General features: G+C 38.9%; 1 long non-coding RNA gene across 1 annotated transcript; it reads right to left on the bottom strand.

Annotated features, from left to right (window-relative positions):
* Positions 1–39,884: 39,884 nt before the first annotated feature.
* Positions 39,885–100,263, bottom strand: LOC139438561 (uncharacterized). Its single transcript, XR_011648235.1, has 4 exons — positions 100,178–100,263; positions 95,104–95,244; positions 43,702–43,857; positions 39,885–39,965 (listed from the first exon to the last, which is right to left on the bottom strand). It is a non-coding gene; the product is annotated as an uncharacterized lncRNA (long non-coding RNA).
* Between the last annotated feature and the right edge of the window lie 43,916 nt (positions 100,264–144,179).

Below are 144,179 nucleotides of genomic sequence, written 5' to 3'. Positions count from 1 at the left end.
TGGAAATTAATGAAGATAAAGAATAAAGGGGGAAACGGACTTTGGCCCAGTGGTTAGGGCGTCCGTCTACCACATGGGAGGTCCGCGGTTCAAACCCCGGGCCTCCTTGACCCGTGTGGAGCTGGCCCATGCACAGCGCTGATGTGCGCAAGGAGTGCCCTGCCACGCAAGGGTGTCCCCCACGTAGGGGAGCCCCACGCGCAAGGAGTGCACCCGTGAGGAGAGCTGCCCAGCGTGAAAAAAAAGTGCAGCCTGCCCAGGAATGGCGCCACCCACACTTCCCGTGCTGCTGATGACAACAGAAGCGGACAAAGAAACAAGACGCAGCAAATAGACACCAAGAACAGACAACCAGGGGAGGGGGGGAAATTAAATAAATAAATAAATCTTTAAAAAAAAAAAAAGAATAAAGGATTTGGGGAGTTTGGTAGTTGTCAAAGTATTGAAGGGTATATGGGGAAGTGGATTCAACTATAATTTTCATAGAACTAATCTTAAAAATAGCTGTTAAATATTAGGAATATGCTACTTTACTGTCCATAGTTTGCTTTGGTTATGTTTTTGCCCAAATATCTTGTAATTTTAACATATTTGTTCTGTTTTAGAAAAAAAAATTCTTAAATATGCAGATAACCATACTCATTTTCATATGAGGTTTTGCTATGCTATACAGGTCCATGTTTCTTTTTTAGCTTTCCTTCTGCTGTTATACAGGAACTTACACTTTCTTTTCAACCATTATCATAACCAAACATTAGTGCTGTTAGCTGCAAACACTATGATGTGCTTTCATCTTCTCTAATCACTTCCAAAAAAACAGGCAAATATTTTACCAATTCTCCTCAGATTAAGCCTCAGCTTTCCATTCTCTAACCCCATTCTATTTTTCAGTGACCTATATTCCAGTTATTAACTCCATGTGTTTACTCATTATAGTTCATAAAAGAAAAATCATGTAATACTTGTCCTTTTGTGTGTGCCTTGCTCACTCAATATAATGTCCTCCCAGTTCATCATATTGTCATATGCTTCATGATTTCATTTGTACTTACAGCTGAATAATATTCTATTGCATGAGTATACCACAATTTGTTTATCCATTCATCAGCTGATGGACACCTGGGCTGTCTCCACCTTTTGACAATTGTGAATAATGCCTCTATGAATATCGGGTGCAGATGTCTATTCATGTCCCTGCTCTCAGTTCTTCTGGGTAGATATGTAGCAGTGGCATTTCCAAGTCACATGGCAGATCTGTATTTAACTCCCTGAGGGACCACCAAGCAGTCCTCCAGAGTGGCTGTACCATTCTACATTCTCTCCAACAGTGAGTAAGCATTTTTATCTCTCTATATCCTTTTTCTCTCCACATCCCTTCCAACATTTGCTGTATTCTGTCTTTTTAATAGTGGCCATTTTAATAGGTGTGAAACGGTATCTCATTGTAGCTTTGATTTCCATTTCCCTAAAAGCTAATGATTTTGAACATTTTTTCAAGTGTTTCATCAAGATTATTTCTTCTTTGGACAAGTGTCATATTAAGTCTTTTGTCCATTTTTTAATTGGGTAATTTGTCTTTTTATTGTTGAGTTGTAAAATTTCTTTATATATCATCGATATTAAACCCTTATTGGATATGTGGTTTCCAAATATTTTCTTCCATTGAGATTACTGCCTTTTCACCCTCTTCACAAAGTATTTGTGGGACAAAAGCATTTAATTTTAAGGAGGTCCCATTTGTCTATTTTTTTCGTTGTTCATGCTTTGGATATAAGGTTTAAGAGACCTCCACCTATCACAAATTCTTGAAGATGTTTCCTTAAATTATTATATATGAGTATTATGTTCCTGGTTTTAATATTTAGATCTTAGATCTATTTAATTCTTATATAGAAACTGAGGGATGGGTCCTTTTTCATTCTTTTGGTTGTGGATATCCAGTTCTACTAGCATCATTTGTTGAATGGACTGTTTGTACCAGTGCAGTGGACTTGGTAGGCTTTTCAAAAACCAGTTGACCATAGAAATGGGGGTTTATTTCTGAGCTCTCAATTCTGTTCTATCAAAGTGTCTATCACTATGCAAATACAATGATGTTCTGGCCAGGAAGTGTGAGTCTTCCTATTTCAATCTTCTACTTTAGGGTGTTTTTGCTCTTTGGGTCTCATTTTCCTTCCATATAAATTTCCTTTTCTATTTCTGTAAAAATAGACCATTGGAATTTTTTTTTAAAAAAGATTTATTATTTATTTATTTATTTCCCCTCCCCTCCCCCAGTTGTCTGTTTTCTGTGTCTTTTTGCTGCGTCTTGTTTCTTTGTCCGCTTCTGTTGTCGTCAGCGGCAGGGGAAGTGTGGGCGGCGCCATTCCTCTGCAGGCTGCACTTTCTTTCGCACTGGGTGGCTTTCCTTACGGGTGCACTCCTTGCACGTGGGGCTCCCCTTCACAGGGGACACCCCTGTGTGGCACGGCACTCCTTGCACGCATCAGCACTGCGCATGGGCCAGCTCCACACAGGTCAAGGAGGCCCGGGGTTTGAACCACGGACCTCCCATGTGGTAGACAGACACCCTAACCACTGGGCCAAAGTCCGTTTCCCACCATTGGAATTTTGATTGAGATTGAGTTGAATCTATAAATCAGTTTGAGCAAAATTGACATCTTCACAATATTTAGTCTTCCAATCAATGAAAACAGAATTTCTTTCCATTTGTTTAGGTATTCTTTGATTTATTTTATCAGTGTTTGGTAGTATTCTGAGTACAGGTTCTTACATCTCTGGTTAAACTTTTTCATAGATATTTGACTTTTTTGTTGCTCTTGTAAATGGAATTTTTTCCCTTCATTTCCTGCTTAAATTGTTCATCCCTAGAGCATAGAAGCTGTACTGATTTTTCATGTTCATCTTGTATCCTTTCACTTTGTTGAACTCATTTATTTGTCATATATATTTCAGAATTTTCTAAATATAGGACCATGTCCTCTGTGGATAGGGAGAACTTTACTTCCTCTTTGCCTGTTTGGATGCCTTTGATTTCTTCTTCTTGTCTAATTGCTTTATAGAACTTCTAGCACAAGGATGAGAAACAGTGGTGACACTGTGTATCCTTGTCTTATTCCAGATCTTAGAGTGAAAGCTTTCAACATTTCCTTATTGACTATGATGTGAAAGTAAGTAGACAATAGGTACTACATACTGTTTGAATCCATTTATACAAAATATAAATACAACTAAATTAGAGAGAAAGAAATAATTTAGCAGTTATATATGGCAGGGGAAGGATAGAGAGATTGAGAGGTGACTACTAAGGTGTACATTTGTGTTGTTTCTTAGTATTATTATTGAGTAATGTGAATGCTCTCATATTGATTGAAGTGAAAAATGCACAACTCTGTGATTATAGCAAATGTCACTGATTGTACAACTTATACACACATCTCAATAAAAGCATTAGAAAAAACGTGTTGAGATGTTACATTTGGCTGCCAGTGAGCAATATTTGTGAAGTATCATTGCCTAAGCATAGAATCAGAAAGAATATTCTGAGGGAATTTTTATTGTCACACCTTCTTTTGAGGCAGAAGGGAACAAGAGTTGCTCTATTTAAATCATTTTCTTCGCGTGTTAACTAAGCTCCTTTTCATTTTTACAACTCATATTCCAAAATTATAGATTATGAAAATTTTCCCATATCGATCCTTTATATCTATTGAAACATAATTGTCTTTCTGACTTCTTTCCATGTCTTCTTAAAGGCATCAGTAAATACTATCCTCTCGGAAGGGCATTCCCTGTCTACTCCATTGCACACTCCCCCACTCAATCTACATTTCTCTAAGTTCAAAACCCCACAATCTTACCTTTTAAGTAAGGTTTTTACACAGTATCTAGTTTGTTTATGCATTGCTTTTAAATGTCCAAATAAATGTTATCCTGCTATGTGTAAGAACCATATCTCACATAATCTATTGCTACTCACAACATGCTGCCAGAACTCATTACTTGTTGTGATGATTTTTAGAATCATCGATGTGTTAAGTTATACATTTCCCACACTGAAAATAATAAAGATCCTCAAACAGAAAATTTAAAAATCAAGGAAATAAATTAAATGTAACCTTGAAAAATTTACTCTAGTTTGAAAACATGAACCTTTAATTTTCATGGTAAGTATACACAGCATTTCCATAAACATACACAGTTATTTTTTCAGTAAAACATTATGTATAATTTATCCTCTTCTTTTTCACTTAACCTTATATCAACCTTATATCAAGCCTGTATTATTTGTGCCTAATTTAAATTTTAAAATTCATTTATTCAACTGTTAGTCTATTTGGAAAGCACAGGAATGAACACTTCTTATACCCTTCAGGATTGTTCCATACATTTACCATGCATCTTACAAAATCATGTAAGCTATAAAGAGTCTGAGATAAAGAAATGCGAGGCATCAGACACATGAGAGAATAAACCCAAGTCTCTAGGAAGCAATGTTGGGATGAAAGAGTATGATGGGGAGATGGGTAATTTAGGATGCCAGTGAAAGTGGTAGCATTTCAATTTTTGAAGTTAGTGGGAAATGAAAAATTCTGGAGAAGTAAAATTCAATATGAATAGGGCAGCAATGGTAAAAATGTCTCAGGAAAAACAAATAGCTTGCAACTCATTTTTTTTCTGGATTATAAGCAAAGGAAACAAATGGGATGAAATTACATGGTTTCCATTAAGAAAATAAAAATATGTACTTAATGCAAGCAACATTTTGAGTGAATGTTACTCAGAAATATTGTGTTCTACCTGTTGACTATGTAAATTATAATTTCTACCCCTTTTATCATTAACAGTGCCCTCCTTAGACCATAAATTATATGGTTACACATAAACTAAGAAATATATTAGTTAACTAATTTCTTAAACTTGTTTGGCTCTGACAACTTTTCTTTTATCATTTTCATGGGCTGAATTCATCACTCTGCTGTAACAAGAGTCATCTCTTCAAGAAAGTATGTATGGTGTGCACAAATGTGTAAGTGTGTGTGTATATGCTCAATTTTTTGTATGTGCATGTTTTAGAGGGCCATTCTAAGTTATCATGGTTTGCTGGCTTAGAGCTGTATGTACCCCAGAAAATATTTTCTTAAAGTTAATGCATTCCTGTGGGTGTGGACCCATTTTAACTAGGAAATTTGATGTGGTTACTTCAGTTAAGTGCCCCAGTTCAGCCAGGATGGGTCTTAACCTTATTACTGGAGTCTTTTACTTTTTTAAATTTTTCTGTCACTGGCAATCATTTTTCTTTTTTTCTGATTTTTTTGTCTTTATTTTTTTAATGTTATATTTTAAAAAATATGAGGTCCCCATATAACCCCGCCCCTCTCACCCCACTCCTCCCATAACAACAACTTCCTCCATTATCATGAGACATTCATTGCACTTGGTGAATACATTTCTGAGCACTGCTGCACCACCTGGCCAATGATCCACATTAGAATTTACACTCTCCCCCAGTCCACGCAGTGGGCCATGGGAGGACATAGAGTGTCCAGTAACTGTCCTTGCAGCACCACCCAGGTCAACTCCAAGTTCTGAAAATACCCCCACATCACATCTCTTTTTCCCACTCCCTACCCTCAGCAGCTACCATGGCCACTTTCTCCATGTCAATGCTACATTTTCTTTGATTACTAATCACAATAGTTCATTAATAGAATATCAATAAGTCCACTCTAATCCATACTCTATTCCTTCATCCTGTGGGCCCTGGAATGGTTATGTCCACTCCACATCTATATCAAGAGGGGGCTTAGATTCCATATGGATGATGGATGCAATTCTCCTGCTTTCAGTTGTAGGCACTCTTGGCTCCCTGGTGTGGTGGTTGACCTTCTTCACCTCCCTGTTAGCTGGCTGTGGTAAGTCCAATAAACCAGAGTGTAGGAGTTGCAAGTCTGTTGGGACTCAGGGCCTGGCTATCACATGGACAGTCCAGAGATTCAGGTCCCCTGTGTATACACTAAACCCCAGTGCCAACCACAGGTCTGGTAAAAGTAACAGGAGAGGCTTGTGAACAAAGATCACATCTGAATCCAACTTCATCACACTCAGGAACACAAACTCCAAAGTAGGGCCAACTGACAATAACACACCACATCATTGTCCCCCTGTCATATTTGAACCTCTTTGTGGTCCAGAACTTCTTTAAAATGAGGCATAATATATTTTCAAATTCAATTAATAAGAAAATTAAATAGTAATGAAAGATTTAAAGATTAGTAATAGAATACATACAAATTTAGAAAAACTAAAATAAAGTGAAAAATAAATTGGGGTATTAAAAATGAAAAATATCATGGAACTTTGTTTTTGACATTTTGCCTTTCATCACTGTAATAGGTGTTGCCTTGTATGTACAGTGGCAAGGCAATTTCTTTCATTCCTTCCTCAGTGTCTAAATCCTTTTTTTTTTTTTGTCTTCAAAAAAGCTTTAGATCACAGTAAAGTAACCTACACAATAGAGGGGACTTCCATATATCCAACATCAAACCCTTTACCCCTTTCCCCAGCAACGACCTTTTTACATGTTCATGATATGTTTGCTGCAGCTGATGTACAGATACTGAAACATAGCACCAAATATGTTCCATTTTGGCTTACATTATGGTTTATATTTTAGACTGTATAATTTTCTAAATTTTTACATTATAGTTTACATTTTAGCCTATAGACTGTCATACATTTTTGCTTAAATTTAAGGCCTTATATGCATCATTGCACGATCTTGTAGAACATTTCCATTGTGCCCAGTTGCTCTCCTTTCATCTCTTTTATTCCTCTGCTCCCCCTTCCCTCATGGCCCACAGTGAAAAACAAGCTTCAATGCTTGAAGGACCAGATTCACAGATACTTGCAACAATGCTGAGGGCTTGACACACTAGACTGTCCTACCCCCACTGGGAGCCAGCAAATGTCTCGAGAGACACAATTCCTTATGTTTAAGAACATCAGGCCTTCCCAGGATGTGGGTACACCTTCCCACACATTGTATGGGTCTCCACTTAATGATATAACACACTATGACAAGATGAGCATTTACACACTTCCTAGAAGCCTGACACTATGCCAGATGCCCCCACCCCCATTAAGCACCTTAAACAGGTAACCCTTACTTATTATATTTTCTAAAGAGTTTTCTCATCATTATAGTTTCAACCACATACCCGACAATCTCCCATGTTCACCTGTTATCCCAACACTCTCCCCCCAATTCCTGGGGCCTTCAAAGCTATCCTTCTAACCCTAGCCCCACTCAAGCATTCAAAGCCCTACCCAATAGTAAACATATGCCCCCATCTTATCCCTTCCCTGTACAAATACTTACCTCTGCTTTATCATAGATTTCACCCATGTAGGCATCAGCTCACAGCCTTCCTTTCCCCCCTATTTTCTGTAAGCCTATCATCCAGTCTCTAGCTCTCTGAGACAGCTTGGTGTGCTTATTTCATATCAGAGAGGTCATGTAGTATTTGTTCTTCAGTGCCTGGCTTGCTTCACTCAACTTAAGGTCTTCAAGATTCATCCATATTATCACATGTGTTTGTACTGTATTCATTCTTATAGCTGAGTAGTATTCCATTGTATGTATATACCACATTTTATTTATCCATTCATGTGTTGATGGGCATTTGGGTTGATTCCAACTTTTGGCAATGATGAATAGTGTTATGAACATTGGTATGCATATATCAGTTTGTGTCCTTGTTTTCAGTTCTACTAAGTATATACCCAGCAGTGGAATTGCTGGGTCATATGGCAAATCTATAGGTAGTTTTTTGAGGAACTGCCGTACTGTCTTCCAGAATCCTTTTGCATTCCCACCAGCCATGGATAAGTGTTCCCATTCCTCCACATCCTCTCTAACACTTGTAGTCTTCTGTTTTTCTGATAGTTGCCAGTCTTATGGGACAAAGATTTGCTTTTCCCTAATAGCTAGAGATTTTGAGTATCTTTTCATGTGCTTTTTAGCCATTAGTATTTCTACTTTGGAGAAGCATCTGTTCAAATCTTTTTCCCATTTTTTAAATGGGTTGCTTGCCTTTATATTTTCAAGATATAGGATTTCTTTATATATGTAGGATATTAGTCTATTATCAAGTATATGGTTACCAATATTTTCTCACATTGGGTAGGCTGTCTTTTCAGTTTCTTGACAAACTCCTTTGAGGTGCAAAAGGCTTTAATTTTGAGGAAGTCCCATTTATCTATTTTTTCTTTTGCTGCTCATGCTTTGGGTATGAAGTTCATGAAGCCATTTCCTATTACAAGGTCATGTAGACGCTTCCTTACATTGTTTTCTAAGGTCTTTATGGTCTTGGCTCATATATTTAGGTCCTTGATCCATCTTGAGTTGATTTTTTTATAAGGTGTGAGTAGGTAATCCTCTTTCATTCTTTTACATATGGATATTCAGTTCTCCAAGCACCATTTGTTGAAGAAGCCATTCTCTCCCAGTTGAGTGGGCTTGGTGACCTTGTCAAATATCAGATAGCTATATGTATGAGGATCTATATCAGAACTCTCAATTCGGTTCCATTGGTCAGTATGTCTATCCTTGTAACAATACCATGCCATTTTCCCCACTGTAGCTTTGTATTGTTTTAAAATCAGGTAGCATTATTCCTCCAATTTCATTTTTCTTTTTCAATAAGTCTTTGGCTATTTGGGGCCTCTTTCCTTTGCAAATAAATTTCATACTTAGTTTTTTTTAGCTCATTAAAAAATGCTGTGCTGTATTTTATTGGGATTGCATTGAATCTGTATATCAGTTTTGGTAGGATACATATCTTCATAACATTTAGTCTTCCTATCCAAGAATAAGGAATATTCTTCCATTTATTTAGGTCTTCTTTGATTTCCTTTAACAGTTTAGTGTAGTTTTCTGGGTATGTCTTCCAAATTTTGTTAAATTTATTCCTAGGTATTTGATTTTTTAATTTACTATTGTAAATGTTATTTGTTTCTTGATTTCCTGCTCAGATTGCTCATTATTGGTGTACAGAAATGCTGCTGATTTTGCACATTGATCATATAACCTGTGACATTAATGAATTCATTTATAAGTTCTAGAAACTTTGTTCTAGATTTCTCAGGGCTTTCTATATATAGGATCATGTCATCTGCAAATAGTGAAATTTTGATTTCTTCCTTTCCAATCTGGGTGCCTTTTATATCTGGTCCTTGCCTCAGTGCTCAAGCAAATACTTCTGACACAATTTTTAATAGGAGGGGTGATAATTGGCATCCTTGTCTCATTCCTTATCTTAGAGGGAATGATTTTAGAATTTCACCATTGTAAATGATGTTAGCTGTGGGGTTTTCATATATACCTTTTATCATGTTCAGAAAGTTTCCTTCTATTCCTTTCTTTTGCAGTGTTTTATCAATAAATGGTGTTGTATTTTGTCAAATGTTTTTTCTGTGTCTATAGATACGATCATGTGATTTTTTCCCATCAATCTGTTGATGTGATGTATTACATTAATTGATTTTCTTATGTTGAAACATCCTTGCATACCAGGAATGAAACCCTCTTGTTCATGGTGTATAATTCATTTAATGTGTTGTTGGATATGATTAGCAAATATTTTATTGAGGATTTTAGCATCGAGGTTCATTAGAGAGTTTTGTCTATAATTTTCCTTTCTTGTGGTGTCTTGTTTGGCTTTGGTATTAGGGTAATGTTGGCGCCATAGAATGAGTTAGGCAATGTTCCTTCTATTTCGATTTTTTGAAAGAGTGTAAGCAAGATTGGTGTTCTTTCTGGAATATTTGGTAGATTTCACCTGTGAAGCCGTCTTCTCCAGGGCTCTTCTTAGTTGGGAGGTTTTTTGACTGATTTTATCTCTTTACTTGTGGTTGGTTTGTTGAAATCATCAATTTCTTCTTTTGTCAGTGTAGGCTTGTTTATGTGTTTCTAGGAATTTGTCCATTTCCTCTAAATTGTCCTTCTTGTTGGCATATAGTTTTCCAAAGTATTCTCTTATGATAGTCTTTATTTCTGTGGGGTCACTGGGGATATCCCCTTTCTCATTTCTTTTTTGTGTATTTGCATCTTCTCCCTTTTTTCTTCATTTTTCTAGCTAAGGGTTTGTCAGTTTTATTGATATTCTCCAAGAACCAGCTCTTTGTTATGTTTATTTTTCCTAGTGCTTTTTTTTTTCTATTTCATTTACTTCTGCTCTGATCTTTGTTATTTCTTTCTTCCATCTTCCTTTGGAGTTAGTTTTTTGTTTTATTACCAAGTCCTCCAAGTGTGCACTTAGTCTTCAATTTTAGCTCTTTCTTCTTTTTTGATGTATGAATTTACAGCTTTGAGTTTCCCTCTCTGTACAGTTTCTTCTGCATCCCATAAGTTTTATCATGTTGTATTGTCATTTTCCTTAGTTTCAATGTAGTCACTGATTTCTTTCGAGATTTCCTCCTTGACCCACTGTTATGTTTGTCTAAGAGTGTGTTGTTTAGCTGCCATATCTTGGTGTGTAATCTGGTTCTCTGGCCTTTGCAAATTACCAGTTTATTTCATTGTGGAGAAGAAATTATTTTGTGTGATTTCAATCTTTCCAATTTCATTGAGGCTTTCTCTGTGGCCTGGGATGTGGTCTCCTTTGGAGAATGATCCATGTGCACTTAAGAAGAATGTATATCCTGCAGTATTTGGGTATAATGTTCTGTATATGTCTATTAGGTCCATCTCCTCTAATATATTGTTCTAACTCTTTGTTTCTCTATTGATTCTCTGTTGAGATGTTCTGTCCAATGATGATAGTGGTGTATTAAAGTCCCCCACTATAATTGTAGAAGTGTCTATGCCTTCACTTAGTTTTTCCAGTGTTTGCCTCATGTACTTGGAGGCACCCTGGTGGGATGCATGGTAGTACTATGGTAGTACTATGTTTTATTGTTCTTTCTTCTTGTAAGATTACTTCATTTACTAATATGTAGTGAATATCTTTGTCTCTCACAAAAGTTTTGCATTTAAAGTCTATTTTGTCCAAGATTAATATAGCTACTCCTGCCCTCCCTTTTTTGTTATTGTTTGCCTGTAAGATTGTTTTCCAGCCATTCACTTTTAACCCCCTTGAATCCCTGGGTCTAAGATGTGTTTCCTGTAGACAGCATATAGATGGATCATATTTCCTTATCCTTTCCTTCAATCTTTGCCTTTTGACAGATGAGTTTAATCCATTGACATTCAGTGTTACTACTCTCAAGGAATTACTTACAATAGCAATATTTTCTTTGGATTTGTGTATGTCATATTTTTTTTTTCTGTTTTTGTCTTTTTAGTTGTTCTTATACTCTCCTCCAACTCTGTCTCTTCTGTTTTTTTCTTTCCTCCTGCAGAACTCCCTTTAGTATTTCTTGAAGGGCAGGTTTCTTGTTGGCATACTCTCTTAGTTTCTGTCTGTGAATATTTTGAATTCTCCATCATTTTTGAATTCCAGCTTTGCTGGATAGAGTGTTCTTGGCTGAAGCTTTTTTTTTTTTTTCATTTAGTACCTTTATTATGTCATACCACTGCCATCTTGCTTTCATTGTTTCAGATGAGAAATCAGCACTTAATCTTTTTGAGCTTCCCTTTTATGTGATGGTTCTCTTTTCTCTTGCTGACTTCAGTATTTTCTCTTTGTCTTGAGCATTGGATAATTTGACAAGTATATGTCTTGTGGTATGCATTTTGGGATTTATGTTGTCTGGGGTATGTTGTGCTTCCTGAACATGTACATCTATCTCCCTCAATAGATTTGGGAAGTTTTCAGTCATTTATTCCTCCAATACCTCTTATGTCCCCTTTTCCTTGTCTTTTCCTTCTGGGATGCCTATAATGTGTGTGTATTTTGTGCATTTTGTGTTTCATTCAGGTCCCTAAGTCCCTGCTGGATTTTTTTAAAATTATTTATTTATTTTTAAAAATTACATTCAAAAAATATGAGGTCCCATTCAACCACACCACCCCCACCCCGCACTCCCCCCACAGCAACACTCTCTCCCATCATCGTGACACATCCATTGCACCTGGTAAGTACATCTCTGAGCATCACTGCACCCCATAGTCCATGGTCCACATCATAGCCCACACTCTCCCACGTTCCATCCAGTGGGCCCTGGGGGGATCTACAATGTCCCGTAATTGTCCGTGAAGCACCACCCAAGACATCTCCTGGTCCCGAAAATGCCTCCAGATCTCATCTCTTTCTCCCATTCCCCAAACCCAGCAGCCACCATGGCTACCCTTCCCACACCCATTCCACATTTTCTCTGTGGACATTGGATTGGTTGTGTCCATTGCACATCTATGTCAAGTGGGGGCTTAGATTCCACATGGATACTGGATGCACTCCTCCTGCTTTCAGTTGTAGACACTCTAGGCTCCATGGTGTGGTGGTTGACCTTCTTCAACTCGATGTTAGCTGAGTGGGGTAAGTCCAATAAATCAAAGTGTAGGAGCTGAAGTCTGTTGAGGCTCTGGGCCTGGGTGTCATATTATCAGTCCAGAGATTCAAATCCCCTAAATATATCTAAAACCCCAGCACCAACTACAATTCCAATAAAGTAGCATGCAAGTCTTGTGAAAAGAGATCCCCTCTGAGTCCAATTCCATCATGTAGAAACACCAGCTCCAAAGAAGGGCCATCTGCCATGGCAGTGAACCCCATCTGCTGCGGTCACCCCTCGGGCTGAAGTGTGGTTTGCTGGCCTGGCAGGGGAGCGGCCGCGGTAGGCCTAATTCCGCTGCCCCCATAATAGGGTGGTTGGTCGGGCCCACCGCCACCCCTGAAGGAAGCTCGGCATGGGTGCAGAGTGCCCTCGGGTCTCCCCTTCTCGGCAGCCATGCTTCCGCGGCCGCCCCTCCTCCCAGATGGCGCCACCCGATGCCTTGTGGGGCGGCACCCTTCTTCTTCCTTCTCCCTGCGCAGGCGCAGGGCAGAAAATTCCAGTCTGCCCTTTTCCCCTCCCCCGACAGCAGCAACAGCCAGGCGTGGGCGGAGAAATCCAGCCCACCCTTTTCCTTTCCCCCGACAGCAGCAATAGCCAGGCGTGGGCGGGAAACTCAAGTCTGCCCTCCACCCCAGCAACAGCGGCCACCAATCCCTGGGCCCTGCCCCTTCCCCCAGCAACAGCGACAGCCAATCCCAAACCACCACCCCTCCCCCGTCTGGTACCGCCCACTGACCTTTCACTGGCAACCAATCAGAACAGGGCGTGGCTTCGACCAATCAGCCTTCTCCAGCCCCTATAAAACTGTTGCCTCTCCCTCAGTAAAGTGGACTTGCGTGTTTACCTTGTCTCCGCGGTAGTTCTTCTGCCGTGCGCCCTCCAGTCCTGAGAGCCCCCGACAAGGGCCTGGCCTCCCTTGTCCCCAGTTCGTCGCCTGCTTCTCCGGGCGACCCCTTCGTCGCCGGCTTCGCCGGGCGACCCCTTCGTCGCCGGCTTCGCTGGGCAACCCCGTCAGCCGAACCGCGCAACCCCTTGTGAGACCGATCCCTCGTCTGCTGCCGGACCGACCCCTCGTCCCAAGTGGGACCGACCCCTCATCCCAAGCAGGACCGACCCCTTGTCCAGAGCTGGACCGACCCCTCGTCCGCAGCCAGACCCCACCTCTACCGACCGAGCAAGCCGCCGCAGCTGGCGCCCAACGTGGGGCAAGGCAACCCCACCACAGCACAACGTGGGACAAGGCAACTCCACCACAGCCTCACTCCATAACCTGGCGGCCCCCCCCTCCTTTCTTCTCACCGTGGGGCTTCTCTCGTGCAACATTGCTGCTACCTGAGCCTTGGCTACCTCATATGATCCACGGCAGTCTGGGAGAATCGCTGGATGGCTTTCTCCTTCCATGTCGGGGGCTTATACCAACCCGCTATGATTAAGAGGAGCCTTGGATTTCTCGGGAGCGCGCGCTTGCACGTCTGAAGTAATCCTACCACAGCCCTACCCCCTCCTCTCTTCTCACCTTGGGACTTCTCTCGTGCAACATTGCTGCTACCTGAGCCTTGGCTACCTCATATGATCCACGGCGGTCTGGGAGAATCGCTGGATGGCTTTCTCCTTCCATGTCGGGGGCTTATACCGACCCGCTATGATTAAGAGGAGCCTTGGATTTCTCGGGAGCGCGTGCTTGCACGTCTGAAGTAATCCTGCCACAGCCCTACCCCCTCCTCTCTTCTCACCTTGGGACTTCTCTCGTGCAACATTGCTGCTACCTGAGCCTTGGCTTCCTCATATGATCCACGGCGGTCTGGGAGAATCGCTGGATGGCTTTCTCCTTCCATGTCGGGGGCTTATACTGACCTGCTATGATTAAGAGGAGCCTTGGATTTCTCGGGAGCACGTGCTTGCACGTCTGAAGTAACCCTACCACAGCCCTACGCCCTCCTCTCTTCTCACCCCTATCTTTTCGCTCTGCATTGCTGCTCCTGAACCTTGGTGACCTCATATGATCCACGGCGGTCTGGGAGAATCGCTGGATGGCTTTCTCCTTCCATGTCGGGGGCTTATACCGACCCGCTATGATTAAGAGGCACCAATAAAACTCTCAGGAGCGCGTGCCTGAGCACCTCCTCTCCTGCCTTCACCTCTGCCTCCTCCCCTCCGCGCTTGCTCCCCTTTGCCTTGCTCCACTGCTCGTCGTCCCGCCCTCCCCTCGTCGGGGCCTTCTCTTGGCCCACGACCACCGTTGGAGCCCCACCGGCTCCGACCCCTCGTCTCACCATGCACCTCGGCTCCCATCGCCACGCTCTCAAGGTAAGGGCCCCTTTTCTTATCGGCTCCAAAAGGCCATTAGCAATGGGTAACATCCTATCTGCTAAGCAAGCCCCACAAGTTCAGGCTCTCGCCGGTCTCCTAGACACTCACCGGTGTAAGATCTCTTTCAAACAGTTTCAAGTATATTGGGACCTTCTTCTCCCCTTTAGTCTGTGGCTTACCACGTGTCAGCTTTGGGACCCGGACACCTATACTCGCCTTATAGATAGGGTCACTTTTGCTGTGGAGCAGGAAGGTAAAAGATTCCCTCCTGGCTTATTACAGGCAACATGAAGTCCAGAAGAAATCTTGAAGGGTATAATCTATGATATGCTATATAAAAAAGGATTTAAAAGCAGCTATACCAAGAAAGTAAGAATTATGAGTCAACTGTAAATAAATTATATATTTCTGTTAATGTGTTGTAAATGTTCTGTGTTTGTCTGTCTGTTCGTTCAATGTCAACGTATATTGTGATACCTCCGGATGGTAAATATAAATTACTAGAAATCTTTAAAAGAGCTCTATTCAAATGGCCAAAAATTAAATAAGCACTTATATTAATACTTAAGTTTATTATATTAATACATAAGTTTAAATGTTAATAAGATATCTACAATTTTAAAAAAAATTGTAAGTCTTAATTAACAAAATTAACTGTACGTCTTCATAAAAAGTTGTTCTTGCCTAGATTAAAATGAATAACTTATTTTTCTTCACAGGATAATATGAAGAATGTAAAACTTATATGAATATTAAAAAGGTTAAAAGTTTGTAAAAATGCTAACGGAAATGTAATAAGTTTTGCAAAAAGACGTATTTTGTCCTAAAGTAAGATGGCTAATTTTTCATAAACTCTTGAAATTTAATTTGCATGCGGCAAGTGTAAAAGGTATTGTGATAACTTTACGTAAGGGAATGTGTTCTGTAAAGATAAAATTTATCTTCAATAGCTTACATTAAGGTATTAAATGGCTAATTCCAAAAGGTCATTCTTAAATATATATATATATAAAACTGAATTGATGATAATAATAATAAAAGGTAATTTTATAACAGGAAAGATTAACAGCAACCAAGCTCCCCTACCAACTTGCTTTTAGGAAATGGTTTCTAATATTGCATGCTACTAAGTATTTAAAGAAAAGTTATTTTTGAGGAAACAGAAGATGATTTTGTCTTTGCAGCCATTGTCTATTTAGCAACACCCCTCGCTATCGGCCTAGCCACTGTTGCGCCGGATGATTGGAACCTTAAACAAAGACTCCTCCTCACTGTCATCTTCCTATCTATCGTTACTATATTTACTGCCCTCATTCTCCTTCGTTTATAAAGCAGTCTCCTACAAACCACAAAGTTTCTGTCTTAAACATACCATTCTCAACCCTATCCTCTAAATGATCTTCTCACTTCCCCCACAGCCTTTAATACTCTATTTCTTCCTCATAACCTTTGCTTTCTTGATAATATTTTCCGCCATCTGTCTAGCCACTACCACCCCAGAAGATTGTAACCATGGCCCCCCATGCCGCCATCGCTCTCAAGCAGCTCCAGCCCCACGAAACGGCCCGCAACCTGCTTTCCCCGGCCTGCGGCCTGCTTTCTAGCATCTAATAACGTTTCTGCTTTTAACAGCTCCCCATACTTCTGCGGAGCTTCCTCCTGTCTCGACCTCACTCCTCTTCTCAGCCATCCAAAGCGTCCTTTCTCGTCCCCCGCCCCCCTCCTTTTTTCGCTTGAACCCCTACTGCGTTGCAGATTGGGCCGCCCCATGTCGGCCCGCCCCATTAACATCGGCCTCTCTCGCACCCGTGAAGACTTTGGCCTTCTTATTGTCCTCGCCTACGTCTCCACCACTCCCGACGCTGCCGCCACCACCGTCGCTGGTGCCCTGACGCGACTTGTCCTCACCGCTGCGATCCTCCAGACCATCACACAGTCTGCCTCTACCGCTCTTCGCCGCCAAGAAGAGATCAACTACCTGTAATGCGCTGTCATCCTGGACTTTTAACAAGCAGATGGACCTTATAGCCACCGAGATCAACAAGAATTGGACATTGGCCACCCTTGCTTGCAACGGCAAGATACTGCCCCCCAAATTGTACATTTGTATCCCCGTCATACTCACCTCCCTCTTTAGCCCCGCTTCCCTCATTGCTTACTGCCTCTTGGGCCTCGGCTACTTGTTGCTGCTGCCATCCTGGCCCTTATTTGAAAAGAAGGGGGAAATGCGGTCACCCCTCGGGCTGAAGTGTGGTTTGCTGGCCTGGCAGGGGAGCGGCCGCGGTAGGCCTAATTCCGCTGCCCCCATAATAGGGTGGTTGGTCGGGCCCACCGCCACCCCTGAAGGAAGCTCGGCATGGGTGCAGAGTGCCCTCGGGTCTCCCCTTCTCAGCAGCCATGATTCCGCGGCCGCCCCTCCTCCCAGATGGCGCCACCCGATGCCTTGTGGGGCGGCACCCTTCTTCTTCCTTCTCCCTGCGCAGGCGCAGGGCAGAAAATTCCAGTCTGCCCTTTTCCCCTCCCCCGACAGCAGCAACAGCCAGGCGTGGGCGGAGAAATCCAGCCCGCCCTTTTCCCTTCCCCCGACAGCAGCAATAGCCAGGCGTGGGCGGGAAACTCAAGTCTGCCCTCCACCCCAGCAACAGCGGCCACCAATCCCTGGGCCCTGCCCCTTCCCCCAGCAACAGCGACAGCCAATCCCGAACCACCACCCCTCCCCCATCCGGTACCGCCCACTGACCTTTCACCGGCAACCAATCAGAACAGGGCGTGCCTTCGACCAATCAGCCTTCTCCAGCCCCTATAAAACTGTTGCCTCTCCCTCAGTAAAGTGGACTTGCGTGTTTACCTTGTCTCCGCGGTAGTTCTTCTGCCGTGCGCCCTCCAGTCCTGAGAGCCCCCAACAAGGGCCTGGCCTCCCTTGTCCCCAGTTCATCGCCTGCTTCTCCGGGCGACCCCTTCGTCGCCGGCTTCGCCGGGCGACCCCGTCAGCCGAACCGCGCAACCCCTTGTGAGACCGATCCCTCGTCTGCTGCCGGACCGACCCCTCGTCCCAAGTGGGACCGACCCCTCGTCCCAAGCAGGACCAACCCCTTGTCCAGAGCTGGACCGACCCCTCGTCCGCAGCCAGACCCCACCTCTACCGACCGAGCAAGCCGCCGCAATCTGCCATGACCATAGAACCGGTGGGTCTCTTTATTCCTCAAAAGAACCAATACCTGGGGTTGTATCTACATTATCTGTCTCTCAGACTCTGCTCAGTTGTGCATAAGGGCATTCCTTCTGACAACCTCCAGACTCTTTTTTAGAGACTCATAGCCTTATATTCTCATTTCTCCTTTCCATTTCCCCCTTACATTAGGTCAAACAGCATTTTGAAGTCATGTTATTATATGTAGACAGGGATATTCTGCTGATCCATGTTGAACCTTTAATTCAAGGTCCTTTTCTAGTTGCATCTTCAGCTGATATGTGGTAGTGATCCCTCGGTGCCAGGGAGGCTCATCCCCGGGTGTCATGTCCCATGCTGGGGGGAATGCACTGCATCTACATGCTGAGTTTGGCTGTGAGAGTGGCCACATTTGAGTAACATGAAGGCTGTCAGGAGGAAACTCCCAGGCACAGTGCTACTCTAGGCCTTATTCTTATTGCAGGTGTATAGGCTCAAAAGCATAGCCATTAGTATCAGGAGCCCACTGTTGGGCCCTCCTTCCTTCCTGGTTCTTGCCATTGCACCTGGGGGACTGCTGGTGCTCCCCCAGGGTCCATGACAGTGACCCCCCGGCCAGGGGCCCAGTACCCCCCCAGTGTTGTTTTTAATTGTTTCCACTTGAGTATATCTAGACATTACTATATACCCTGGGCATATGCCCTGTATAACTCCCTGTCAACCATATATATCCTGTCAATAACATCCTATATCAGTATTCCTCTGCTGCCATTGTTGAACCACTCTGTGATCCAAAACTTCCTGTAAAGTGAATCCCAACATTATGTCAGCTTCACAAGAGTCTTAGATCACTGAAATTCATATATACAATATACAGTACTTCCCCAGATTCACCATAAAACCTTTTCCCTTCCACAGTGATAATCTTTTAACTTGTTCATATCATTTTTCCTGAAACTGATGTACATATTCCGAGACAATAGCTTTCAAACAAGATGACATCTGTGCCTACTATGTGGTCCATACTTTAGGTTGTACAGTTTTCTAAATTTTTTAGTTATCCTATGTTTTGCCTATGGTTTACATTATTAGTCTGTCATTCCCTATATGTTTTTGGTGTAATATTACATGTTTTATATTCATCTTCATGTACTCTCACAAAACTCCTCTCTTGCCCCCATATTTACCTTGGTTCCATCCATTCCACATCCATTTTCCCCTCCCCCTGGGGCCCACAGCACCAGCCAATCTCCATTTCCTGAGAAGCCATGTCCAGAGATACTTGCAGGAGTATTCAGGGCCTGACTTTCTCAACTGTCCTAATGCCCTGGGAGCCATCCTTTCTCACTAGAGATACAATTCTCTCTATTTGACAGCATTAGTCCTCCCCAGGATGTGGGTCCACCCCAACTCTAACTTCTTGGGTCTCTTCCCAATGGTATAACCCACCTTGGCAAAATGAGCCTTCAGCTATTCACCCAGAGTCTGTCCCGCATCAGACCATACCCCCTGAGCATCCTAAACAGGTAACCCTCCTACTTATACTTTGATACGATTTTCTCAACATTTTGTTCTCAACGAACACCTGACACTCTCCCATGTTCGTATGTTGCCCCTCCCTCCCCCCAATTTTTGGACAATATTACCCCTCCGCCCATCCCCAGCCCCCCTCAAACCCACAAAGCCCCACCCAAAGGTAACCCCTTCCCCCATTTTGTCCCTTCTTTGTGCTCATACTTACCACCAGCTCATCACAGATTCCACCCCTAGAGACTTTAACTCACATCCTTCCTCCACCCCCCGATTTCCTGTAAGCCTCTTTTCGGGAGTCTAGCTCTCTGAGGCAGTTTGCTTATTTCATATCATTGAGGTCATGTAGTATTTGTCCTTCAATGCCTGGGTTGCTTCACTCAACATAAGATTCTCAAGGTTCATCCATGTTATCACGTGTGATTGTAGTGTATTTGTTCTAACAGCCGAGTAGTATTCCATTGTGTGTATATACCACATTTTATTGATCCACTCATCTGTTGATGGACATCTGGGTTGATTCCAACTTTTGGCGATAGTAAACAATGCTGCTATGAACATTGGTGTACATATATCTGTTTGTGTCCTTGTTTTCAGTTCTGATGGGTATATACCCAGCAGTGGTATTGCTGGGTCATATGGCAAATCTATGGTTAGTTTTTTGAGAAACCGCCAAACTGTCCTCCAGAATGGTTGGATCCTTCTGCATTCCCACCAGCAGTGGATGAGTGTTCCCCTTTCTTCACATCCTCTCCAGCATTTGTATTCTTCTGTTTCTTTCATAGCTGCCAATCTTATGGGAGTAAGATGGTATCTCATTGTAGTTTTGATTTGCATTTCCCTGATAGCTAGAGATTTGGAGCATTTTTTTCATGTGCTTTTTAGCCATTTGTATTTCTTCTTTGGAGAAGTGTCTGTTTAAATCTTTTTCCCATTTTTTAAATGGGTTGTTTATCTTTTTGTTTTCAAGATTTATGAGTTCTTTATATATGCAAGTTATAAGTCTCTTATCAGATATATGATTGCCAAATATTTTCTCCCATTGTGTGGGTTTCCTTTTTACTTTCTTGACAAACTCCTTTGAGGTGCAGAGGGCTTTAATTTTGAGGAAGTTCCATTTATCTATTTGTTCTTTTGCTGCTCGTGCTTTTGGTGTGATATTCATGAAGCCATTTCCTATTACAAGGTCCTGTAGATGTTTCACTACACTGCTTTCCAAGATGTTTATGGCCTTGGCTCTTATATTTAGGTCTTTGATCCATCTTGAGTTGATCTTTGTATAAGGTGTGAGATAGTAATCCTCTTTCATTCTTCTACATATGGCTATCCAGTTCTCCAGGCACCATTTGTTGAATAGGCCACTCTCTCCCAGTTGAGAGGGTTTGGTGGCTTTATCGAATATTATATGGCTATATACATGAGGTTCTATATCTGAACTTTCAATTCGATTCCATTGGTCTGTGTGTCTCTCCTTATGCAAATACCATGCTGTTTTCACTACTGTAGCTTTGTAGTATGTTTTGAAGTCAGGAAGTGTGATTCCTCCTATTTCGTTTTTCTTTTTCAATATGTCTTTGGCTATTCGGGGCCTCTTTCCTTTCCAAATAAATTTCATAGTTAGTTTTTCTAGTTCCTTAAAGAAGGCTGTGTTGATTTTTATTGGGATTGCATTGAATGTGTAGCTCAGTTTTGGTAGGATAGACATCTTAATAATATTCAGTCTTCCTATCCATGAACAAGGAATAGTCTTCCATTTATTTAGGTCTTCTTTGATTTCCTTGAACAGTCTTGTATAGTTCTCGGTGTATAAGTTTTTTACCTCTTTAGTTAAATTTATTCCTAAGTATTTGATTTTTTAATTTACTATTGTGAATGGTATTTGTTTCTTGATTTCCTCCTGATCTTGCTCATTAATGGTGTACAGAAAGGCTACTGATTTTTGTGCATTGATCTTATAACCTGAGACTTTGCTGAACTCGTTTATGAGTTCTAGAAGCTTTGTTGTAGACCTCTCAGGGTTTTCTATGTAGAGGATCATGTCATCTGCAAATAATGAAATTTTGACTTCTTCCCTTCCAATTTGAATGCCTTTTATATCTGGTTCTTGCCTCAGTGCTCGGGCAAGTACTTCCAAGACAATGTTAAATAGGAGTGGAGACAATGGGCATCCTTGTCTTGTTCCTGAGTTTAGAGGAAAGGATTTCAGGATTTTGCCATTGTAAACAATGTTGGCTGTAGGTTCTTCATATATACTCTTTATCATGTTCAAAAAGTTTCCTTGTATTCCGATCTTTTGGAGTGTTTTTATCAAGAAAGGGTGCTGTATTTTGTCAAATGCCTTTTCTGCATCTATAGATATAATCATGTGATTTTTTTCCTTCAATCTGTTTATATGGTGTATCACATTAATTGATTTTCTTATGTTGAACCATCCTTGCATACCTGGAATGAATCCCACTTGGTCATGGTGTATAATTTGTTTAATGTGTTGTTGAATACGATTAGGAAGTATTTTGTTAAGTATTTTTGCCTCTACGTTCATTAGAGAAATTGGTCTGTAATTTTCCTTTCTTGTGGTGTCTTTGTTTGGCTTTGGTACTAGGATAATGTTGGCCTCCTAGAAGGAGTTCGGCAATGTTCCTTCTGTTTCGATTTTTTGGAAGAGTTTCAGCAGGATTGGTGTTAGTTCTTTCTGGAATGTTTTGTAGAATTCACCTGTGAAGCCGTCTGGCCCTGGGCTCTTCTTAGTTGAGAGATTTTTAATGACTGAGTCTATCTCTTTGCTTATGATTGGTTTGTTAAGATCCTCAATTTCTTCTTTTGTCAGTATGGGCTGCTTATGTGTTTCTAGGAATTTGTCCATTTCCTCTAAATTGTCATTTTTGTTGGAATATAGTTTTTCAAAGTATCCTCTTATGATAGTCTTTATTTCTGTGGGGTCAGTGGTGATATCTCCTTTCTCATTTCTTATTTTGTGTATTTGCATCTTTTCTCTTTTTTTCTTTGTTAGTCTCGCTAAAGGTTTGTCAATTTTGTTGATCTTCTCAAAAAACCAGTTCTTGGTCTTGTTTATTTTTTCAAGTGCTTTCTTATTTTCTATTTCATTTAGTTCTGCTCTTATCTTTGTTATTTCCTTCCTTCTTCTTCCTGTTGGGTTACTTTGTTGTTGTTTTCCTAATTCCATCAAAAGTGCAGTTCTTCAATTTTTGCTCTTTCTTCTTTTTTGATATGTGAATTTATGGCTATAAATTTCCCTCTCAGTACTGCTTTTGCTGCATCCCATAAATTTTGGTATGTTGTGTTATCATTATCATTTGATTCAAGGTAGTCATTGATTTCTTTTGAGATTTCCTCTTTGACCCACTGTTTTTCTAAGAGTGTGCTGTTTAATTTCCAAATTGTGGTGTGAAGACTGGGCCTCTGTCCCTTGCGAATTTCCAGCTTGACTCCACTGTGGTCAGAGATATTGTTTTGTATGATTTCGATCTTTCTGAATTCATTAAGCCTTTCTTTGTGGCCTACCATATGGTCTATCTTGGAGAATGTTCCATGTGCACTTGAGAAAAATGTATATCCTGCTGTGTTTGGGTGTAATGATCTATATATGTCTATTAGATCCAGCTCTTCTAATATACTGTTCAAATGTTTTGTTTCTTTAGTGATTCTCTTTTGAGATGTTCTGTCCAGAGTTGATAGTGGTGTATTAAAATCACCCACTATAATTGTAGATGCATCTATTTTTTCACTTAGTTTTTCCAGCGTTTGTCTCACGTATTTAGAGGCACCCTTGTTAGGAGCATAAATATTTATGATTGTTCGATCTTCTTGACAGATTGTCCCTTTCACTAAAATGTAGTATCCTTCTTTGTCTCTCACAATTGTTTCGCATTTAAAGACTATTTTGTCTGATATTAATATAGCTACTCCTGCCTTTTTTTGGTTGTTGTTTGCTTGTATGATTGTTTTTCAGCCATTCACTTTCAACCTCCATGAGTCTCTGGGTCTAAGATGTGTCTCTTTTAGACAGCATATAGATGGGTCATATTTCCCTATCCTGTGTCCCAGTCTGAATCTTTTGATAGGTGAGTTTAGTCCATTGACATTCAGTGTTATTACATTCAGAGAATTATTTGTGGTAGCCATATTTTGGTTGGATTTGTGTTTGTTGTATTTTGTTTGTAATATTTTATTTTCCCCTTCTATTTTTGTCTTTTTTGTTGCTCTTATACTCTCCTCCATCTCTGACTGTCCTGTTTTTTCCTTTCTTCCTGCAGAACTCCCTTAAGAATTTCTTGAAGGGGAGGTTTCTTGTTGATATACTCTTTCAGTTTCTGTTTATCTGTGAATATTTTGAACTCTCCATCATTTTTGAATGCTAGTTTAGCTGGATAGAGTATTCTTGGTTGGAAATTTATTTCCTTTACTACCTTGACTATATCATACCACTGCCTTCTTGCCTCCATGGTTTCAGATGAGAAATCAGCACTTAATGTAATGGAGCTTCCCTTGTATGTGATGGTTTTCTTTTCTCTTGCTGCATTTAGAATTTTCTCTTTGTCTTGAGCATTGGATAATTTGACAAGTATATGTCTTGGGGTGGGCCTGTTGGGGTTTATGACCAGTGGAGTGCGCTGTGCTTCTTGGATATGTACATCTGTCTCTTCCAGTAGATTTGGGAAGTTTTCAGTCATTATTTCCTGCAACACTCCTTCTGACCCCTTTCCCTTCTCTTCTCCTTCTGGAATGCCTATAATATGTATGTTTGAGCGTTTTGCGTTATCATTCAGGTCCCTAAATCCTATCTGGATTTTTTCTCCCTTTTTATTGACCACTTCTACTATCTGTTTGATTTCCGCTGTACTGTCTTCCACATCACTAATTCTCTTCTCTGCCTCTTCTAGTCTGCTGATATTTGCTGCAAGTGTATTTTTGATTTCTTGAATTGTGTTGTTCATTTCCATCATATCTGTTATTTTTTGTGCATGTCTGCAATTTCCCCTCCAAGTGTTGTCTTCATGTTGTTAATCTTTTTCATTACTTCATCAAATTTGTCGGTGATAAATGTTCTGAGATCTTTCATTGCTTGTGCGAAGATCTGCTCCCCTTCCTGATTTTTAGTTTGTTGATTGGATTCAGCCATGTTTTCCTGATTACTGGTTTGGTTTGTAGATTTTTGTTGCTGTCTTGTCATCATTTTTTCTTGATGGGTTTAATCAGTTCCTTAGCTTCTTTGTCTAGTCTTGGAGATTAATTACCTGTTGTTTTTGCGTAAGTGTTATATCTTCTCTTTGTCCCTTTGTTCTTATTCCAATTTCTTATTGCTGGTTAAGTTCACTTTAAAGGAAAGTATTAGTGCTGGGGAAAGGCTACTGTGTAAGGAAGGAAAAAGTGTAAAGTAGTATTGGTGATATATGTTAACAAAGCAACAATATTAGTTCTGGGAGGATGGAGGTTAGATTGTGTAAATTGTGTAGAGTTATAGTAGTAGGAAAGTACCTATAATGAGGTAGACGACTGAATATGGGAGGAATATGGTACGTACTAAGAAGCTATTGTTTTCATAAGAGAGGGAAAGAGAAAAGAGCGGTAATAGTTTCAAGGGCGGATACCAGATGGAAAACTAAACAAAGCTATTAGAAATTAAGAGTTAGACACTTTGTGGGTAAAAGAAAGGGAGGTGGAATATAGGAGAGATAGCAGATGGTGGAGGATATCAAGTTGTAGGGGAAAGGGGATAGTGTAGATAGCCTAAATCTATTCACAGAGAAATGAGGCAGTGGAGGATGAGGAAACCCAGCAAATGTGAGGTGTTTCCTGCAGGACCTACTGTATTGTTAAGATAAAATAGAATAAGAAAAAGATCAGGGACAAGAGAGGATAAAAATTAAAAAAAATTAAAAAAATTAAAAAATTAAAAAAATAAAAAAAGAGATTTTGGGGGATACGCTGGGCGAAAAGACTAGGGGATAATGCAATGCCAGGAATCAGAACATTAAAAAACTAGAATAAAAAATAGAAATAGAATAAAAATAAAAACAAAACAAAATAAAACAGAAGAAAAAATGCAAATGTTGAGGCCTAGGACATTCAAGGGCCTCAGATGAACCTCAGGGTGTGGTGGATTCAGGGATGGACAGTCTGAGGTATTTAGGCCTCAAGAGGTGTGAGTCTCTGGCATGTGGGCCACCAGAGTCCAGGGAACTCAGACCTGGCAACCTCGAGACCAGTTAACAGGAGGCCTGGGAGCACCACAGTGCATCACTGCCTTCAGGGATCCCCGCAGCTGGGTGCCAGCCCTATGGGTGAGGTCTCTTCCACAAGCTCTATCCTGTGTTCTGTGTTCTACAATTCACTTACTTACTAGGGTCTATTGTGTGGATATATCACCAATTGACTTCAGGAACCCTCCCACCCTGTGGTCCCTGAGAACGTCCACCTGGGGGCTCCTCTAGGCTGTAGCCAATTTAATGACTCAGATCAATATCCAGTTCTGGGGGAGGGGCTCCAGCCAGAAACACTAATAACAGAGTCCAAACCCGAAATTCCCACGCTTTACAAAATATTCCCCTAATCAGCTTCCAAATGTCTGCCACCCCGCGAGACCCTGGTAGCGTCTCTTTGTTGCTATCCCTTTGAGACTGCTGTAGGTCAGCAGCCAGGCTTGGGGGGGGCGTGGCTCTAGGCGGAAATGCTATTGTTTGTGTCTGCAATCAAAAATTGCCCCCACTTTGCCCTAAAATCCCCGTCTGTCTGCCCAAATGGGTGCGCAAGCACCTCCCTTCCCACCAACCCCCAATAGGCTGCCCAGGGCCCACGAACTCCCCAGTACTGCAGAGCCTCCAAAAAAAAAAAAAACAGAAACCCCACCACCGGGCTCGGTCCAGCTCCCCCAGCTGCTGCCGCTCGGCGCTCGGCCTGGCTCAGCCCCCCCCAGCTGCCACCGCTCAGTGCTCGGCCCGGCTCGGCACCCCCGTCCTCCGCCGCTCGGCACTCGGCCCGGCTTGGCCCGGGTCGGCTCCCCCGGCTGCCGCCTCTCGGTGCTCGGCCCAGCTAGGCCCGGCTCAGGCCCCCCGGCTGCCACCGCTCAGCGCTTGGCCCGGCTCAGCCCCCCCAGCCGCCGCCGCTTGGTGCTCGGCCCGGCTCGGCCCCCCTGGCCGCCGCCACTCGGCGCTTGGCCCGGATCGGCCCCCCCGGCCACCGCCGCTTGGCGCTCGGCCCGGCTTGGCCCCCCGGCTGCCGCCACTCGGTGTTCAGCCTGGCTGCCCCCTCTGCCACGGTGCCGGATGCCTCGGCTCCGCCTACCCAAGGAGGGAATCCTCCACACTAGCTGGGATGACCGTATATATTTCACAGACGGATCCTCTCTGTTACCTTCCCTCCAAATCGATGTCCAGACACCTCCGGACCAGCAAAAATCCCAAAACAGCCCAGTCCCAAAGAGTCTCCAATGCCGCCCAGCCAATTCCCCGCAGGAGCTAGTAACTGGGAAGTTCACTCAGCTGCAATCTTGCCCTTCTCGAGCTCCCTGCTGGATTTGTCCTATCTTTTTATCCATCAATTTTACTATCTGTTTGATTTCAGATGTACTGTCTTCCACATCACTAATTCTTTTCTCTCCCTCTTCAAATCTGTTGTTATTTGCTGAAAGTGTATTTTTGATTTCTTGGATTGTGTCATTCATTGCCATCATATCCATTACCTTTTTGCATATGTTTCCAATTTCATCTGTATGCTCTCCAAGTGTTTTCTAAAGACCCTTAATCTCTTCCTTCATTTCATTAAATTTGTCCTTTTTTTTTTTTAAAGATTTATTTATTTATTTAATTTCCCCCCCTCCCCTGGTTGTCTGTTTTTGGTGTCTATTTGCTGCGTCTTGTTTCTTTGTCCGCTTCTGTTGTGGTCAGCGGCACGGGAAGTGTGGGCAGCACCATTCCTGGGCAGGCTGCACTTTCTTTTCACGCTGGGCGGTTTTCCTCACGGGCGCACTCCTTGCGCGTGGGGCTCCCCCACGTGGGGGACACCCTTGCGTGGCATGGCACTCCTTGTGCACATCAGCACTGCGCATGGCCAGCTCCACACGGGTCAAGGAGGCCCGGGGTTTGAACTGCAGACCTCCCATATGGTAGACGGACGCCCTAACCACTGGGCCAAAGTCCGTTTCCCAAATTTGTCCTTGATATATGTTTTGAGAGCTTTGATTAGTTGTTCAATGTACTGCTCCTCTTCCTGGTTTTTAGTTTGTTTATTGGATTGGGCCATGTTTTCCTGATTATTGGTATGGCTTGTAATTTTTTATTACTGTCTGGTCATCCTTTTTTCTTGATGTGTTTGTTCAGTTGATTAGCTTCCCCATCTAGTCTTGGGGTTTATTTAGGTGCTGTTTGTGTATGTGTGCATTGTCTTTTCTTTGACATTTTATTCTTCTTATTCTATTTCCTTTTTTTTTTTTTTTTAAGTTCCCTTTAGGAAAATATTAGGGCCAGGGAAAGCAAAAGATTTAAGAAAAGAAATAGTATAATAGTTGTATTGATAGAAAATTTTAACAGAAGAGCCATGTGACTCTTAGGAGAATGGATATTACACTCATGTAAGCTGTGAAGAGTTATAAAATTAAAAATTGGAGTACCTACAATGTGACTGTAAACTCAATATGGAGAAGAATATAGTATGGTAAGAGAGAGGGAAAGAGAAATGTAAGGACAATAACATAAAGAGTGAATAAAAGGTAGAAACAGAATAGAGGTGTTAGAAATAAAAAGGCAGAAACATTGGGGGCTAAACAAAGAGAGGTGGAACATAAGAGAAACGATAGACGACAGAAGACAGAAAGATTAAATGGGAGAGCATTGGTAGCCAAAATAAGTACACACAGAAAAAAGGAAATTGAGGATGAAAAGCACAGAAAACAAGAAACACTGCTTGCAGCACCTATTAGAAAAGAAGGGGGAAAGAAGGGGGAAAAATAAAAGGAAAAAGAAAAATATGAAAAAAGGGCCATAGAGAGATAAGGAGGAAGGAAGGACAAGGAAACAAACAAACAAAAAAGACCAGACAAGGTCTCAGGCAAGGAATCCTCTTTGCAATTGAATAAACGGCTTAGGAGTCTATCCTTCCCCCTTTCTCTCTTCCTCACTTCCCTCTCTCCCAGGGCAACAGGAAGGCCATATGAGAACTCCCCTCTCTGAGATTCAAATGGGACCCTGGTGAACCAACTCACCACAGAAAATGATGACTCTTAGGTTCTTTGAGAGAGAGCACCCACACCTTGCCAAGAACCCTAAATATGCTATTGGAAGCTACCAAGCACATCATCCCCCTCCCTTGGGTGTGATGTGCAGGACTAGTTAATTGCCTGATCCACCTTCTCCCACACCATGTTTCCCTAATTCAGCATGCTTAGGTAAATTAGGCTCTCTCAGCAGATTCACCTCTCCTCTCTTCCTAGCCTCTCCCCAAGCCAACTGGCATGCTCCTCCAAGTTCAAAAAGAGGGGAATAGACAATTGAATCTGCACTCCTTGGACCCCATCTGCATACCTCATCAAAACATTCTCTCTCTAGGAGTTTGCCCACAATCAGAGGGCTAGGTGAATGTTGGGGTCTTGGGAGTGCTTTGTTCAGGGAACATGGGTTCAGTGATCATCTGTTTGGGGAACAAGTTGCTCAGGAACACTGCTGTGTGACCTGTAGTGTTCAGGGAATGCTGTGGCTATCAGTCCTAGGGGAAGGTTTTAGCCTTCCCATAGCTTCTGGTTCTAGTGTCAGAAACCCATGGTTTTACCTTGAGCAAGTACTCCTTTTGTCACACTTTCTCCAGGTCCATGTCCAGAAACCACCTGCTTTGTGGGATCTCAAAACTGCTCACTCAGGCAGGATTCTGTCCCTACTCAGCTGGTTTTTTGCAGGAGAGATGATGAGGGTGCACTCACTGGGATGCCATCTTGCCCCACCTCTTCTGCACATTATTGTTGACATACAAAAATCTGGACTAGATGCTGTAAACATTACATCAATGTTAAATTTCTTAAATTGATATCTGCATGCTTGGTGGTTACTTAATTGAATACCAGTATTCTTAGGAATTGTAAGAGTATGTAATGTGTTCAAGGAGAATAATGAATTCAATCGATTCTCAAACATTGAGAATATAGATCAATTAGAAGAAAGAAAGAAAGAAAAAAGAGAAAGAAAGAAAGAAAGAAAGAGGGAGAGAGGGAGGAAGGGAGGGAGGGAGGAAGGGAGGGAGGGAGGAAGAAATTCCAAATGTGGTACCATGTTAATATTGGTAAATCTGATTATTTATAGGAATTATGTAGAAGCTCTCTATAGAGGTTTTGTATTATTTGTTAATTGCCTTCTAACTTGAATTTATTTCAAAATAAAAACACAGAAAACAAAAAGAATTTGACACTGGTAAAATATTTTGAAGCTTCCTAGGGGGGACAGTGTCCTAATAAAATATTGGGAATCTTCTGACAAGGATGGTAACAATAATGTAATATTCTGAAACTTTATATAAGTAATTGGCAATTGTATATCATGTGGAAACTTCTGATAAGGATAAGAGATATGGTGCAGTATGGAGAAATATCTGGTGAGGAATTTGGGCAATGATAAAATATCAGAAAAATCTGGGAGAATGTCTTCATTATTATAACACAGAATAATTTTGATGAGGATAGGGATTATGGAATATTATTAATATTCTTATGAGGAAACCAGTTACTTGTATATTATTGACAAATTCCCTGTGTGTAGAGGTAGTACTGTGTAATAATTGGGAAACATTTGATTAAGAATAGGAACTCTGGAATAATATTGTAAAAATTTTGATTAGAATTGCATCACTGCCAAAATATTGGGGAATTTAAAATGAGGAAGGTGGGAACAGGTAAAATATTAGGAAATTTTTAATGAGGAATGGTAATGTTGGTATAACTTGGGGGCACTCAAAGGAGGAAGAGGGAGCTAACACTGTATTACATTGCTTTCAATGAGGAATTGGGGCATTCATATAATATTGATAAACATTCTACATAGAAGGAAACCCACTCATTTAATATTAAGGAACATCTGATGTAAAATGAGAGACCTGACATATAATATTGGGAAACTTCTGATGAGAAATAGAGTCAATGCTATAATATTCTGCATTTTTCAGCATGTAATTTATACTCCAATGGGTTATTTTCACTGAGGAATGGGGTACAGTTATAACAGATATATGGGACTTCATCAAATTTTTAAAAAAATCCACCTTAAAGCATTTTCTCATAAAAGAATAACAGCAACTTACACAATGGGATAAATATTTGAAACCACATAACCAATAAAGATCTAATATCCAGAATATATAAGGAAATTCTTTAACATAACAAAAATGACAAACAGCCCAATTAAAAACTGGACTACAAAGTGGATTTGACTCAAGTGATAGGGCTTCTGCCTACCATATGGGAGGACCTGGGTGTGATCCCTGGGGCCTCCTGGTAAAAAAAAAAAAAAAGAAAAAGCATGCCTGCATGGTGAGCCAGTGCACATGCAGCAAACTGAGTGCCTGTGTGGTGAGCTCAGTGCCTGCATGAGTGTGCAAGTGGTGAGCCAAGAGCCTGTGCAGCAAGTCAGTTGCCCACACAAATGCCCATGTGGCAAGCCAATTGCCAGCATGGTGAGCCACTGCCTGCACAAGTAAGTCATGCAGCAAGATGATAATGCAACAAAAGAGATGAAGCAAAGAGTCAAGGTGAAGTGCAGCAGAAACCAAGAACTTGACAAGGAACCTCTCTCCACATCTGAGGTCCCCAGGATTGAATCCTGGTGAATCCTAGAGGAGAAAAAAACAAGAAGAGAAGACAAAAATAGAAATAGATACAGAAGATCACACAGCAAATGGACATGTACAGCTAAAACATCAGGGTGGAGGGAGGAGAAGAATGATGGGGAGGGGAAGGGGGAAAATGGACAAAAGACTTGAATAGAGATCTTTCCAAAGAAGGTATACAAATGACCAAAAAGCAGAAGAAGAGATATACAATATCCTTAGCCCTCACGTAAATTTATACCAAAACCACAATGACAGACCATTTTTCACCCATAGGAATGGCTGCTATTTAAAAAAAAAAAGAAAAACAGAGAATAACAATGGTGTAGAAGATGCAGAGAAATAGGAACATTCATTCATGCTAGTGGAAATATAAAATGGTGCAGTGGCTGTGGAAGACAATTTTGCAGTTCCTCAGACAGCTAAGTTTAGAACTGCCATTTGAGCCATCAATCCCACTATTTGGTAAATTCCCAAAAGCACTGAAAGCAGGGACTCAAACATATTTTCACATCTATGCTCACAGCAGCATTTAATTTGTTTTCCAAATAAGGAAGCAACCCAAGTGTCCATCAAGTGATGAATGGATAAATAAAATGTGCTAGATAAATCCTATTGAATATCATTGTTGTAAAAAGGAATCAAGTCCTGATATATGCAACAACATGGATGAAACTTAAAGACATAATGTTGAGTGAAATAAACCAGACAGAAAAGAACAAATATTGTATGATCTCACTGATTTGAAACAATTCTAATAAGCAAACTCATAGCATTTACAATACAGATTACCAGGTAATTGGATGGGGGTAGGGAAGGCTGAAGTTAAGGCTTAAACTGTATAGAGTTCCTGTGTGGAATGGTGGAAATGTTTTAGTAATGGATGGTGGTTATGATAGTACAACAATTGTGAATGAAATTTACAGCACTGAAATGCAGTTATTAATAAGATTAAAAGAGAAAATGTTAGAAGGTATATAAGCTAACTTAATAAAATTTTTAAAAATCATGGTGCTACACTACTACAAACACTACACTCTAAGTTAAAACATGGTATAATAATAAAGACAATAGTAATAATTATGTAATAATATATAATAATAATAATGTGGTATCATCAATTTCAACATATATTCTACACAAATCTATGGTGTTTTAGTTTGCTAAAGTTGCTGGGGCAAAATATCAGAAATTATTTGGCTTTTATAATGAGAATTTATTTGTGGTAAAATCTTACATTTCTTGTATCCAAATCAAGACATTATCAGAGATGCTGTCTCATCAAGGTTGGAAGCTGTAGATCCTGGACTGTGCCATGTGGCAAGGCAAAATGGCAGCTCTCCATCTGGATCTCTACCTTCTCCCACAGGCTGATTTCTCTGACAGCTTTTTTTTTTTTTTTTTTTTTTAATTTTTTTATTTTTTATTGACTTTGTAATAATATTACATTAAAAATATATATGTGAGGTCCCATTCAACCCCACCCCCCCACCCCCCCTCTCCCCCCCCCCAACAACACTCGTTCCCATCATCATGACACATCCATTGGATTTGGTAAGTACATCTTTGGGCACCTCTGCACCTCATATACATTGGTTCACATCATGGCCCATACTCTCCTCTATTCCATCAAGTAGGCCCTGTGAGGATTTACAATGTCCGGTGATTACCTCTGAAGCACCATCCAGGGCAGCTCCATGTCCCGAAGACGCCTCCACCTCTCATCTCTTCCTGCCTTTCCCCATACCCTTTGTCCATTATGTCCACTTTTCCCAATCCAATGCCACCTCTTCTATGTGGACACTGGATTGGTTGTGTCCATTGCACCTTTATGTCAAGAGGAGGCTCAGATTCCACCTGGATGCTGGATGCAATCCTCCCATTTTCAGTTGTAATCACTCTAGGCTCCATGGTGTGGTGGTTGTCCTTCTTCACCTCCATCTTAGCTGAGTGTGGTAAGTCCAATAAATCAGATTGTAGGTGCTGGAGTCTGTTGAGGCTCAGGATCTGGCTATCACATTGTCAGTCCAGAGATTCAAATCCCCTAAATATATCTTAAACCCCAACATTAACTGCACCTCCAGCACATTAGCATGAAAGTCTTATGAAGGGAGATCCCATCTGAGTCCAGATTCATCACACATAAACACCATTTCCAAAGAGGGGCCATCTGCCCTGGTAGTTAACCCCATCGGCCATGCCCATAACTCCCATGGGTCTCTTTAGCCCTCAAAGGAACCAATATCTGGGGGTTGTATCTGCTTTATCTGTCTCTCTGACTCTGCTCAGTTGTGCATGAGGGCAAACCTTCTGCCAGCCTCCAGACTCTTTTTTAGAAACTCGTAGCCATATAAACTCATTTCTCCTTTCCATTTCCCCCTTACTTTAGGTCAAACAGCATTTTAAAGTCATGGTATTTTATGTAGACATGGATATTCTGCTGATCCGCATTGAACCTTCCGTATAAGGTCATTTTCCAGTTGCATCATCAGTTGGTAGTTGATAGTGGTCCCTCGTTGCCAGGGAGGCTCATCCCCGGGTGTCATGTCCCACGCTGGGGGGAAGGCATTGCATTTACATGCTGAGTTTGGCTTCGAGACTGGCCACATTTGAGTAACATGAAGGCTGACAGAAGGAAATTCCCAGGCACAAAGTTGCTCTAGGCCTTGTTATTATTTTGGGTTTATCAGCTCACAAGCATAGTCATTAGTATCAGGGGCTCACTGTTGAACCCTCACTCCCTCCCGGTCCCCACCACTGTACCTGGGAGACTGTCGCTGCTCCCCTAGGGACCACGACAGAGCACCACTGGCCAGGAACCCAGTACCCCCCCTACTGTGGTTTTTAATTGTTGCCACTATGAGTATATCCAAACATTACCATGCACCCTGGACATATGTTCTGTACAGCTCCCTGTCAGTCATATATCATCTGTCATTGGTATCCCATACCAGTATCCCTCCATTGCCATTGTTGAAACACTCTGTGATCCAGAACTCCCCGAAATTTGAAGCCCAATATAATGTCATGGTCCCTTACTAGGGAATGGCATATAGCGATGAGTTTAAAGATAGATAAAGAACTTGGATAAAGTTAGATAAAGAACTTAGATAAAGAATGTTGACTTGAAAAAATTCCACATCCTATTTTTTTCTTTTTTTCTTTTTTTTTTTTTTTTTTCTTCCCCCCCCCCCTAATTATTCAGCTTTTCTTCACAGGAGTCCTAGACCACAGCAATGTATATATATAATATACAGCACTCCCACACATCCACCAGAAAACCTTTTCCCTTCCACAGTGATACTCTTACGCCCTATTCATATCATATTTACTTAAAGTGATGTACAGAGTCTGAGACATTAGCTTTCTAACAAGGTGACATCTGTGTTTACATTATGGTGCATACTTTAGGATACACAGTTCTTTACATTTTTAGTTATCCTATGTTTTACATTATGGTTTACATTATCAGTCTGTCATCTCCTATATGTTATGGTGTAATATTACATGTTTTATATCCATCCTTGTGTACTCTCAAGAAACTCCTCTCTTACCCCCCATTTACTTTGGTTCCACACATTTAACGTCCATTTTCCCTTCCACCTTGGTGCCCTCAGTGATAGCCAACCTCCGTTTCCTGAGGAGCCACTTCCAGAGATAGATGGAATAGTGTTCAGGGCCTAACTTGCTCAACTGCCCCAATGCCCTGGGAGCCACCCTTTCTCTCGAGGGATACAGTTCCCTCTATTGGATGGCATTAGTCCTCCCCAGGATGTGGGTCCACCCCCACTCTCACTACTTGGGTTTCTACCCCATGGTGTCACCCACTCTGGCAGAATGAGCATTTAGACATTCCCCAGGAGCCCGTCCTGCATCAGACCCTCCCCTCCGAGCATTCTAAACAGGTAACCCTCTTTATTATATTTTGATATGATTTTCTCGGCATTTTACTCTCCACCAACACCTGACCCTCTCCTGGTTCGTATGCTACCCCTCCCTCCCCCCACTTTTGGGCAACGTTACCCACCCGTCCCTCCCCAGCCACCCTCAAACCCGCAAAGCCCCAACCAAAGGCAACCCCTTGCCCCCCTTTTATCTCTTCTTTGTGTTCATACTTACCACCATCTCGTCTTAAATTCCACCCCTGCAGACATCGGCTCATATCCTTCCTCCACCCTCCGATTTCCTGCAAGCCTATCGTTCAGTCTCTTGCTATCTAGGGCAGCTTGTTTAATTCATATCATTGAGGTCATGTAGTATTTGTCCTTCAATGTCTGGGTTGCTTCACTCAACATAAGGTTCTCAAGATTCATCCATGTTATCACATGTGTTTGTAGTGTGTTTGTTCTTACAGCCGAGTAGTATTCCATTGTGTGTATATACCACATTTTATTGATCCACTCGTCTGTTGATGGGCATTTGGGTTGATTCCAACTTTTGGCAATAGTGAACAATGCTGCTATGAACATTGGTGTACATATATTGGTTTGTGTTCTTGTTTTCAGTTCTGCTGGGTATATTCCCAGCAGTGGTATTGCTGGGTCATATGGCAAATCTATGGCTAGTTTTTTGAGAAACCGCCATACTGTTCTCCAGAATGGTTGGATCCTTCTGCATTCCCACCAGCAGTGGATGAGTGTTCCCCTTCCTTCGCATCCTCTCCAGCACTTGTATTCTTCTGTTTTTTTCATAGCTGCCAATCTTATGGGTGTAAGATGGTATCTCATTGTGGTTTTGATTTGCATTTCCCTGATAGCTAGAGATTTGGAACATTTTTTCATGTGCTTTCTTGCCATTTGTATTTCTTCTTCGGAGAAGTGTCTGTTTAAGTCTTTTTCCCATTTTTTAAATGGATTGTTTATCTTTTTATTTTCAAGATGTAGGAGTTCTTTATATATGCAAGTTATAAGTTTCTTATCAGATATATGATTGCCAAATATTTTCTCCCACTTTCTTGACAAACTCCTTTGAGGTGCAGAAGGCTTTAATTTTGAGGAAGTCCCATTTATCTATTAGTTCTTTTGCTGCTCGTGCTTTTGGTGAGATATTCATAAATCCATTACCTATTACAAGGTCCTGTAGATGTTTCCCTACACTGCTTTCTAAGGTTTTTATGGTCTTGGCTCTTATATTTAGGTCTTTGATCCATCTTGAGTTGATCTTTGTATAAGGTGTGAGATGGTAATCCTCTTTCATTCTTCTACATATGGCTATCCAGTTCTCCAGACACCATTTGTTGAATAGGCCACTCTCTCCCAGTTGAGAGGGTTTGGTGGCTTTATCGAATATTATGTGGTTGTATATGTGAGGTTCTATATCAGAGCTTTCAATTCGATTCCATTGGTCTATATGTCTCTCCTTATGCCAATACCATGCTGTTTTCACCACCGTAGCTTTATAGTATGTTTTGAAGTCAGGTAGTGTGATTCCTCCAATTTCGTTTTTCTTTTTCAGTATGTCTTTGGCTATTCGGGGTCTCTTTCCTTTCCAAATAAATTTCATAGTTAGTTTTTCTAGTTCCTTAAAGAAGGCTGCATTGATTTTTATTGGGATTGCATTGAATGTGTAGATCAATTTTGGTAGGATAGACATCTTAATAATGTTCAGTCTTCCTATCCATGAACAAGGAATAGTCTTCCATTTATTTAGGTCTTCTTTGATTTCCTTGAACAATCTTGTATAGTTCTCAGTGTATAAGTTCTTTACCTCTTTAGTTAAATTTATTCCTAAGTATTTGATTTTTTTATTTACTATTGTGAATGGTATTTGTTTCTTGATTTCCTCCTGATCTTGCTCATTATTGGTGTACAGAAATGCTACTGTTTTTTGCGCATTGATCTTATAACCTGCGACTTTACTAAACTCATTTATGAGTTCTAGAATCTTCGTTGTAGATCTCTCAGGGTTTTCTATGTATAGGATCATGTCATCTGCAAATAATGAAATTTTGACTTCTTCCTTTCCAATTTGAATGCCTTTTATTTCTGGTTCTTGCCTCAGTGCTCGAGCAAGTACTTCTAAGACAATGTTAAATAGGAGCGGCGACAGTGGGCATCCTTGTCTTGTTCCTGAGTTTAGAGGGAAGGAGTCTAGGATTTCTCCATTGTAAACAATATTGGCTTTAGGTTTTTCATATATACTCTTTATCATGTTCAAAAAATTTCCTTGTATTCCAATCATTTGGAGTGTTTTTATCAAGAAAGGGTGCTGTATTTTGTCAAATGCTTTTTCTGCATCAATAGATATAATCATGTGATTTTTTTCCTTCAATCTGTTTATATGGTGTATTACGTTGATTGATTTTCTTATGTTGAACCATCCTTGCATACCTGGGATGAATCCCACTTGGTCGTGGTGTATAATTCGTTTAATGTGTTGTTGAATACGATTAGCAAGTATTTTGTTAAGTATTTTTGCGTCTAGGTTCATTAGAGAAATTGGTCTGTAATTTTCCTTTCTTGTGATGTCTTTGTTTGGCTTTGGTACTAGGGTAATGTTGGCATCATAGAAGGAGTTGGGTAATGTTCTTTCTGTTTCGATGGTTTGGAATAGTTTCAGCAGGATTGGTGTCAGTTCTTTCCGGAATGTTTTATAGAATTCACCTGTGAAGCCATCTGGCCCTGGGCTCTTCTTAGTTGGGAGATTTTTAATAACTGATTCTATTTCTCTGCTTGTGATTGGTTTGTTAAGATCATCAATTTCTTCTTTTGTCAATATGGGCTGTTTATGTGTTTCTAGGAATTTGTCCATTTCCTCTAGATTGTCGTTTTTGTTGGAATATAGTTTTTCAAAATATCCTCTTATGATAGTCTTTATTTCTGTGGGGTCAGTGGTGATATCGCCTTTCTCATTTCTTATTTTGTGTATTTGCATCTTCTCTCTTTTTTTCTTTGTTAGTGTTGCTAAAGGTTTGTCAATTTTGTTAATCTTCTCAAAAAACCAGGTCTTGGTCTTGTTTATCTGTTCAAGTGCTTTCTTATTTTCTATTTCATTTAGTTCTGCTCTTATCTTTGTTATTTCCTTCCTTCTTCTTCCTGTTGGGTTACTTTGTTGTTGTTTTTCTAATTCCTTCAAATGTGCAGTTAGTTCTTCAATTTTTGCTCTTTCTTCTTTTTTGATATATGAATTTATGGCTATAAACTTCCCTCTCAGTACTGCTTTTGCTGCATCCCATAAATTTTGGTATGTTGTGTTATCATTATCATTTGTTTCAAGGTAGTCATTGATTTCTTTTGAGATTTCCTCTTTGACCCACTGTTTTTCTAAGAGTGTGTTGTTTAATTTCCAAATTGTGGTGTGAAATCTGGGCTTCTTTCCCTTGCAAATCTCCAGCTTGACTCCACTGTGGTCAGAGATAATGTTTTGTATGATTTCAATCTTTCTGAATTCGTTCAGCCTTTCTTTGTGGCCTAGCATATGATCTATCTTGGAGAATGATCCATGTGCGCTTGAGAAAAATGTATATCCTGCTGTGTTTGGGTGTAGCGATCTATATATGTCTATTAGATCGAGCTCCTCTAATATACTATTCAGATGTTTTGTTTCTTTGGTGATTCTCTTTTGAGATGTTCTGTCCAGAGTTGATAGTGGTGTATTAAAATCCCCCACTATAATTGTAGATGTATCTATTCTTTCACTTAGTTTTTCCAGCGTTTGCCTGACGTATTTAGAGGCACCCTTGTTAGGGGCATAGATATTTATGATTGTTCGATCTTCTTGACAGATTTTCCCTTTGACTAAAATGTAGTATCCTTCTTTGTCTCTCACAATTGTTTCACATTTAAAGTCTATTTTGTCTGATATTAATATAGCTACTCCTGCCTTTTTTTGGTTATTGTTAGCTTGTATGATTGTTTTCCAGCCTTTCACTTTCAATCTCCATGCGTCTCTGGGTCTAAGATGTGTCTCTTGTAGACAGCATATGGATGGGTCATATTTCCTTATCCAGTGTCCCAGTCTGAATCTTTTGATAGGTGAGTTTAATCCATTGACATTCAGTGTTATTACTATCAAGGAATTATTTGTGTTAACCATATTTTGATTGGATTTGTGTTTGTCATATTTTGTTTGTATATTTTTTTTTGTCTTTTTTGTTGTTGTTGTTGGTCTTATACTCTCCTCCAACTTTGCCTTTCCTGTTTTTTCCTTTCTTCCTGCAGAACTCCCTTTAGAATTTCTTGAAGGGGAGGTTTCTTGTTGGTATACTCTTTCAGTTTCTGTTTGTCTGCGAATATTTTGAACTCTCCATCATGTTTGAATGCTAGTTTAGCTGGATAGAGTATTCTTGGTTGGAAATTTTTTTCCTTTAGTACCTTGACTATATCATACCACTGTCTTCTTGCCTCCATGGTTTCAGAAGAGAAATCAGCACTTAATCTAATTGAGCTTCCCTTGTATGTGATGGTTTTCTTTTCTCTTGCTGCTTTTAGGATTTTCTCTTTGTCTTGAGCATTGGATAATTTGACAAGTATATGTCTTGGGGTGGGCCTGTTGGGGTTTATGACTTGTGGAGTGCGCTGTGCTTCTTGGATATGTACATCTGTCTCTGACAGCTTTAAGCTGCTCTGTGGCCTAGTCTCCTGAGGGCCTCTTTCCATGCCTCTGTGCTTCCCTGTTTCCAGTCTCTGGCATCTGGGATCTAAGCAGAAGACAAGAAAGACAGAAGCTTTCTTATCTTCTGCAACTATAGTTGATCATGGAGTCTTCTCTCACATGGCAGAGTAAAATGGCAGCTGTGTTTCTGTTTCTATTTTTAGTTCTCAGTTTATATAAAACTCTGACAGATGGTGGAGATCTAATCTGGGCCTTGCCTCATTGACTTTGTCAAATCAAAGGCCCTAAAACAATCCAGTCAAAATGATCTTATCAAAAGTTCCCTTAACTTAATCTAAAGCAATCAGAAGGTCCGACACCCACAAGAATGGGTTAGTTCCAAGAACATTACATTTTCTGGGAGTCACAAAATGTCAAATGGTAACTGGAGTTAATAAGAGGGTGGTATTTGGGAATCCTATGTTTTATCAATGAGTGTTCTGTAAACTAACATCTTTTCTAATACAGAAAAGAAATACCTTTTGTTGAGATAATGGGGCACTGATGTAATGTTGGAAAAGTTCCAGTGATGGATGAAGGTACAGGCTTAGTATCTGTACACTTCTAATGAGAAATGTGAGTATTATTATAATATATAGGAATGTCTGATTTAATATCCAGAAAGTCCTAGAGATGAATGAGTGAGTTATTGAATATTTTGGAAACATCTGATATAATATCAAGGCATTGATATATTAGGAAACAGAAAATGACATAAATTGATGTCCTTACCACCAGCCATGTGACAATGACCTTATTTGGATAGAAAATCTTTGAAGATATTATTAGATAAAATGAAGCCAAACTGGAGTAGGGAAGGCCTTAGTCCATTATGATTTCTAAGGCAGAGATTGAAGTTATGCCAAGTCAATGCGCACCAAGAATTGACAGCAAACTGCAAGAAGCAAGGACAAGGCAAGGCAGGTTTCTCACCATACAGGTCTCAGTGGAATCATTCCCTGCTGGAAACTTGATTTTCACTTCTACCATCCAAAATGGTGAAACAATAAATTTCTGTTCTTTTAAATCATCCTGTTTGTGGTACTTTCTTACAACATCTCTATTAAACTAAGACAAATGATCATTATCTAGAACTAAATTAATTAAAATAATTTATGGAGCTATTTTCCTCTTATTTTAGTGGAGATAGTTTTTCTGTTCTTGTAATGAACTATTTGTAGAGCTTCCCTGATTTAAACACATACGGGAATAACTCAATGTCTTCCAAACTGAATCTGTCCAACAATACGGAACTGACCCTATATTTTATTTTTACTCTTTCCTTGACATTTTGTGTAGTAGGGAGAACATATGAAGTCAGATTAATGCTTATAAATGATATAAAATTCATTTGCAGAGTTAAAAATAAAACATGAAATTACCAGACAATTGAGTGATTCTGCAATTTGAAACAATATAAAGTCAGATATGGAATGACTGAGTGTGGATTGGAGGTGTTATAGAAATGCACATTGATTAGCACTGTATTAAGTCATATCTGGAAGAAAATGAAATTCTTGGAAAACCACAAGTGGGTAAACTGTGTTCTATATGTAAATCAAACCTAATGTGGATAATTTTTCATAATCCATATTTTCTGTATATGATTTTTGAAATGATCAATGTCTGTGGTTGAAATGAGGAAGGAAGGAATTGAGCTGAAACCACTTCTCTTCAACTCTAACTCAATAGAAAGTATAAATATAAAAATCCCTTCATGGTTTGTATCATATGCAATTCCCCTGTTCAAATCTTGCCAACAGGACCCAGTTATTCATTTTGGATGTTATTTCTGAATCTATCAAATTAAAACCTATGGAATATCTATATCTCTTCAAGTCCAGACTCTTCATGAATATATGTAAAACAATATTATATTTCCATTTTCTAATGTAAAGTGCAGAGTATTCATTTGGAATTCTTTTCCAGAAAGATCTTTACATTTATCAAATTTTGCTTTTCTATAAAAGTGCCAGAATTAGAACAGATCTAATATTTCCTTTTCTTTTTTATTTTGTTCATTTTTTCATTCATTTACTCATATATCAAATATTTTAACCATGTGCTCTGTGCTACTCTTCTAAATACTTATGTTCCAAAGTGAGTAAAACAATTTCCTGACACTAAACATCATTGATAATTGCAATAGGGAGAGGCATGACCCATGTAGAATGTCATCTAAGGGCAAAATGCTAAAAATATGTGTGTATGTTTTTATTTGCATATGAAATAGTATAGGTACCTAAAGTAAGTTAACTAATCATTCAACTTGTGACCATAGGAAATATAAAAAAGGGTTTAAATCACTGTAGGTTAATGAAGACAGAATTTCATTCTATCTGTAGAAAGAAGGAACTGTTGAATAATATAGGAAGAAGAATACGCATAAGCAAAACCAAGGAACCATTTTGTATAGTCCATCATAGCTAATTATTGGTGTAACCATAATGTAATGCATAATTGACTATGATTAGAAATAAAGTTTTTAAGGTCACAAAATCTTTACATGCATGTTCAAAAGAGCTACAACTAGTGAATAAGAAGTTTCAGAGGTTGGCTAACAGGGAGGTGAAGATGGTCAACCACCACACCAGGGAACCTAACTCCAAGCAGGAAAATTGCACCCAGCAACCATGGTTCTAAGCCCCCTCTTGATATAGAGGTGGAGTGGACATCATCATCCCAGGGTCCACAGAATGAAGGAATAAAATATGCATGAGCATGAACTTACTGCTATTCTACTATAGATGTGATTAATAATGGAAGAAACTGTAGCGTTGATCTGGAGAAAGTGGCCTAGGTAGTTAGTTGCTGAGGGCAGGGAGAGGGAAGTAGAGATGAGATGTGGGGGCATTTTGGGGACTTGGAGTTGTCCTAAATGATATTGCAGGGACAGATGCTGGACATTATATATCCTGCCATAACCCACTGAATATACCGGGGGTGAGTGTAAACTACAATGTAAACTATTATCCATGTGGTGCAGCAGTGCTCCAAAATGTATTCACCAAATGCAATGAATGTGCCACAATGGTGAAAGAGGTTGTTGATGTGGGAGGAGTGGGGTAAGGGGAGGTGGGGGTATGTGGGAACCTCATATTTTTTAATGTAACATTTTATGATTTATGTATCTTCTTTTAAAAGACAACTTAATAAAAAATAAATAAAAAAAGAAATGTCAGTAGAAATTAGAGAAAATGATCCCTCTGTATGAAAAGTTTGAAGAAAAATCCAAGAGAGAAACTGCTTTCATAAGGTTCCCCAATGCCCTAGTTCAGAGGTGGTCATGGCCTTGTGGGTGGGGATGGATTTTAGCTCCTCTCAAATTCCTCTCCAAAGTTCTAGTGTAGGACACACATGTTCAACGACTGGTGGTAGCCCTAATAGTAGATCTTAGCACTTCACATGCATGGATTTCTGTTTGTGAAATAAACCTGCACATTCACTACAGTCACTAAAAATGAGCAGTAACTGAATTCCATTCTCTCCAATATTGAAAGATAGCTCACTGCAGCTCTAAAGTACTGCATGATTATAGTTTATATTCAAAACACATATACACATGCATGCACACATACATATGTGCATGCCTATGTGCATGAAACTTGTTATACAAATTATTTGAAACTCCTTGTCCCTTTGCTTTTAAAAAGTCTCTTGGGAAATAAACTTTTCTATATTTACTTGAGTCTCTGTGGAATAGATTCATAGTGGAGTTTACAATGCAAAATTTGTAGAGAAAAATTAGGCTGTTTTTATTTTTTCTAAATAAAAAGGCTCACCTGAGGGATCCTGTGTTGACTTTAAAGCTTTGTTAACCTCAGGGAGGCTTCTTTCAGGTTTGTGCTGCAGAGTTGTCCTGGGGTAATTTGGAAGTGGCCCAACCTCAGAAGTGATCTGGTATCAGCAGTCCCTATGAAAACACCCTCCTCTTGTCTCTGAAGACCAATTTCAAAGGAAAGAAAAATGGAACAAAGTTCAATCTCCTACTCCTTTTTCCTGGACTAAGACATTTCTGCTGTGCATGAAGATATTTCCTATAGCAAGGTTAGAGACTGTTGAGGGGAAAAGTTGGATGTCTTAGAAAAGGAGCATAGAAACTTAATGGGACTATTTCCTGTTATACAAAAATCTTACCCTGCAAAGAAGATGGCCTCAACTCATGGTAGATGTTGGAGAATTCTTCAAGGGTTCAATGTTAGGGAAAGTTGTATAGTCTTGAAATGTCTGAATAATTTTTTGAATATTTATTTTAAATAATCGTAAATAAATTTATTTAGTGATTTAATAACACATAGAATCTCACCATTTTTTAGCTTTCTGATACTATTCCATTGCTTGGTGTCTCTGGAAGTCACTCTTCCTCATCAATTTCCTTAAGATCTACTCAAAGGCCTTTTGTCTAAAGATTTTATTCCTTTTAACTTCCCTTAATCAATCAGCCTCTCCCTGTTCTGTCCCCCACTCTTTACTTCTCTTTCTTTATCTCTTTCTCTTGCTCTCTCCCCAGTTCTCCACTCACCACCACCCACTGAATAACATTAAGAAGGTCTTCGACTCATTCATTTTTTTTTTTAAAGATTTTATTTTTATTTATTTAATTCCCCTCCCCTCTCCCGGTTGTCTGTTTTCTGTGTCTTTTTGCTGCGTCTTGTTTCTTTGTCCGCTTCTGTTGTCGTCAACGCACGGGAAGTGTGGGCGGCGCCATTCCTCAGCCGGCTGCACTCCCCTTCGCGCTGGGCGGCTCTCCTTATGGGTGCACTCCTTGCACGTGGGGCTCCCCTATGCGGGGGACACCCCTGTGTGGCACGGCACTCCTTGCGCACATCAGCACTGCGCATGGGCCAGCTCCGCACGGGTCAAGGAGGCCCGGGGCTTGAACCTGGGGCCTCTCATGTGGTAGATGGATGCCCTAACCACTGGGCCAAAGTCCGTTTCCCTGACTCATTCATTTTTATGCAATAATATAATGATATTTGACCATCTGGTATTCCATTTGACAATTCCTTGCACTAACCCCATGGTCACAATCTAAACCCAGATTCTTAAGGGAGCTGTAGGAAAGACAGGATATGCTACACTGGAATCACATTTATGTGAGTTGAATTTTTTCTGCTTTCCACTTCTAAACAAATGAAATGAAATAATATTAATAATGTCTTTATGGAGTTTGGGATATTTTCCCTAAATTGCTGTGGTTTGATTGCATGTAAACATATATAGTTGATATGAAAATTGTATTAGTTATTCTACTAGATTGCACTTAATTTATTTTGATTAATTTCAAAATAAAAATCATTTCTAGTATTTAATTGTAATTATAATATATATTCACATATTTTGGAAAATTTATTTTAATATTGATTTCAAATTGTTACAATCTTTATTTCTACTGATTCATTTTTTGGACACTCACATAAAATATTGAATGTATTTTCATAATTTAATTATAAATAATTGACTTCATCAACAATATTAACATCATCCATACCATAGCTCATTTTCTCTTTTAGTGATCAGAAAACATAGAGAGGCTCAAAATATTTTTTATGCCAATATTCTCTATTAATCTATGTATTGCTTACACATACTTTGGAAATAATTATGTAATCTTAATTGTCTCATATATTCATAGATTTTTGCATCTGTAATGGATATTTATTATTCTACAACATCAACTTACACTTCTTTTGTTATTGGGTTTCTTTATTGTCTGAATTGAAATTTGTTTGAAATTTTATTGTGATACTTGCTTTTATTCTTACTAATTTTTTAAATTCCCAAATTCATTCTAGTTTAAAAGGAATAACATTTTTATCCATTTTAATTATGTTCATCTCTTACAAAATGAATAAAGTTAACTTCTGTTTTTGTTTTTTTGTCTCATACTTAAACTAGTTGAGCTTAATCCATTTATGTGTTTGTCTTGATATAACTGATTACTGCTCTTCCCAAGTTTTCTTTGGCTAGATGATCTCTTTAGATATTTTTTTCCTACCAAAATGGCATATTACTGGTAAGTGCTTGCTTTCATTTATGATAACAGTCTTTATTATGACATCTTCAAATTTGGAATTTTCTCTGTGCACTGACACTATCAATTTAATTATATAACATAAGAGCTATCACTCCTTGAAGGGAAGTATTTTCTCAAACATTTCTGGCTAATGCAACTACACATTTATTGGGGCAGTCTAAAATCATTTATTCTAAAAATTTGTTCCAAGAAAATCTCAAAAAATTTTTAAAAATTTATACTATAGAAATATATTTCCTTTAACTTTTCATTCATTTACTATTTAAAAGATCTCCACTAATAGATAAAATTCCATGGATTACCATAAAATTTAAAGAACATATTAGTAAAATTTAAGATTCTCTGGAGACAACCACATTAAATATCTAAAAGATGATTAGCAAATTCATTTCTAGTGGCCAATATTGGTTGAGCTATACTATTTACTCACAGTAGTTAAACATGAAGACATAGAGGTAGTATTCAGTTTGTCTTTGCCCTACAAAATTAAGACTTGCATTACCTGGTAATATATTCAATATTTTGTGTAAACCAGATGCCTGAAGTAAAATCAGTTAAAAATTAAATTATTCTTAACTATTGAAATGAATCTATTTGTTGCTTATATTGGTTTAAAGCAGTTTTCTTCAAATAATCTTAATGATAAATATTTATTGACAAGATATGAGTATATGGTAATTATTGCCTTATCATTTGGGTTATGAAATAGAGATGTAAGGGCTAGAAAAACTTATGGAATTCAATTCTTATATGTCTTAATTATTAGGAACATTGATTTTCATATTTTTTCTAGAATTTAGAAAAATGTTATAATAGCTGTATTTTTCATTCATGTAGCTAATTTCTCAAATAAATAAAATTTCCTAACTTCTTTTATCTTAGATGATTCTGCTTTAATGAGTCCTGCATTTTGCTCTTTCCTTCCTTGGTTCTCTTGTGAGAGGAGATTCCCATACAGCATGGAGAGAGGCAATTGGACGATGGTGACAGAGATTAATTTTATTGGGATACCTACCACCAGGGTCATTGGGGGTATCCTGTTCTTCATTTTTTTATTGGCTCACTTGGTGACTGTCCTTGGAAACACCCTCATAATTACCCTGATTCTTCTGGATTATAGGCTCCAATCCCCTATGTATTTCTTCCTTAGCAATCTCTCTTTCAGTGAAATATTAACCACCACATGTGTTGTTCCCAAGATGCTGGCAGGCTTTCTGTTAGAGAAAAAGAGCATCTCACTTAATGGATGTCTTGCCCAGTTCTATTTCTTCTTCCTCTCTGGATGCACTGAGTTCATCCTTTTTGCCATCATGTCCTATGACCTTTATGTGGCCATTTGCAACCCCCTTCAGTACTCTATGATTATGACCAGTTCATTCTGTGTCCGTCTTGTAATACTCTCCTGGGTAAGCAGCTTTCTCCTTATTCTCCCAACCACCATCTATAGGGCAAGGCTGCCATACTGTGGCCCCAATAAGATTGATCACTTTTTCTGTGACAGTGCTCCCCTCCTCCACTTGGCTTGTGCTGACATACATGCCATTGAACTATTGGATTTCCTCAGTTCCCTTGTCCTGCTCATCAGCTCCCTGTCACTCACAGTAGTCTCCTATGCTTATATCATCTCCACCATTCTGAAGATACCTTCAGGACAAGGGCAAAGCAAAACCTTTGCCACCTGTGCCTCTCACTTCACCGTAGTCTCCATGGGCGATGGGGTCTCTATCTTTGTGTATGTTCACCCATCACAAAAGAGCAGCCTCTACCTCAACAAGATACTCTTTATCTTCTCCAGTGTGATCACACCTCTCCTGAATCCCTTCATCTTCAGTCTACGGAATGAAACCATGAAAAATGCACTGAAGGACACCTTAACTAAGAGTCAGGGTTTCATCAAGTGGATGAAATCCTTGTGAGGGAATCATTGGGAATCATTCCAGACCTGAGAATTCTTGGTCTTTTCGAGAATGAGTTCAGCAATTGATACAATAAATGGCAGTATATCTATGCTAAGTCATCATATTGTGTCCTGTCATAAGAATGTAGTCAAACTGGGTTCACATGCTTCTTATTCTTAAAATTCACGAATAAATATTAAATAAATTACTCTTGGTTTTGATAGTGACACTTAATTGATATGGTGATTGTGCTGTTGGTTAAGTGAAGACAAAACAATAGTAGAGTAGTAATGAAGTCCCATATTTTTGTACATTGTTGGTTGAGTTGATATGTATCAGATTTGTAAAGAAGCACACACATATGCACATAAACACAAACTCTCTTACACACTCACACACAATGAAATGTGATCAATGAATAAGTTGAGTTCTTTTTAAAATTAGCTCTTAGTGGCAATTATTATTAAAATCATTGTTTTTCTTATTAAATTTAGATATATTTATGAATGATGCTTTTCCATACATTTTGCTCTTTAACATTTGCATTTCCCTTTTTTGTCAATTCAAGCATCTACTACTACATGAAGTACTTATTCTCATCCAGCTAGAAAGAAAGACTGCTTCTCCAATGAACTTGATACATATCTTACTATTAATTTCTTCACTTTAGAAATAGATTTAAGTCAAATAAGCAATATCAAACCTTATATCATTGTCCTTTTAAATTTTTGTTTTACCTTAACATTTATGTAGTTTTTATCTTTCCCAATAAATTATAATTTTCATATCTAGGAAAACATTAACCTCATAAGAATTTCAAACCCATTACTAGATAAAAATCCAAAAATACATAACTGGTGACTTGAATGTTTTGCCATCTTCTGTTTAAACTTTCTCCATGCATTGATATCTTCTTCAGATACATGGTAAACTGATTTTGCTCACATATAGTAACACAACGAAGGGAAATCCTGAGTTTTATAATGATATTATCAATGAATTGAAGTTGATTTAATTCAAATTTGCAATGACCCAGAAAATTTCCTTATCTGACATTAGCTACATGATCATACCAGGACCAATCAAGTTTTTGTACAGTTTTGAGAGGAACTGATTTCTAGGAGAAGAAATTTCCTTGTCATGCATAAAACAGATGTGTGCTAAAGGAAACCTCAATTGTCTTCTCTGTCCTTACCTCCATACAATAAATCCACCACTGATTTATATAATCATATTATCACTTATACTGCGATATATTTCATCTACCCTTTTCACAGTAGATAAGGAAAGCATGCAATATTGACAAATTTGGGCTCCTTTTGAGAATAAAATGGGGTTATGAAAAGACAGTTGCAAAGAAATACTTTCCAGTGGCATATCTTATCTTCTGGTCAACCTGCCAGTGAGAGAATAGAAAAGCATTCCACATGACTTCCTGTTCCAAACAAGGCATACTAGATAATTCTCTTTCTTATTGGAGATGCCCAGATATATACCTTGAGTTCTACCATCTTTGAATCAAATAATGTAAATTTTTGAAATACATATTGTATGATATAGGAAGAATAATTTGTTCCTATTTAGTTGAGCGAAAAAAATGGAAGCAATATAGTGTTTCACATTATATTCATATACTACTGCAATATAGGAAAAATAAGGCCAGTAAGAGAAATTGTCATATAAATTTATTGACCATTGGCCTTCAGAAAAAGTGTTTTCTCAGTCAGTTAACCTGGATGTCCCCGATTTAGCCTTTTCTAAGTATTCTTCTCCCATGTCCTCCACATAAAATTTTTAAACAAGTCAATTTTACTGATACATATTAATAAAGCACATGATTTATCCCAAGTGTACAATCAATCACATAGTTGTGTGTTCATCACTTCAATCATTATTAAAACATTTTCACTATTTCAATAATAAAAATAACAAACAAACAAATAAGAACATTGCTCACCTCTCCATTTCTCTGTTTCCCATACTATACACATAGCTGCTATTTCTGGCTACTTTTGCACAATCATTTATTTGCTTATTAAGCAGGTTTATTGAGATACATTCACATATTACATGATCTATCCAAAGTGTAAAATCAAATGGCTAATTATAACAGTTAAAAAATCCTTTATTATAAAATTGTAAAATAAATAGAAAAAAGGATTGAAGGAAATTACAAATTTTGAATGAGAGTGCAAAGCCAGGATAGATTTTATATAATCAATTATAAATATGAATAGCAGTAGCATAGCAACAAATGTTTATAAATGCAAATAGTAATTCAAATAAAACAGAAATTAATCATTACATATTCTAATTTTTATATTACAGCTTAAACAATTGGACATAATCTTTAAGAATGAAATAAATTATTGGTTTAGTTATTTAATTTCCATTTAGGACAAAATTTTTTCTAGATAACCAAATTCCTATTTGGGAATTCTTCACATCTGGTTGGAATGAATTACACAAATAATTTGCCAATTCATAATTTTATAAGGCAGAAAAACTAAAAATCTTTTTCAATAGTAGTCATGCAAAATAATTATTGATCCAGATAGACTATTTTAATTAAAAAGCATTTTTAAAAAGGTTAAAAAAATGATGTATCCAAGAATTTAACTCTTCTCTAGCCCTCCTCTACTAAAAGGGTTCATTCTGTATGAAAAATAATTGCAGAATTCAGAGAATGGGAACAATTTGCCAGCTGCACTGGGTAATTATTGTTCATATATGATAATGTTGTTATTTTACATTTATCTGTCTTCCTCAGCTATTTTTTGGTTAGTATTTGCTTGAAATACCTTTTTCTAGCCTTTCACTCTTAACCTTACATCTGAGGTGGGTTTATTGTAGACAACATATAACCAGCTCATTTTTTTTATCCATTCTATCAGTCTATGTTTTTTGATTGGGGAGTTCAATCCATTAACATTCAGCGTTACTACTGTAAAGGAGCTACTTCATCCATTTTGTCCTTCTGTTCTCTACTGTCATATCATTCTAATATCTGTCTTATGCTTTACCCTTCCTAATAATCTTCATTTTTAAACTATCTCCAAATCTCTTGCCTTTGTTTTTTCCTATGAAGCTGCAAATCTCTTGCGAATCTGGTCTTTAGTAGAATATTCTATCAGTTTTTGTCTGTGAAGATTTTGAACTCACCATTTTTTAAAACATGTATTTTATTTTATTTTTATTAGTTTTAATATTTTTTATTTTTTAAAAAGATACTTAGATTACTTAAAATGTTACATAAAAATATAATGAATTCCTGTATGTCCCACTCCCCACACCTCCCACTTTTCCCCACATTAACAACTTCTTTCATTAGTGTGGTACATTCATTCCAATTGATGAACACATGTTGAAGCATGGCCACTAAACATGGATTATAGTTTACATTGTAGTTTTCACTCTCTTCCACTTCAACTTACATTCTTTAAGTTATGGCAGGATATATAATGGCCTGTATCTGTCATTGCAATGTCATTCTGGACAATTTCAAGCCTCCAAACTGCCCCCTACATTACACTTTATTTTCCTTCTTCCTGCCTTCAGCACCTCCAGTGGCCACTGTCTCATTTTTGAAGGACTGCTTTGCTAGATACAGAACTCTAGGCTTGCAGTTTTTCTCTTTCAGTACCTTAAATACAGCATAACAATTTCTTCTCTCCTCCATGGTTTCTGATGAGAGGTTGGCACTTAATCTTATCATGTTTCCTTTGTATGTGATGCTTTGCTTTCCTCTTGCTGCTTTCAGAATCCTCTCTATATCTATGATATTTGTTATTCTGAATACTAGGTGTCTCAGGGTAAGTCTAATCAGGTTTATTCTGTTTGGGGTGCATTGTCCTTCTTGGATAGTCATATCTAGGTCCTTCATAAGGTTTGGGAAGTTTTTGGTCATTATTTCCTCAGATATTCCTTCTGTCCCCTTTCCATTCTCTTCTCCTTCTGGGACACTAATAATGCAAATATTTGTGTGTTATTTTGTCACTCAATTTCCTGAGACTCTTCCATTTTTTTTCCATTCTCTTCTTTTTCTGTTCTTTCTTTTCCAGTTCAGACATTGTCTTCAAAATCATGAATTCTGTCTTCAAGCAATTCAAAGCTCTTATGTGCCTTTAATGAATTTTAAATCTCACCCACCATATCTTTCATTCCCATAAGGTCTGTTAATTTTCCTTGCAGACTTTCAAATTGTTCTTCATGCTCTCCCAGTGTCTTCTGAATATCTTTTATTTCTTTAGTCATATTTTCTTTAAATTATTTGAAGTGATTTAGAAGAGTTGTATAATTATTATTGCTTAATTGTACCAAGGCCTGTATCTCATTAGGGTATTTGGTTTGTTCTTGTGCCCAGGCCGTGTCTATTTCCTAGTATGGCTTGTAATTTCTTGTTGATTTGCAGGCATCCAAATATATTGGCGAAGTTACTCTGATGGCTAATTTCTCTCTCTTGCCTATTGTTTTTTTCAAATCTCTTCCTTAATATTTGATTCAACTTATTCTCAGTTTTTAAATTGCCCAGCTTAAGTTTTCTTAAACCAGACCAGGTACTCACCAGTGGGGCATTGATTTTCTCCCAAGGGTTGGCTATGGAAAGGTCAAACAGCTTTTGTCTATGCAATTTCCAGACTTACCAGGAGATGGCACTAGTCAGCACACCTCTTCATGAAGGTGTTTCAGTCTCGGCTTTCCTATTTCCATGTGTTGAATCTCCAGATAGGGATTCAAAGAGGGCTCTGCTAGCTGAATTTACTGAAGAAAACACCCCCAATCTCCCATCCCTTTTCCCTTAAAACAGCTGACAGGGAGGAACATGTCTGCTTCCCTCTGAGCTGTGATGAACCAGTTGTTTCACCACAGCTTAACATCTTGGGGTGGGGGAGGGGAAACCTTCCTGGCCTCCATGGGGACTTGGTAACTCATATTTGTCACTTCAGTTCTTTCATCTATATGTCCCTCACCCTCCTGGGAGTTGTGTAGCACTCTCCTGGTCTGCTGACCCCCAAAGCAGGTCCCTTGGACAGATTCTGGCTCTTTCACCATGGTTTTTATGAGAGCATTCAGTTCTGCCTGTTAGCCTATTTCCATATTCCCATAATCCTTCCTCCAGTACATTTCAGAAAAAGTATTTTGCAAGAAAACTTTAGCAAAGGAATTCAACCCTGCAAAGTATGCTTCCTTTTTCATTTTCAGCTGCAGCCAACATGCTGGCACACCTGGCTTCATGTTTCCTGATCAAACAGTTCATTCTAACATTACTTGGATATAGTTCATTTTCTTGTTGAGGATTTGGTTGGAAGGGGGATTAGTTTGCTAAATACAAACTTCAGAGAAGTTGTTTATTTTTTCCATTGTACTTCATCACTGTACTTTGAGTTCACATCACCACACCCAGGGTTATACATAATCCCTTAATCTCAGGTTCTATAAATGAATCTCAGCCTCTGTCTGGCCTCTAAGTGTTGTTAAAAAAAATTGGTTGGCATAGTGATATATGTGGTAATAATTGTTTTGCCTAGTGAGGCAGGGCAGATACAAATATATTTTCATGGTATATTGTTCACAGGTTTGTATCAGAGTTGGTGTATGCTTTTAAATGGAGACATCTTGACTTTGTCATTTGGGGGATACACAGTCAGAAGTTGGGTGGAACAATTACTGGATTTTCCCTCACTTTACTATAGCTTCTAGGATTTCAGAGTTGTAGATTAACTGTACAGTTCCACAGGTATATGAAGCTGCCCACCATGAATGATAAGCTAACTATCTATGAGAATAAATGGCTTTCCATAATGATGCTGTTTCCCAGTCTTCCTTCTGTTCCCTTTTTTTCAGGTTTGCTTGTTTGAATAATTACTTTCCCAACCTGATTCCCTCCCCATTGAAGGGCACAAGATTTGTTCAAAGCACTGTGATGTACTAAAACTTTCCTAGTGAATTTCCCAAAAGCTCAGAATTCACTGAAAAATAAAAAAAAAGATAATTTAATGAATTTCTCTACATCTCCATATTAGAAGTGGCCAGCTACCCAGTCTGAAAATCCTCACAATCTTGTAGCATAAAAATATTGCTTGATCCATAATTTTGGGCATATCACTTGCAGTACATTGATTTTAGTAACCAAAATCTGTATTGGAGGGCTGCTGCAAGTGACAAAACTCAATTCTAAATCAGTCAGGGGAAAGAAAGTATTTTGATGGCTCAGAGACTCCTACAAGGAATTCAGTAAGCAAAACACAGGCCTCTGTGTTGACCAGCACTTAAATCAAATTGCTCTTCCCTGCATCTCTGCTTCTTGGCTTCTTTCTCTCTGGGGTGAAATGTTTTCCATCCATAGGGAAGAATACCTCCAGTGACGGATGTGGCATTAGTCCCTTACAACTGATGCCAAAGAAAGGAAACTGACTCTGATTCTCCATTATACTTTGGAGAAGTACAGGGGAGGGATTTATAGATCTGGCTTGGGTGAACTGACCTTTTGTGGATAAAATATCTGCACCTAGAAGAGAGACATGAACCCATCATGATTAGGTGGCCTCCTGAAATCATATCAGGAAACAGGCTTCCAGTTAAGGTGAACACAGTCTTTTTCTGAGCTGAAACACTTTGGAAAATGAAAAAATGCACTGCTAATAGCTATACTGGGAAAATAATATATAAACTGTACTGTGCTGACTGTGCTGGTGAGGGCTCTAAGACCTTAGGACAATATGGGGCATCCCACTTCTTACCTTAATTCCTTAGTAAGAAATACACAATACCCTCATTTCTTTGTTACTACTCATCAATTTCTTCTAGTCAATTCAATTCAGTAGTCTTGCTTTTGTTTTCTAATGCTTATTAATGCAATTTCAGTGCATAACATTAAAATTCAAATTTTCTTCATTAACCAAAAAGGCGAAAGAAGATTATCTCTTAAAAAGTCATAACTGATTTCACAAATGGACTATACCAGATATATTGCAGCTTATTTTTGGCTACTTTTCCTTCAAAAGATGAATCATATTGATGTTAGTTGAAATTACAATTAAGGTTCCAGGAGAATATATGACTAATATGGCATTGCCTTACAATAATAAGGTAGAATTTTAGGTTTCTCCTGTATTTAGACATAAAAAAGACCCAAAAACTTTTATTGGATGGTGAAAGACAAAACTGCTGAATTTATGGAGGCAGGCTAACTACAATATCCCAGAGGGTCTCAGGCAATATAATTCAAAGGTGTTCCATTTCATTATGAGAAATGAGCATTATCAGAGCTACATTTCCCAAGCTTCTAATAGTCTGAAAAAAAGGACAACTAAACATCCTGAAGCAATGGTCTGTAGGGAGACAGCCTTGTGTGTGAAATCAGAGACCTGAATGAAATTGTAACTCAACCCCAAATTTTTAAATATTTGGGGCTCATTTCATTTACCATAAAACTGAAGCCTTTGTACCTTAGTTAAGGAAAACTATTCTTTTGTGATTCTAATGAATGTTTTTTCATGACTAGCAGTAAAACGAAATGCAAGAATACTACATAACTTTGTAATAGCAATCAAGTTAATCTAGAACCAATACATATACAGTAAAACTAGTGTTTTTCCCAGTTATTGCTTAAGATTAATGATATACCCATCAAATAATTTTTAAACAGCATCACAGAAGTTATTTGTGAACCAGTAACTATGCTTAAATGTAAATTATAGTAACCATGAATAAAATTTGTTTTTTTAAAAATGACTTCCAAGTCTCCACCTTGCTTCATTTTCATCCAGTGGTCGATATTTAGATACCTTTAAATGAAAACTCTCCTGGAGCAAAAACTTTTATTTTCTAGCAATTCTCATTGGAAACTCAAATAAAACTGGTTTAATTTACTAAATTATAGTATCTGTTAAAAATCTTTGGGAAACAAAAATAATTTTGATTAAAGCTTAGAGCTAAAATGGCAAAATATCTGATTGATTTGCACTCAATTCTGGTTGAACAATTTTTTTGACCCATACCCAAAATAAATGTTGTTGATGACACATGGATGTAGATTACTTAAATAATTTTGCAAGGATGTGTATTACTAGAAATCATCAGAAAGAATTTAAATGGCCATTTAATTTTAAGTATAACTAAGAGAAGACATAGTATAAAAAAGTCAATTTCTCTAAGGATTAATTATAAGAAATTTTCTGCTCATATAATGATAACATAGTCCCTCCAGCAGTCTGGGAAGATCATGGTGAAAGAGATATCTTCATTTAGATCAGCACACTTTCACATATAAAAATGAAGGCATTTTTAAAAGATTTAAACTTGAGGCCAATTCGTTAAACACACTTTGACTCTTTGAGATGAGTTAATTGCTTAAATAAATTATAGGTCCAATATGTTGTTCCTCTCTAACTTAGAAAAAGACCAGGCTTGTGGGAACATGTGTGTGCATATACATAATATATTAATGAACACTTGGAAGCAGCAGGAATTTTGTTCTTTTTTAAGATTGTAGTCCATATTAGAAGTAATTTATGAGACTCAGGAAGTAATGATCATTACCACTAAAGCATATGGTTTGTATTTCATCCTTTCTTTATATACACACTTTAATTTCCTTTCTGCTTCATTGGAGATATTTTTGCTAGCAGCATATATCTCCACTGAGTTATCTTTCCTTTTGAATGTTATTCTCTTATTGAATTTGTTTTTCATTAAATTTTACAAAATTTAAAAAAAAAATTGCATCTAGAAGGAATGGCATGCCCAGAATCAGGTTGCCTCAGGTATGGGTTTCCAGTTGACAAAGATGGTGGTATTATAAGATGTTCTAGGGTGTACTGATCCACAGGAACTTTGAACAAACAGCAAAGACTAACAAAGTCATCTTTCTTAGAATTATACATATATAATAAAAACAGCTGAAGTGTAGCAATTGGGCAAGTGAGAAATTGGGCAAATACAGCTTATAAAATGGTAGGGGAAGCTCATGATGCCTTGCTGGCCCTTTCCCCACCCCTCACAGAATGGTGTGCAGTCCTCCTGTGCCCCATTGTGGATCCTTGGTCCTGTTCCAGGGGTGGCAGAGTAATCCCTATGTATATTCTGGGGTGCCTGACAAGCATGCCAGAGTGAATGAGACTGAACCAGGAAATTATTCTTTGACTGGCTCTCCCAGCACTTGCACTGCAGACAGAAGCAGGTTATGGAAAGCAATCAAGTCAAAACAGGCTGAGGCAAAAGATTATCTACTTTATGTCATACAATAGGGCATCCAGGATTGGGAGAAAGTATATTTCATAGGAATTAGTGGGCACATTAAAATTCCTATAACTGAGGGAATTCCTATGCCCAAATAAAATCACAAGCCCATGGCAAGACACCGGTTCAGAGAAGACAAGTGGAAACTACACTTTACATACTCCTCTGCTGACTTTGACAAAAGGGCTAAACTCTGAAGAAGGGCACCAACCAGAGCAGTGCTACTCTGCTAAGACTGTGAAAGGTGTTACGTACAGTGCTTTGTTTATTTTACTTAGGTCCTAACTCCCTAGGAAATCTCTGTCATATTACTACCTGGAAACAAATGTAAGAAAGAGATAGATCATGGACTATATTCCAGAGAGTACACTGTCAAATATTAAAATGTAAATTATGCAGCAGAGGATTATAGGACAAAGAAACAGAAAATGATGACTGTTTGAAATGAACAAGATAAAATAACAGAAAACATCAAAGAGGAAGAAGAGACTTTGTATATACCAAGCAAAGACTTTAAACATGTGATGCTCATGCTCAAGGATAAAAAGAAATAATGGAGTAAGAACTAAATGATATCCTATTCATGAACTATTGTGGTTAATAATCGAGAAAATGTGGCATTGGTGTGGAAAAAGTGGTCATGGTGGCTGCTGGGTGCGGGGAATGGGAGGAAGAGATGAAATGTTGAGGTATTTTCGGGACTTGGAATTGTCCAGGGTGGTACTGCAGGGACAATTGCCAGACATTGTATGTCCTCCCATGGCCCACTAGATGGAACATGGGAGAGTGTGGGCTATGGTGTGGACCACAGGCCATGGGGTGCAGCGATGCCCAGAGATGTACTCACCAGATGCAATGGATGTGTCATGGTGATGGGGGAGAGTGCTTCTGTGGGGGGAGTGGTGGGGTGGGGGCGGTGGGGGCGAATGGGGACCTCATATTTTTTGAATGTAATATTTTTTTAAAAATGAATAAATTGAGCAGAATTTGAAAAAAAAAAGGACAGATAAAATATGACTACATTATTTTGAACTAAATATATTATGTAAACTCATGAAATTAATAATTAGAATGTAGGTCACCAGGAAATAGAATGAGAGTAGAGAATGGAAAGCTGATGATTAATCTGTGCAGAATTGGTAAAAATGTTATAAACATTTGGAAATAAATGGAAATGGTGAGAGCACATCATGGTGTTTATGACTAGCAGAGTTATTATATGGGTATGGCAGTGGTTGAAAGGGAAAGTACAGATTTGTACAGCTAAAAAGTGTAACATAGAACTATATAGCATAACATATGAATATGGGTGATATTGCATATATAAGACTGTTCTTACAAAACAAATACAAATAAACTAGAAAGAAGGAACAGAAGAGCAGCTATGGGCAGCAGGGGAAGCATAGAGAGATCGAGATGTGACTAGGTTTGTTTGTTTGATTTTGTTTCTCAGTATTATTTTTATGATTACTGGAGTAATGAAAATGCTCTAAAAATGATTGAAGTGATGAATGCACAAATATATGATTATACAAATACTTTTGATTGTACACTTTGGATGGATTTATGGTTTATTAATATGTACCAATAAAATTGATTTGTAAAAAAATAAATTAAATAAAGGATATAGGGGGAAAATGAATGAACAACATGAGGATTTCAATAAAGAGATATTTTACAAGGGAAGAAAACAGAAATACTGGTGTTGAAGACCAACAATATATTTTAAAAACTGCTAGTGTTTCAACAGGAGTTTTTAGCTGGCAGAAGAAAGATGAACAAAGTCAAATAGAAGACAAGTGAAATGATTCAGTTTGAGGAGCAGAAAGAAAAAAAATAATGGAAAATGTGAACAGACCCTATGAGATCTGAAGGTTACTATCCTAAGGGTTAATATCAAGCATGCCAGTATGTGCATTATGGGAGTTCCAGCAGAAGAACAATGGCAATGAACTTGGAAAAATTGATCCCTGATGTTGCTTGGGAATCAAAAGTTGAAAGTGATGAACTTGGATTTGTAGCTGAGGAGATTTCCAAGCTAAGTATGGAAATGAAGCTTGGTAATTCCTTGCAGATTACAGTCAAATATGAGAGGAAAAGGGATGAAAGGGATGAATTCTTAAGTGAAAAGAAAAGAATAGGGTTCTATGTAATGTTTAACTGAACTTGGAACTAGTCAGCCATTTCAGTGGAAGTCAGCATTGGAAATGTAGTTTTACCAGAAAGATCTGTGGAAAGTTCAATTGTCTTGATTTGTTGTTTTTTGTTTTTGTTTTTGCATGTATAACTTGTATGAATGGTACCACTGCCAGCCTCGAATAAAAGGTACAGGGGAGGGACAAATTGAAGGAAGAATGACGTCAGCTGCAGTACAATGGAAGCCTAAGTCTGTGGTGAAGAGCTTTCTTCAGGCCAGTAGAGTGGGCCCACCCAAGTGTGTGGAAAATGTGGGCCCACCCTGCTCTTGGGGGGGGGGGGTGGGCATGCAACCCGTTGTTCAGAAAGAGTGCTGTTTCCCTAGAAATAAGAGATGGGGGGACCTGTGCCCCAAGTTTTCAGAGAGCCTGCTCACCACCAAGCCTTTGGAGAGTCTGAGATCCATGCCTCAAGATTTGTGGAGAGTCTAATTACAACCCCAATCCTAAGAGAGTGTGTGGTCCATGTGCCAAGGTTTGTGGGGAGCCTAAACAACAATCCAATGCTGAGAGGGTGAGGTCTGTGCCTGGGGATGTGTGGAGAGCCTGACTGGACACCACCTAAGAGAATGAGGCCTGTGACCCAGGTTTGTGCAGAGCCTGGACACCACCCAAGTGTGAGACCTGTGCCCAGGGGTTTGTAGAGAACCTGGACATCACCCAAGAGAGTGGAGCCTGTGACCCAGGTTTGTGTAACACCTGGATGCCATCTCGATGCTTGGAGAAGGTAGAGAGTATGCCCCAGTGTTTGGGGAGAACTTGGCCACTGCACAAGTGCTTGCAAGGGATGTTGCTGGTGCTCCATTAGGTCCTCACATAAAAACATTGATCCATAGATGACTCACAGATCTTTAGTTCTAATGGGCTTTGCTTTGCTGGGTTTCAGGATTGTTTGGGACACATGAACCCTGCTTTCCTTCCAATTTCTCCTTATTCAAATTAGAATGTTTATCCTATGTTTGTCCCTCCATTGTATATTGGAAACAGGTAACTTCTTTTCTAGATTTCATAGGACAGACCACACCCACAATCAATATTGATGAGACTGAAAATTTGAGCCCATTTCTTTTCTTTCTATTCTCCCTATCATAGTGATTTCCTCTTGTTCATTATTCTCTTCCTTTTACTTAGTTCAGCCCTATGCAAACTTTTGGAGATCTCAGACATCACTCTTTAGAACAGCCCATAAAAATTAAAATACCCAATAAAGTCCCCCCACTTTGTCCTAAATACTCCAATCAGAGTAAACCCTAACTCCCAATGGTAGTCAATAAAACCAGAGTCCCCCAGAGAAGGGGCATGTATCTCACCCTGTAGCATGCCTGCACCCATGTCTGGGGTTGTGTACTACCTTTTTTGTGTGTTTCTTAATAAACTCCTTATTCCCCTGCCTAGCCTATGGTGTGTCCTTAAATTTTTTTATGTGACATCACCAAGAACATAGAAATCCAGAACCCAGAGCGTACTGTTGACAGAATTAATGCCTCAAAAGATGCTCAGAGCAGAGAATAAAAATATATTCCAATCTCATTATTCATGGGTTTTTGTATTTGTGACTCTGTCTACTCAGTAAAATTAATTTGTCACTCCCAGTAATTTCAGACAAAAGCAGAGCAGTGAAAACTTTTACTCACAATGAGTACATCCCAGTTGAGGTTAAACTTGACACTTTGCTTTCTTGTTTTGTCTCTCATAATGTAAAGAGTCTTTTTTTGTGCTATATACAGCGACAAGTATTTTGCATTTTGTTTTTTAAAAATTGATTTCACTGTTTAAAATGTTTCCAAAGGATAGTGCTGGAGTGCTATCCAAAGTTCATAATCTGAACACTGCTGTGATGTGTCCTACAGAGAAAATATGTATTTTAAACTTCTTAATTCAGGCATGAATTATGGAGCTGTGGGTCAAGAATTCAATGATAATGAATCAGCAATATACATTAGGGAGTCTTTAAAGAGAAAGACACATAAAATAATTTTTAATTGGTTGATGGGAAACATGGTGTCCAGGGGCTCACAGGAACCTAACACGGTTATGAACTGATTCAGTGATCCCTATGGCTTCATAGAACATGAGCACTGCAAATAATGAGAATCAACCAAATCACTTAGCACAATTATGCCAAATACCCAGAAAGATGAAGCTAAATATTTGACAAGATTATTCTTCCTTTTAGAAATTGACAAGGCTATACAAGACCTGATCACATACTCAAACTAAATAAAATTTAGGTGTGCCTATCACTCATTTAACCCTAATATGGGGGGCCCACCATTTTGGGGAACAAAACATATATCCTACCTTAACTCAGGCCCCTAATCTGCAATGAGAATAACTGCATGGTGGATCAAAGAACATTATCCCAAAGACACAGAGGTGCTTAGGGGAAGATAGGTGCTAGTCTAAGCTTCATGGAACAAAATTAATTTACTTTTAATAATGCACAGCATTTATTAACTGGAAGATTTATTAACTAGCACATCTATTAACTTGAATAATAAGATTAGAGGGTGTTTTCTTCCAGGAGGAAGGCAAAGCATGAGAGCCAGAATGGAAAAATGATGAGATTTTTGTGAAATGGATCAGGCAGCCTCAACAAATAATACTGAATAATGCTAGAACCCAATGAATTTGGGAAGGGTATGTACCCTGAATTAACAGTATTTCCTAACTCTTTTAAAATAGATGAAGGTCAAAGTATCCATGGGGAAATGTCCTTCTGTCCTTGCTTCCATGGCTTAAGGGACACATCTAGGACAATTTCACAGATGCCCAAGTCTATAAAAGTTCTCTGGGAACATGTTACATCAATGCCTTATGGCTGTCCTCATCCCAAGAATAGAACAGAATAAGACACATCCTTATTCAGCAGTGGTAGGAACCACACCCATGTTCTTCCTGTTGGACAATCAAAGGAAATGACAAACAGAAACTCATCCCAGTAGAAGCCTGTGAACTGAGACACTGGCTTTGAACTCAGTAATAGCCATATCAAAAACAATTTTAATGATACATGTCTGTAATAATATCTGGCACTTGGGCTAGGGCTGATTCTGTTGGTAATACATGTCAAGTACCTCTTCAAATCTTAGTTTTTTCTTTCATAATTGAATTGAATTGTACCATTACCATACTGAATTACAGTGTCACACTGACAGGTTTGTAAGATTCACATACCATATGTAAATAAGAATCTGAATTAATAGGAGATGAAATGGGAATAAGGAATAGGAAGTAAGGCTAAAATGTAAAGGATTCATATTTGGAATTATGGTAATGCTTTGGTTATGAATGGGGTGAGGGTAACACAACATTGAGAATGTTATTAACAGTACTGAAATATAAATATATATGTCATTAAAATTGGAAACATTACATTGCATATAATGGTAACAGAATAAAAAATGTTTTAAATAATATATGGAACTACACTACACAAACAGTGAACTCTGGGTTAAACCATGGGCTATAGTTAATAGTACAATTCTAAAAGTATGCTATCATCAATTGTAATAAATTTTCCACACCAACTCAGCACGTTAATAATGGTGTGGTATTTAAGAATCCTGTATTTTATGCATGATTTTTCTGTAAACATACAACTTCTCTAATGAAAAAATGTTGTGCAAAAAATATCATATGATAACACAGATGCTGATGATTAAATGAACTGGGAGAATGAGTTAAAATTTTCTCAGAATTAATACTGATAAAAATTGTCTTGCTTAAGAAAGGACTGGGTTTACCTAATAATTACCTAATTTCTATAATAAATAGTTTTCCATGGTTTATTACAAGATACAAATAGTTGTGGGTCAAAGAGAAAAATGAGTAATCAAATTAATACAAGAATATGAAAATGTATGTCTGTATTGGTTTTATATGATGGATTAGTTGTTTCTTTAAATGGATCCCTACCCCACCCTGAATCCTCCAAATGTTGTTAAGCTTATTCAAATTGATACTGTTTCTGTATATGCTATGTATATGGCATACTAAATGCAGATGTTCAGAAAAAATATAATTTTTCTCTAAGAAAACCTAGGCCAAGGGCCAGGGGCTAGACTGTGCAGTAATGAGTTAACTAAGCTCTGCACATTCCAAAGATCTTTAGAACTGACTGTTCAAAGGCTAAAGGGAGAATCCTCTGAGCCATTGGCATAGCCTGTACAATAAGAGTGGTTTGTATACCTGAGAACTTGGGCCACTCAATATAGTTTATAACAGCAAAATTATTGTTGTGAATACTTGTTTTTCTATTCCTGAGGCCTTTGCTCACACCATATCAGTTTGACCTTGGGGTTGTGGGAAGTGGAGTATGAATATCTGAGGTAAGTCATATTGGTGCTGCATGGCTATCTGACTAATTCCCAGTGAAATTATTGGACACCAAGTTTCATGTGCGCTTCCCTGATTGGTCCCACTTTAATGTGTTGATATCCAACATCATTGCTGGATGAATTAACTTCATCCATGCAACTTCACTGAGAGAGGAAAACTGACAACTTGCACCTTCTTTCTTCTGGACTTCATTCCATGCACCTTTGCCATTACTAATCTCGAGTTTTATCCTTCATTTAATAAACCATGCATATAAAAGCTTTTCTGAGCTCCATGAGTCCTTTTAGCAATACATAAAAAACCAGAGTGTGATCTTGGGGACCTCAGCCACAGCCACTGAACTTAATTGTTCCATCTGCAGTATCGCATCACTTAAAATATGTTAGCTGTATTATTACTGAAATGTGACAACACGTGTCTTTGCCTGTGTGTACGTGTATTTTATGTACTTATGCTTGGTAGTCCCTGGCTATTGAGTTTTCTATACAAGGTGAAGACTATTATCTCAATGAGCAACAAGTGATCAGTTTAAATATGAGTCTGAAGTAAGAAAAAATTTCCGATTGTGCATCTGCAAACTCTGGGAAATTTCCAGGGATTCATTCCTGGGACTCAAACTTTTAATGAGCAAAATCCCATAAGAGTACAAATATTAATAATGGGGTAAAATTGGTTAAATGTATATGGTGCTTGTGAACTTTACTATATTTTTAGTGATTTGAAAGAATGTCTAATGTTTAGACATCTACTTATAATAACATTATATAAAATTAAGGCAGGGAACTATACATCAGTGACCATGTAAGAAAAGCACATCCCTACTTAAATACCTATCTTCTCAATTATTAAAAAATGTTCAATTCATGCAGTCTATTTAGAACATTGGAAATTTACATGTTGACTTACATGTTGGTGGCCACATAACTTAAGGTCCTATCCAGGGTATTAAAAATGAGGAATGTGGGCTCTAGTATAACATGAGAAAACTTCTTATGAGAAATGGAGATGCTGACATAATTGAGGGAAATTCTGAAGTTCAGTGGAATCATTGGTATAATATATAGAGACGTAATGTGGAATAGGAATAATTGTATAATACTATAAAATTGTATAAGAGGACTGAATGTACAATATTTGGAAATCAACAAAGAATTGAAGAACTGTTATATTATGAGAAATCTTCTTCTGTGAAAGCATAACCAAAATAATATTGCGACAATTCTAATAAGGGAAGATGGACTAGGAACTGCATTTACTACCTTCCTTGACAAGCATGATATAATCCCATTTACTTCATAAACCCACAGATCTGCATGTTTATTGAAAATTTATTATTCAATAATATATGCTTAACCACTTTGTCTTCTGAAATTTATTATTGAATAATATACACTTCATCTCTGCCTTCTGGAATTTATTATACCATAATATACATTTAACCTTTTTGTCTTCTTTTTTGCCTCAGTTTCTAATGTGTCTATTATTCATATTGCAACATCTACTTTTTTCTTATGTATTTTTTAAAGTCCAGTGATACATATACAACAATGCTTTTTAAATTTTTGATACATTACATTTACATATGCGTCATACAAATTGCATACAATAAAATTTTGTTTATATTTCATTCTGAAAGTTATAATTAGCTGTTATTGCTTTTTCAAATAGCATTGATATATTCACTTTTAATTGTGTGATTCATTATTCTGGAAATTATTTGTTCTCACTTTTGTTTCCTTTATTTTTTCAGAAACTTTCTTATGGATTTTCCCTATTGTCTTTGGTTTGAGGTCTCTTTTGATGTTTTCCTGCCTATTAAAATCACATTCTATTTTTAAATTTTTCATTTAAAATGACAGATCTATTGTTGTCACCTTCAAATTTAGAGTTTTCTCTGTGTACTCTACCAAATTATTTTAATTACATAAAATGAAAACATTCTCACATTAACTTGTATGTAGAGAAGTGTCATCACAGACATTTCTGGCTAAAGCTAGAAATTAATGCTTAATACACCTACGCACATTTATGCAGACATTCCAAAGCATCAATAAAATGCTAGCAAGTTGTTCTAGAATTTGTTCCAGAAAGTCTTTAATTATTTAGAGTTTAATACACTTCATATCTGTTCCATTTAGGTATTTACTATGTTGTCTTTTACAGGTTCTACCATAATAGATTAAACTCCATTGACTACAATAAAGTTAAAGAAAACATTAGTGAAGATTAAATTCTATATAGGAGTACACTTTAGTACCTAAATGATGAAAAGTGAATTAATTTGATTTCTGCCTTCCAGCAACCAACATTTTTTTCAGTGTAGTGTTCACTCTAAATAGTTAAATATGGATGTATAGTGGCAGAACACAATTAGTCTTTGCCTTGAAGATTTAATCGAGGCCTTGTTTTAATGAATATCTGAAATATTTAATGCAAGACAGTTCATTTGAAAGTATTCATCAACTACAAATTAAATAATTAATAAAAATATATTTATTGCTTTCATTCTAACTTAACCAAAAATCTTGCATATATATATCTGTATATCTGTATATCAGTGTGTGTATATGAAAATAAGTATATTTTATTTACTGGCTTTTTATGTTTGGGATAAAAATAAGGATGTGAGGATTTTAAAAACTGTCAGGTAAATTGATTTTTACATATCATTATTAAGAACATTGATTTTCATATATTCTTATCTGGAAGTTATAAGAAAATTAAACATAACCATATTTTTTAATCATGTAACTTCTTGTTCAAAATAGAATGAATCAAACTGCCCAACTCCCTTTATCTTAGAAATTGCTGTTTTAATTAATGATGAATCATGCTTCTTTCTCTTTCTTGATTCTCTTAAGAGAAGAAATTCCCTACCAAGCAGAGAGAGGGAATTAGACCAGGGTGACAGAGGTCATTCTTATTGGATACCTACCACTGGAGCATTAAGGAGCATCTTACTCTTGAATTTTTACTGACTTTTCTGGTGACTGTCCTTGGAAACACCTCATCATTACACTAATCTTTATCAATTACAGGCCCCGCTCACCCATATATTTCTTTCTCAGCACCTCCATTTCAGTGAAATATTAACCACAACCTGTGCTGTTCCCAAGATGCTGGCAGGATTCCTGTCAGAAAGGAATAGAATCTCATTTAGTGAATGCATCACTCAGTCCTATTTCTACTTCCTCTCTGGATGCACTGAGTTTATCCTTTTTGCTCTCACGTCCTATGACCGCTATGTAGCCATCTGCAGTTCCCTTCAGTACCCTACAATTATTACCAGTTTACTCTGTGTCCATCTTGTCATCCTCTCCTGGGTTGGTGTTTTTTCCCTAATTTTCCCATCCACTATTCTTAAAGCAACACTGCCATATTGTGGGCCCAATGAAATTGATCATTTTTTCTGTGACAGTGCTCCCCTTTTCCACTTGGCCTGTGCTGACATACATGCCATTGACCTATTGGATTTCCTCAGCTCCTTTGTCCGGCTCATCAGCTCCTTCTCACTCACAGTGGTCTCCTATGTTTATATCATCTCTACCATTCTGAAGATACCCTCAGGACAAGGACAATGCAAAGCCTTTGCCACTTGTGCCTCTCACTTCACTGTGTTCTCCATGGGCTATGGGATCTCCATCTTTGTTTATGTCTGTCCCTCACAGGAGAGCAGCCTCCACCTCAACAAGATCCTCTTTATCCTCTCCAGTGTCATTACACCTCTCCTGAATCTTTTCATCTTCAGTCTACGGAATGAATCCATGAAAGATGCACTGAAGGTTACCTTGTTCAAGTGCCAGGAATTCCTTAAGAGGATGAGATCCAAGTAATGCAACATCTGAGAATCATTCCAACTATGGGAAATTTCAGTCCTACTAAGGTTTACAGTCCACAGTTTGATACTGTAAATTGGAGATTACTATGCTCCAATTACATATTTATATAATTTACAATCTTAAATAATAGTTGGAATGGATTACTGTACATATGATATCTTAAGAACTATATAAATATTAAAAATTATGATGTCCCAATGGTAATAGGACTCTTGTGGTAGTAGATGTAGTAGTTATTATATGTGTTGGTGTTAGTGCTACTGGTTAAGAATGGTCAAAGAACAGTAGAATAGTATATGAGTTTAGTACTTGGTTGCATTTATATATATGGAATTTGGAAAGAAGAAACAATGCAGTGCTCTAGGTCAAGTAAGAAGGGCATTCACATACACACACATATGATAGAATGTAAATAAAGAATAAATTCTGTGGTACATAAACTTCAATTGTAACTTAGCATTGACTATTATTGAGGCTACTGACTTTCTTATTATTCATTTTAACTATATATATTTCTCACATTTTTCCATGGATTTTGCCTTTAACTTTTCATTTATCTTTTATGTCAGTTCATGCATCTTCTTCATGATGTCCTTATTTTATTCCATTTGCAAAGAAAGTTTCTTCTCAAATGAATTTCACATTTATTTGTACTATAAATTTCACTTTAGAGATGTAAGAAAAAAAAATCAATTATCCCTCATCAGCCCTTATACCATTGCCATTATGAAGTTTTATTGTTCTTTACAATTTTTTTTTGTCATTCTCTCCAAATAAGATTTATTTTATTTTATTTTTTTTTTAATTTTTTTATTTTTTATTGACTTTGTAATAATATTACATTAAAAATATATATGTGAGGTCCCATTCAACCCCACCCCCCCACCCCCCCTCTCCCCCTCCCCAACAACACTCATTCCCATCATCCTGACACATCCATTGGATTTGGTAAGTACATCTTTGGGCACCTCTGCACCTCATATACATTGGTTCACATCATGGCCCATACTCTCCTCTATTCCATCATGTAGGCCCTGTGAGGATTTACAATGTCTGGTGATTACCTCTGAAGCACCATCCAGGGCAGCTCCATGTCCCGAAGACGCCTCCACCTCTCATCTCTTCCTGCCTTTCCCCATACCCTTTGTCCATTATGTCCACTTTTCCCAATCCAATGCCACCTCTTCTATGTGGACACTGGATTGGTTGTGTCCATTGCACCTTTATGTCAAGAGGAGGCTCAGATTCCACCTGGATGCTGGATGCAATCCTCCCATTTTCAGTTGTAATCACTCTAGGCTCCATGGTGTGGTGGTTGTCCTTCTTCACCTCCATCTTAGCTGAGTGTGGTAAGTCCAATAAATCAGATTGTAGGTGCTGGAGTCTGTTGAGGCTCAGGATCTGGCTATCACATTGTCAGTCCAGAGATTCAAATCCCCTAAATATATCTTAAACCCCAACATTAACTGCACCTCCAGCACATTAGCATGAAAGTCTTATGAAGGGAGATCCCATCTGAGTCCAGACTCATCACACATAAACACCATTTCCAAAGAGGGGCCATCTGACCTGGTAGTTAACCCCATCGGCCATGACCATAACTCCCATGGGTCTCTTTAGCCCTCAAAGGAACCAATATCTGGGGGTTGTATCTGCTTTATCTGTCTCTCAGACTCTGCTCAGTTGTGCATGAGGGCAAACCTTCTGCCAGCCTCCAGACTCTTTTTTAGAGACTCGTAGCCATATAAACTCATTTCTCCTTTCCATTTCCCCCTTACTTTAGGTCAAACAGCATTTTAAAGTCATGGTATTTTATGTAGACATGGATATTCTGCTGATCCGCATTGAACCTTCCGTATAAGGTCATTTTCCAGTTGCATCATCAGTTGGTAGTTGATAGTGGTCCCTCGTTGCCAGGGAGGCTCATCCCCGGGTGTCATGTCCCACGCTGGGGGGAAGGCATTGCATTTACATGCTGAGTTTGGCTTCGAGACTGGCCACATTTGAGTAACATGAAGGCTGACAGAAGGAAATTCCCAGGCACAAAGTTGCTCTAGGCCTTGTTATTATTTTGGGTTTATCAGCTCACAAGCATAGTCATTAGTATCAGGGGCTCACTGTTGAACCCTCACTCCCTCCCGGTCCCCACCACTGTACCTGGGAGACTGTCGCTGCTCCCCTAGGGACCACGACAGAGCACCACTGGCCAGGAACCCAGTACCCCCCCTACTGTGGTTTTTAATTGTTGCCACTATGAGTATATCCAAACATTACCATGCACCCTGGACATATGTTCTGTACAGCTCCCTGTCAGTCATATATCACCTGTCATTGGTATCCCATACCAGTATCCCTCCATTGCCATTGTTGAAACACTCTGTGATCCAGAACTCCCCGAAATTTGAAGCCCAATATAATGTCATGGTCCCTTACTAGGGAATGGCATATAGCGATGAGTTTAAAGGATAGATAAAGAACTTGGATAAAGTTAGATAAAGAACTTAGATAAAGAATGTTGACTTGAAAAAATTCCACATCCTATTTTTTTCTTTTTTTCTTTTTTTTTTTTTTTTTCTTCCCCCCCCCCCCCTAATTATTCAGCTTTTCTTCACAGGAGTCCTAGACCACAGCAATGTATATATATAATATACAGCACTCCCACACATCCACCAGAAAACCTTTTCCCTTCCACAGTGATACTCTTACGCCCTATTCATATCATATTTACTTAAAGTGATGTACAGAGTCTGAGACATTAGCTTTCTAACAAGGTGACATCTGTGTTTACATTATGGTGCATACTTTAGGATACACAGTTCTTTACATTTTTAGTTATCCTATGTTTTACATTATGGTTTACATTATCAGTCTGTCATCTCCTATATGTTATGGTGTAATATTACATGTTTTATATCCATCCTTGTGTACTCTCAAGAAACTCCTCTCTTACCCCCCATTTACTTTGGTTCCACACATTTAACGTCCATTTTCCCTTCCACCTTGGTGCCCTCAGTGATAGCCAACCTCCGTTTCCTGAGGAGCCACTTCCAGAGATAGATGGAATAGTGTTCAGGGCCTAACTTGCTCAACTGCCCCAATGCCCTGGGAGCCACCCTTTCTCTCGACGGATACAGTTCCCTCTATTGGATGGCATTAGTCCCCCCCAGGATGTGGGTCCACCCCCACTCTCACTACTTGGGTTTCTACCCCATGGTGTCACCCACTCTGGCAGAATGAGCATTTAGACATTCCCCAGGAGCCCGTCCTGCATCAGACCCTCCCCTCCGAGCATTCTAAACAGGTAACCCTCTTTATTATATTTTGATATGATTTTCTCGGCATTTTACTCTCCACCAACACCTGACCCTCTCCTGGTTCGTATGCTACCCCTCCCTCCCCCCACTTTTGGGCAACGTTACCCACCCGTCCCTCCCCAGCCACCCTCAAACCCGCAAAGCCCCAAGCAAAGGCAACCCCTTGCCCCCCTTTTATCTCTTCTTTGTGTTCATACTTACCACCATCTCGTCTTAAATTCCACCCCTGCAGACATCGGCTCATATCCTTCCTCCACCCTCCGATTTCCTGCAAGCCTATCGTTCAGTCTCTTGCTATCTAGGGCAGCTTGTTTATTTCATATCATTGAGGTCATGTAGTATTTGTCCTTCAATGTCTGGGTTGCTTCACTCAACATAAGGTTCTCAAGATTCATCCATGTTATCACATGTGTTTGTAGTGTGTTTGTTCTTACAGCCGAGTAGTATTCCATTGTGTGTATATACCACATTTTATTGATCCACTCGTCTGTTGATGGGCATTTGGGTTGATTCCAACTTTTGGCAATAGTGAACAATGCTGCTATGAACATTGGTGTACATATATTGGTTTGTGTTCTTGTTTTCAGTTCTGCTGGGTATATTCCCAGCAGTGGTATTGCTGGGTCATATGGCAAATCTATGGCTAGTTTTTTGAGAAACCGCCATACTGTCCTCCAGAATGGTTGGATCCTTCTGCATTCCCACCAGCAGTGGATGAGTGTTCCCCTTCCTTCACATCCTCTCCAGCACTTGTATTCTTCTGTTTTTTTCATAGCTGCCAATCTTATGGGTGTAAGATGGTATCTCATTGTGGTTTTGATTTGCATTTCCCTGATAGCTAGAGATTTGGAACATTTTTTCATGTGCTTTCTTGCCATTTGTATTTCTTCTTCGGAGAAGTGTCTGTTTAAGTCTTTTTCCCATTTTTAAAATGGATTGTTTATCTTTTTATTTTCAAGATGTAGGAGTTCTTTATATATGCAAGTTATAAGTTTCTTATCAGATATATGATTGCCAAATATTTTCTCCCACTGTGTGGGCTCCCTTTTTACTTTCTTGACAAACTCCTTTGAGGTGCAGAAGGCTTTAATTTTGAGGAAGTCCCATTTATCTATTAGTTCTTTTGCTGCTCGTGCTTTTGGTGAGATATTCATAAATCCATTACCTATTACAAGGTCCTGTAGATGTTTCCCTACACTGCTTTCTAAGGTTTTTATGGTCTTGGCTCTTATATTTAGGTCTTTGATCCATCTTGAGTTGATCTTTGTATAAGGTGTGAGATGGTAATCCTCTTTCATTCTTCTACATATGGCTATCCAGTTCTCCAGACACCATTTGTTGAATAGGCCACTCTCTCCCAGTTGAGAGGGTTTGGTGGCTTTATCGAATATTATGTGGTTGTATATGTGAGGTTCTATATCAGAGCTTTCAATTCGATTCCATTGGTCTATGTGTCTCTCCTTATGCCAATACCATGCTGTTTTCACCACCGTAGCTTTATAGTATGTTTTGAAGTCAGGTAGTGTGATTCCTCCAATTTCGTTTTTCTTTTTCAGTATGTCTTTGGCTATTCGGGGTCTCTTTCCTTTCCAAATAAATTTCATAGTTAGTTTTTCTAGTTCCTTAAAGAAGGCTGCATTGATTTTTATTGGGATTGCATTGAATGTGTAGATCAATTTTGGTAGGATAGACATCTTAATAATGTTCAGTCTTCCTATCCATGAACAAGGAATAGTCTTCCATTTATTTAGGTCTTCTTTGATTTCCTTGAACAATCTTGTATAGTTCTCAGTGTATAAGTTCTTTACCTCTTTAGTTAAATTTATTCCTAAGTATTTGATTTTTTTATTTACTATTGTGAATGGTATTTGTTTCTTGATTTCCTCCTGATCTTGCTCATTATTGGTGTACAGAAATGCTACTGATTTTTGCGCATTGATCTTATAACCTGCGACTTTACTAAACTCATTTATGAGTTCTAGAATCTTCGTTGTAGATCTCTCAGGGTTTTCTATGTATAGGATCATGTCATCTGCAAATAATGAAATTTTGACTTCTTCCTTTCCAATTTGAATGCCTTTTATTTCTGGTTATTGCCTCAGTGCTCGAGCAAGTACTTCTAAGACAATGTTAAATAGGAGCGGCGACAGTGGGCATCCTTGTCTTGTTCCTGAGTTTAGAGGGAAGGAGTCTAGGATTTCTCCATTGTAAACAATATTGGCTTTAGGTTTTTCATATATACTCTTTATCATGTTCAAAAAATTTCCTTGTATTCCAATCATTTGGAGTGTTTTTATCAAGAAAGGGTGCTGTATTTTGTCAAATGCTTTTTCTGCATCAATAGATATAATCATGTGATTTTTTTCCTTCAATCTGTTTATATGGTGTATTACGTTGATTGATTTTCTTATGTTGAACCATCCTTGCATACCTGGGATGAATCCCACTTGGTTGTGGTGTATAATTCGTTTAATGTGTTGTTGAATACGATTAGCAAGTATTTTGTTAAGTATTTTTGCGTCTAGGTTCATTAGAGAAATTGGTCTGTAATTTTCCTTTCTTGTGATGTCTTTGTTTGGCTTTGGTACTAGGGTAATGTTGGCATCATAGAAGGAGTTGGGTAATATTCTTTCTGTTTCGATGGTTTGGAATAGTTTCAGCAGGATTGGTGTCAGTTCTTTCCGGAATGTTTTATAGAATTCACCTGTGAAGCCATCTGGCCCTGGGCTCTTCTTAGTTGGGAGATTTTTAATAACTGATTCTATCTCTCTGCTTGTGATTGGTTTGTTAAGATCATCAATTTCTTCTTTTGTCAATATGGGCTGTTTATGTGTTTCTAGGAATTTGTCCATTTCCTCTAGATTGTCGTTTTTGTTGGAATATAGTTTTTCAAAATATCCTCTTATGATAGTCTTTATTTCTGTGGGGTCAGTGGTGATATCGCCTTTCTCATTTCTTATTTTGTGTATTTGCATCTTCTCTCTTTTTTTCTTTGTTAGTGTTGCTAAAGGTTTGTCAATTTTGTTAATCTTCTCAGAAAACCAGCTCTTGGTCTTGTTTATCTGTTCAAGTGCTTTCTTATTTTCTATTTCATTTAGTTCTGCTCTTATCTTTGTTATTTCCTTCCTTCTTCTTCCTGTTGGGTTACTTTGTTGTTGTTTTTCTAATTCCTTCAAATGTGCAGTTAGTTCTTCAATTTTTGCTCTTTCTTCTTTTTTGATATATGAATTTATGGCTATAAACTTCCCTCTCAGTACTGCTTTTGCTGCATCCCATAAATTTTGGTATGTTGTGTTATCATTATCATTTGTTTCAAGGTAGTCATTGATTTCTTTTGAGATTTCCTCTTTGACCCACTGTTTTTCTAAGAGTGTGTTGTTTAATTTCCAAATTGTGGTGTGAAATCTGGGCTTCTTTCCCTTGCAAATCTCCAGCTTGACTCCACTGTGGTCAGAGATAATGTTTTGTATGATTTCAATCTTTCTGAATTCGTTCAGCCTTTCTTTGTGGCCTAGCATATGATCTATCTTGGAGAATGATCCATGTGCGCTTGAGAAAAATGTATATCCTGCTGTGTTTGGGTGTAGCGATCTATATATGTCTATTAGATCGAGCTCCTCTAATATACTATTCAGATGTTTTGTTTCTTTGGTGATTCTCTTTTGAGATGTTCTGTCCAGAGTTGATAGTGGTGTATTAAAATCCCCCACTATAATTGTAGATGTATCTATTCTTTCACTTAGTTTTTCCAGCGTTTGCCTGACGTATTTAGAGGCACCCTTGTTAGGGGCATAGATATTTATGATTGTTCGATCTTCTTGACAGATTTTCCCTTTGACTAAAATGTAGTATCCTTCTTTCTCTCTCACAATTGTTTCACATTTAAAGTCTATTTTGTCTGATATTAATATAGCTACTCCTGCCTTTTTTTGGTTATTGTTAGCTTGTATGATTGTTTTCCAGCCTTTCACTTTCAATCTCCATGCGTCTCTGGGTCTAAGATGTGTCTCTTGTAGACAGCATATGGATGGGTCATATTTCCTTATCCAGTGTCCCAGTCTGAATCTTTTGATAGGTGAGTTTAATCCATTGACATTCAGTGTTATTACTATCAAGGAATTATTTGTGTTAGCCATATTTTGATTGGATTTGTGTTTGTCATATTTTGTTTGTATATTTTTTTTGTCTTTTTTGTTGTTGTTGTTGGTCTTATACTCTCCTCCAACTTTGCCTTTCCTGTTTTTTCCTTTCTTCCTGCAGAACTCCCTTTAGAATTTCTTGAAGGGGAGGTTTCTTGTTGGTATACTCTTTCAGTTTCTGTTTGTCTGCGAATATTTTGAACTCTCCATCATGTTTGAATGCTAGTTTAGCTGGATAGAGTATTCTTGGTTGGAAATTTTTTTCCTTTAGTACCTTGACTATATCATACCACTGTCTTCTTGCCTCCATGGTTTCAGAAGAGAAATCAGCACTTAATCTAATTGAGCTTCCCTTGTATGTGATGGTTTTCTTTTCTCTTGCTGCTTTTAGGATTTTCTCTTTGTCTTGAGCATTGGATAATTTGACAAGTATATGTCTTGGGGTGGGCCTGTTGGGGTTTATGACTTGTGGAGTGCGCTGTGCTTCTTGGATGTGTACATCTGTCTCTTTCAGTAGATTTGGGAAGTTTTCAGCCATTATTTCCTGCAACACTCTTTCTGACCCCTTTCCCTTCTCTTCACCTTCTGGAATGCCTATAATACGTATGTTTGAGCGTTTTGCATTGTCATTCAGGTCCCTAAATCCTAATTGAATTTTTTCTATCTTCTTATTGACCCCTTCTACTATCTGTTTGATTTCTGATGTACTGTCTTCCACATCACTAATTCTCTGCTCTGTCTCTTCTAGTCTGCTGATATTTGCTGCAAGTGTATTTTTGATTTCTTGAACTGTGGTGTTCATTCCCATCATATCTGTTATGTTTTTGCGTATGTCTGCAATTTCCCCTCCAAGTGATGTCTTCATGTTGTTAACCTCTTTCATTACTGCATCAAATTTGTCGGTGATAAATGTTCTGAGATCTTTCATTGCTTGTGCCAAGTTTTGCTCCCCTTCGTGATTATTGGTTTGTTGATTGGATTCAGCCATGTTTTCCTGATTATTGGTTTGGTTCGTAGATTTTTGTTGCTTTCTGGTCATCTCTTTATTTTGACGAATTTAATCAGTTCCTTAGCTTCTTTGTCTGCTCTTGGAGGTTAATTAGTTGTTATTTTTGCACAGGTGTTATATCTTCTCTTTGTCACTTTTTTCTTCTTATTCTAGTTACTTGTTGTTGGTTAAGTTCACTTTAGAGGAAAGTATTAGTGTTGGGGAAAGGCAATTGTGTAAGCAAGGGAAAAGTGTAAAGTTGTATTGGTGATGTATGTTAATAAAGCAGGAATATGAGATCTGGAAGGATGGAGGTTAGATTCATGTAGATTGTATAGAGTTATAGCTGTAGGTAGAGTACCTTTTATGAAGTTGATGACTGAATTTGGGAGGAATATGGTATGAACTACACAGCTATTGTTTTCATGAGAGAGGGAAAAAGAAAAGAAAGGTAATAGTTTCAAGAGTGGATAATAGACAGAAAACAGAACAAAGGTATTAGAAATTAAGAGTTAGACACTTTGTGGATCAAAGAACGGGAGGTGGGGGGTGGAATATAGGAGAGACAGTAGATGATAGTGGATATCAAGATGCAGGGGAAGGGGGATAGTGTAGGTAGCCTAAATCAGTTCACACAGAAATGAGGCAGTGGAGGATGGGAAAACCCAGCAAATGTGAGGTGTTCCCTGTAGCACCTATTGTATACTTGAATTAAAGTAAAAATAAGTGGAAGATGAGGGACAAGAGGGAAAGAGAAAACCGAAAAAAAAAAAACAAACTAATTATAATAAAGAAAAAAGAAAGGCAAGAAGAAAGGAAGAAAGAAAAAGAGGATGGGCAAACGGTGGGGAACGGATAGGGAGAAGAGAGATACAGGTACACACGTGTCACAATTGCAACACTATCTAAAACAACAACTTCCCCTGGCTTTGCCCTAAAACCCCCCCGTCTGTCTGCCCAAATGGGTCTGCAAGCACCTCCCTTCCCACAAACCCCCAATAGGCCGCCCAGGGCCCACGAACTCCCCAGTACTGCAGATGCTCAAAAAAAAAAAAAAAAAAAAAATTAAGTAAAATTAAAAAAAAAAAAAACAAACAAACAAACAAACAAACAAAAAAAAAAAAAAAAACAGAAACCCCTCCGCAGGCCCGGCTCCGCCCGCCGCGGAGGCTTGGACCGGCTGTGCCCGGCTCCTCACGCCGCCTTGGCCTGGCCTGGCTCCGCCCAGCTCCGCTCGCTACAGCGGCCCAGCCGGCTCCGGCGTCCACCTCCCGCCACCGCGGCCTGGACCGGCCCTGCCCGGCTCCGTACCCGCCGTGGGGCCTGCACCGGCCCCGCCCGGCTCCAAGCGCTACCGCGGCCCGCAGCCGGGGCCTGCACCGGCCCCGCCCGGCTCCAAACGCTACCGCGGCCCGCAGCCGGGGCCTGCACCGGCCCTGCCCGGCTCCAAGCGCTACCGCGGCCCGCAGCTGGTGCCTGCACCGGCCCCGCCCGGCTCCAAGCGCTACCGCGGCCCGGCTCGGCCTGGCTCGGCCCCGCCCGGCCCCGCTCACCGCCGTTGCAGCGCGGCCCGGCTCCGGCGTCCGCCGCTGCGGCCCGGCCTGGCTCAGCCCCACCGAGCGGGGCTAGATGCCTCGTCTCCGCCTACCCAAGAAGGGAATCCTCTACAGGTAGCTGGGATCTCTGTGTATATTTCACAGACGAATCCTCTCTGTTACCTTCCCTCCAAATCGATGTCCAGACACCTCCGGACCAGCAAAAATCCCGAAACAATCCGGTCCCAAAGAGTCTCCAACGCCGCCCAGCCGATTCCCTGCAGAAGACTCTAACAGGGATGTTCACTCAGCCGCCATCTTGCCCCCTCTCCAAATAAGATTTAAATATCAAGGAAAGTTGACTTTCTTATAAAAGGTCTCAGCCTTATTTCTAGATAATAATGCAAGCATAGAACAACTCGTACCTGGCATTTTTGTCATCTTGTATCTCTCTTTTCTCTTTGCATAAGTTCTTCAGATATGCACTAGACCTAACTTGCTAACATGTTAATAACACAAAGTTGGTCCCTAAATTTTTTATTCACATCTATCAATGAAGAGAGATGGTGTCAGTCCAAGTTTGAAATATGGACATAATTTATTCTTTTAACAATGTACATCTCCTATGACCCCTCATATGTAGCCAGTATTTCATGTCGTGTCTCAAAAGTACCTGAGTGCTTTTGAGAAGAATCAGAATGCAAGAGAAGAGATTTGTGTGGGATGGCCGTAGTCAATATTATTCTCATTCATTCACTTTTAGAAATAGGAAAGTTTACTGGCCAGGAGGATTGATGCTGATTACCAAAGGAAAATTGGGTTGGTAATATACAATGGAGGCACCCATGATTAATACTTGAACCAGGAGATTTACTGTATAACACCAACCACTTAGTGAATTTTTTTAATTAATGAAGAACGAAAAAACAACAAAATCAAAACAATGATTTGGAACCTAGAACAATGAAAATTGGTTATACTTTCAGATGGTAGAAACTGTAGTCCTCCCAGAGGGAAAGGAAGATAAGGAAGGCAGAAGAGAATTATCTACCAAAAGGTCATAATCTTATTAAGAATTTAGACTGTAAAATATATATTTATGTTATTACTCCTTTTTCATCACGTGAAGTACATTGATCCAGGCTAAGGTACTCTTAAGGCTCCAGGAGTACATTTGTGTAATATGCTATAACCCCACAGTTACAGGATTGAATTTTGGGTTTCCATTGCATCTGGGTGTGCTTGATAATTTACTATTAAACTACAACAACTTAGGATAAATACCATAAAGACATTTTAATATTACATTTTATTCTTTATGGAAATTGAAAGAAAAATTTCAACTTACAGAAAATGAGGTTAGGGTTAGGGCTAGGGCTAGGGCTAGACTTAGGGTTAGGGGATAGGGATAGGGATAGGGATAAGGATGTATGCATATTGCATGCTGAGAAGAAAAAGTGATAGATTTTTGGAGTCAAAATTCATACATTTTGTCCACTTAAGACAATATATGATACTCTAGAGCTTTCTCTACAAGAGAGCATGTAACTGTGAGGTTATCAAATAATAATTCAATGTTGCTTCATTTCATTGTGAAGACTGATAACAAACATTGCAAGTTTTCCCAAACTGCAAGTGGAAAAGGAGGTTTCCTTTGCCAGTTAACAGGAACTACTTTCCCATGGTGTGTAAACATTCAGATGACCTTCTACTTCACAGGGAGATAAAGTAAAATGGTGTTTATACACACCTCTGAAGTATTGAATTATATCTTGAAATACAATAGGTACACATGAATAGATATGTCCATTTGAGTTTGATTTGTCAAAAACCTACTCAAGGCAGATCAATACCCAAAGTATATGTGGTTCTTGAATTGGAATACTTAATATTCAATCAATGACATCGATTCTAAAATATGTATGGAAATTCCAAGGGAAAAGAATATCAAGGGAATCTGTGACGAAATAGTAGGAAAGAAGCCATTCCTTCCACAGCAATTCTCTATGTAATTAAGCCAGTGTCTTTGTGAATATAAGAAATTGAGAATACAAATGGAGATCAAAACACATACAGGGAAACGGACTTTGGCCCAGTGGTTAGGGCGTCCGTCTACCACATGGGAGGTCCGCGGTTCAAGCCCCGGGCCTTCTTGACCTGTGTGGAGCTGGCCCATGCGCAGTGCTGATGCGCGCAAGGAGTGCCGTGCCACACAGGGGTGTCTCCCGCGTAGGGGAGCCCCACACGCAAGGAGTGCGCCCATAAGGAGAGCCGCCCAGTGCGAAGGAGGGAGCAGCCTGCCCAGGAATGGTGCCGCCCACACTTCCTGTGCCGCTGATGACAACAGAAGCGGACAAAGAAACAAGACGCAGCAAAAAGACACAGAAAACAGACAACCGAGGGAGGGGAGGGGAATTAAATAAATAAATAAATCTTTAAAAAAAAAAACACATACAGACACCTAATTCATTATACATGTGAAAATACAGAGCAATGGGAAATGAAAGGCCTTTTCTTAAGTGAATTACATTTTGAACAATTTGATTTTCCATATTTCACAGTTTTTTGCCCCATCCTGTCTTTCCATGTACTGCATATTATTATTTTTTGGACATTTTATATGAAAATTGTAAAAGAAATGGAATATACTGGAAAATTATCAGCCATTATCTCTTTAATTATTGGTTATGTCACATTCTCTGTTTCCTCTCTGTGGTATTTTACTGTTTCCTTTTTACACTTATGAACTTTTCTGTATTTTCCATGGTTTAGGCTGTGTTTAATTCTGCATATAGTCTTCTGATTGATCTCTCTCTTATACTGCTATTAAATGCTGTTATAAGCAACAAGTGAGTGCCTAATTTCAGTTTGTAGAAAGTTCATTTGTTGATAATCTAGAATTTTCTGTTCTGTTCCAACATTCTCAATCATTGCTTTTACTTCCTTGAATATTTTAAACATAGTTATATTAAATCTGTCTCTGAAAACTTCACTGTCTTTCACCCCCATTAGATCTTTTTCTTTATTTTTATCACATGGTATCATTTTCCTGTATGGTTGGTTTTCTGTGCATGTGTGCTGGATGCTGAGCAAGAAATATTTAAGAGACAAATTGACAACTAGAATATACTGTATTCTTCTTGTTTGGATAATGCACTTTTACTTCTTTAAATCACTGTGGACATTATTTCACATAGCCTAATTGGATTGAGGACTTTCAAACATACGACAGTACCTGGAAGCACTGATGTACTTTGGTTTTGGCTTATTCTTAGAGTGAAGTCATTTTGGCTTAATCTTAAGGTATGAAACTTAAAAGCCAGTGTTTCTTCCACAAACTCTCTGTGTCTTCTCAAAAACTTACCTAGATTCTCTGCACCTCCATTCCCACTTTCAGAATAGACAGATACTTGGGGAAAAGCTTCCATTTCCTGATATACTTTTCTCGATATACTTCTAACCCCAAATCTTTATCCCATTTGTTTCCAATGGCATTTTTTCTTGCTCTGAGGTTTTCAAGAGCATTTTATTTTGTATTTTGTCCAATTTTTCTCTTTGTTTGAAATGGAACACTTGTCCCATCATCTAAATAACCATTACTGGAAAGACATTTACCCAGCATCATTTTTTGTCAAGTACATTGGCTGCAACTTTCCTGAGTCTCTTGACTAGCCCTTCTTATCCTTCCTGTTCCTTGCTCTATATTTCAGTGCCTTCTGACATCTCATTATCTTCATCAATACTCTCAGCCAAAATGTTCTGCTTTAGCACAGTGATTATAAGATTATATCTAATGTGATTACAACTAGTACCTCAAATTCCTGTCTTGATTTCCCAACATTTGTCACAGTATCCCCCCTCCTTTTTTATTTTTTACAGAAAAATATAACTTTAGGAGAGACCTGAGGACAATGGCTGTCTCCACTCCAGGTTCTGATACTCCTTCTAGAAGCAAGTCATTGTGACCAGAGGGGATGGACAGGGGATTTGAAGACCTGGTATCCTTCAGCTTCCAAGGGAGAGGGAGGAAGGCATTGCTGAGTAGCTCAGAAGATCAAGTCTTCCATGTCCTGGAACCTGCCCTCTGTACAGGTGTAGAAGATAGTCTGCCCTTCATCCACTGAGCCATCTGTCTGGTGTGCTGTGCCATTCCTTTAGGACCACATCGAGAGCAGAGTCTGTCTCACTGCCCCTGGAACTCAGGTCCTCACTCCACCACCACAGACACAGCTGTTCCCAGTTTGTGGAACATAAAAGGGGTCTTCACCACCTTCCCTTTGAAGTTCTATGCATTTCTTCTCAACAGAATATACATGGATCGTATTTCCTTATCCATTCTGGAAATCTGTGTCTTTTGGTTGGAGAGTATAATCTATTAACATTCAATGTTATTACTGTAAAGGCATTACTTCATCATTTTTTCTTTAGCCTTATATGTGTTATATTTTATTTTTATTTCATTTTTATCCTTTTACTCTAACCAATCATCTTCCTTTCTATACTCTGCTCCAATCCTCTATCTCTTGTTTCTTCCTTTCAACCTGCAGAAGTGCCTATAGTAGTTCTTCTCCCTTCCCCCTGAAATGACTCTCTCATCTGTTTGCTCATTGTTTTTGCTTGTTGTCCTTGATCATTGTCTGCTCACTGTTTTTTCTTTCAGAGGCACTGGGAACTGAACCCAGAACCTCCCATGTGGGAGGTAGGATCTCAACTTCTTGAGCCACATCTGCTCCCCAACTTTAGTATTTCTTGATGGGCATGACTCTTGGCAAATTCTCTCAAAAAGAGCAGGAGGAAAGACACAATGTAGAACAACTAATCAAGGATGTTCAAAGAACTATCGTTAATCAACTCAATAAAATGAAGGAAGAGATAAAGGATAACAAGAAGAGGCTTGGGGAACATACAGAAGAAATTGTAAACATATGTAAAAAGAAAACAGATCTCACAGTGATGAAAGACATAATGCATGAAATTAAAAATATACTAGAAGCCCATAACAGCAGATTTTAACAGACAAAGGAAAGAATCAGTAACATCAAAAATAGGACATCTGGAATTGTGTAGACAGAAAAGACAAAAAAAAAAAAAAGGAAAAAATTCATCAGGAACTCAGGGAATTGAAAGATAAAATGAAGCCACAAACATCTATTATAGGCAATCAAGGGGAGAAGAGAAAGGAAAGTGGGGCAGTAGAAGTGTTTGAGGAAATAATCATTGAAAATTATTCAGTAATTATATACTAATAACCACTGAAAATTATTAGGGATATGGATATACATGTCCAGAAAACAAAATATACTCCAAGCCCAATAAATCCTAGCAGACCTACTCTGAGACACATACTTCTCAGACTGTCAAAAGCTCAAGACAAACAGAATCCTGAAAGCACATGAGAAAAGAGATCTACCATATATAAGGGTAGTTCCATAAGATTAAATGTTGATTTCTCATCTTAAATCATGATCAGATGATTTCTCATCTGGACCCATGGAGACAAGAAGGTAGTGGTATGACAATTGATTTTGTAAAATACTGTCAAGTCTATTCAATTGAGGAAAAAAAATAGATTCTTCAACATATAGAACTAGGAGAATTGGATATCCATGTGAAAAGAATGAAAGAGGACCCCATCTCATACCAAATAAAAAAGTAATACATAAATCACTAAATGTAAAAACCAGAACCATAAATCTCCTAGAAAAAAATATACTGGAGCATCTTTGGGATCTTGGATTGAGCAATGGTTTCTTGGACTTTGAAACCAAAGCTCAAGCAAGAAAAGAAAATTTAAAACGTTTGTGCATCAAAAGACTTTGTCATGAAATTGAAAAAACAAACTCAATGGGAGAGAATATTTGGAGGACCACTTATCCATTAAGGTTTTAATATCCAGAATATATAAATAAATCCAACAACTCAACAATAAAAAGACAAAAAAATGGGCATAGACTTGAATAGACATTTCTTTGAAGAGGATATATATTTCACTAGACCCATACAATGAGAGTGAAGGTATACCCACATCCTGGGGAGGACCAATGTTCTCAAACAGAAGGAATTGTATCTCTCAAGAAAATTGGTGGCTCCCAATGGGTTAGGGCAGTCGAGCATGTCAAGCTCTCAACATTGTTGCAAATATCTCTGAATATGGTCATTCAAGTAATGAAGATTGATTGTCACAGTGGGCTCTGAGGGGAGGGGGAAAGAGGTATTGAATAGATGGAATCAGTGTAACTGTAGGGCAGTGGAAGTGTTCCACAGGATCATGCAATGATGGATATAGGACATGTTAAATTATACCAAAAATATATAAAAGTCTATAGGCTAAAATGGAAATCATAATATAAAACATAAGATAACTAAAAATTTAGAAAATAGTCTAAAATATAAACCATAACGTAAACCCAAATGCAACCATGTTTGAAAGCTATTGTTTCAATATCTGTACATCAGCTGCAGCAAATATAATATGAACATGTAAAAAGATCATTGTATGGGAAGGGATAAAAGGTTTGATGTTGGATATGTAGGAGTACTATATATTGTATATGTGAATTACTGTGATCTAAAACTTATGTGAAGAAAAACTTAATAATTAGGGGAAAAAATAAAGGATGTAGACACTGATGAAGAAATGAAAGAAATTTTCTTACCACTGTACATACAGGGCAACACCTATAGCAGTGATGAAAGGCAAAATTTCAAAAACAAAGCTTTTTCATTTTTTCATTTTTTGATACCCCAATTTATTTTTCCTTTATTTAAGTTTTCTAAAGTAGTATGTATTCTATATCTAATCTTTAAACCCATCACTATATTCCATTTTACTATTAATGGAACCTGGCAATATATTAGGCTTCATTTTTAAGGAAGTTTTGGACTACAGAGAGCTTCAACTACAGCAGGGGAGGAAAACTGGTGTGGGGTGTTATTGATAGGGGCACATGTTTGGGAGGGAGTTCTCCAGGGCATGTTATACAGGGTACATAAAAATGTTTGGATATTTTCATAGTGGTTTCAGTTAAAAACAACTGAGGGAGTCCTGAGCTCCTAGTCAGGGGAGCTCTATCACATTCCCCAAATGGAAGAGCAACAATTCCCCAAGTGCAAGGGCAAAGACCAATAAAGACAGATGGTCCAACAATGAGCCCTTGATTCTGATGGCTATGATTATGAGCCTGTGTGCCTGAAATATGAACTAGGCCTAGAGCTGCAACATGCCTAAGAGTTACCTCCTGAGACCCTCCATGTTGCTCAAATGTGGTGATTTTGTAAGCCAAACTCAGCATGCAAATGCATTACCTTCATTTCCCCTCCCCCCCGCCCAGCCTGGGACATGACTCCTGGGGATAAGCCTCTTTGGTGCTGAGGCATTACTACCAAGCACCAGCTGATGATGTAACTAGAAAAAGACCTTGAATAAAAGGGTCAACTCAGACCAGCAGAATATCTCAGCCTATATGTAATATCAGGTGTTAAAAACTGCTTTTTGACTTTGGATAAAGGGGGGAAATGGAAAGGACAAATGAGTTTATATGGCTGAGCCTCCAAAAAAAGAGTTGGGAGGTCATCAAAGGGGTAACACTTACACACACCTCAGCAGGGTACCAGAGACAGCCAAAGTAGATAGAAACCCAGGTATTGGTTCTCATGAGGGCTATAGAGACCCACAGGTTCTACAGTCATGGGAGATGGCTCTGGAGTTCAGTGTTATGTCAGTTGGCCTTACTTTGGAGTTTGTGTTCATGAGTGTGACAGAGTTTTATTCAGATATGACCTTTCTACACATGCCTCTCCTGTTACTTTTACTGGACCTGTGGTTGGCATTGGGTTGGTGAATCTCTGGACTGTCCATGTGACAGCCAGGCCCTGAACCTCAGTGGACTTGCAACTCCTACCCTCTGGTTTATTGAATTTACCCTGGTCGGCTAACAGGGAGGTGAAGAAGATCAACCACCATACCAGGGAGCCAAGAATGCCTACAACTGCAAGCAGGAGAATTGCATCCATTATCTATATGGAGTCTAAGTCCCCTCTTGATGTAGAGAGAGACTGGACATAACCATCCCAGGGTTCACAGGATGAAGGAATAGAGTTTGGATTAGAGTGGACTTACTAGTGTTCTGTTGTGGAACTATTGTGATTAGTAATGGAAGAAATTGTAGTACTGAGTTAGAGAAAGTGACCACGGTAGCTCCTGAGGGTAGGGAGAGGGAAGAAGAGATATAATGTGGGTACATTTTCAGGATGGAGTTGTCCTGGGTGGTGCTGCAGGGACAGATGCTGGACATTGTGTGTCCCACCATGGCCCACTGGGTGGACTGGGGGAGAGTGTAGACTACAATGTAGACCACTGTCCATGTGGTGCAACAGTGCTCCAAAATGTATTCACTGGTGTAGTGAATGTGCCACAATGATGGAAAAGATTGTTGATGTGGGAGGAATGGGGTGAAGGGGGTGGGTGGTATATGGAGACCTCATATTTTTTTAATGTAACATTTAAAAGAAATAAAAAAGAAAAAAATACATGTAAAAATGCACAACATCACTAGCTACTAGGGAAATGAAATAAAAACCCCAATGAGATATTATTTCATACCTACTAGAATGGCTGTTACTAAAATAAAAAGGAAAACTACAAGTTTTGGAGAAGTTGTAGAGAAATAGGAATATTCATTCATTGCTGGTGGCAATGTAAAATGGTGTGGCTGTTGTGGAACAGGGTTTGATAATTCCTCAGGATGGTTAATAGAGAATTACCATATGACCTGATAATCACACTACTAGGAATATACTCAGAAGAACTGAAATTAGGAACTCACACAGATATTTGCATACTAATGTTCATAGAGGCATTATTCACAATTGCAGAACTGCCAAGACTTGGAAGCAAACTCAGTGTCCATCAACAGATGAATGGATAAACAACATATGGTATATGTTTATACAAGGGATTAATATTCAGCCAAATCAAGGAATGAAGTCCTAATGCATGCTAAACTTGGATGAACCTTGAAAACATTACGCTTACTGAAATAAGCCAGAAAGAAAAGGACCGATATTGTATTATTCTCGATATAAAGAAATTATAATAAGCAAACACAAAGAGTTAGAATGTATTATGTAGGTTATAAGGGGATAGATTGTTGTTACAGAATGGGGAGTTGAGGCTTAATCTGTAAAAAATTTCTATTTAAGTTTATTATAAAGGTTTGCAAATGGATGGTGGTAATGGTAGCCTATTATCTTGAGTGTAATTAACAACACCAAATTATATAGGTGAATGTAGTTAAAAGGGAAAACTTTAGGTCATATGTTACTAGAATCATAATTTCAAGGTAAAGCATAAGACTGTAACACAATGCATCCTTTTGTAGAGAAAAATTATAGTAAATTGCACAAGTATAAGACTGTTTTTCATGAATTATAACAAAGATGTTATGCTGATACAATATGTTAATAATAAGTGGAATGTGGAAAAATATTAATTGAATATAAACTATGGACCATAGCTAATAGTGCTATTTTAATAAGTTTTTATCAATTGCAACAGAGGTAACTACTGTTATAAAAGAGTATAATTACTAAAGAGTATTATCACCAATTCTAACAAATGTTCCACACAATGCATACTGTTGGTGGTGGGCTGGTGTATGGGAATCCTGTATTTTATGTATGATTGGTTGATAAACTTACAACTTTCCTATTAAAAAACTATGAACTTCTTCCCAAATAATATATTTATGTATTGCCACTCGTGTATTACTTTCCCAACTTCCAAGGCAGTAATGGAGTTAACAGACATGTAGTCATAATTATGAAATAAGTTTAGTGTAGTCTCTGCTAAAAAATCTTCTGGAAACTAATTTGATTCTGACTAAAATTTGCAAAATAATCACATAAACATCAGATTAAAGCATTCTAACTTTTAGTTTTATAACTGTTTAGTTGCAATTTTCAAAATAAATTTGAGTCTGGTTGTTGACAATGCATGGATATATTAATAGTAATTTAAACAATTCTGCAAACAAATCTGTTACTACAGACAAGAATGTAAATATCCATGGAAATGTAATTAGGAGGGGACAAAGTGGAGGAAAGTTAATTTCCCTAAGGTTCATTGTGAAAAACTTTCTGCTCATGTAATGACATTATAGTCTTCCCAAGTGTAATCAGATCATCACCTTCTCACACTAACTAATGAAGTTAAGATTTTTAGAGGTTTAAACATTAGACTTGGACTTTTTTTTTAATGATTATAACAAGTACCTTTAATATGTATCAATAAATTTGATTTGTTAACAAAAAGGAAACAGGTAAATGGGAAGTCATCAAAATTTAAAATTCCTTTTGCTCAAAAGACTATTATAAATGATAAATGACAGCCTATACAATGAGAGAAAATATTTAGAAAGCACACATCTGATGAAGGATTAATATCCAGTATATATAATGAAATCTTTCAATTTAAGAAAATGACAATCAGTCAAAAATTGGGTAAAAGACATGAAGATATATCTCTCCAAAGAAGATATAGAAATAGTGAGCAAACAAATGAAAAGATACTCAATATAATCTGCAATCAGGGTCAGGCAAAACAAAACCCTTTCATATTAAATTGAATGGGTATTCTTAATCTTTAAAAAAATGAATAAGGGTTTTGTTGTTGTTGTTGTTGTTTTGGTTTATACCCCCCTTGCAGCTTGCTTGCTGTCTGCTTTCTGTGTCCATCTGCTGCGTGCTCTTCTGTGTTTTTGCTGGTCTCCCTTTCTGTTGGGTCACCTTGCTGAGTTGGCATTCTGCAGTGCTTGCAGGCTGGGTGGAACTCCACGGCGCTTGTGGGCTGGTGGCATTCTGCAGTGCATGGCTCGTGGCTCTCTGTGGCATGTGGACATGCCTGCCTTTTTACAAGGAGGCCTTGGGACATGAACCCAGGTCCTCCCATATGGTAGACAGGTACCCAACAAATTGAGCTACAGTTGCTTCCTGACAATAAGTTTTTGAGAGGATGTACATAGAGAAGAAGACTCATTCCTTGCTGGTGGCAATATAAATGACACAGATCTTGGGGAAAACAGTTTGGAAGTTCCCCAGAAAGCTCAGTATAGAACTACCATATGACTAGACTTGGACTTTAAACACAGTTTGAGTCTCTGAGATGACTTAACTGGTTAAATAAACTAAATAAATTATAGGCTCACTATGTTGTTGCTCTTCAACTTAAAAAGAGGGCAGGCTTGTGTGCTCTGTTTGTGACTTTGTGCATGTGTTTCTATGTATTACTGTTGTTTGTGTGCAATTATGATTGGAAGAGATACTGACTTGATCATGAACTCTTCATTGTGGGCTCCAATCAAGTATAAATTTCATATATTGTTGAAAAACTGGAATCAAAATGAACATTTATATCTTTCAACATTGCAGACCAAATTATGAAGTAAGATTCTGAGTCTCAGAAGTAATGAAAATTCTTCACAACTCAATATTAATTAATTAGTTCTTTTCTTCCTGAATGTATTCTAAATTCCTTTCTGTTTAATTCAAAAATATCTTTGCTACACTATTTCGTTCTACCTTCTTTGGGGAAATATATTTTCTTGAATGTTGTCTCCTATTCAATATGTTTCTCATTTTAAATCTTAGTGAATAAAAATGAAATATGATTGAAATGTATCACTATGTCCATCCCTAATTTGGGATACATCTAAAATGTATAAGCATGTATCGGCAATAATTTCCAACCTTCCCTTGTTAAAATTTCTGCATATCATCAAAATATAAGAAAAAATGTTATATATGGTTGAACTGCTATATAGTTACCCTTTAATGCTTTATATAAATGTTGTAAGGTTCACAGTGCTTAATATTATCTCATGGGTATCCATTAAAAAGGAAATTATGCAAGAATGGATTTTGTATATCATACCATCTGTTAGTAAACAATTAAACCTTACCCAAGAGAATCCTGAGTTTTGCCCTTGCTTCTGTGAGGTATTATCTAGGTCCTAGAAATGTTGTGGTAGATAGAAGTGTCCTTGTTGACCTTTGGACCTTGGTCAGAGAGATGATAACAATTTGATTTAGGTTAGTATCTTGAGTTATGTAGTATTAGTCAGCCTCCAGGGAGGTTGGCAGATGTAGACTGAGATCAGTTCTGCTTACATGATGGGACCCCTGCTTACATGATGGAAACCTAAGGCTCACATGAACTTCCATTTGTTTGCAATATCTATTGGTGTTGTCACACTAAAATGCATGCAAATTAACACTTTCTTGACTCCTTGGGGAAAGGATAATAGGAAGCTCCATATTTTTTTTCCCCTGAACTCTGCCCTATGTGTCTCTTTGCTTGACTGACTTTAATCTATGTCCTATCCCAGTTAATAGACTATAACTCTGAATATAACAGCTTTCAGTGACTTCTTGGAGTCCTTCTAGCAAGTCATGAAACATAGATGGTGGTTCTGGGGACTCTCAAACTTGCAACTTACATTAAAAACAGAGGTATCATTTGGACTATTCCCACTATGCAGTTGACTCACTTTGTCACAGTCCATCCCCCTTCATATATAAGTTATGCCAATAGAAGATATGACAAGTTAGAATTCGATTTCTGACTTCTAAGAAAATATCTTTTCCTCTATTAACTTCTTTGTTGAATCAATATTGTGAAAGTTACACTATTGAATCTTGAACCCCAATTTGACTCTATATCTAGTGAGTGATGAAAAACCAGTAATGCAATTTAATAAGAGAAATTAAATAAAATGTATAATTTACAATACAGGCTTTATGTTTTATACTAATCTTAATTAAAATTTTGCAAAAGGAAGGCTGAAAAGGGGTACTGATGCTTAATATATGTAGAAGCTTTAATTAACTTGACTGTAAAAGTGTGGAAATGGATAAAGTTGATGGTAACACATTATAGTGAGTAGAACTAATGAAGCTGATTCATAAGTGGAATTGTGGCTGAAAAGGGTATGTTGGAGATTTGGACCCAAAGGGTATTGGGAATGAAAGAAAGAGAAAAAGGAGAGTGAAAGAAAGAGAAGAAAGAAAGAGAGAGCTGGGATCAGGGGGTCTGTGAGTAGAGACTCATCAGACAACTTTATTATTTACAAGGGGCTCTCTATATACCCCAGTCTATGTGACAACAAGCAGGAACATGTAGCCTACGTGACTTCAAGCAGCAACATGCAGTTAACTATCAGCATTACCCATAGTCTGAGGAATTTTAAAAAATCTTATCTCAAGGTACAAAGTCTAAGTGTTCTATTCACTACAAAAGGTATGTGCTCATCTTTTCTTTCAGCCTTTAACAGCTTCATCCTATCTGCTGGGAACTCTTAATTATCACATTCGTTAGGTTGCAACAATAGCCATGGAGACAGCACATCTTTCCTTGTGAGGCCACTGTGCCTCAGTTTCCAACATCTCCCCCTTCTTGTTTTGTCAAGGTGACCATGCCTGTCTTAGGTTGCCCTCCTCTGAGAGTCTTACCCATCTTTGACTACCAGCCAAGCTCTTTGACTTGGGTAAATTATTGAAGTGCTTTTGCTAGCACCAGATTATTCGCAAGTCCCATGACTGTTACACTTTGCAATTTTCTTCGAAAGCACTGTACAGCACAGGCAAGGATCATGAGCAACAGAACAAACATGATGAGCCCTATTCCTAAAGCTGACAGGAAATGTTGTGATTTCCACCAATTAATTGGGTTAAATTTTGTAATATGTGAAATCATATCTGAGAAAATATCCTTATCATTGGCTACATGAATTTGATTTTGAGACATTTCTAATATTTTCCTTTGTAATTCAATTATTTCCAGAGAGATATTACTTTTATGGCCTAGTAAATGATTCTTAATTTTTTCCATTCTATATTGGATGAATTATAGGCAAGAGGAGTAATACAAAAGTTGCTTTCATTCCAATCACATTTCAATCCCCTTAACAAGTTTAAATTATACAATTATTTCCAATATGCAAAACAGCAGATTCTAACTCATTAACCCAATTATTTAACTGTTCATCAATGTGCTCTTGGCTATGCCACAAATCACTAGCATTTTTATGCCAATCATGTACATATTGTTGTGTTTGTACTTTCATGGAAAGCTACCACAGCAGTAGCAGCAGCTGTAATGATTCCAATTAGTCCCAAAATGCTTATAATAAGCAGTCCAATAAAGCATTTATTTTAGTTCATTTCAAGAATTCTTATGTAGCAATAATTGACTTTCAGAAGATGACTGCCAAATCCATGTCATTCTGACCGGTATCCAGATGCCTTTTCTTCTTCTGGCCATGGCTCATCGATGTTCACCTTTTCAGTGGAGCCACTTTTGCCTTTTCTCAGGTTTCAGCGGTAGAGCCCTGGATCGTCACAAAAGCATTTGCATCAACAGTCCTAAAAGGGATGTTAGTGGAGTAGGCAGGGACATGACAGTCACCTGTTACTACTAGCAGGTATCTCAGATGTTTTTTCATAATATGAGGGTGATTTACAACAGTCCATCATTTCTGTCTTGTTTTTAGTATTTGCAATCTACCCCTGGATAGGGATGGCAGTCTTTTTTTTTTTTTTAAGATTTATTTATTTCTCTCTCCTTCCCCCCCATCCCAGTTGTCTGTTCTCTGTGTCTATTTGCTGCATCTTCTTCTTTGTCCACTTCTGTTGTTGTCAGATGGCACAGGAATCTGTGTTTCTTTTTGTTGGGTCATCTTGTTGTGTCAGCTCTCCATGTGGGCAGCACCATTCTTAGGCAGGCTGCACTTTCTTTCATGCTGGGTGGCTCTCCTTATGGGGTGCACTCCTTGTGCGTGGGGCTCCCCTACATGGGGGACACCCCTGAGTGGCATGGCACTCCTTGCACGCATCAGCACTGTGCATGGCCCAGCTCCACACAGGTCAAGAAGGCCCAGCGTTTGAACCACAGACCTCCCATGTGGTAGATGGATGTCCTAACCACTGGGCCAAGTCCACTTCCCAGAATGGCAGTCTTTAGAGTGACCAAACACTATTGGGTTAAGTCTTTCACTTTTAGCAGGACCTCCCATGCTGCACACAATTGCTTTTTTATTTTGCTTTTGGCCTCTTTTCAGAATTGTGATTAAAACCCAAGGGGTACTTGTTTAAAATTTTGCTTTTGCCATAAACTCCACCCAAAACCAATATTGGTGCTTGCTACATCCAATTCATTGGCTAAGTTAATGTCCACAATTTACCTTCCTTTTATTATTATTTAAAGCAGCTTGTTGGAGGTTTTCCTACTTCCATGAATGACCTTTCCCATTTAATACATACAATGGTTTTAATATTTGAGCTAAATGAGGGATGCAATATTTTCAGCACTTCAACAATATTACAAACTCTATTAATATGAGAAAATATTGCATTCCATCAGTTACAACAGAGGGCATAGTTTTATCCCACCCAACCAAACCACATTTAGGAATTTGATAGAGCAGCAGGGACTTTGCAGCCTGTCCCAATTGTTTGCCTAGTTCAGGCTCTTAAGATAACATACTATTGTCTCTGATGTTTCTTGATGTTTCTTTTCACTCTGAAAAAAGGATTACTGGTTAACATAATGTCATCAGTAGAGTTTCAGCCACCAGTTTTTTTCTATGCAGCTAGATTATTATCACCATGCCAGGACAGATGGCTGGGCTATGCACGCAGCCTTGGGGAAGCACTGAAAAAGTCCATTGTTGACTTTTCTACAGGTAGGAGAATGCAGGCTAGCTTGACTTGCCTAAGGAAATACTGAAGAAAGTCTTAGCATGTTTTAAAACAAAGTGATAGTGACATAGCTGGACATTAATTTCTTGCAACAAACTAGCAATATTTGGGACTGTTGCATACTACAGTGTTATTTTAATTTGTAAGAGGTTGTTTTGTGACACATATCTTTTTATAATAATGAAAACTGTAAATAAACCACATTGTACTTGTTTAATGTTATGCTGAAATATTGGTAAATTTATACACTCTTAAGTACTCATTTGAAATTTTACTCATACAACTTTAACAGGGGGTTAAAAATTCTTGTTAATTTTATAACACTTTTAAAACTCTCTACTTATAACATATTAAATGAACTTAACTATTTTATTACCTTAATTTTTCTTTCAAGGTAAAAACAAAATTTTTGTAACTAGTTTGAAATAGAAAGCTACTTTTTAGGATTTGGCTTTGAGAAAGCAGGTTTGAACATTACTTTCCTTTAAAAGAGATAAGACCCTTTCTTCTTCAGACACTGAGGAAATGATGAGGTTAAAGCACAAGAAGCTGTTTTGATAAAACAGATTTCTTTGTATACTGATTATTCAGGAAACTTACTAAGACAGACTAATGACTTGAGAGACTTTGAAAAAGGACAAAATTTTTATCTTTGCATTAGTATATTATTTGATACTAAACCTTTTAAAACTTTATAGACAGACCCATCAAATCTTACTCCACTTAAATCATAAAAATTTCTTTTCCATGAACCTTCTACACTTTCAGTATTCACCTAGGTTTTGTTGCACACTCTACTCTTTCCCAATAATCAATCATTTTATCTTAGAACAAAATCATCTCCTGTTTCCTTATCAATAAAAACACATTCCATATATCCCACATACTAAGTTGCCAGGCAAACTTCTTACAACATGTAATTGCCATCAACACTAAACAATCTTGTTAAAATAATGAACTTCTCTTCACTTTAAATATTCAGTAACATGCAATACCAGAAACAGTCTTTAAGAAGCAAGTTGGCAGGGGAGGCTGGCTGCTGACAAGCTTTCCTGTTATAAAATTACCTTTTATTATTATTATTATTAAGTTAGTTTTTGTTTAAGAATGACTTTTTGGAATTAGCCATTTAAATACCCTAATTTAAACAATGCTTCATTAAACTTCTTATAATTCTTTATAACCATATAGACAATAATTATATTATTTTAAGACAAATTTTACCTGCACAGAACACATTCCCTTACTTAAAGTTACCACAATATCTTCTACAACTTGCCACATGCATTTAGGTCCCTTGAGTTTATGAAAATTAGCTATCTTATTTTAGGACAAAACACACCTTTTTGAAAAAACTTATTAAATTTCAGCCAGCATTCCCACAAACTTTTAACCTTCTTTAATATTCATTTAAGTTTTACATCCTTCATTTTATCCTGTGAAGAAAAATAAATTATTCATTTCAATCTAGGCAAGAACAACTTTTTATGAAAAGACTTATAGTAATTTTGAGAATCAAAATTTACAATACTTATCACTGTAGAGATCTTATTAACATTTAAACTTAAGCATTAATATAAGCGCTTATTTAATTTTTGGCCATTTGAATAGAGCTCTTTTAAAAAATTTTATTTATTAATTTATATCACCATCTGGAGGTATCAAAATATACACTGACATTGAATGAACAAACACAAAACAATTACAACACATTAACAGAAACATACAGTTTACAATTGACTCACAACAATGCTTTTGTATTAAAGAAAACAACTCTAGTAATTTATAACTTTTTACAGGCACCCCATTAACTTTCAGTAAAGTTTTTAACACTTGTGAATATGCTTCCACACATCCCATTTGATTACCCATTCTCCTGATGACTTCACAGAAAATGTTACTTACTTAAAAGAAGACTCGAGTCACACTGCTTTGGATGTCATACGACCCTCAATGAGGTCTTTTCCATGGTTCCCGATACTGATTTGGAAGACTCACTGACTTCTTTGGGTCCCACATTGGGTACCAGTTATTGGAGATTTGGACCTGAAGGGTATTGGGAATGAAAGAAAGAGAATAAGGAGAGTGAAAGAAAGAGAAAGAAAGAAAGAATGAGAAAGAAAGAACAAGAGAGCTGGGATCAGGGGGTCTGCAAGTAGAGACTCATCAGACAACTTTATTGTTTACAAGGGGCTCTTCATATACCCATCTATGTGACATCAAGCAGCAACATGCAGTTAACTATCAGCATTACCCATAGTCTAAGGAATTTTAAAACATCTTATCTCAAGGTACGAAGTCTAAGTGTTCTATTCACTACAAAAGGTATGTGCTCATCTTTTCTTTCAGCCTTTAACAACTTCATCCCATTTGCCCAGAACTCTTAATTACTGCATTCTTTAGGTTGCAAGCATAGCCATGGAGACAGCACGTCTCTCCTTGTGAGGCCACTGTGCCTCAGTTTCCAACAAGGGTAGTCTAGGGATGTAAATGTCAATTGAAAGAAAGCTCAAGAATAATCTAGGGAATAAATAAGATAGTGAACTCAGAGACAGATGAGAATTGTGGTTAATAGTATAAATACAAGAATGCCCTTCTATGAACTAGAACAAATATATATCACAGTTGAAAGGTGGTAAGAATACGGAGAAGCATGGGAATGTAACCTATGGACTATAGTTAACAGCAATACTGTAATAGTCTTGCATCAATGCTAAAGATGTACTATGATAATAATAGGGGTGTATCTAAAAAATACCAAATGCATGCTATAGACCATAGTTAGTGCTAATAATCTGATGATATTATTTTGTAATCTGCAACAAATGTCCTGCAACAATGCCATGCATTTGTGGAGGGGTGTTATATGGGAATTTCACACATGTGCATGATTGTTTTGTAAGTTCACAATTTCTCTAATAAAAATACATACTTTTAAAAATCTGCGCAGACCCCTCCAATTCCCACAACTATAGAGAAGGCATGAATATTGTATGAGAAAATAAGAATATTTTCTGGTGAATAAGAAAACAATCCAAACTATTAACATAGTCTTTTAATACAATGTCAGGCTATCCTGCCAAAACTTAGACAATACCAATTCAGAGCCTGCACCCACCCACACACTTCAGCAGATCTCTACTGAGGATGAATTGGCAAATGATTATGTCATGAAATGGTTATATTAAGAAACAATTTATTTGCTATCAAATCTCCACAATTAAAAATATTTTTTATGTCCTGACTCTGCCATATTTTAGCTGGGAAACTTTGTTTATACTTTTCTATGATTCTGGAAAGACTATATCTGTTATCAAACCAGGAAGGGTCTGCTATTTTTGTACACTTTCTGCAAGGAAAAGATGATGTTCAGCACATTTGTTTGACTCAGGTGGTGAGACTAGCTTCCACTGAAATGGTGTGAGAGACTTCCTGAAAAATTGTATACTGAAACTATTTGGGGACTGATTTAAGTTCAATTTACATCCCTCCTTCTCCTTCTCATACGCTGTTTCTTTTCATAAGTGTCCCCAAAATGACCAAATCTAAACTAATGTCTTTGATTTCAAGGTAATTTTCTTTTTTAAAAGACATTTCCCAGCATCCTGTCCTGTGAGAGAGTGGTGAGGAGTAAAGGAAAAGCTGGGATTGAGGAAAGAGAGTGATGACCCTCATGGGGCCGTGTTTTGCTGACCTCCACCCACCCATCCCACTTCTGTGTTTGGGGAGGTCTTCTCAGATGCTGTCAACAATTTCCTGCTAAAATGGCAGGGAAGAGATCAGGTAGTTCGTGGTTAATCCTCTCACCCTTATTATTGGGCTTCTCTGTTGGAAATTACTGACATAGTAGTAAAATTCTTCATGCCACTTGTATTGAGTTTCTTAAAATTCTAAAATATGTTCTCATTAAAATGATAGCTTCATGAATTTTGGCAAATCAAGAACACTTGTGTACTGGCACCCAGATCAAGAACTGTGCTAGAACCCCAGAGGCCCCCTCATGCCCCAATCTAGTCAGTACCATCTCAAATGATAACCATTTTCCTGACACGCATCAGAACATATTATTTTCACATTTTTGTAATTCATATAAATGAAATTATTTGTGTTACTTCTTTTTGTCTCTCCTTCTATCATAGAATGCTAAGTTGGTGCTATTTTTCTCTTTTGTTTATCATAATTGTATTTAATTTATGCTACTTCCTGTATTTTATTTCATTGTATGAACATTCCAAAATGCATTTGTTAATGTTAGGTTTGGTGATGCTTGGGTGGTTTCTGTTTGTTTGTTTTAAATTGTGCAAATATAAATGAGCATGTATTTTTTGGTAATGCATATCTAAATTTGTGGAATATAAATTGTTGGTGTGGGGGGATTGCTGGGTTATAAACTGAGAATAAATTCAGTCTTTGTTGGAACTGGCCCCAAATTTCCAAGGTGCTTGCAAAAATGTATCCAAACACTTTGCTTGGCAAGGTATTTATTTGTTGTTGCTTTACATCTTAACCAACAATTGATGTTATAAGTCATGTAAACCTTAGCCAGTTTTGTGGTGATAATGTCTCAATGGATTTGTTTGCATTTCTCTGATGCCTGGGTATGTACAGCACACTTTCCTTTGTTTATTAGCCTCATGTACATCCTTTTGTGAATTATGTGTTCAAGCATTTGGATAATTTTATTTTGGGCACCTATCATGTTCTCATTTTTTGGTAGGAGATTTTATACATTCTTCCACATTCTGGATTGCCACTTTCCACCTTACTGATATCTTATGAAGCAAAGGAATTCTTAATTTTGAAATAGTCCCATTTATTAATTTTTGAACTGCAAACTGCGCTTATTTTTTAAAAGAATGAAATATACCAAAAAAAAAAAAAAGGGGGGGGGGTCACTGTGTGTAAAGTCAGCCAATTATTACACATTCTCCCCAAACCCTAATGCTTCAGTGCTGAAGACCAAACAAAGCAATACAAAACAAATCATCAAGAACTCAGAGGGCTGGGCTCTAAGGATTAAAAAGGACAAGGAGACTTTCTTAGCTCATGCCTATGTGTTCTTGTGATTTGGGAATTTATTTTCTAGTCAAAGCAAGGTCTGAGACCTGCATATCATGCTCATACAATGACCAGGTCTGGTAGATAAATTGAGTGGAAATAATTGGGGGGATGGGGGGGGATAGTTTTTAAAAGAAGAACTCCAAATCCTCGCAGCCAAATCTTAAACACACCCTGTTAAGACAAACCTTGTGTGGCAAATTCAGTTGCCAGACTTCTGGGCTGACTTCAGTGGCTAATTGCTCTCTCAAATTGAGATGCACAACTTTACCTGATGGGAAGTTGTTCCCTACCCCAAAAACTCAAGTCCAGTGTTTGGAATGTGTATGCCAGGCACTTTTGTATGAGTTTTATGTTGCGAGCATGCTAAAAAGCACTGCACAACAAATGGAGCACACTGAATCACACTGGCCAAGGTGGGTAGGCAAATACTAGGAAATAAAACAACTTGCTTAAAAATAACTTCTGACAATTGCCTTAAGAATAACAATGTAGGAAAAATACATAGTTTTGAGAATTCCAAATCCTTTCACATTTCACCTTTTTCCATTTACTCTGTTACTCAGAACAGCAGCTTTAATGGAAAGTTTAAAAATAAGCAGCACAAGAACACATGCTGTAAATGAACTTAACTGGTGAGATTAACTAGTAGATTTATTTGCAGTGGGTAATTATATAAGGAAATTAAAATAGTACTTAATGTAGTTTCAATTTTAACAATGTTTGAGCTTTTTTAAAAATGAATTAATATTAATGCTACAAGATCATTAGAATACAAACATACTTAATTTAAGGAATAAAGCACCTGAATAATTTAAGTGTAGTTTTGTGAAGTAAAACAGTCCACAAATGAAGTAGCTATTTAACTTTTGGGGAAAGTTTGATCATTGAAATTTTGTGTGCTTACTTTGTTACAACAACAAAACTCCTCAGTCTATTTTTGCTTAAGTGCTTTGTTTCCTTGATATTATTGGTATTGGATTTTAGATGGATTTCCTCCAAACGGATAGTTTTTGTGATAAAAAGCACCTTTAATTCTTATTAATGACCTAGGAATAGTGCATAGAAATCTCTCTAAAGCAGGTTATTTTTCATTAAATATTTAAGAATTTATGAATTCTGTTATTTTAATGCATAATTGTAAATGTTTTTCCCATTTAGCTTTTTTTTAGTAAACTATAATGCTCACACAAAAGAGTGAAAATTACACTAGCCCATGACAGTTTGATTTCAAAATCCTTTCGGAAACTAAAGTGATTACATTTGAATAATAAGACTGGCATATTTCTCACGTTTGGAATTGCAATTTTTTTTCTTAGCCAGTTGGAAAAAAGCTCTCTCCCCTGCACACATTTAAAATATATCTTCTGAAGTGCAAGATCCGAGTTGTCTGGGGATAATTTAAAGGATTTTGATCCAAAGTCACTGTGCATGCTTGGCACGCAGGCCTGGCTCCCAGGTAATTGCTTGGGCCTGAGAGGTCACACACAGCCAGTTAAAAGGGCAGTTTTTTATTTTCTGTTTTTTGTTTTTTCCAGTGGGCGACAATGGGAAGAGGGCTCATCTTTCAGATAGGAAACTTTGTATCCGACCCTTTATCTTGAGAATGCTAATCCTGGGCCTGAAGATCTGCCCCTGTGCCCTCTGCACCAAGATTTAAGGGAAGATGCCTAGTTTTAAATGCCATCCACACTTTCACTTCCCGCTCGACTTCTCCACACCATAGAGTGTTGGTGTCTGTGCGGACGTGGAGGAAGGGAAAGGGCTTTGCCAGGTCCGTTTGCCAGCTGCGCTACCTCGGGGAACCCGCAGCGCCGGCAGCCCCACATCCCCTACGGTGAAGACTCTCTCAAGTGGAACGCATTTCCAGACTCGCCTTCTCTCCACCCCTGCAGGAGAGGCGGCCTTCACTCACCCCTACCGAGAGTGGGTGTCCGCGTCCCCCCGCTTCCCGGGAAGGCTTCCAGCGAGCCGAGGAGCGGGCTGCGCCGCAAGGGCCGAAAGCCGGGCCGAGGGGAGTGCGGGGCTCCGGGCGTGCCGAGGGCCGAGAGCGCGGCTGCCCCGCGGACTGCGAATCCAGCCGTCCAGGGCGGCGTCTTCTGCTCCTCTCCGGCGTCCCGCCCGGTCTCCCCCTCTCTGTCCCCTCCTCCCACTCTCACTCTCTCTCCCCTCAGCTCCGACTCAGGGTGCGGCGTGACGTGACGTCACAGAGACTCCCCCAAACGCCCCTGCACGTGGCGGGCTTCCGCGGCCCAGCCAGGCTGAGCTGCGCCGGGGGGCGGGAGGCGAGCGGCGAGCGCGGCGGGGCGAGCGCGATGGGGAAGGGGGCGAGCGCGGGGGGCGCCCGGCGACGCAGAGGAGGGTCAGGAGGGAGGCCAAGGCCGGCGGGCGAGGAGTCCGACCCCGAGAAAGAGGCCAGGAGAGCAAAGGAGAGGGAGCTGGGCAGGGCGCTGAGACCCCAGCCTTCCGCGCAGGAGGCGCAGGCACCTCCTGTGGAGGGGAGGGAGGCATGGAGAAAAAAAGCCCATTTACTAATTTTTAACAGTAAAGTTTAATTTGGCTTGTTTACAAAACTCTTACAATTCTAAATCACAAATTACAGTTTATATCTTTTTTTAAAAATCTGTATTTTTAATTAATTCCTCTATTTTTACCTATAACTTGTATACCTTCAATCTATGTGGAATTGATGCTGGTTTATTGTGTGCAACTGGAATCCTAATTTTTTTTTTTCATTTTGGGCAACCTCTTCACAAATTACCATTTATTAAAAAGGCCACATCATTTGACCCACTGCACCACACTGTCTGCTTTTTTTCTTATGTCAGATGCTTGCGTAATTATGGATATGCTTTCAACTCCTTAACCTGTTAGGCTAATTACTTCATTTACCCTTGTGCCACTAACATGCTCTCTAATAAGTAGATCCCATAAGAGTTCTTCATACTTGGTGACTTAAGTCTTCCCACTTGGTTCTTCTAATTTAAGTTGACTTTCACCCTTGGCGCGTTGCTTATGAACGTAGAATGTGTGAATTACTCACATTAATAATCCTACAATCTTAAGAGGAATTATATTTAATCTAATATATGGAAAAATTGGGAGTTAGTGGAATTTTAACAATTGTATTCTATTTGATATGTGCCACCATTTACTAAGGTTTCTTTAACTTTTTTCAATAATGCTTTGCAGGTGTCAATGTAAGGGTTTTAAACATATTTTATGACTGTTATTGGATAGTTTCATTGGCGTTGTAAACGGTACCTTCTTTCAATTGTATCCTTTGTTTCCAGAATATGGTGATACAAATGATTTATTATTGACCTTCCAGCCAATTTGTAATGAGTTATTAAATCTAATTATAGAATATTTTGCAATTTCTAGATATAAGGTTATGTTATTTGGAAATGACAATTTTATGTCTTCCTTTTTATATGCCATTTATTACTTGTCTTAATTTCTTGTACAATTGAGTCACAACAGTATAAATTAAATAGCAATGATGGTAGCAGGCATTCCTATATAGAATATCAGATGGAAAGTTTTCAAAATCCCAACATTGCTTATAATGTTGGAAACAAGTTTTATTATAGGAATTCTTTGTGAGATTAAGAATAGTCTATTTCTAGGTTTTTAAAATGGTTTTTCATTATTGGGCTAGATTTTATCAAGTACTTTTCCACATCTACTGAGATAACAAGGTTTTCTCTTTTATTTCTCTTAATGTAGTGAACTACATTGAATGCTTTTATAGAAGTTAAACATTATATACGTGATTGATTCTCCTTTTTATGAAGTATAATCCACTTAATATTTCTCTAGGTTCCATTCACATTTTGTTGTGGATTTTGCTTCCATGTCCATTACAAAGAATGTTCCCTTAGCTTTCTTTCAGGGAGTTGGCTTCCTAGTTTACTATTCTACAGAGAATTCTGTCCAACATTGATAATGAGTACACATGAAGCTAGAGTTCTAGGACTATAAACATGTTATAGACATGTAGCATCATTCTATTGGAGTTTAGAGATACAATGGATTTTTGATTATATTGAAATTTGTAGGTGATTTCTTTAACCTGCAGCAAAAGTATACTTTCCATAAATCTTCCACATGATTTTGAAATAGTAACAATTTTAACATTATTAGGTGCAGTGTTATATTTATGCCAATTAGATAAAATGCATTATGTATACCTTTCACATTTTCCAGATACTCATTTACTTTTTGTTTGTGTGTTCCAAAAGCTATGAATAAAAGTAGGTTTAAGGTTTCTTGTTAGTATTGTGTATTTCTTATGTCTCCTTTTAGTTTTGACTTAATTTTTCTTTGTATATTTTGAAGCTATGATGCTGGCTAAGAATGTATATGCCTGTAAAAAATACATCCTGAAAGGGTCTAAAAGGATTGGCATTCCAATTGCAACAATATTCCTAAACCTAAATCTTGGTTTCTAAGGAAATTTCCCCACAAAAATGATATGGGATTCTTTAGAGAATCAGCTGATTCCGGCCTGGAGTAGGGAAAATAAAAGATAACCATAGAAATAAACTATACTTTATACTTTATTCCATGAACTTTACATTTTCAAACTCAGGAAGGTAGATTTTTAAAAAAATCTATAAATTTTATTTCAGAAAAGATGCAATTTCATTTTTATATACAGCAGAGAAACTATAGCAGTGGACAGGTAATTAAAATTAAGAAAATACTGTTTACATTTTGAAAATATAAACTTTTTAAAGTTGAGGTTTTCATAAGCTGGACCCACTGGGGGCCTGCAGCTGCCCAGTGCGCAGCACCACCCCTGGGCCGCGCCTGGAGTGGGGGCTACAGGGACGTAACCAGGGTGGCCTCACTCCTGCAGCCAGGCCTGTGGGCTGGTTGAGCCCCTGGGGTGGCAGCCTTGGGGCAGGACGAGGAGCCTTCAGAACAGGAGAGAAGGAGCTGATTACCACCGAGGGTCCAGAAAAAAACAAAACAAACCAAGAAATCTACAAGACAATAGCTGAGGAATACTTTTTTAAAAACTGCAAAGGTACATCTTTACAGAAATATAATGCCACGTATACTTAACTTGAAATGAATGTGTGTCTTAAATATATTTAAATGCTATCAGACAAATATCATAGATACATAAATTAATGAGTTCCATACTTGTAAATTTGATTATTTATGAATATTCATATGCACAGGAAAATAGAAAAGACTGGGGAATTTTAATTTTGAGGTCTGGGTTTATATTTTCGTGATGACCACAATGATATTGTCCAAATATACCACAGCGTTGATTTGATAAAACACTATAATCAATATTAATAAGCATCTTAAAATATAAAATTAATGAAAGCTAGATTTTCCTTACATTTAAACTGTTTTGGGATCAAAGGAAATATTTTAAAAAGGACAAAATATAAAATCCAGGGATAAGATACATGAAAGATAATTAACAATGTGAAATAAAATCACATTTCTCTTATCAAATATTTTAATTCAAAATTTTATAGCAGTATTTAACATTTAAACTTGATAAAAATCTATTATAATGATTATGGTCACTGTTAAATGATCAATAATTTAGTCATAGTTTGATTTTTCCTCTGACCTTCTGTAGTTATACTTACCAACACATTTTGAAAAGCAAGAAGATTTTATTTAAAAACTCTAATTTCAGGAATATATCATAATGGTTGCTTCACATATCTTCAATGCATAACTAAGTTGGAATCCATGAGCACCAGAATTTGTCTACATGACATAAAAATATTTCAAAATAATGAGGCAGAATTTTGCAGTCATTAAAAGACAGCTCTGATATCAGCATATCTGTGTTCAAGAGTTACATTTACTACACACTTGGTGATCTTAGACAGTTGTGAGAAAATTAAAAGTGATAATAAATATAAAATCCTTAATTCAGTCCCAGTTTATACAAATTTATTAGTAATAATAACAATATGTGATAATTGTAAAATGTTTATATTATTACTCATTGTTCCTATTGTACAGTTAGTAAAATCATACATTATGTGAAAAGATATTAAAGAAATCTCCCAGAAAAAGATGAGCTAATATTTCAGAAACAGTGTTGTTTAGGATATAATGCTTATGAAAAAGGAAGGTGTGAGACCATATATGGTAGTGCTTGGTAAATGTACTCAAAATAGGGAAGAAGGCAAATTCTATCCCTGCCATCATGACCTATTTTTGCTTTATGATACCGCTGAGCAAGCACTGGGATATACCTATCATACACAAAATAGTGAATCAGATTCTGAAGGATTACTGAGAGTGATCCTTGGAGCTAATGTCTTTTGTTGAGCATTTATGTGTAACATACATATTTCCTTAAGGAAGTGGACGTGATGTGGTCTATGGGTGGGAGGCTCTTTGTCTCTTCAGAGATAACCTAAGCTGTCTGACTTGTGGGTGTGAGACAGTAAGAGGCTGCAGTCCTGTCCTTGGTGACCATGGCAATGACTCCAGTCCCAGGAAACAGTTTAGCAATGCAAGGTCTATAAACTTTAAGTATTCAGGGGAAATGCAAACCAAATATGCTAAAAGCTTATCTAGAATGTGTGAAGTCCATGCTAAAAGCTTACCTAAGATGTGGAAGATATATATGCTAATTCAAGCCTATTGAGAACTAAAACAAAGGGACCATTTAACCTTTCCTCTCTGTATAAAAGGAACTCAAAAGTCTTGTTCAGGGCTTGGGATTGAAACAGAAAGCTGCCGAGTCTGGCTGGCCATCAATAAACCATTTTCCTTCTCAAAATCTTTCATGAGTCCTGGCCTTTCTATATGCAATTAATTGAACCTCTCTCAAATTCTACATCATTTTTGGTGACCCAGATGTCACTGCAAATGAAGGCCAGAGATGGTAGCATTTTGCTGCCCCTTCCAAATCCCCAAGGAAGCCAGGAGGACTCAGGTGAACCCCAAATCTGGGCACCCCTGGGTTAAATTTAATCCAGAAAAGATGTGGGCTCCACCAGAATCTTCCTGACAAAAATTGAGGGCAATGGAAAGTCTGAAGAGAAAGATTCTGGGAACAAAAAAGAACTCCAAACATGGAAGAAGGTAAGACTCCCCGGATGAGCACAGTCTAGAAAGCCCTAGCTTTAATTGCTAGGAAGGAGAGGCTGATCACCTCCCAAGAGAACCCTAGTAGCCCCAGAAAATTTGGGGGAAGCCTTTCTCTCTAGGGAAAAAGTCCTGGTGTTTTAGGTTTGTCTAACTGCATGTTAGAATCTGGTACTGGTCTTATATCCACTAAAGGAGTGGAGGCTTGATTTTAATAGGAAGGGTTGTTTATAGGTTGAAGTCCTAACATCCTGGAAATTGGTCTGGATTTTTAAAAAAAAAACAAAAACTTGGTTACAGGAAAATGGACTGACTTTTCTAGTGGAGCTTGATCTGGGTGTAAAGTTAAACAGTGAAAAAAGTCTAGCTGAAATCTTTTGTTATGGTGCTAAATTGTGAATGAATTTGCTTTATACCAAATGTTAAGTGTTCTAAGGTTTGTGATGGCTGTGAGGGCAGCCTTGCTGAAAAAATATGTAGAGAACTTGTGGTTCAGATTAGTGACCTTTGTGCTTCTGTCTGTGTCAGCTCAATGCTAGTGTTGGAGTTGTGTGGTTATGTAAAGTAGAATTCAGTTGAGCTGAAACCCTCCCTTGCCATTGGCAAGGGGGTGAAATGATTATGGGGCAAAGCTGAGGAGTCTGAATGTTTGCGGAGTCTGGATGTTTGCAGAGTCTAGATGTTCATGCAGGCTCTGCTGTCTTGTCTCTGGTCTGCCCCTTTGCTGGGGCTTGGAGGCCATCTGTGTCCGTGCCTTGCACCCAAGTTTGTTGGGGCTGCCCCAGTCAGGGTGGCTGGGTCCCTGGGAGAGTTGCCAAATTTGAGTAGATTCTGTCTGCCCATTTTGGCCAAAAGCTGGAAAGGGGGGAGCAGCTTGCCCTTTTCCAGTGAGTCCACACCTTCTATTCATAAGTTGCATTCCAATTTGATTGTTGTGCACCTGACTGCCTGGAAGGGGGGGGAGTGAAAGGGGTGAAAAGCAGAATCAAAATAAATTCAGTAATGTTCCCTCCCCAGGGTGTCAAAGCCAAAAAACGTTTGCATTCTGCCTAGGTTCTTAGAAGGTATTGTAGTAACTTTAAGTAAGAGAATGTGTTCTGTGAAGGTAAAATTTGTCTTAAAAGTATAAATAATTATAAAAGTTTAACAAAGCATTGTTTAAATTAAGGTATTTAAATGGTTAATTGCAGAAAGTCATTATTAAACAAAAACTGAATTGATAATAATAATAAAAGGTAATTTCATAACAAGAAAACTTGTTGGCAGCCAGCCTCCCCTGCCAACTTGCTTCCAAAAAACTGTTTCTGGTATCACATGCTACTAAGTATTTAAAGTGAAGAAAAAGTTCATTATTTTAACAAGCTTGTTTAGTATTAATGGCAATTATATGTTGTAATAAGTTTGCCTGGTAACTTAGTATGTGGGATATATAGAATGTGTTTTTATTGTTAAGGAAACAAAAGATGATTTTGTCCTAAGATAAAATGATTGATTATTGGAAAGAGTAGAGTGTGGAACAAAACCTGAGTGAATACTGAAAGTGTAGAGGGTTTGTGAAAGGAAAATTTTTATGATTAAAATTGAGTAAGATCAATATACAAAGAAAATGTTTTATCAAAATAACTTCTTGTGCTTTAACCTCATCATTTCCTCAGTGTTTGAAGAAGAAAGGGTCTTACCTCTTTTAAAAGAACATTATGTTCTAGAAATCAAATCCTGAAAAGTAGCTTTTTATTTCAAACTAACTGCAAGAGATTTATTCTTTTACCTTAAAAGAAAAATTAAAGTAATAGTTAAGTTCATTTAATATGTTATAAGTCAAATGAAAGGTGGTAAAAGGTGTTATAAAATTAACAGGTTTTTTTAAAAATTAATAAAAACTGTAACTAAGAGTTAAAATCATTTATAAATGCATTTATATTATAAAACAGTGGAAAGATAATAACTGAAATTAAAGCTGAGTGAATTTAGACTGAAACTATTATTTAAGTGTAAATTTTAAACTAACCTTTCCTTTGTTTATGGTTGCTTCAAGCTTAACCTCACCCCTTGCCTTTGCCTATGGTTATTTCATAATAGCTTCTGCCCCTACAGGCCAGAGAAGAGGTGGGACATCACTGTCTCCTGTCCTGGTATTTGTAACCCTTTCTCTCATGAATTCAAGTGTAAACTAAATAAATTGCTGCCTGATGGAATAAGATTAAGCAGCCACTGGAGTTTTATTATCTCCAAAATTAAAAAAAAGGTGGGGGGAGAGGGGGAGAAATGTCCTGCCTTGATGGTCAGCATTCCTAAGAGTGGCAATTCATGAGAGAACCAGTCTGTCTCCCTGAGGCTTCAAATAACCTCAGTAAATATATATAAAATTAATCTTGTTGCTTATCCAAAATTCTGCTAAATTCAAAGTAAAATATAAAATTCTGAAACAAAAAATGGTGCTAAAGCATTAAGAACATTTTGGTTGCAATCCATCAATTAAGAAAGAAAATTCTTGTGTAAAACTGCATGGTCATAGTGTAAAACTGCACAGTCATAGTGCAAATTAAAAAAAGTTTCAGGAGTCTTTAAAATGTTTTGCAGTCACACTTGTTTTGTAAAAATTAAAAGTTTAAAGTAACTAAAGTTATGTTTTTGTGTCAAACTATTCATGTCTGCCTATTTGCTCAAATTGTTGAGGTTAAATATGCAGTTATATAAGTAATATATATTTCTGGACCCCAAATTAAGCTAAACAGTATATAAAATAATGCAAATTATAAGTAACACCAATGAGTTGTGTTTCTGTGTTTAACTCTTTTTTTTTTAAGATTTATTTATTTATTTTATTTCTTCCCCCCACCCCTGATTGTCTGTTCTCTGTGTCTATTTGCTGCGCCTTCTTTGTCTGCTTCTGTTGTTGTCAGAGGCACAGGAATCTGTGTTTCTTTTTGGTTGCATCATCTTGTTGTGTCAGCTCTCTGTGTGTGTGGCGCCATTCCTGGGCAGGCTGCACTTTCTTTCGCACTGGGTGGCTCTCCTTATGGGGTGCACTCCTTGTGTGTGGGGCTCCCCTATGCGGGGGACAGCCCTGCATGGCAGGGCACTCCTTGTGCACATTAGCACTGTGCATGGGCCAGCTCCACATGGATCAAGGAGGCCCGGGGTTTGAACTGCGGACCTCCCATGTGGTAGATGGATGCCCTAACCACTGGGCCAAGTCCACTTCCCTGTGGTTAACTCTTTTTGTCTGCCCATTTGGTAGTATATGTCTTCATACATCAGGATAATAATATCAAATTAACAAATGAAAATTCTTAAAAGAGCTCTATTCAAATTGTTAAAAATTAAATATGTAGTTATATATGTAAGTAAATATTCTTAAAGCCCAAATTAAACTAAGCAGGATGAAAAAGTCATATAGAAATCTGAATATAGAAACAATTGGGAAATGGCCTCCTCTTTGCAAGAGCTTTAAAGGCAAGACTAGGTATGGCAGATTAAACCTATCTACTAGGCTAGGGAATTAAGAATCAGTTTGCCCTGTAATTTCCCAGTTTAAACCTTTTGTCTGCCATAAAATGTAAAAAAACAAAGATTAGGTTAGTTTTCACATAAGGGAAAAAAATGTTAATTGGTGTAACCTGGTGGCCTGCTGCCTCAGTCTCCCATTCCAGGGTTGGACAGCAGTGGAAGAGATCAGCTTAGGCCAGTCCTATGGGCAGTGGAAGAATACCCAAGAAGGAGCTAGGTCGATGCCATTTCAGCACTAAATTCTATTCCTTATTTGACAAAGGAGAGCAGGTAAAAACTAAAGTGGTTGGAATGTGATAGAGGAAGCAGTTAAATCACAAACTTTTGCGCGGGAAAGTTAGATCTTCTCAGATAAGCTGTAATTTCTGAAGTATCCAATCTATAGAGAAACAGAGGAGCTTGCCTGCTAGGCTTAGGGGTATAAATTGTGTCATTTTTCTTTGTTCGGGGCACCAGCCATATCTGGCTCTGCACCCCTTCTTGCAAGATTGAGAATAAATTCTTTTCTTCTCCACAATCTAGTGAGCCTTATTTTCTTCCAGAATATTTCTTTCCAACAAAATAGAGTAATTAATGGCTCTATTAACAAATTTCAGTAAATAAAGAAAAGTCCATAAAATCTATGGAGAGCTCTTTCCTGGATTATGATTAAATAAATTAAGTAATTGTGCAATATGTTTTAAAACCTGGTAGTCAGTATGCTTTTAAATTATTCATTTTCATAACTTAAATAAAGGAAAAAAGTTTTTAGCTTCCTGTAAGAGAAAAAAAGAACATTCCTTGCATAAACTATAATGGTTTCAATTTTATTTAACTTGAGTGTAATCTCCCATAGTTAATTTATAAACTAAATTAACATTATATTTAAGAAATCTTTAAAGTAATAAAAATTGTAAGTTCACATTGATGAAATTAGGCTAAAAGAAAAAGATTGTAGATATGCTCTCTTAAATAAATAGAGTAAATTTCTTTGGTTAGTAATTGTAATTTAATAAGTTTATTTAAACATGAGGTGGCTAGTCACTGTGGTTATAGTCAATTATAAAGAGTTTGTAAAACATCTTCCAAACTGAAAATGTTTAAATAGTTCTAGTTCTAGAAGTCATTGTTAACTAAAAACTTAGATTGGTATTGGTTGCAAGAAATAACTTCGTGATAATAAAACCTGTCTAAAGGCCACTGCAAAGTACATATTTAAGTAAATAGTAATAAAAAGTTATCTTGATTCTATTGGAAATCTTCTGTTTTCATTTTAACAATGAAAAATAATTTTTTCCCTCTATTACTAAAGTAAAGTACCTAGTGTTATCTTCATAGTAAAATTGTGTAAGTAAACAGTCATTTGATATATGTGTTGCATTAAATTGTTTAAAATATATATAAAAACAAGGAATAAACTTTAACATTTTCAAACTCTTTTGTACATTCAAACCAGGCCTTGAATACATTACAGGTGGCCTCTCCATGTGAGTTATTGGCTAGGCTGGTCACTGACCCCTCAATTAAAAATATTTGCTATATCAGCCTCTGATTCTGCTCCTGAAGTCAATGGAAACTACATTGCAGTTTCAAGCTCCTGCAGCAGCCAATAATGACTCGGTACAGTCAAGTGTAAAATGGATATCACCTCCAGACAGGCACTGTTCCATAGTGCCAAAGAGCACCATGCACCAGGCTAGTAGGATACTAGAAAATCTCTCTAAGATCAAGTATGCTGTGACTTGTTCACTGCATGAAGAACATGCTAAGTGGAGCCATGATACCAGGATACTGTCAGTAAAACTTAAACACAATTGGCATTATGGCCTGCTCTCATGGATGGATAACATGTAAAGTATTACAAACCTGAAACTTAAAACTATTAATTGCAACTCTAAATCCTTTGCATTAAGTAATAATACATTAATTAATATTAAGTGCTGTACTCTTATCCTGTACTAAATATATGCCTAATAATTATAATGTTATCTTTTCTATTTTGGATCAAGTGCAGAAGTATATTAGACATATTAAATTCCTAGTAAACTCATTTTCTAAACAATTAATAAACATATCTATAGAATAAGGTGGCAGTCTCAGCCAGGCTCAGTCAACTTACTATATTCTAGTGTACTCTACCATATAGCAAAAATGAAGCTTGCTTGCTAATAATGAGTCACCTATTGAACAAGTCAAAAATTACTAAAAATTGTACAATTAAAACCTTTTTTTCTGTAGTTCTGATCACTCCCACAACTATAAACTAAGAAAATTTCCAACTTGGTGTACTAATCCTGAATGAAACCAATTGCCCAAAGGGTGCCAGTTCACCAGGAGCATCTGACAAATCACATGAGTGCCAATCATTAAACAGCTTGAAATGTGTCTTCAAACAAAAATAAGTATTTATTGCAATAAATAAATAAAAAGATAAATAACAGAAAAAGTATATATATATACTGTTCCCACCAGTTTTTTAAAAAGGACTGCCATCTTTATAAGCACCTAACCTTGTCTACCTCTGTAATCCAATGTCCTTTTTAAAAACAGGTATTCCAAATTTTTAATTAAGTGTGTTTCTTTCAGAATGAACATCTTATTAACCATATGAAAACTTCATCCAACTTCATACAAAATGCCAGATCCATCTTCCTCCAGTTAAAATAAAATAAAAGTTTTTCACCTTGTTAGGCAATGACTACAGCCCATGGTCAGCAGGAAGCAGTTACAAAAAAGAGATCATCTCCCTTCAGCACCCATTTTAGATTAAAGGTGTAAACTCTTTAAGGATAAAAATAAAATTAATAGATGAATCTGGAACCTGACTGGAAATCCATGTGAGCACTGGTGGCCCCAGAATGACTGCAGGCCTCCCCCCCAAGATTCTGCTGTCCAGAATAAAAACTTCTAAACTTCTAAAAACAGTCCTAGATGCTACACAAAACAACAAACAGCCATCCACCTCATAGTTCCAACAATAATTATGCCAAAGCTTAGCAAGTTAAACTTTGGAAAAAGGGGGGAATGATGTGGGCTATGGGTGGAAGGCTCTTTGTCTCTTCAGAGATGACCTAAGCTGTCTGACTTGTGGGTGTGAGACAGTAAGAGGCTGCAGTCCTGCCCTTAGTGACCATGGCAATGACTCCAGTCCCAGGAAACAGTTTAACAATGCAAGGTCTATAAACTTTAAGTATTCAGGGGAAATGCAAACCAAATATGCTAAAAGCTTATCTAGAATGTGTGAAGTCCATGCTAAAAGCTTACCTAAGATGTGGAAGATATATATGCTAATTCAAGCCTATTGAGAACTGAAACAAAGGGACCATTTAACCTTTCCTCTCTGTATAAAAGGAACTCAAAAGTCTTGTTCAGGGCTTGGGATTGAAACAGAAAGCTGCCGAGTCTGGCTGTCCATCAATAAACCATTTTTCCTTCTCAAAATCATTCCTGAGTCCTGGCCTCTCTATATGCAAATAATTGAACCTCTCTCAAATTCTACAACAGATGAAGGTTTAATCATTTCATAAAGAGTTCCAAAATGATACTAAAAGTAAAGATGATTGTAATTGTAGGACTATGAATATTTTATTGTTAAAATCAAAATAAGAAAATGGTGGATATTATTGTTAAAAGAAAAAAAGATCATGCAATTTAAGATTTCATTGAAACTTGATCAAAACACTCCTAGCACTACCAATGATTTCTTGTCAGGTGGTTGAGTAAGTTTAGTCAGTTGTTTTGTTCCACTTTTTCTTTTTGTGTTTATGTTTGTTTCCTTTCTGGGTTGCAGTGAGGTTCATTGGCTGGAAGTTACATCACACTTAAGACCCTTAGAATAGCTGAGTAGTTTATGGGTATGATCCTCTCTCGAAGTTAGATTGTTCATTATTTTTATTTTTTTATTTTTAGTCTTGGTCCACTAGAGGGAGTCCCACTTCCATCTCATTTTCATTTTTATTAACTATCTTAAGACATCTGTCTTAAGGATGATAAAGAAATTGAAAAAAATTAGGAAACAGTTTACACAACAAGAAATAAACTGAAGTAGAATAATAATCACAACTAAAAGCATAAATCCAAATCAAACTAGTTGTCTTCATAGTCCATCAAACCAAGAACCTAGTTCAGGAAGTTCTGGCCATTGAAATAATTGAGCCTGACTGACATCATAAAACAACTTAACTTGGTTCTTCAAAATATTTAGGATATTTACATATGTTGTCAGAATTATTAATGTAAATGCAACATTGTTCATGGACAGCCAGGGTATCTGGAGCCTGTCTGTGTAGCAGGGCCACTGGTGCTAGGCCGTTAATCTCAGCCTGAGGAGCCCAAAGCACTTTGACAATGGTGTTAAAGCTGTTTCATAATTTTAGGTATATTTATAACTGTTCACTCCAGGTCATGTGTTCTTAGGGAAGGTGTGATGGTGCACATGGAAGAGTGGGACTCTGTAGTAAAGTAGGTCAAAGGATTGGGGCTATTATGCCCCTTTGTCTGTTGGAGACCTGATACACAAAAGATCCTGTTAGCTTTTGACAGGCATTTAGGGCAGAACAGGATATGTAAGATCACAGGCCAATTTACAGGTAGGTAACAATGCATGCAGTTATCTGAAGTTTACAAAGGGGATATAAAAGAGCTCAGACAATAAACAGGAACAGAATCTGATAACCCATAGGAATGTGCTATAATTTTCTATTGAAATCCAAAATTTTTCTATATAGTCTCCCTCCTTCTGATAAAAGATAACCACAAAAAGAATATTCTTCACCATAAAATAAATCTGGTTTCATTAGATTTGGCCTAAGTATTTACATATGTGCAACAAGAATGGTGATTTATCATATAGGCCTTTTTAAGCCTGGTCTCCTGGAAGTTTTCACAAGAAACCTCCACTTGGACTTTGAAAAGCTACTTGAAACTAGGAAGCCAAGACAAAAGTTCAGCACCAGAGTGCACTTGCAGTTTGCCAATGCATTTGGGTGAATTCCTCTTTCTTAAAATCAGTGAAAATAAGGAAATGTTTGCCAGAAAGTAACCTTCTTTACTGACCTATAAGGTTGGGAACCCAAGAGCAAGGTACCAGACCAGATTTTCCAAGAGAGTTTTGTAAGCATTGGCTCCAAAAAGTCAACCTTAGTTCCTTAAAAGTTTCTGATCAAGTGTGATAAACTGAGCATCATTCTCAAACATGACATTCCTTTCAAAGCCTTGGTAACATAACAAATGTCTTCAATTATGTCCTGTTAATAAAGAGTACAGATTCTGTAAACCTATGCAAATAATTATAGTGCTGTAAAAATAAAATTATTTAATAAGAGTTTCCAAATTCTAGAGAAGTCAGGCAGTGAGAAAAGAGAAATGTTTTATGAATTAGATAGTTTAAGATAAGGAAACAAGAGATTCTTTGTATCTAGAAGAAAGAGCATTAACATCAGCAATAATCTAAACAAAACTATAATCATTCTTTATCATTTAATTCAGTCCCTAACAATCCTCCTTCTACTGAATTTTGTGTTACCATCTCATGAACACATCAATTCCTTCACTAGAGTTCTGGAAGCCTGCCCCAGTTCAGTGTTTTGTTCTCAAAGTTATTTATCAATATGATTAGTAACCTGTGCCCCAAAGCACTTGGCAAAGTCTTTTCCATGGGTTACTAAGAGTGTTTTCTGTTGAATATGAAGTATTCTAGCCTGTAGCTGACAGCAAATGAGTTCAGAGAAACATCAGAATAAAAACTAATTGCATATGACAGAACATTAAAATGGTTAAATTGTTGCTACTTTACAGAAATAAATTTTATGCTGAGTGTTCATTAAACAATATTTTAAGAATAACAAATTATGTCAAGTAATTTTACTGCTGACATCAGGCAGATCACTGCTAGGACAACTCATGGTATGTAAAGATTGATAAATATCTAAAACTTTATAAAATTTCTGAAGTGTTTATATTAATAGCATTTTACCTATACAGACTTAACCAAGAGAAGCTTAGAAAATCCTTTCAATGGGAAACGGACTTTGGCCCAGTGGTTAGGGCGTCCATCTACCATATGGGAGGTCCGCGGTTCAGGTCCCGGGCCTCCTTGACCCATGTGGAGCTGGCCATGCGGGAGTGCCCTGCCATGCAGGGGTGTCCCCCGCGTGGGGGAGCCCCACGCGCAAGGAGCGCGCCCGTGAGGAGGGCCCCCCAGCGTGAAAGGGGGGGGGCAGCCTGCCCAGGAATGGCGCTGCCCACACTTCCCGTGCCACTGACGAGGACGAAGAAACAAGATGCAACAAATAGACACCAAGAGCAGACAACCAGGGGAGAGGGGGAAATTAAATGAATAAATAAATCTTAAAAAAAAAAAAAAAAGAAAATCCTTTCAAATTTAGACAACACTTCCCATGCATTTCATAAAATATGAAGGAAACATAACATTTTTATTACCTCTTTTTTGTAAAATGAAAGAAATCCTTTGTAATTTTCCAGAGGCCCCTTGAAATTCCCAAAACATTTTGAGATCAAGAAGATATTATGTAGGGTATGATATTGGAAAGGTAAAATTTCAAAATGGTCAGGTTTGAACAATTTGTTAAAGAGGATCATGGGTCACTGTGAAGTGCTATTTGGTTACTGTAGCAGTTTGATATTTATGAATTGAAAAAGAGATACTGGTCATGTTTATAAACTGGTCTGCTTCTCTGGGAATGATACCCTTTGATTGATTTAAATTCAAAGGCTTTACATTTACTTGATTAAATCAAGATTAGGGCTTTGATTCAAACATATCATTTGGGTATGCAGGGTTGAGTCCTGGCCCCTTGAGGGGCCAATAGAATAGACTCTCACACAGAAGTAGATACACAGGAGAAGACACACAGAGGAAGAGAGACACCTCCATAGACACTGCAGAGATCCCAGGAAGACAGATGAACCATTCCTGAGGGTTCATGGCTGACCTTGTGAAGCGAACAGAGTAGCTGAGACTGGAAAGAAATGAGCCCTGGGAAGAGAGATGATTCATATGCCAGCCTACAGTTGAGATCAGAAGAAGTTGGGCCCACAGAGCCTTAAGAGGGAAGAGAAAGGCTAAACTGTCACAAGATGGCAAGCCTGCCATCTTGCTTCAACATGTGGCATCAGAGTTTGGTAAGGAAGAACCTTCAGTTGGACTCTTTAGGGCCTTGTGACTGTAATTTTTACCCCAAATAAATACCCTTTATAAAAGCCAGCAGATTTCTGATACTTTCCATGAGCACCTTATTGACTGAATAATATAGTTCTCTATACAAAGTGGCAATCAGATTTCAGAATTAAATAGAGAAGTTAACATTACTATAAGAAAAATACTCCATTCTTAAAATATTTTTCATAAACTTTTAAAAATGTTATAATAAACTTTATTTTTAGAGAAGTTTTAGATTACAGGAAAAATACATCAAATTATAAGGAATTTTCATATAACACCCATCAACCACATACATATTTTCTCCTATTATTAACATTTTATATTAGTGTGAGACATCTGTTACAATTGATGAAGCGATATTGAAGCATTGCTACTAACGAAGGCCTGTAGATTACTTTATGGTTTACATTTTATACTGTACAGTTTTATAGGCATTCACAAATGTAGTGTGTCATGTATTTGTCATTGCAGTATCATACTGAAAAATTTCAATGTCCTAGAAATGTCCTGTGTTCCAACTATCCATCCATTCCCCTTCCCTCATAAATCTGATAATCACTATTCATATCAAGTTAAATTTCTTTCATTACCACATGATAGTAAAACAATAATAATAAATCTTCATTCTGTGGTTACACTCCCCCTTTGTGTTTTTTCATTCCTCAATATTGAAGAACTTGGGATTCTGACTGCTTCTGACTGAAAGGGTTTTAGTTATTATGGGGCAGATAGAAAGAATTGTTTCACTTGCAGTTGTAGATATTCTTTGTTTTTTGGAATGGGAGTTGACCATTATCATTCTCTTAGTTTCTCTGGGCAAGTCCAGGGAACTGGAGAGTAGGTGTTGGCTAAAACTCTGCTTAAAAAACACATGAACAGACTGAAGATTTAATCCCTGAGACAGATCTTTAATAGGGATAGTGATAAATATAGGTTCAGATAAAAGGGGTAGAGGAATCATGAGTAAGGAAATTATAAATGATTCTAACTTTGTTACATTGTGAAAATAGATTATCATATATCCCAAAATAGGACCTACAAAAGGTTGATTTCATGAGGCTTTATGCCTTGCGCATAGTACCTGTACTCACTACCATTCCCACAATGTGAGACAGGACTCCCAAGGATGAGCCTCCTTGGCACCAAGGGATTACCAGGAGCCATCAGTGATGTATTTGGAAAAAGACCTTGACCCAAATTAGAAAACATTAAATCCAGAGAGTTTTATAGCTTAGAGATTTCAAAGTGCATTTCAAATGTCATTGCAAAGGCTATGCTTATGCAGATCTCAGGCAGATCTCCCTAACTGCCACAGTAAACAAAGGTTCAAAGACTTAGTTTTTTTTTAAAAGTGAGAAGGTATGTTTTGTAAAACAATTAACCATTATATGGTCAATATATAGCTCAGAGCATTATCTGTTTAGATTCACAATATTTGCCTTCTAGGTGGATTACTCAGAAGGTTAAAGTAACCATTTTAAACCTCTTAGCAGGCTAACAAGCCAAGAAAACTGTTATTTTAACAAAGATAAAAACAAATTCTAATTTTGTATTAGGGTATTTTCTGATAAGAACTCTTAAAAATCTCATTAACCAATCAAATTTTAATCAACTTTGACCATGACAAATTAAATTCCTTTTCCACAAACCTTCTACAGGTTTCTTTACCTATACAGATTTTGTCCTACACATTGCTCGTTCTCACTCTGCAACAACCAGTCATTTTACTTTAGGACAAAACTTTTCTTTTCCCTTAACAAAACACATCCTGCATACCTTATATATTTAAATGACCAAAAATATCTTGGAAACTGTCTTCAGACAATTACTCAAAGAAAAGTTTGTCAGCCTAATAACTCAATTTGTGTGAACATGGATTTACATTTTTCATCTTAAAGTGTTCATTGATATAATGTTAGCTTCTCTGATCAGTAAGCCTACATAAATTTAAGAACATGCCCAAGTTAGAAAAAAATTTATCCTTATATTGTACATACCATTACAGAAGACATAGCTAATTTTTTTTACTGAGCTAATTAATCCCATTTGTGTAAGGTTTTTCTGAATTATGTTGATTTGATTTGTTTTTAAATTTTGGTATAGTTTTACACACACTCTTTTTTTCTTTGGAAATATTAGAAGCTTAGGTTCCTTAATTTCTAAGACTATATGATTATTTTATATATCAGCATTTATTTGTCTTCTGGCAAATTAGAATAAAGGTCTTAAAGGGGTTTTATAAGTTAATTTGATATTACCATCCAGAGGAACAAAAATGTCATTTCTCAAACATACAGAGAGATGCAAATCGAGAGTTTAGAGCTTCAGTTTAAAATTTTCCAGCCATGAGTCAGAAATAAGAACATGGAAACATAGAAAACATAGAAATCTCATGAGCTTTTAATTTCTCATTTACCATTTGTTAGGAATCTTTTTATTTTAATATGCCAAGACTGCCAATACAAAAACACCAAAAGCCCATTGGCATTTATAATGGGGACTTACTAGAGTAAAAGCTTACAGTTCCAAAGCTGCTAAAATGTCCACATCAAGGCATCATCAGAAATGCTTTCTTGTCAATGGTCCATCTGCTGGTCAGATCCTGGGCTCCTGCCACATAGCAAAGCAAGACTGTAGCTCCTCCTCACTTCAGGCCTGCTCCACTGATTCCAGCCTCTGGCATTTATCTCAGCCTCCAGGGATTTTGATTGGCCTCTCTTTCAGCTAAAGCTGGTCATGGAATCCTCTTTCACATGAGAGTGCAAAAATGGCATTCTCATATTTTTCTGTGTTTCTGTTTGCAGTTCTCTATTTTTGTAAGGCTGCAGCAAAAGGGTGGAGACTCAACCTGGGTCACACCTCACTGGGGTAGTTGAAGCAAAGGCCATTGCCATGCTCACACCCTTGAACCCCTGTCACACTGCATTACTGCAGGGTTCAACATGAACAGGACAGTCCAGACCAGGGATGGAACCAGACAGACTCTGAGTGCCAGGTGTGGGGACCAGGAGTGGAGACAGAATTTCCATCTCAGCCTCTGACAACAATGAATAGACAGAGCCTTGGCCCAGCCTCCTTTTACTCATCTGCAAGAAGGCCATGGCATCCCTAACTTCCAGGGAGACTGTGCGGTTTCAGGATACCCTATGTGTCCACTGGTGAGAACTCAGGGAGTGGCCTCTCCTCCCAACCCTCAGGGTCCCTTTCCCACCCTGCCCCTGCCCCCAGGCTCACTTACTTCCAGATACTCCTGCATGGCATAGACCATCATCAAAATCTGAGAAATGTCCCCAGGCATGGGACAATGCCCTGGATGACACCCTGTCTCACTGGTAGGGTAGGGATAAGCACAGGTTCTCAGGTGCCCCCATGACCATGTCATGAAAACGCCTCAGTCTCAGACTTCTAAGACCACACAGCCTTCCCTGGACAATGCCAGACACTTAGCTTTCACCCCCTAAGTTCTTCCAGACTCCAAGGACCCCAAACTCCATTGTAGTCACCAAGTTTACCACCCTCCCTCACTCAATCAACCCAGAGTCAACTCTTCCAGACTCTTACTCTGACTGTTGCAACTAGCCCCCAGGATTCCCATAGCTCATGGTCCTAAAGGTTTCAGGAGGCTTTCCAGGCTTAGTGGTCCAGAGGGATGGGCCTGAGGAAGGTCCCATGCTGACTTTGAGACTTTGAGGCCACCCCTCCCCAACCAGCCAGCCTCAGGCACACTCACCCTCTCCTGCTGCTGCTCCTTCTTCTGGGTTCTATTCAGGTTCATCTCCAGGGTGGCAAACTTGGAGTTCTCCTCCTGCCAGGGTTGAGGACTAGGTCAGTGAGGCCCTCCATCCCTCAACTACTGTCCCTGGGGTCTTGGACACCTGGATCAAGTGGGAAGGTGGAGATCTGTTGCCATCTCGTGCCTGAGGTTCCCTGCCTGACCTTGTGCAAGTGGACCAGCCTCCCTGAGCCTGTTTATCTCTGATGTGAGGACAGAGATATGAACCCCCTCATTGGGAGTCCAGAGGCCTCAATGTTGCACACTAGCAGTGAGGATGCTCTGGTCATCGTGCTCTACTCCTCAGAGTCAAGAGAATGCTCAGCCATGTTGCTTTTCTCCCTTGAACCTTACCACTTCACTGCGATTGTGGCACCACTGGATGGTCCAGCTTCCATTCCACATAAGGACACAGAGCCCCAAGAGGCTGTTGACTAGGACTGAATCACTCAGGGCCTCAGAGGACAGGCTGCTCCCTTAAGACAGTGGCCACATCTGAACTGATGTCACACCACCACTGATCACCACTAACTGGTGTCTGTTTCTCCTGGCCTCTGGATGTGGATTAGGGCCTCGTGTCATCCCAGGCATGGAGCTTGAGGATGGGGTGTTTCTGGAGGCCGAGTTGAGCAGCTCCTGCCTGTCCCAGTCAACAGGAGTGGAGGCCCCAAAGTCTGCCTGAAGCCATACCAAAGGCATCCCCTCTCCTGGAGTCCACTCAGGATATTCTTCCTACAGACAAGTCCTGGTATCCATTCAGAAATGGGTCTCCATGGTGCCAGCTCTGATTGTCCAGGTAGGATATCAGCTGCCAGGAGTGCTGAGCATTGAAGTTTTGGCTTCCTCTTTTATGTGGAATCTTCTAGATTTGGTCAGGAAGGACTGCCATGGTTTCCTGTCTCCCAAATATTTCTCATAGCTCTCTGGCACACATGTCACTAGTTACGAGGCAGAGTTATGAGACCCTCCCACTCAGATGGAGACTTCTCATCCTGCCAGTTCATCTTCTCCTCCTGGAACATCCCAGCCAACTCCACAAAACCCAAAAGCCACAGCCTACTGCCCTACAACTGTCCCCCACTGACCACAAACCCAACATATCACTCTACATCTTCAACCAGAGTAAGCCAGACTGGATGTTTTCAAAGAAACTTTCAGTCAAAAACTAAAATCCCCATCACCTGAGCCCTGACTCTCCAGCCTCCTCTTTACCTTGATGATCAGCTCACTGTTCTGTAAGTAGTTGTTCTCATTTGAGACAATCTAAGAGAATATCTGAAAGAGGTGGAAGATGTCTCTTGGGGAGGGCAAGAAAGAAGGAGAATGATGGGAGTGGGTAGAAAGGTATAAAGCCTAATCCATTTTATTTTAGTCTCTTGGGACTCAGTCTGCCTGGTTGCATGGTGCTGAAACTGGATAGTTCTGAGCACTGCAAGACATCATGGGACTTGGGAGCTGAGCTATGAGGTGGGCTTAATGGGGACCCTCCTTCCCATTTCATGAGCAGCTGGTTCTGACATATGTAGACTTCAATGGACAAAGTGTGTTGCTGAGAAGCAAACACTTAACATGCTCCCATTTGGTTCAACTCTGTAACTGAGAGTGGAGGAAAGTGGAGGGAACCAGTGCTGAGACAGAACAGCTGATCTCAGGTGCCCGCCACACACACACAGACAGCCCTTGCCCAGGAGCCACTGCCTCCCAAGCTCCCTAAAGGACAATGTCCAGTCCCCACAAGGTCCATGGTTCAACCTGGTGTCCCTGGAGAAGTCTGCCCACTTGAAAACTTTCTTCCATGTCTTCTTTTTTTTTTTTAAAGATTTATTTATTTCTTTTTTTAATTCCCCTTCCCCCCCCCCCCCGGCTGTCTGTTCTCTGTGTCTATTTGCTGTGTCCTGTTTCTTTTGTCCGCTTCTGTTGTCGTCAGCAGCACAGGAAGTGTGGGCGGCACCATTCCTGGGCAGGCTGCACTTTCTTTCACACTGGGTGGCTCTCCTTATGGGTGCAATCCTTGTGCATGGGGATCCCCTATGTGGGGGACACCCCTGCGTGGCACGGCACTCCTTGCGCGCATCAGCACTGCACATGGGCCAGCTCCACACGGGTCAAGGAGGCCTGGGGTTTGAACCGCAGATCTCCCATGTGGTAGATGGATGCCCTAATCACTGGGCCAAGTCCGTTTCCCTCTTCCATGTCATCTTGAGATGGTGAATAGAATGGCTTTCAAAGGCAGAGAGAATGACAGAATGAGGGAAAGTTCTTGAGGATTTGGCACTCCTGGAAAGGGAGAATGTGCAGTGAGATGTGGTCTGAGTGCTCCCCTGCTCCAGCTTCAGCATCCTCTGCTGATTTCTCCCCTCTAGGATGAGACAGACACCCAGTGAGACCCTGAGGGCATGCCATGTACCCAGAGAGGGACACCCACACTCAATCTGAGGGAGTAGCCTGGGTGGGAAGTGAGGATAGTGTAGAGCTGTGCTACAGGCCAGGGAAGGCCTGGAGGCCTGAGAGCCAATAAAAGTACAAAGGGCTCCAGGATCCCTGAGCATACCTGGCCACCTTGATCCAGAGCTCCACCACCCTGGCCCTGTCCCTCTGAGCCTTCATGCTCTGGTCCCCAAGGCAGGCTGTGATGATGCAGTTGGTCATATGCTTGAACTGGGTGACAATGGCATGGATGGCGGGTGTAACATGCTCCTTGCCCTTATTGTTGTGCTGGGACCAGATGGCACCCAGACAATTATAGGACACTACCTTCTTGAGCAGCTCCTGGGGAGGAGATGTCAGTGGGTCCCACACCATGCAGCTCAGATCCTGCAGACCCTCAATACCCAGACCAGGGTCCAGTGGTCTCAGCTGGAGCTCAGTAGGCTGAGGACAGGGTGTGTACTCTGTCCCCTGAGGGGACCTAGCACAAATGACCCAATGCCCAAGTCTAGAGGAGAAAATGGAGCTTCACTTTTAAGTCCCTCTCACAAACTCCAATATGGGAGGTGCCTCATGCCTCCACAGACCCAGATGGTACCATGGTTGCTCCTGATAATGCTTCCTGGGCTTACTAGCAGTTAGGTACACAGTTCCGGGGGGGGGGGGGGGGCAGAGACTTTGGGTTCCTGCCAAAGGATCCAGTGCACATCAGGGTCTTATTAGTATAAATGCTGTAGAGACCCCAGCACAGAGCAGGCTACACACGGAGTTGGTTGCACCTCAGTGAGCTCCCTTCAACCCCCAATGGCCAAGCTCCCTTGGGCTTTCTATTTCTTAGCTCTCATGCAATCTTCACAGTGTGTATGGCAGGTATGTTTAGTGTCTTATATCTACTCTCTAGAGAGGAGAGGTACAGGATTAGGGGTTAATGAACTTGCTCAGGTTACAATTCTGGGAGTGGAGCGAGACTTTGGAACAAGATAAGATTCTGGATCAGAGGCGGAGCAAGATGGCATCTGAGTGAGTCCACCGTCGTAATCTCTCCCATAAAGGACTGGCTGTGTGGTGACAGAATTCTGCTGGAGTGGGCTGTTTCAGGATGTGTCTGGACATTGATCTGGAGAGACTGCAGCAAAATTAGTGCTTGTTCAAGGTAGAAAGGCTGGTTTCTAACACTGAACTTGAAAAACATGGAAAGGTAAATCCCTTCCCCTAGGGCTGAGGATGTAGCACTCCCGGAGAGCTGCCAGTCATGTGGCAGCGTTCCCAAGCCCTGTGGTCCCGAAATGCATGAACCCCAAGTCCATGTTCCCTGAACCCCTGCAACCCACATTTCGTAGACTTACATATCTTGAGTCCACATTCTTCCGGGGCTCTGTTTCCTGAGCCCAGCACTTCCAGAAACCTGACATTGCCCTACCCCTCTGGTCGGGGACTAACTATGGGAGTTGGAGAGTTTAGGTGGGAGGTTCACAGGGGCCCAAGGAGTGTACGTTCAATTTTCTGCCCCCCCCCACCATTAATTGAGTTTGGAGAAACATAATCAGTTGACTTGGGGAGAGCCTAGGAAGAGAGGAGAGATTTTGCTGAGAGCCTGATTTACCTCAATGCCCTGGGATAAGAAACGGTCTGGGAAAAGGTGGAGTCAGAAAATTAACTAGCTCCCCAGTAGCACACCTAAGGGAGAGGGACAGCAGAATGAGCTTTCCAGACTGCCAATGGCATATTTAGGGTTCCTGGCAATGGGAGGCTTCTCTCTTTCAAGAAATTAAAAGACATTATTTTCTGAGGTGAGTTGGTTCACCAGGGACCCATTCGAATTTCCTGCAGGAGCCCTCTCACAACCATCCTTCTATCCTGGGAGAGAGGGAACTGAGGAAGGGAGAAAGGGGGAAGGCCAGACTCCTAAGCAGTTTATTCAATTGCAAGGAGGATTCCTTGCTTGAGACAGTGCCTGGTCTTTTTTGCTGGTTTGTTTTCTGGCTTTTCGTTCCCCTTTATCTTCCCCCATAGCCCCCCTTTTTCTTTTTTTTCCTTTCTCTTTTTCTTGCTTGCTTTTTAAAAATTTTCCTTCTTTTTTCTTCTTCTTCTTTTTTTTTTTTTTTGTATTATGTGCTGCAGGCAACATTTCCTATTTGCCTTGCTTCATCCTCAATTTCCTCTTTTCTTTGTGTGCTGATTTTGGCTAACAACACTATCCCCTTTCCTTTACATCATTCTATCCTCCATTTATTGTTTCTCTTACATTCCACCTCTCTTTGTTTAGCCCCAATATTTCTGACTTTTTATCTCCAATACCTCTAATCTGCTTTCTATCTTTTATTCACTCTTTATATTACTGTCTTTTTTCTCTTTCCCTCTCTCCTGACCAGGCTGGCTTTTTAATTCATACTATATTCCTCCCCATATTCAGTTTAATATCTCATTATAAGTACTATTTTTTTTGTTATAACTATACACTGTTTATGTGAGTTCAATATCTATCCTTCTAGATCTCATATGGTTCTTCTGCTAACATTCACTATCACTACTACTATTGTATTTTATTTTCTTACCTTTTTTGCTTTCTCTGGCCCTAATATTTTCCTTCTAGGGAACTTAGCCAGCAACAAAGAAATAGAATAATAAGAACAAAGTGACAAAGAGAAGACTTAACACGCACACAAAAACAACTAATTAAACCATGAGATGAAGAAGCTAAGCAACTGAATAAACCCAACAAGATAAAATGATCAGAAAGAAACAAAAAACTACAGACCATACCAATAATCAGGAAAAAATGGCCCAACCCAATGAACAGACTAAAAACCAGGAAGAGAAGTGGAACACTGAACAAATAATTACAGTTCTCAAAGCATGTATCATGGACCAATTCTATGAAGTGAAGGAAGAGATTAAGCATATTAAGAAAACACTTGGAGAACGCACAGAAGAAATTGTAATCATGCACAAAAGATAACAGATATGATGGGGACCAAAAGCACAATCCAAGAAATCAAAAATACACTCTCAGCAAATAACAGCAGATTTGAAGAGGAAGAGGAAAGAATTAGTGATGTGGAAGGCAGTATATCTGAAATAAAACAGATAGTAGAATTGATCAATAAAAAGATAGAAAAAAATCCAGCAGGGAGTTAGAGACCTGAATGACAATTAAAAAGGCACAAGCATACACATCATAGGCATTCCAGAAGAAGAAGAGAAGGGAAAGGGGACAGAAGGGGTGTTGGAGGAAATAATGGCTGAAAACTTCCCAAACCTATTGAGGGAGATGCATGAACATATCCAGGAAGCACAATGCACCCCAAACAGCATAAATCCAAACAAGACTACACCAAGACATATGCTTGCAAATTATCCAATGTGCAAGACAAAGAGAAAATACTAAAAGCATCAAGAGAAAAGAGAACCATCACATACAAAGAAGGATCCATGAGATTAAGTGCTGATCTCTCATCTGAAACCATGGAGGCAAGAAGGCACTGGTAAGACATAGTCAAGATGCTAAAAGAAAAGAATTCCAACCCAGAATACTCTATCCAGCAAAGCTAGCCTTTGAAAATGATGGAGAGTTCAAAATATTCAAAGATAAAAAGAAACTAAGAGAGTATGCCAAGAAGAAACCTGCCCTTTAGGAAATACTAAAGGTAGTTCTGCAGGAGGAAAGAAAAAAACTGGAGGAACAGAGTTGGAGGAGAGTATAAGATCAACTGAAATGACAAAAAGAGAAAAAAACAAACAAACAATATATGACAAACACAAATCCAAAGAAAACATGGCTAATATAAGTAATTCTTTGAAAGTAATAACACTGAGTATGAATGGATTACACTCACCTGTTAAGAGACATATATTGGAAGATTGGATAAGGAAATATAACCCATTTATATGCTGTCCACAAGAAACACATCTTAGACCCAGGGATTCAAGGAGATTGAAAGTGAATGGCTGGAAAACAATCTTACAGGCAAACAATAACCAAAAAAGGGCAGGCATAGCTATATTAATATCAAACAAAATAAACTTTAAAAGTAAAAGATGGACACTACATATTAGTGAAAGGTATAAACTTTCTAGAAGAAAGAATAATCATAAACATTTATGCCCATAACAAGAACACCTCCAAATACATTAGGCAAACACTGGAGAAACTAAGTGAAGGAATAACTACCTCTACAATTATAGTGGAGGAGTATAATACACCACTATTACCATTGGACAGACATCTCAAAAGAGAAACAAAGACTTTAAACAATAGATTAGAAGATCTGAACCTAATGGACATATACAGAACATTACAACCAAATACAGCAGGATATACATTCTTCTCAAGTGCACATGAATCATTCTCCAAGATAGACCACATGCTATGCCAAAAAGAAAGTCTCAATGAATTCAGAAAGATTGAAATCATACAAAATAACTTCCCTAAGCATAGTGGAATGAAGCTGGAAATCTGCAAGGGCCAGGGACCCAGATTTGGCACCAAGATATGGAAGCTAAACATCACAGTCTTAGAAAACCAGTGGGTCAAGGAGGAAATCTCAACAGAAATCAATAACTACCTTGAAACTAATGAAAATGATAACACAACATATCAAAACTTATGGGATGTGGGAAAAGCTGTAGTGAGATGGATATTCATAGCCATAAATTTATACATCAAAAAAGCAGAGTTAAAATTGAAGACCTAATTTCACAATTGGAGGACTTAGTAAAAAAACAACAAACTAACCCCAAAGAAAGAAGAAAGAAATCACAAAGATCAGAACAGAACTAAATGAAATTAAAAATAAGAAAACACTCAAACAAAACAAAACAAAAGAGCTGGTTCCTTGAGAAGATCAATACAATTGACAAACCCTTAGCTAGAGTAACAAGGAAAAAAAGAGAGAAGATGCAAATACACAAAATAAGAAATGAGAAAGGGGATAATCACCACTGACCCCACTGAAATAAAGACTATCATAAGAGGATACTTTAAAAAACTATATTCCAACAAGAATGACAATTTAGAGAAATGAACAAATTCCTAGAAACACATAAGCAGCCACATTGGTGAAAGAACAAATTGATGACCTCAACAAACCTATCACAAGTAAAAAGATAGAGTCAGTCACTAAAATCCTCCCAACTAAAAAGAGGCCTGGGTCAGATGGCTCCACAGGTGAATTCTACCAAAGATTCTGGAAAGAACTAACACCAATCTTGCTTAAACTCTTCCAAAATATCAAAATAAAAGGAACATTGCCTAACTCATTCTATGATGCCAACATTACCCTAATACCAAAGCCAAACAAAGACCACAAGAAAGGAAAATTACAGACCAATCTCTCTAATGAATCTAGATGTGAAAATCCTCAACAAAATACTTGCTAATCATATTCAACAACATGTTAACCAAATTATACACCACGACCAAGAGGGTTTCATTCCTGGTATGCAAGGATGGTTCAACATAAGAAAACCAATTAGAGTAATACACCACATAAACCAATTAAATGGGAAAAAATCACATGATCCTATCTATGGGTGCAGAAAAAGCATCTGACAAAAGACAGCACCCTTTCTTAATAAAAACACTGCAAAAGATAGAAATAGAAGGAAATTTTCTGAACATTATAAAGGGTATACATGAAAAACTGACAGCTAACATCATTTACAATGGTCAAATCCTAATATCTTTCCCTCTAAGATCAGGAACATGACATGGATGCCCATTATCATCCCTTCTATTTAACATTGTGTTAGAAGGACTTGCTAGAGCACTGAGGGAAGATCCAGATACAAAAGGGACCCAAATAGAAATAGGAAAGGAAGAAGTCAAAATTTCACTCTTTGCAGATGACATGATCCTATACATAGAAAGCCCTGAGAGGTCTACAACAAATCTTGTAGAACTTATAAATGAGTTCAGTAAAGTTGCAGTGTGTAAGATCAATGCACAAATATCAGTAGTCTTTCTGTACACTGATGATGAGAAATCTGAGGAAGAAATCAAGAAATGAATACCATTTACAACAGTAAATTTAAAAAATGAAATACCTAGGAATAAATTTAACCAAAGATGTAGAAGACTTATACAGAGAAAACTACACAACACAGTTCAAGGAAATCAAAGAAGACCTAAATAAATGAAAGAATATTTCCTGTTCATGGATAGGAAGACTAAATATTATTAAGATATCTATCCTACCAAAACTGATCTACACATTCAGTGCAATCCCAATAAAAATCAACACAACATTCTTTAATGAACTAGAAAAACTATGAAAATTTATTTGGAAAGGAAAGAGACCCCAAATAGCCAAAGAGATATTGAAAAAGAAAAATGAAATTGGAGGAATCACACTATCTGACTTTGAATCGTATTACAAAGCTACAGTAGTGAAAACAGCATGGTATTCACACAAGGATAGACATACTGACCAATGGAACTGAATTGAGAGTTCTGATATAGGTCCTCATATATACAGTCATCTGATATTTGACAATACCACCAAGCCCACTCAACTGGGAGAGAATGGCCTCTTCAACAAATGATGCCTAGAGAATTGGATATCAATATACAAAAGGAAAGAGGATTACCATCTCACACCTTATACTGAAATCAACTCAAGATGGATCAAAGACCTTGCATCCAGCATCCATGTGGAATCTGAGCCTCCTCTTGACATAGAGGTGCAATGGACACAACCAACCCAATATCCACATAGAAGAGGTGGCATTGGATTGGGAAAAGTGGACATGGTGGCTGATTGGTATGGGGAGAGGCAGGAAGAGATGAGAGGTGGGGGCGTCTTTGGGACATGGAGATGCCCTGGATGGTGCTTCAGGGGCAATCACCAGACATTGTAAATCCTCACAGGGCCCACTGGATGGAATGGAGGAGAGTGTGGGCCATGATGTGGACCATTGACCATGAGGTGCAGAGGTGCCCAGAGATGTACTTACCAAATGCAATGGATGTGTCATGATGATGGGAACGAGTGTTGCTGGGGGGGGGGGGGGGAGAGGTGGGGTGGGGGGAGGTTGAATGGGACCTCATATATATATTTTTAATGTAATATTATTACAAAGTCAATAAAAAAATAAATCTTTAATAAAAAAAAAGATGGATCAAAGACCTAAATGAAAGAGCAAAGACCATAAAGACTTTGGAAAACAATGCAGGGAAGCATCTACAGGACCTTGTAATAGGAAATGGCTTCATGAACTTCACACACAAAGTACGAGCAGCAAAGGAACAAATAGATAAGCAGAACTTCGTCAAAATTAAAAACTTTTCCTCCTCAAAGGAGTTTGTCATGAAAGTAAAAAGAGAGAAAATATTTGGTAACCATATATCTGATAGGAGACATATCCTGCATATATAAAGAACTCCTATATCTCAAAAACAAAAAGACAAACAACCCATTTTAAAAAATGGGAAAAATATTTGAACAGATGCTTCTCCAAAGAAGAAATACAAATAGCTAAAAAGCACATGAAAAAAAAATGCACTTAATCACTAGCTATGAGGGAAATGCAAATCAAAACTACAATGAGATACCATCTCACTCCCATGAGACTGGCAGTTATCAAAAAACAAAAGACTACAAGTGCTGGAGAGGATGTGGAGGAATGGGAACACTCATCCACTGCTGGTGGGAATGCAGAAGGATCCAGACATTCTGAAGGACAGCTTGGTGGTTTCTCAAAAGTTAGCTATAGATTTGCCATTGACCCAGCAATTCCACTGCTGGGAATATACCCAGAAGAACTGAAGATAAGGACACAAACAGATATATGCACACCAGTGTTCATAGCAGCATTATTCACTATTGCCAAAAGTTGGAATCAACCCAAATGCCCATTAATAGATGAATGAATAAATAAAATGTGATAAATATATACAATGGAATACTACTCAGCTATAAGAAGGAATACAATACAAGCACATGAGATAACATGGATGAATCTCGAGGACTGTGTGTTAAGTGAAGCAAGCCAGGCATTGAAGGACAAATAACTTCATGACCTCTCTGATATGAAACAAGCAAACCAAGCTCTCTCAGAGAGCTAGAGACTGGAAGATAGGCTAAAAGGAATTTGGGTGGGGGAGAGGAATGTTGTGAGCTGATGCCTAAATGGGTGAAGTCTATGATAAGCTGGAGGTAAGTATTTGTACAGGGAAGGGATAAGATGGGGGTATAGGAATACCTTTGGGTGGGGTTTTGTGGACTTAATGGGGGCTAGGGTTTGGAGGATGGGTCAGATGTCCCAAGGAATTGGGGGGAGGGCTGGGGGAAACAGTTGAATATGGGAGAACATCAGGTATATGTTTGAAGCTATAATGTTGAGAAAACTCTTTAGAAAATATAATAAGGGAGGATTACTCATTTAAGGTGCTTAAGGGGTGGGCATCTGGTACAGGGGCAAGCTTCTAGGGAGTGTGTGAGTGATAATTTTGTCATAGTGTGTTATATCATTGGGTGGAGACCCATAAATGAGTGTGAAGGTGTACCCACATCCTGGGGAGACCCGATGTTCCCAAATAGAGGGAATTGTGTCTCTCCAGGAATTGTGGCTCCCAATTAGGGCAGTTAGTAAGTCAAGCCCTCAGCATTGTTGCAGTATCTGTAAATCTGGTCCCTCAAGTAGTGAAGATTGATTGTCACTGTGGGCCCTGGGGGGGGGGGGGGTTATAGAATAGATGTAAGCAGGGCAACTGGGGGGCAATGGAAGTGCTCCACAAGATCATGCAATGATGGATATAGGACATGTTAACTTACACCAAAAGCATGTAAAAGTCTATAAGCTAAAATATAAACCATAACACAAAACATAAGGAAGCTAAAAATTTAGAAATTTGTACAGTCTAAAATTACAAACCATAATGTAAACCAAAATGGAACCATATTTGATAGCTATATTTCAAAATCTGTACATCAGCTACAGCAAACATAACATGAACATGTAAAAAGATCATTGCTGGGGAAGGGGGAAAGGGATTAATGTTGGATATATGGGAGTCCCCTATATTGTAAATGTGAATTACTGTGATCTAAAACTTTTTTGAAGACAAAATTAAAAATGAGAAAGAAAAAGGAAAGGATGTAGATACTGAGAAAGAAATAAAAGAAAGTGCCTTGCCACTGTACATACACGGCAACACTTACTACAATGATGAAAGGCAAAATGTTTGAAACAAAGCTTTATAATATGTTTCATTTTATTAATATACCAATTTATTTTAACTTATTTTAGTATTTCTAAATTATTATGTATTCTATTTCTAAACTTTATTTTTTATTTTATTTTTTTAAAGATTTGTTTATGTATTTAATCCCCCCTCCCCCATTTTTCTGTTCTCTGTGTCTATTTGCTGCGTCTTGTTTCTTTGTCCGCTTCTGTTGTCATCAGCGGCATGGGAAGTGTGGGTGGCGCCATTCCTGGGCAGGCTGCACTTTCTTTGCACTGGGCGGCTAATCCTTACGGGGTGCACTCCTTGCGCGTGGGGCTCCCCTACGCGGGGGACACCCCTGCATGGCAGGTCACTCCTGTGTGGCACAGAACTCCTGCGTGGCAGGGCACTACTTGCACGCATCAGCACTGCACATGGGCCAGCTCCACATGGGTCAAGGAGGCCCAGGGTTTGAACCGCGGACCCTCCCATGTGGTAGACGGATGCCCTAACCACTGGGCCAAGTCCGTTTCCCTATTTCTAAATTTTAAATCCATCACTATATTTCAATTTCCTATTAATTGAATTTGACAACATATTAGGCTTCATTGTTCAAGTTTTAGACCACAGAGAGGTTCAACTATGGCAGGGGAGTATCACTGGTGTGGGGTACTACTGTTGGGGGCATATGAGTAGGTGAGAGTTCTCCAGGGCATGTATATAGGGAACATAAAAATGTTCTGATATATGTTGGGTATTTTTATAGTAGTTAGAGTAACAAATGTCAACTGAGGAAGTGCTGAGTTCCTATCCAGGGGAGCTCTGTCACATTCCCCAAAGGAACAACAATAATCCCCAAGTGCAACAGCAAAAACCTACAAGGAAGGATGGTCCAATAATGAGCCCTTGATACTGATGACTAAGGTTATGAGCCTGTGTGCCTGAAATACGAACTAGGCTTAGAGCAGCAGGGTGCCTAATGTGGCCACTCTCTAAGCCAAACTCAGCATGTAAATGCATTACCTTCCCCCCAGTGTGGGACATGACTCCTGGGGATGAGCCTCCCTAGTGCCAAGGGATTACTACCAACCAGTGACTGATGATGCAACTAGAAAGAGACCTTGAAAAAAGGGTCAGCTCAGACCAGCAGAATATCTCAACTTACATATTGGATCAAGTTTTAAAAACTGCTTTTTGACCTTGAATAAAAAGGGGAAAAGGCAAAGACAAATGAGTTTATATGGCTAAGAGTTTTCCAAAGAGTCGGGAGGTCATCAGAGGGGTCACGCTTATGCACACCTCAGCAGGACCCCAGAGAGAGTCAAAGGAGATACAGCCCTAGGTGCTGGTTCTCCTGAAGGCTATGGAGATTCATGGGGTATATGGTCTTGGCAGGTGGATTTGGAGTTTTGTGCCATGTCAGAGGGCCCTACTTTGGAATTTGTGCTCCTGAGTGTGATGGAGCTGGACTAAGATGTGACATTCCTACACATGCCTCTCGTCACTTTTACTGAACATGTGATTGGTGCTAGGGATGGTGTGTACTCAGGGGACTTGAATCTCTGGACTGCCCATGTGCCAGCTGGGCCTTGAGCCTCAGCAGAGTTGTAATTCCTACTCTCTGGTTCATTGGACTTACCCAGGTGAGCTAACAGGGAGGTGAAGATGGTCAAACACCACACCAGGGGATCAAGAGTGCCAACAACTTGAAGCAGAAGAATTGAATCCATCACCCATGTGTTAATCTAAGCCCCCTCTTGATCTAGAGGTGGAGTGGACATCATCATCCCAGGGTCCACAGAATGGAGGAATTAAATATGGATTAGAGTAGATTTACTGATATTCTACTATAAAACTATTGTGACTAGTAATTGAAGAAATTGTAGCATTGAGAAGAAAGTGACCACACTAGTTATTGAGGGCAGGGAGAGGGAAGAAGAGACATGATGTGGGGACATTTTGGGGACTTTGAGTTCTCCTAAATTATATTGTAGGGTAAGATTATGAACTTTGTATATCCTGCCTTAACATAATGAATGTGCTGGGGGTGAGTGTGAACTACAGGGTAAATTATTATCTACGTGGTGCAGCCGTGCTCCAGAATGTGTTCACCGAAAGTGATGAGTGTGCCACAATGATGGGGGAGGTTGTTGGTGTGGGAGGATTGGGGTGGGAGGGTGGGGGTTATGCAGGAACCTCTTATATTTTTTAATGTAACATTTTTTAGTTTGATGTATATACAAAAAATACAATTTACAAAAATGATGGAGTGGGGAGTGGGGAGCAGGGTATATGGAACTTCTTGTTTTTTATGCTTTTTTTAAATCTTTTTAAAAATGTAACATTCTTTGTGATCTATTAAATTAAATTTAAAATAGTGTAAAAAGAAGATTCTGGATCAGGGGATGCTAAGGTTGGGGCAGCTGATCCTAGGTGGAAGATCCACCCAGATTCACCCTGCCATTTCCAGCTGCTCACCACATCCATCCACATACAACTGCTCTGCCACCAGCTCAGGAGGGAAAGCCGGAGGTTAGCCTTCTCCTCACTCAACAGGTTCTCTGAGGTCTCAGGACAGGGGCAGGAAGGCTCTGGTGGCGTAGGCTGCCTTGCTACTGACTTTAGCTCTGCCAGTGGCTCTGGTGGTGTTGTCAGACAAGCCTTCCCCTCGAGAGCCAGTGTTACTGAAGGTGAGTAACCAGGCTATAGCTCCAGAAAGGACACTGGTGCAGATGTGTAGGTGGCACTGGTGGTAGTGGTGGGATTGCCTCTAGCTCAGGAACTTGTGATGCAGATGATGATGTGCCTTCCTCCAGCCTGGCAGCAGGTGCTCCATCTGGGGATGAAGCTGGCTCTATCTGCAGAGAGGTCATTGGCACTACCACCATAAGTGGCTGTGGAGATGGCACCAAAACCTCTTCAAGCACTAAAGCTGGTGCTTCTGATATTGAAGGAGCAAACTACCTGCAGAGCGGGTAGTGCCAATCCATGTATAGGTGTCAAGTTAGGTGGAGATGGACTTGCCTCTAGCTCTGGATCTGGTACATCTGATGTTGATATGAGTGACCCAGACTCTGTAACTTGTTCAGCTGATTATGATGTAGCTACCTCCACCTCCTGAGCAGGTGCTCCAGCTGTTGAATGTGTAGGTGTTACAGCAGGTATCAGGTATCAGGATCTACTTCCAGAGCAAGCACTGGTGCAAACTCAGAAGCTGGCAGTAGAGGTGGCAATGGAGCTGAATCAGCCTATGGAACTGCCCCTGTGTCTGCTGCAGGTGGCAAAATTGGTGCCACAGTTTGCACTAGAGTCATTTGCAGTTCTGGAGCTGACAAAGGAGCTGGAGAAGAGGAAGGTCCACACAGTGAGTGGCTCCAAGTGTCTTTCAAATACAGAGAAGATCTCACAACCTCTAGGGGAATATCCAGCTCAAAAAAGTGTGCCCAGACTAGTCTGAGAGTCTTCTCTGCTGGCCCAAGGGCAATATCTGGTAGGTCCTGCCTATGTGGTCCAGTCCTGGTCCCCACTCCACAAGCTCACGTGCTACCATCTCTAGCCTCCTCACTCTTTGGGTCCGCCTCAAAGGGTTCCAAATGGCTCATCTGTGAAAGCAGAATCATGGAATGATGCTCCAGGATCAGAGCCAGGTAAATGCACCTGGGCATAGACCACCAGCAGGTTGATGCTGGGACAGTCTGCTGGTTCTAGGAAATCTTCAGGCTACTGGTACAGCCAGGTGCTCAGGAGGGAGGAGAGGGTACTGATGTCAGGTAGATGGACAGCAGAGTCAGAAAATGGCCTTTCTTCCTTGATGTCCCCCAGGGTCCCTCTCACTGGAACATAAAGTCCATAAGGACAGGGAATTGTTTTACTGGTCTGTTCATAGTCTGGCACTGACACAGTAGGAGTTTCACCAATATGTGAGTGAGGAGAGGACAGGGTCTGTCCTTCTGCTCCAGACCCTCCTGGCCCCCACCTTGTAATTCTGGCCTGAGGAGCTGCCTCATCTCCTGCCATGTGCCATGTGTCTCCTCTTCGCACTGACACTGACCTCCCAAATGACAGGGGCAAGCCAGCCCTGCCACCCCTGAAGGTGGCAGACAGGACTGAGGTCCATGGCAGATTTGGAACAGGCTGTGCACCTCCTCCTGTCATGGGTCTGCATGAAATGGTGTTTGGGGGCCTTGGGGCTGTGACGTGGCTGTGGTGGGGAAGGGCTTTCTCAGAGACTTACAATGAGCCCCCAGGTTCCTCTGCAGCCAGTGTCCTGGGACCCCACCCACAGTTTCCTTTGACCCTTTCCAACTGGAGGGGGAAGTGCTCTGGACTCAGCCCTCAAGGGGTGTCATAGGATGAGTGGGGCCCAGTGTTCTGCCTATCCCCTCCCTGCCACCCACCATTCAAATCCCCACACTGGTCTCAGGTGAGGAGAGCCCCAGACCCTCTCCCAAAGTGCACTCACTTTTTCATTTCAAGGCATATGTCAGGCCTGCCACTGTCACAGTGTTTATGTCCAAAATCTAGGAAAGACCATGAGTGTGTCACAGCTGACTTACTAAGTGTACCCCCTGCTTAAGATGACTCATGTTACTGCCTGCAATCCCAACTCAAATGAAACCCAGAAGAACAGGGACACTTGTCTGCTTTGTTCACTGCATGATGCTGCATACTTCAGAAAATGTCTGCACCTAGAAGACACTTGATGAATACTTGGTGAAGAAATGAGTCCTAAGCAGCACCTTCTCAGACCTAGGGTGAGTCTTGATCCCTCTGGAAACCTACAGTGATCCCTACTCTGACCATACCAAGGTTGGAGGCACTGAAAAGGATCTCAAACCTCCCTCAAAAATGAGAAAACTGGGATCAGTAAGTAGGCGAGACTGAGAGCTTCTTCGCTGGGAAGCTGAAAGTCCTGCCTAGAAACAACCCTGCCCCTCCAGCCACCCTGTCCACTGAGTCAAGCTTGGGGAAGTAATTTCCATGGATTCTCCTAGTTATTCCTTACAATCACCCTTGAAGATTTTTCCTTTAAATGCTCCCCTTCCCAAGGAGGAAACTGAGGCCAGTGAGTGAAATGATATTTCTGAGACATAAGAAAGTTGGGGGCAGATTAGTCAAGCCCAGGCATGGGGCTGGCTCTCACCTGTGGAACAACCAGTCCAGTACCTGCTCAGTGGTGGTGAAGACCCAGTATGTTCCAAAGAAGATGTTGATATACATGAGGTTGCTCTCCTGGACGGCAGGCACCAGGTACTCCACCAGATTCTTGCAATTGCCTGCCTTAACCATCCACACTGTGCAGCTCTCCTCCCTCTGAGGGTTGAGTTGTTCTTCCTCTAGAGTGGGACAGAGGAGGCACATGTGTGTTGGAGGCAGAACTGTAGCCCCCAGGTGAGGCTTGGGCTGTTGGCAGACCTGCTGCACCCAAGTCCTCAGGTGACTTGGGCCAAGGGGAGTGTGTGTGCCTCTAGCAAAGAAAGGTCCTCAGCCTTAAAATTGAACTTGAGGTGAGGAAATAATTGAAAGATGAGATCCTAGACCCAGTAAAATGCAGATACCTGGAGTGTCCCTGGGGGGAGAAAGATCCTTGCAGGCCCTAGGATTTAAATAGAATCCTCAAGGAACAGCAGACCTACCTGGTCCGTAAACAACGTTCAGGACTCCACTGCTCATGAGGTCAGAACCACAAGGCTATGCCATTTGCCACCCTGACTCCAGTTCAGGAAAATGAAGGAAAATGAAAAGCCAGGTTCAGGCAGGGTGCAGGGACACTCCCACCCAAACAGCCAGCTAGTGATAACTGAACTACTCCAGCCTTAGGTATCTGAACCATCTGAACCTTACTATTGAAAGTGATGTCTGTGTTACCTCTGTTCAGCCATCCCTTTCCTGGGAGCCTCTACCAAGGGCAGGAGGGATCAGTGCCTTGGGGTATAGGGAAGGTGTTCGGGGCAACAGTGCTGACAGGGCCACAGGGAAGAATCGTTCAAGGTCCAGCAGCACCAAAGACCAAAATCACTGCTTTAAGCTGACAAACACAAATCCAAAGAAAATATGGCTAATATAATTAATTCCTTGAATGTAATAACACTGAACTTCAATGGATTAAACTCACCTGTTAAGAGACATAGATTGGAAGATTGGATAAGGAAATATAACCCATCTATAGTCTGTCCATAAGAAACACATCTTAGACCCAGGGATTCAAGGAGATTGAAGTGAATGGCTGGAAAACAATCTTACAGGCAAACAATAACCAAAAAAGGGCAGGTGTAGCTCTATTAATATCAGACAAAATAGACTTTAAATGCAAAACTGTTGTGAAAGACAAAGATGGACACTATATATTAGTGAAAGGTATAATCTTTCAAGAAGAAGGAACAATCATAAACATCTATGCCCCTAACAAGGGTGCCTCAAAATATATGAGACAAACACTGGAGAAATTAAGTGAAGGAATAGCTGCCTCTACAATTATAGTGGGGGGGTTTAACACATCACTATCATCATTGGACTTAACATTTCAAAAGAGAATCAATAAAGAAATGAAGACTTTGAACAATAGATTAGAGGATCTGGACCTAATGAACATATACAAAACATTACACTCATATGCAGCAGGATATACATTCTTCTTAAATGCACATGGATCATTCTCCAAGTTAGACCACATGCTAGGCCACAAAGAAAGCCTCAGTGAATACAGAAAGACCAAAATCATACAAAACAATTTCTCTGACACAGTGGAGTGAAGCTGGAAATCTGCAAGGGGCAGAGGCCCAGATTTGGCAACAAGATATGCAAGTTAAACAACACGTTCTTAGAAAAACAATGGGTCAAGGAGGAAATCCCAACAGAAATCAATAACTACTTTGAAACTAATGAAAATGATAACAAGGTATCAAAACTTATGGGATGCAGCAAAATCTGTACTGAGAGGGAAAATTCATAGCCATAAGTGCATACATCAAAAAAGAAGAAAGAGCTAAAATTGAAGAACTAACTGAGCAATTGGAGGAATTAGTGAAAAAAAACCCAATTAAACCCAAAGAAAGAAGAAAGAAAGAAATAACAAAGATCAGAGCAGAACTAAATGAAATAGAAAATAGGAAAGCACTCAGAAATGAAACAAAGAGCTGGTTCTTTGAGCAGATCAATTAAATTGACAAACCTTTAGCTAGACTTACAAAGAAAAATAGAAGATGCAAATACTTAAAATAAGAAATGAGAAGGGTGATATCACCACTGACCCCCCTGAAATAAAGACTATCATTAGAGTATATTTGAAAAACTATTCCAACAAGAAAGACAATTTAAAGGAAATAGACAAATTCCTAGAAACACATAAGCAGCCTACATTGACAAAAGAAGAAATTGATGATTACAACAAACCAGTTAAACTAAAGATAGAATCAGTCATTACAAACCCCCCAACTAAGAAGAGTCCTGGGCCAGATGGCTCCATAGGTGAATTCTACCAAACATTCTGGAAAGAACTAACACCAGTCTTGCTTAAACTCTTCCAAAATATCAAAATAGAAGGAACATTGCCTAACTCATTCTATGATGCCAACATTACCCTAATACCAAAGCCAAACAAAGACACCACAAAAAAGGAAAATTACAGACCAATCTCTCTAATGAACAAAGATGTGAAAATCCTCAAAAAATACTTGCTAATAGTATTCAACAACACATTAAACAAATTATACACCATGACAAAATGGACTTCATTCCTGGTATTCAAGTATGGTTCAACATAAGAAAATTAATTAATATAATACACCACATAAACAGATTGAAGGGAAAAAAATCACATGATCATATCTATAGATGCAGAAAAAGCATTTGACAAAATACAGCACGCTTTCTTGCTAAACACAATGCAAAAGATAGAAATATAATGAAACTTTCTGAATATAATAAGGGTATATATGAAAAACCCACAGCTAACATCATTTACAATGGTGAAATCCTAAAATCTTTCCCTCTAAGATCAGGAACAAGACAAGGATGCCCACTATCATCCGTTCTATTTAACATTGTGTTAGAAGAACTTGCTTGAGCACTGATGCAAGAACCAGATATAAAAGGAATCCAAATAGGAAAGGAAGAAGTCAAAATTTCACTATTTACAGATGACATGATCCTATACATGGAAAGCCCTGAGACATCTACAACAAAGTCTAGAACTTATAAATGAGTTCAGTAAATTCACAGGTTATAAGATCAATGCACAAAAATCAGTAGCATTTCTGTACACTGATGATGAGGAATCTGAGGAGGAAATCAAAAAACATAATTTACAACAGTAAATAAAAAAATCAATTACATAGGAATAAATTTCACCAAAGATGTAAAAGACTTATACACAAAAAAACTTATACACAAAAAATTTCAAGGAAATCAAAGAAGACCGAAACAAATGGAAGTATATTCCCTGTTCATGGATAGGAAGAGTAAATATTATTAAGATATCTATCCTACCAAAACTGATCTACACATTCAATGCAATCCCAATAAAAATCAACACAGTATTCTTTAAGGAACTAGAGAAACTATCTATGAAATTTATTTGGAAAGGAAAGTGACCCTGAACAGCCAAAGACATATTGAAAAAGAAAAATGAAACTGGAGGAATCACACTACCAGACTTCAAAACATACTACAAAGCTACAGTAGTGAAAGCAGCATGGTATTGGCACAAGGAGAGACACACTGACCAATGGAACTGAATTGATAGTTCTGATATAGATCCTCATATAAACTGTCATATGATATTCGACAAGGCCACCAAGCCCACTCAACTGGGAGAGAATGGCCTCTTCAATAAATGGTGTCTAGAGAATTGGATATCCATAGGCAAAAGAAGGAAAGAGGATTACCATCTCACATCTTATACAAAAATCAACTCAAGGTAGATCAATGATCTAAATGTTAGAGCCAAGACCATAAAGACCGTGGAAAACAATGCAGGGAAGCATCTACAGGACCTTGTAACAGGAAATGGTTTCACGAACTTCACACCCAAAGCACAAGCAGTAAAAGAACAAATAGATAAATGGGACTTCCTCAGAATTAAAGCCTTTTGCACCTCAAAGGAGTTTGTCATGAAAGTGATAAGAGAGCCTACCCAATGGGAGAAAATATTTGGTAATCATATATCTGATAGGAGACTTATATTCTGGATATATAAAGAACTCCTATATCTTGAAAATAAAAAGACAACCCATTTAAAAAATGGAAAAAAAATATTTGAACAGATGCTTCTCCAAAGAAGAAATACAAATGGCTAAAAAGCATATGAAAAATTACTCAAAATCACTAGCTATTAGGGAAATGCAAATAAAAACTACAATGAGATACCATCTCACTCCCATAAGACCGGCAGCTATCAAAAAAACAAAACAACAACAACAACAAAAAACAAAACAGAAAACTACAAATGCTGGAGAGGATGTGGAGGAATGGGAATCCTCATCCAGTGCTGGTGAGAATGCAGAAGGATCCAGCCATTCTGGAGGACTGTTTGGCAGTTTCTCAAAAAGTTAGCTATAGATTTGCCATATGATTCCACTGCAATTCCACTGCTGGGTATATATCCAGAAGATCTGAAAATAAGAACACAAACCGATATATGTATACCAATGTTCATAGCAGCATTATACACAATTGTCAATAGTTGGAATCCACCCAAATGCCCATCAATGGATGAATGAATAAATAAAATTTGGTATATACATACAATGGAATACTACTCAGCTATAAGAAGGAATACAGTACAAGCATATGTGATAACATGGATGAATCTTGAGGACTTATGTTGAGTGATACAAGTCAGGCATTGAAGGACAAATACTGCATGAACTCTCTAATATAAAGCAAGCAAACAGAGCTGTCTCAGAGAGCTAAAGACTGGAAGATAGGCTTAAAGGGATCTGTGAGGGAGAGGAAGGTTGTGAGCTGACTCCTACATGGGTGAAGTCTATGATAAACTAGAGGTAAGTATTTGTACAGGGAAGAGATAAGATGGGGGCATAGGGATACCTTTGGGAGGGGCTTTGTGGGCTTGAGGAGTCTAGGGGTGGGAGGATGGGTCTTTGACCCAAGCAACTGTGGGGAGGGTGGGGGGGGAGCCATTGAATATAGGAGAATGTCATGTATATGGCTGAAACTACAGTGTTGGGAAAACTCTTTAGAAAATATAATAAGGAAGGATCACGTGTTTAAGGTGCTTAAGGGGGGGGATCTGGTACAGGGGCAAGTTTCTAGGGAGTATGTGAGTGCTCATTTCATCATAATGGGTTATATCATTGGATGGAGACCCATACAATGAGTGTGAAGGTGTACCCACATCCTGGGGAGACCTGATGCTTTCAAAGAAAGGGAATTGTGTCTCTTGAGAGAATCGCTGACTCCCAGTTAGTTAGGATCATCTAGTATGTCAAGCTCTCAGCATTATTGCAGTATCTATAAATTGCATTCCTCAAGGAGTGAAGTTTGAGTGTCACGGTGTGCCCTGAGGGGAGGGGGAGAGAGGTATAGCATGAATGGAAGCAGGGCAACTGGGGAGCAATGGAAGTGCTCCACAAGTTCATGCAATGATGGACATGTCAACTTACATCTAAAGTGTATAAAAGTCTATAAACTAAACTAAAATGTAAACTATAATGTAAAACATAAGGGAAGTAAAAATTTAGAAATCTGTACAGTCTAAAATATATACAATAATGTAGACCAAAATGAAACCATGTTTGATAGCTATGTTTCAAAATTTGTACATCAGCTGCAGCAAATATAATGTGAACATGTAAAGAGATCATTGCCAGGAAAGGTGTAAAGAGTTTGATGTTAGATATTTGGGAGTCCCCTGTATTGTGCAAGTGAATTACTGTGATCTAAAACTTTTTTGAAGACAAAATTAAAAATTAGAAATAAAAGAAAGGATGTAGACACTGAGGAAGAAATGAAAGTGCCTTGCCATTGTACATACAGGGCAACACCTATTACAGTGATGAAAGGCAAAATGTTAGAAACAAATCTTTATAATATTTTTCATTTTATTAATACACCAATTTATTTTTACTTTTAGTGTTTCTAATTACTATGTATTCTATTTCTTAACTTTAAACCCATCACTGTATTTCAATTTCCTATTAATTGAATTTGGCAATATAATATGATTCATTGTTGAAGAAGTTTTGGACTACAGAGAGGTTCATCTATGTCAGGGGAGGAACTCAGGTGTGGGGTCTTATTGATGGGGGGCACATGGGTGGTGGGTAGTTCTCCAGGGCATGTATGTAGGAAACATAAATATGGTAGGATATATGTTGAGTATTTTTATAGTAGTTACAATTACAAACATCAACTGAGGGAGTGCTGAGTTCCCACCCAGGGGAGCTCTGTCATGTTCTCCAATGGAACAACAATAATCCCCCAAGTGCAATGGCAAAGATCAACAAGGAAGAATGGTCCAATAATGAGCCTTTGATACTGATGACTATGCTTAGGAGCCTGTGTGCCTGAAATATGAACTAGGTCTAAAGCTGTAGGGTGCCTAAGAGTTACCTCCTGAGAGCCTCAATGTTGCTCAAATGTGGCCAGTCTCTAAGCCAAACTCAGTGTGTAAATGCATTACCTTCCCTCAAAACGGGACATGACCCCTGGGGATGAGCCTTCCTAGCCCCAAGGGATTACTACCAATCACTAACTGGAGAAGCACGTAGAAAGAGACCTTGAATAAAAGGGTCAACTCAGACCAGCAGAATATCTCAGCCTACATGTTGGATCAAGTGTTAAAAACTGCTCTTTGACCTTGAATAAAAGGGGGAAATGACAAAGATAAATGAGTTGATATGGCTAAGAGTCTTCTAAAAAGAGTCGGGAGGTCACCCGAGGGGTTGCGTTTATGCACACCTCAGCAGGACCCAAGAAAAAGCCAAAGCGGCTACAACCCTACATACTGGTTCTCCTGAAGACTACGGAGATCCACAGGGTATACAGTCATGGCAGATGGATTTGGAGCTCTGTGCCATGTCAGAGGGCCCTACTTTGGAATTTGTGCTCCTGAGTGTGATGGAGCTGGACTGAGATGTGACTTTTCTACACATGTTTCTTCTGTCACTTTTACTGAATCTGTGGTTGGCGCTAGGGTTAGTCCATACTCAGGAGACTTGAATCTCTGGACTGCCCATGTGCCAGCTGGACCCTGAGCCTCAGCAGAGTGGCGACTCCTACTCTCTGGTTCATTGGTCTTACCCAGGTCAGCTAACAGGGAGGTGAAGATAGTCAACCACCACACCAGGGTATCAAAAGTGCCTACATCTGTAAGCAGAGGAATTTCATCCATCATCCATGTGGAATCTAAGCCCCCTCTTAATCTAGAGGTAGAGAGGGTATCATCATCCCAGAGTCCACAGAATGGAGTAATAAAATGTGGACTAGAGTGGATGTACTGGTATTCTACTACAAACTATTGTGACAAGTAATAGAAGAAATTGTAACATCGGGGTGGAGAAAGTGGCCACACTAGTTGCTGAAGGCAGGGAGAGGGTAGAAGAGATGTGATGTGGGGCATTTTTGGGATTTTGAGTTGTCCTTAATGATATTGCAGGGTCAGATGCTGGACTTTCTATATCTTGCCATAACCCACTGAATGTACTGGGGGAGAGTGCAAACTACAGGCTAAACTGTTATCTGTGTAGAGCAGCAGGGCCCCAAAATGTGTTCACCGAGTGTGATGTGTGTGCCACAATGATGAGGGAGGTTGTTGGTGTGGGAGGAGTTGGGGGGGGCTGGTA

The sequence above is a fragment of the Dasypus novemcinctus genome, unplaced genomic scaffold, assembly GCF_030445035.2.
Source record: "Dasypus novemcinctus isolate mDasNov1 unplaced genomic scaffold, mDasNov1.1.hap2 scaffold_69, whole genome shotgun sequence".
NCBI lineage: Eukaryota > Metazoa > Chordata > Mammalia > Cingulata > Dasypodidae > Dasypus > Dasypus novemcinctus.
Note: the sequence above shows the minus strand (reverse complement) of the source record. Positions and strands in the feature narration are given on the sequence as shown.